The sequence below is a fragment of the Amia ocellicauda genome, chromosome 4 (assembly GCF_036373705.1).
Source record: "Amia ocellicauda isolate fAmiCal2 chromosome 4, fAmiCal2.hap1, whole genome shotgun sequence".
Lineage (NCBI taxonomy): Eukaryota > Metazoa > Chordata > Actinopteri > Amiiformes > Amiidae > Amia > Amia ocellicauda.
The window spans coordinates 20,828,021-20,933,569 of record NC_089853.1 but is presented as its reverse complement, the minus strand read 5'-3'; the positions used below and the strand labels follow the sequence as shown (position 1 = coordinate 20,933,569).

At 39.6% G+C, this 105,549-nt stretch overlaps 4 protein-coding genes across 7 annotated transcripts; 1 reads left to right on the top strand and 3 right to left on the bottom strand.

Moving 5' to 3' along the window:
- Positions 1-6,490: 6,490 nt before the first annotated feature.
- LOC136747963 (DNA-binding protein RFX7) lies at positions 6,491-54,153 on the bottom strand. The gene is made up of 9 exons (XM_066701339.1): positions 53,698-54,153; positions 28,191-28,224; positions 17,859-17,944; positions 16,331-16,453; positions 15,793-15,909; positions 13,755-13,839; positions 12,878-13,085; positions 11,969-12,270; positions 6,491-11,740 (listed from the first exon to the last, which is right to left on the bottom strand). Exons 1-9 carry the CDS (start codon positions 53,832-53,834, stop codon positions 8,408-8,410), a joined length of 4,425 nt encoding a protein of 1,474 aa, XP_066557436.1. The 5' UTR covers positions 53,835-54,153; the 3' UTR covers positions 6,491-8,407.
- A 3,301-nt stretch (positions 54,154-57,454) lies between these two features.
- Positions 57,455-71,779, top strand: tex9 (testis expressed 9). 3 transcript variants are annotated; one of them, XM_066701337.1, is made up of 13 exons: positions 57,455-57,543; positions 59,073-59,197; positions 59,391-59,454; positions 59,864-59,943; positions 60,724-60,769; positions 61,420-61,502; positions 62,418-62,584; positions 62,901-62,983; positions 63,251-63,424; positions 65,805-65,939; positions 66,604-66,738; positions 67,300-67,384; positions 71,693-71,779. In XM_066701337.1, exons 1-12 carry the CDS (start codon positions 57,508-57,510, stop codon positions 67,381-67,383), a joined length of 1,212 nt encoding a protein of 403 aa, XP_066557434.1. In that variant the 5' UTR covers positions 57,455-57,507; the 3' UTR covers position 67,384; positions 71,693-71,779. The 3 variants fall into 3 exon arrangements, with proteins under 3 accessions (XP_066557434.1, XP_066557433.1, XP_066557432.1); XM_066701336.1 differs by lacking the exon at positions 71,693-71,779 and adding an exon at positions 68,009-68,104; XM_066701335.1 differs by lacking the exon at positions 71,693-71,779 and having other exon boundaries at positions 67,300-67,473.
- Positions 66,036-73,623, bottom strand: mns1 (meiosis-specific nuclear structural 1). The gene is made up of 10 exons (XM_066701334.1): positions 73,505-73,623; positions 71,636-71,860; positions 71,364-71,491; positions 71,031-71,133; positions 70,571-70,800; positions 70,107-70,323; positions 69,797-69,904; positions 68,899-69,156; positions 68,484-68,609; positions 66,036-68,103 (listed from the first exon to the last, which is right to left on the bottom strand). The coding sequence occupies exons 1-10, from the start codon at positions 73,505-73,507 to the stop codon at positions 67,993-67,995; spliced, it is 1,509 nt and encodes a 502-aa protein (XP_066557431.1). The 5' UTR covers positions 73,508-73,623; the 3' UTR covers positions 66,036-67,992.
- Positions 73,624-88,220: 14,597 nt separating this feature from the next.
- On the bottom strand, positions 88,221-104,136 carry znf280d (zinc finger protein 280D). Of its 2 annotated transcripts, XM_066701333.1 has the most exons (21): positions 104,024-104,136; positions 102,269-102,426; positions 101,560-101,921; positions 101,183-101,312; positions 100,609-100,971; positions 100,390-100,473; positions 99,768-99,880; positions 98,511-98,734; positions 96,650-96,807; positions 96,353-96,453; positions 96,103-96,249; positions 95,143-95,277; positions 94,765-94,988; positions 94,439-94,579; positions 93,998-94,060; positions 93,535-93,653; positions 93,366-93,405; positions 92,226-92,268; positions 92,039-92,097; positions 91,539-91,953; positions 88,221-89,569 (listed from the first exon to the last, which is right to left on the bottom strand). In XM_066701333.1, exons 2-21 carry the CDS (start codon positions 102,417-102,419, stop codon positions 89,531-89,533), a joined length of 3,111 nt encoding a protein of 1,036 aa, XP_066557430.1. In that variant the 5' UTR covers positions 102,420-102,426; positions 104,024-104,136; the 3' UTR covers positions 88,221-89,530. The 2 variants fall into 2 exon arrangements, with proteins under 2 accessions (XP_066557430.1, XP_066557429.1); XM_066701332.1 differs by lacking the exon at positions 88,221-89,569 and having other exon boundaries at positions 91,284-91,953.
- Positions 104,137-105,549: the final 1,413 nt, after the last annotated feature.

Below are 105,549 nucleotides of genomic sequence, written 5' to 3'. Positions count from 1 at the left end.
AGTTTGGGGCTGCATTTCTGCTAATGGAGTTGGGGATTTGGTCAGAATGAATGGTCTCCTCAATGCTGAGAAGTACAGGCAGATGCGTATCCATCATGCAATACCATCAGGGAGCATTCCGATAGGCCCCAAATTTATTCTGCAGCAAGACAACGACCCCAAACATACAGTGAAAGTCATTAAGAACTATCTTCAGCATAAAGAAGAACAAGGAGTCCTGGAAGTGATGGTTTGGCCCCCCAACAGAGTCCTGATCTCAACATCATCCAGTCTGTCTGGGATTACATGAAGAGAGAGAAGCAACTGAGGCTGCCTAAATCCACAGAAGAGCTGTGGTTAGTTCTTCAAGATGTTTGGGTCAACCTACCTACCGAGGTCCCTCAAAAACTGTGTGCAAGTGTACCTAGAAGAATTGATGCTGTTTTGAAGGCAAAGGATGGTCACACCAAATATGGATTTGATGTAGATTTTTCTACTGTTCACTCACTTTGCATTTAATTATTTGATCAATATACTCTATTAACATGTCTATTTTTGAAAGCATTCTTACTTTTACAACATTTTTTCACACCTGCACAGTCTATATATATATATATATATATATATATATATATATATATACACACTCACCTACAGGATTATTAGGAACACCATACTAATACTGTGTTTGACCCCCTTTCGCCTTCAGAACTGCCTTAATTCTACGTGGCATTGATTCAACAAGGTGCTGAAAGCATTCTTTAGAAATGTTGGCCCATATTGATAGGATAGCATCTTGCAGTTGATGGAGATTTGTGGGATGCACATCCAGGGCACGAAGCTCCCGTTCCACCACATCCCAAAGATGCTCTATTGGGTTGAGATCTGGTGACTGTGGGGGCCAGTTTAGTACAGTGAACTCATTGTCATGTTCAAGAAACCAATTTGAAATGATTTGACCATTTGTGACATGGTGCATTATCCTGCTGGAAGTAGCCATCAGAGGATGGGTACATGGTGGTCATAAAGGGATGGACATGGTCAGAAACAATGCTCAGGTAGGCCGTGGCATTTAAACGATGCCCAATTGGCACTAAGGGGCCTAAAGTGTGCCAAGAAAACATCCCCCACACCATTACACCACCACCACCAGCCTGCACAGTGGTAACAAGGCATGATGGATCCATGTTCTCATTCTGTTTACGCCAAATTCTGACTCTACCATCTGAATGTCTCAACAGAAATCGAGACTCATCAGACCAGGCAACATTTTTCCAGTCTTCAACTGTCCAATTTTGGTGAGCTTGTGCAAATTGTAGCCTCTTTTTCCTATTTGTAGTGGAGATGAGTGGTACCCGGTGGGGTCTTCTGCTGTTGCTTTGCTGCATACCTCGGTAGTAACGAGTGGTTATTTCAGTCAAAGTTGCTCTTCTATCAGCTTGAATCAGTCGGCCCATTCTACTCTGACCTCTAGCATCAACAAGGCATTTTCGCCCACAGGACTGCCGCATACTGGATGTTTTTCCCTTTTCACACCATTCTTTGTAAACCCTAGAAATGGTTGTGCGTGAAAATCCCAGTAACTGAGCAGATTGTGAAATACTCAGACCGGCCCGTCTGGCACCAACAACCATGCCACGCTCAAAATTGCTTAAATCACCTTTCTTTCCCATTCAGACATTCAGTTTGGAGTTCAGGAGATTGTCTTGACCAGGACCACACCCCTAAATGCATTGAAGCAACTGCCATGTGATTGGTTGGTTAGATAATTGCATTAATGAGAAATTGAACAGGTGTTCCTAATAATCCTTTAGGTGAGTGTATATATGAAGTGTCTGTATACTGACTGATGTGTCCATTACCTGTTCTTCAGTATCCATGTCAGAAAGTCTAGGGAGACAAGAAAGGCGAGGTTTCCCTCCTCCATAGTTAAGTTGTATCAGGTCCTCTCAGCCCCTGACAGGAAAAATCATGTGGTTACACAATTACAGTACAATAGCCATTCAATTATGATCATGGCACATCCCACAGTGGAGTAGAAGTGAAAGTACGCACGCTTTCTGTATGACATGTGGCCATTTGTGGTTTTATTATATTTCAGTATGTTAAAAACGCAACCCAGCTAATGTTGTTACTCACTGGAGAACTTCCAGGTTGTTTTTGCACCTCTCCCCACTCCCACACTCCACTGTACATGTTTCTTAGTTGAAAGTGGCACAACTTTCAGTTTCACAGACCCAATAACTGTAGCAGGACTGGGCTCTTGCAGCAGTTCACTGGCAAATCCCCAACCAGTCTGTAACTGGACACTCACCCTGTCAAGTGAGAGATAAGATCTATAAAACACAAGAAGCAATTTTGGCATGCTTTTCTAATGTAAGCCTACACCAGGAAGAATATGCAAACTAAATACATTTTAAACTAACATTTGGAGTTTATAACCTCAGCAAACCTTTTGATGAATGGCTGAAGGAATATTGAACATTTCAACTGTAGTGAGAGAATCTAGACCTTTTAAAATAATACTGGGATTTACTAGCATTATTTTCCACTTCCCCTTTTTAACACACATTTTGTACAGCATAACTACTTCCATAACCAAGCCATTTCAGTTTTAAATTTGATTTATTCATTCCTGTTGCTGGAGATCCCCTATCCAGCAGATTTTAGAGGTCACCCTTGTATCACCAATTTATAAACACCTGGAAGTATTTCTTTCAATCAATCAATCAATCAATCAATCATTTTTTCTCTGTATAGCACCCTTCACAGGTGGTTTGGTAAATTCAGTCCTTTAGAAACCATTGGAGCAATTATCTGAATATTCACAGCCTCATGAGGGAAGAATTGCCATGGTTGACTTGCTTAATTGATTAATAACTCACATATATTTAGAAATTGGTGATTTAGGGTGACCTATAAGATGAAGGGGATTGGGGCTCTCCAGGACCAGAATTGGACACCCCTGCATTATAGTGATCTTGCTCCTGTGCCAGTCTCACTGGCGACTCCTTCACCAAGCAATTAGTTTAATATGTGTAGTACTCACTTTTCCACAGAAGAGGGCGGCAGAGCTTACATATCCATATTGATACCCTTGTGTGGTGCGCATTGGCTTCTTAAAGAGGATTTTTGTTATTTTCAAGTATAATATCAGATTAATTTGAATACATTAAAATGTCCCAAGTTCATTTTTACTTAAAATCTGCCCTTAAAAGAACAGCCTATTTTCAGATCTGCTTTGAACTTCCTCAACTTTCACTGTCAACAACAGTATATGTAACGCACCCCAGACAGATGGTGGGAGCAGTGATGCCAAATCTCCATTGTTGCCTGATCCTGATCTGAAGCAATCTGTTCATGGATTAGCTTTGGTTTGCCATATTCCCCTTCTGGAAAAAAAAGTGGCTATATGACTACATGGGACTTACAGGGTTTGACTCAAAACAATTCCCCAGGGAGATGGATGCATGTGTTTTGCACTGCCTAAAAAGTAGGCCACTTCCAAGAATAACACGACATAAAAATGTTTTTCAGATGCTTATTTCTACATTCTTTAACATTTAGTTTATAAGCGGGTGGAATTGTTCCGGCCCATTCCGTGTGCTTTAACTGTACCCGCTTTTATTTTATAGCCCACACATCTTAAATAGTTGAAAAGGTATATTGTAGAAATGTACCAGCAAAAGTATTGAGTGAATGTAGGTGTCCTTCTGTAATGGTGGTATTCTAAAGTGAGAGAACCCAAGTCTCCTGCCAGGTAACTCCTGCTTCTCAGAGAAGTGTGGTGTGAACAGCTCATGTCAGAACAGTCAAATAAAACAAGAAACAAGAGGACTAGTTTCATTAAAAAAAAAAGTTTTATTGGTTTTTAAAACCACTTAGAAAACCTCAACATGTGAGCACTTTCAATTAAAAAAAAAAAAAAAAAAAAGAAATAATAAAAACTTTGCTGAAATGCTATCGCAACATTATCAAACTACTGTACGTTCAGCTGTACAACAGACAACATTAACACTGGGGGGGAGATTAATCTGCTACTCTAAATGAAAATGATGGCAGGGGGAGCAGCTCTAGAGGGACAGTGAAAACTTACAGTGTGGGAGAACATTAATCACTACTGAATGAAGCTCTTGTGCATTCCCGGAAGAAAATCTAGTTCCTTCATCAAAGTCCAAACATCAGTGCTTATTAAAATGGTTTTGAGCAATAAAATAAAAAAATTAAAAATTCATGAATTTTCCTCACAAGAAGAGATGCAAAATATTTTTTTTGTTTTGTTTTTTTTAAAAGTATAAGAAAAAAAAAAACATCAAATAAAACAGAATTCAAAAACTGAACATACTGAACAAGTACTAATTTGAATTAGTAAACATCAAAGAACGTAAGTAACGTGTTAAGTGAGCAACTAAACCTGTCTGGTCAATGCCAGTATTCATTACAGCAAAGAAAGTGGTTACGAAGAATACCTAGCACTGTACAATAGAATCCAATACACATGCACCCACGTGATCCGGTATCAACGTGGTGAAGATTTATTTTTATTTTTTAAATCCTGTTTTATATTCTCATGTATGAGAATGAGTAAAATAATTATCTCATTGAGATCAAAGCACATTGCTACATAAGACAATTAAAGTTGTCATTTTTTTTATGACACTTCACCTTTTTTTTCTTCTTCCCCCCCTCCCCAAATTTATTTTGTTAAGCTCCTTATAAAAATATTTTTTTTTTTTTTTTGCGGGCTTCAATTGTTTTGCATTTGTCCTAAAAGAGGTGCCAAAACCTAGGTTCTTAAAAAGTTTAGTGCAATAATGTGAACCTCAGAAAGCTTGCTGAACTTTGAACCATAGAATTTCCAGTGTCTGCTGCAAAGTTCTGAGCACAAATGTCTCTGTCACAGAGTTACACAACCTGCAAATGCATCATAACACTTTTGTTTTTCTTTAATAAACCATGCTATTGTTCGCATTCAAATTACATTTTTCATCTGCCAAGACAGAAAATGTAAATCTTAAAAACAAAAAAAACAATAAAAATAAATCTGACATTAATCACCAAGCTAGAATCTGAACATAAGCAATCGTCTGTACAAGAAATGGGTCAAAAGCTAAATACTCACTATACGGAACTGGCTATAGATCCAAAATGATCAGTATATTCTGAAGATGCACAACACAACTGAGCATTATGATCATTATACAGTGTTTTGATGTATTCCATTCTCCCTGCAGCTCTGGAACTGCTCAGGAGTGAAATCATTACAATACATATACCAATTTAAGCCTATTCATATCCTGCTACATTGTTTTTTAAACCCAGGCAGTAGTGTTATCAAACATGCCTTTCAGAAAGAAAGAAAAAAAAAAAATCCCAGTGTTATAGAGAAGCAACCCACTTTAAAAGTGACACTTAATTCCAATTTTTCAGATGCCATAAACTTCAGCTTCACCCTTTCAGCAAACATCAACTGAACTGTGTACAGATGAATGGCCCTTCTGCGGTGGTGGATTGGGAATGGTAATTCGACAAGTAGTTCTAAACCGCAATCCCATCTTCTCTTCAATATCAAGTTGGACAGCTTTTCTTTGGTATGGAGATAAGGCTTGGAAGTGCTGAGTCTCTAAAACCTATATTGCAATACAACGACTCCTAATAAAGTGTCCAGCTTACTTTGATAAAATGACCAATTGGAACAGTCAGACATTGCAAAAATACCCTTAGGTGGTCAAGGAAGACAACATTTCACCTCATCTGTCTTAATCACGCTGTTGCTTTAAAATCAGGAAAGAAGGTGCACCTAGATGTCTAAGAGCTGAAACCCGTTATCTCAGAAGGTCGTGGTTTGGAGTATCAAGGGTCAAATTTACTGCTTTTTCTCAGATAAAACCAAACACTGCCAAAACATTATCAGAAGGACACATCCAAAGAAGTCAGAGGGCTCAATAGTAAGAATCTTTGCTCCTCTACAAATAATGATGAACGGTAACACAGCATTTTCCACATGGATAGATCTGATATAAAACCAAGCGCAATTTATTTTCATTGCTTGTTGATCCTGGCCTGATCGTTAGTCTTTCCATTTCTTACAGCAATACAAGTCACCACAGATGCAGTGAGGCTCAGTCATTTCCACAGAAGAATCTCAATGTTCCCATTCATCAAGTTTCTTGCATCTCTGAACATTTCACCCATGAAGTCAAGAGAACACAGCAGAAAAACCTCAGACAAAAAACAATTTAGGTGTTGACAAGCAGGTATTCTCCAGGTCATATCCAAAATCCATCATTCTGGGCAGTGGGATTGGGTAATCCAGTAAAATATCTTTACTGTAGTACAGTAAACACGAGGTTAGATCAAAAGTGCATAGGCACAAGAAAATACAAATTAAAAGAACACCCAGACAGAAGTGAAGGTGTTCAGTGACAGGGGAGCACTAGCATTTTGTTTATATATATATATATATATATATATATATATATATATATATATATATATATATATATATATATATATATATATATATATATATATATATATATATATAATGAAATAATATCCTTACTGAAAGTACTAGGTAAGATCTTTTAACTTCATGGGTCAGTCAATCCCACATGGGATTTGGATTTCCTCCTTCCCTTCCACCACTTATCTCAACCACTACACTACCATTGAAAAGCATTATGTCATTAGAGCCATTTTCAGGTCTTAGATGGAGTTAATCAAATTCAGTGAAAATTTGTAATAAAATAAATGCAGTCTGAGACAGTCAATTCTCATATTCTGCCAGCATTATCATACTGACTTTTTATACAAACACACGTACGCAGATATACACATACATACAAAATAAGATGGATTATGAAAAGGACACTGGGATACTGCACTGAACAAGAATGTGCGTAATAACGTAAGACTGAATGGATCAACTTTTTCATTTATAAAATCAGACGTGCTTTATGTCCCAGCCCAGCTGCCACGGGCTTACTGCTCAGCACGGGTGTGCAACGTACCAACAGGGTGCCATGAAGACCGAAGACTGTATTACATCCTATGAAAAAGCAAAACTGAACAGGTTTTTCAGTTCAACAAAATTCATGGACATTGTTTAATGATCAGATTAAGCTGCTCCATTATTTTGTCCTGATTATAAAAGTATTACTTCCTATAGCTCTGTAAAAGCTGCCTTCATAGGTCTTTATTGTACAAATGTCATATTATATTACCCTTTAAAAGTCTTAAGGCATACTGCAAATACCTTACAATGACTTGCTGTAGATAGAAACAGCCTACAAAGTATTCCCTCGTGCACATCTCAATTTGTGTGAAAAAACAAAAAGAAAATAGCAATTTCCCTGTAACTTATGTGGGTATTACTTCCCTTCTCAGAAATAGACAGTACTTGTAAGTACAGGTTTTAATCAAATTTCTCAGGAATTCCAATGACTAAAGATATACGAAAAGCTCTACCTTGATTTGGTATTATCTTTTTTCAGCACCTGATAGCAGTTTCGCTGCCCTTGTTAACCTGAAATATTAAGGAGATAAAAGCCTTGAAGCACACGCTGCGAATAAAAGCTGCTAAAACTTTTCCTCTCTCTTCCATTCCCATAAAGCCATTAATTAAACCTTTCTGGGTTCTCAGTAAAAATATACAGACATTATGAGGAAAATAAAAATGGAGTGAAATTCATGATGGAATGTGCACACATCTTGATTCCACCCCCGCCCCCCCAAAAAAACACCAATAGGAATTCAGAGCCACCTTATGATCCCATAATGGTATGTTGGATGACGAGTATTGTCTAGATTTAAGTGCAGCAAGTACAGCAATCTGCTGGACGCAAGAGCCTTTTGTTGATTTTGTACATTTTGTTAAATATGACAAGTCTGTTAAAAGATGACACAAACATTTGCAACAAGAAACCCTAAGAAGAACAGTGTAAAGCAGCTGATTAATTTCCTCATTGGAATCTGTCCTTATACAAGAAATTACCTTCAGTAATTCAGGGTTTTTTCTAAGAGGAAACGCATAGTAACACAAGCTGTCAAGCCTTCCTATACACACCTGTACTACGCAAAGTGCAGACATGCTTATGCTAATGCATATATGCCTTTCAATTGTTGATTCTATGATATACCATGATATACCATGTATTTCTCTTGTCAGGGAGAGGCAGGGGGCACAGGGGTACACAGCACTGGCGACTCGCTCTGATGCAGCAAACATTTTGAAAAACACTATTAAGAGTGATTGTGTTCTGGTTTTAGGCTGGCACGTCTCACTGGACAAATGTGATGTGTCCAGATTCTGATGCAGTGTGCTATACAAGTACTTTTTTTTGTGTGAATAATTACAAAAAACAGAGATAAAACAAAAAACAAACATACATACAAACAAACCAACCAACAAACAAAATAAAATACATTAACCCAACATTTCCACTGTAGGCTGGTCTTTGCTCTCCAGCCAGTCAAAACCTGTAGAGTTCACAGTCTCATTGCAAATCTGCTGGAAAAGTGGATCGTTCTTCAGATCTTCCAGTGTAGAATCTTCATATTGCCCCTGCTGCCGATTGGGGTCAAACAGTAGATTTGTGTCTAAAGTGTTCAGGTCATTGATGCTGCTTGACAGCTCAGAGGCTAATCTGATGTCACTAGAAAAATCAGATGCCACTGCATTGAGTTCAGATGCTACCTGGCCCACGAGCTGCGAGCTGGGGTTAAGACCATCCTCCCCCAGGAGATCCTTGACAGTGCTGGTAAAATCTAGCTGCTGCTGCTGATTCTGTGGCTGCAGCTGGGGCTGATTCTGCTGCTGCTCTTGCTGTTGCTGCTGTTGCTGCTCTCCAGGATCTGATTGTGCTTGGATGTCCCCAGAAGGAAAGCTGCTCTGTTCATTTCGGTTGTTTTTCATGAGGTAACTTGGCTTCTGGAATTCATACGCAGAAGAGCTGGAATTGATCAGAGTCTGATGGTTGGCACTAGGGAAGCTGGGGGTGGTCTCGAGGATCTGCGTGAGATTCATCCGGGCGGTGTAGTTGGAGGGCAGGTTGTTTATTCCCAGGCCCCTCACTGCATCGTCGCTGTCCGAGTCCATCTTGCTCAGTAGCACATTGGTGATCTTCTTGCTGTTGCTTTGCGTCTGCATTGGCGCAACCTCTGTCTGCATCATCACATTTAATGGGACCGATTGACTCCTCTGAGCCATGTTGTTGGCACTGCTATCAGGATGGCTGTTGGTGAAAATGTTAAGCACCTCAGGAGTCACGGGGGTGTTGAAAGGGTTGATGTTTGTCCTGGGGATATTGGACACAGAGTAGATGGTGCTGCCACTCAGGTTCCTCTGTCGCACAGCTGGGCTAACGCTGCGACACCTGTTCGTCCCTTTGTTGTCCAGTGGAGCGGGCACCGCAAAGCCCTCCTGCTTGTTGAGGTTCCCCATGGCAACCACTTGTTGCTGCACCGGGGAGATGGGTGTCAAGCGTCCAAAATGTGAATCGTGATGCCTCGACTGGGACTGATAGGACTGCCCAGGAATGGCGAAGGCGTGCGGCTTGCGGAAATGGTCGTCCACTAGATCCTGATAACTGGGGAGGAGCCCCAATCCGTTGTTTGAAATGGCAGAGTTCACTCCCCCGCTGTTGTACCCGTTGTTCATCCACTCCAATTTGGCCTTGTCGGGGTGGGTGGCCATGGGCCTCTGCATGGGCTTCACAGGGCTGCTAGAGACAATGCTGGCATCGTGGTACCCTGTCATGCTGGAGTTGATAGGTGTGAAAGCAAAGGGGTTCCTACATTCCACTGGGCTGGGTGGCACGCTGCTGCTGCAGTTTGAGTGTGGTGTCCCGATGGGGGTATGTCGGCTGCTGCCCAGTGCGCTGTCGACAGGCGTGGTGGGGGCCATGCGAGAGCAAGGGCTTTCCCGCGAAATACCCTGCCCTACTCCCATCATTTCTGAGGTGGGGGTAGGGGTAGGGGTAGGGGTGGGTGTGGGCGTGGGTGTGGGAGTGTGGATGGGAGTGCTGCTGCTGTGGGCCGAGTGGTAGAAAGGGGTGCCCACTTGATGAGATGACATGATTGCCCCCTGGGTTACTGCGGACTGACCCTGCACCGATAAATCGACACAGCTGCCATAAGCCTGCAAGCTGCTGTTCATTTTCATCTGCTCCTCCATCTGTACTAGCTCCTCAACAATACTGTCCTGGGTCATCTCGTCATCAAAAGGAAAGTAGTTCTCGTTGGGCTGAGATCCTGAAAAGTCCATATCAGGATGGAGGGACAACTGACTGGAAGCTAGTGCCTGGGTCATCATGGGCAGCTGCTCCATGCCTGGGGTCTGAATCTGCTTGTGGCCTTGTACCTGTGGGGGATAAGCCTGTTGCTGAACACTGTCAAGCTGGCCTGCCTCCCAGTTCTTCAACTCACTGACTGCAGATGTCTCAAGCATGGCTGAATCTGTGGAGAGGACAGAAGGGTTGCTTGTGATATGCTGCAGTAACGTTTGATCGGAGCTGCTGCTGGCAAGAATGCTGGTGTCCATGTTTGACGGGGCTCCCTCTTGTTTTACCTTGATCTCCTGTACAATCTGTGGTTTGACAATAGTCTGGAAGCCAGTCGCACTTGCCATGGGAGTGTCAGACAGTGCCAAAATCCGTGTGGGAACTGTGGAGTTGAGCTTCACAGTAACTTTTCCTGGCGCAGTTGCTGGTGCACTTTCAGGTTTGGCGAGCAGGACTGCCTTGGGCATCTTCTTTGTGGCCGCATTGCTGCCCACTTTCTGGCTTTCCACACCTCCGAAAGACTGCTGGGAGATGAACACCTTCTTGACAGGTGGAGTGCTGGACTCGGACACCAAACTGGTGGAGCGCTTTCGAGGGCTTTTGGTGCCCTGCCAGTTGTCCCTGGGTGAGATGGTAGCAGTGTTCCCATTGGATGACAAAGTCATGCTGGTGTTTGGATTAGAGACTGCAGGTAACAAAGTGCTTTCATTATTATTGCTGCCAGCAGAGGCTGCCACAGTGTTGTTTGAAAGGGACTTTGTGTCGCATTTGGTCCTTGTTGTCCCATCAAGCCTCAGCTCGCCGCAGCTTGGGGACGCCTTGGCGTGAAGGGCAGGGTCGTTTGCAGCCCTGGGTTTAGCACCGCCCTCCCCATCACTCCTCTGACTTCCCGGGGTGTCCTGAGTCATGGTCAGCCTCTCAGTGCTGAGGGCCTGACTTTCATCAGCTATGGCTTCAGGCTCCATTTTGATCTCAATAGTGGGAGTAGTGGCCACACCGCTGGATTTCATGATGGGAGACTGGAGGGAGGCCGTGGAGCTATGTCTGGACTGGGGCCCAGGCCGTAACTCCTCAGAGTACCCTGCCCCGCTGATGCCAGCAGATGCTGGCCTGATGGTGGTTGTGCTGCTGCTGCTGCTGTTGGTTGTCAGAGATATTGCTGTCATCTTCACCACGTTGACGGAGCTCATGTGCGGGGTTGGCATAACAGTCTTGATGGGGCTGTTGGTGATGAGCACCGTGGTGGGGGAGCGCAGGGTGAGGGCGCTGCTGACTGAGGGCTTGGGGAGGATCTGGGGGTAGCGGTGCCGGGCTGAGCGGTCCCCCACTGGGCTGGCCGGGATGTTCTGGACGGTCTTGGGGGATTGTTTCACAGACTGCATGGACTGGGTGACAACTTGAAAGTTCACCGGCAGGACTTTGCCCTCTGCTGTGCCCACAGGGCTTGGGGAGGTTACCAGCTGTCTGCTCCTCTGTACCTGAGGGCAGAGAGCAGGAGGCAGAGTTTAACAAACCTTTCCCCTGAGGTATCAGACAGTTATGAAATAGCAAGGAATGGAACACACCAACACACACAAATGAGATGCTAACACGTCAACCCATCAAACTAATTAGGATTGAAATGGCTAATGGACTCTAGAAATTATAAATTAACCATTTATTAGTAGTATACTGAAATTAGCCAGGCTAAAGTGATGGTACAGTACCGTGATGGGGCTGGGGACAGCTGCAACAACGATTCCAATGGTGGGTTGTGGGGACAGCAGTGCTGGGCTCCCACATGGGATGCCAGGCCCCACCCCGGGTGTTCCTCCATCAGCCCTCCTTGCCTGCGCCTCCCCTGGCAGAGGGGAGTGCAACTTCTGCTCCTGCTGTTTCTTCTGGATCTTTCTCTGCAGCTGCTGCTTGGCATCAATGGAGGGAGAGGGCAGAGTCTTTACCTGGGGCTGGAACGAGCTGGTCTCAGCTGTTGGCACAAATGCTGATGCCTGTGTTGGTGTTTTCATCCCTACATAAATGAAATAGTACAAGTTTACAACTACACCCAACACATCAATATATTATATACACACACACACTCACGGACACATATATACATTTTTTTCTTAAATCAGCATCTCTACACGTATGGCAGCCATTCCATTCATATTTTTATTTGGAATGTGGGAGAAATGTTGTCAGTAGTTTACAGAATAAAACAACACAGTGCAATATTATAATCATGCTAAAATTCCACTGATCACCACTAGATGGAATTCTTTCACCTTAGATGGCAGCTGCATTGTGGATTTAATTTTGTGAAGAAAAAAACCAAACACATTTTCTGTATCATTTTAGATCAATTTGTATATTAACAATAATATAATTCACAATCTTTTACCCTGCCGCTTCTCTTAATAAATATATGCAACTTTCCAGAGTTCCTTCTTCAGTGATAGTTGCTCGGACATGGGTGCCCACCAACTAAATAAATGGGAGTATCGCTGCTCTTGGTGCACGTTCATCCTCTAGCAGACTAGCAGCAGTTGTGTTATGTATTAAAGACAGCCCAGCAGAGCAGCTAGTGTGTGTTAGCACAAACCACGGAAACAACACAAACGTACTGCCCGGCTTACCTGTGGGCGTCCCAGTCATTACAGTGAGAGCCGCCACTGATTTGGTACCAATGTAATGGCTGTTGAGAAGAAAGCGTGCAAGATCCTCCACTGAGTCAAACTGGCGGCTCAGGACCTTCTGTGCCCATTCGCAGACCAGACCGCAGGCCGCTGACCGCACTTCCTCCTCCGCGCTCTGCAGCTGCCCTGAGGGCTCTAGCACCTCACACTGCAAAACACACCCTTCTGCTCAGTCACTCACCCTCGGGCTGGCCCTGTCTCCGTCCACATCCCTGCACAATCCCTGCCCTGACCTGCACCATTCCAATGCCATCCCTATTCTATCAGCTGCCTCCAGCTTTTATTATTTTCACAGCCTATCCTCAGCATTCTCCACAAGGCAAACCACATCATTCAAGAATAGGCAACAGTATTGGGTTAAGGCTAGGCCAATGCAGATTGCTGTGCATGGAATACACCAGTCTGACCTGTCTCTGCGCAACTTTGTCACAAGTTACAGGTGTGATCACTTTTCTTTCTGAAGGAAATACACTAGCGAATACTAGCCTTGGAAGAACAATATAAACCGATGTCTACTCAAAATATATTACATAAACAACAAAGCAGTAAAGGTAGAGTGATTTAAAATATTTTATTTATGAAGTAATTATATATATATATATGAATTGAATAATTAGGACAGCTATACAGTTCTCTATTTTTGATTGGCATGACTGAATCTACAATACAACACAGATCTATTTCCCCACAAAAAAAGGCCTCTAAAATACTTCCCCCACACCTTGATTAATCTGTGTAATAACACTTGTCCTTCAGCAAGCTCTAGATGGAGGTGATGTATAAAGCGGCTGTGTGGCCAGGTGAACGCTGCACTTACCCCATCGCCTGTTTTATGAAAGTCCAAATTGGGCAATGATGGCATGTGGACAAAAGCCTTCTTCCGCAGTCCACTGTAGCAGTACGTGAAGAAGAGTTAAGATTCAATACTTGGGAAAGAATGCAACAGACCAATACAACAGTTTCCTTTAAAGAAAAGATCATCTCTCTTCCGTTTGGAGGATCACAAAAACTTCTGTGTTTGTTAATTTGTTAAATGAAAGGTCTAAAAAAAATGAGGGCATGCAATAGACTAGAACAGTTTATTTTTCAATTTCGATAGAAAAGGAAGGGACTTGCGCAGCTGTCTTACTGAGTCAACCCAATGTACTCAATACAATCAAAACTTTGACAAATCGCAAGATACAACCCTGTACCCTATTGTGGTTTCATGCATCGTTAGTAGCCACTATTTAGAATTCAAAGCTTTGATTTGTTTAGCCCTAAGTACACGAGAAAAATATATTTTTTGCAAGAATAAAATCCCTCTGAGGCTACATTTGAACTTCAACAAACACATATGGAGCGCAGCCGCTAATTTGATCAATTTAGGCAATTTGCATCACGGTGCGGTTATAGGCATCTGATTCAGTGCATACGATCACGCAGAAGAAGAGCCCAAGGGATGCAAGGTGTCAATCACAGCAAACTGTTGTCCAGGGCATTATCACCTACGACTTGAGATTGATGTTTCTCCTAAAGGGTCAGTCAAAAATCATTCCACAGCACTTCACACCTTAAAACCCACTTCTCCACAAGCTATATCTCATTGTTATCTCCAAATCCTAATCATCTATAATGATTTCTTAAAACTATAATATATGCCACTGCATTGCTAGACTAGGATCTGCACTGCATTTAATAAATTAACTCCCTAAGTATTTAACTAAATACTGAAATGCACTGAAATGGTTTTATGTTTCACAGTTGGCCACCACTGATATATGCTCTATGAAGTCTCTTAACGTTAACAAATGTTAGCAACATGTTTGCAGTGAGTAGCCCCCAAACATTCAGAGGACACAGTGAAGGGCGGATTGTCCATCTTACGCAACTTGTAATAGTAGTTACTCATGCTCAACTCTGTATTCAAGTCTTCATAGCCCTGTAAATGGATGGGCTCTAAATGGATGACTTTGTACAAATATGTCGCAGCAACTCAAGTGTGCCACTCAATATCCCAGTGTGTAATCTAGGTACACTTCAGCACCTGTGACTGGAAACCAGTGCAGGCGCACCCCTGAAGAATTCCCCTCCTTTTACTGTAAATGTCATTTGTTAAGTGAGGGAAAATACTAAATCAGCCCGGTGGGACTAATCAGAGGTAGCAAAGGGCTGAGTGCTGACGAAACAAGACGACAAATAAAATCTGGTCAGAGTGTAAACTTTCAATGACGAGTCATTATTAGACTGGCGAGGCACAGGACAAATTTGGAATGAAAAAAAAAAAAGATATATATATATATATATATATATAAAGAAGCAGCTATATTCTTCTGTAAACTGCCCCTGTAAACATTCAATGCTGGTTTGATTTACACCGGAGGTCCTATTGAATTTCAGTTGCTATTGCAACCACTAAAACAAACAAGGTCTATTTCTGAAAGCAGAGCATCTGTGTCAAAATAAAATTTGCAAGCATCTTATACCAAATTCATCCCCTTCTTCTGCCCTAACTTACAACAACAGTCTTTCCGTGAGAGTTTGAAAAAGGTCCCAAATTGTAAATTATCTTTCATGCTTGCTTTATCCTTTTATTTGATTGATTGATTGATCAATCACAGAAGAGGTTACACTAGGTGACCATGTCAAAGTACAGATTTCTAGAAAACACAATCTCGGTTAAGCAGTCTTTCAAGAACATTCTCAAAACTTTGATTTCCTAAATGCCCCAGTCCTCCCCCACCTCCCCTCAGGGCTGTTGCTTTATTTGTTGATTTTGTTTTTTAGTTCTATATTTAGTGGCTAGATGAACTACAACAGATGTTCAGCAACCAAGTGCAGAGGGGGATTATGGAAAAAGTTCCAGAGAAGGATATTTTGATTTCCCTCTCATGCCCAGGCGACGGGCCTTCATGTTCGGAAAGACGTTTTTCATTATCTTTCCAAAATCAGCCGCACTCAACGGATGGTAGCCAAGATTGTCACAATAGCTCCTGGAAGATAAGACACAGGTGGTCACTCTGAGGATAATGTAAAGAAAACCTTGTGGTTTATTTTCTGTATCAATATACAAATAAATCAATGTAAATCTACACACTCACACACTTAATAATATATATATATATTTTTTTAAGTAAATCGCTGGCAAGATTCTGAACCATTATTTCATGTGATCTGTGAGAAAACATGTTAAAAAGCCAGAATAAGAAAACATCAACACTGTCCATAATAATAATCATCATTAAGATTATAACAACTAAACATTTCCTCAGCATTGCTTATGTGATGTTTCCATCACAGCACAGAGCAGCAATAGTGTATTAAATCTGTTCATGCAGAGATGTTTTATTACACATTTTTTTGGTTTGCCCTCTGCAGACTCTTGCAGCCCCTGTGTGGCAAGCCTGCACTCACTTATACTCATCGTAGACTTCCTGTTTGGGCAGCGATGTCTCGGGGTGCTCTTCTAGGTGGTTGCGGATCCAGTTGAAGGCATACAGCTGCTGGGTCCGGCTGGATGACATGGAGCTCTGGTCACTGGCAGAGACAGGGCTGTTAGAGTATTTAAGGGTCAGAAAAACCATTTGCATTACACTTGTTTAATAGACAATATATATACACCGATCAGCCATAACATTATGACCACCTGACTAATATTGTGTAGGTCCCCCTTTTGCCACCAAAACAGCCCTGACCCGTCGAGGCATGGACTCCACTAGACCTCTGAAAGTGAGCTGTGGTATTTGGCACCAAGACGTTAGCAGCAGATCCTTTAAGTCCTGTAAATTGTGAGGTGGGGCCTCCATGGATAAGACTTGTTTGTCCAGCACATTCCACACATGCTCGATTGGATTGAGATCTGGGGAATATGGAGGCCAAGTCAACACCTTGAAGTCGTGATTCATCAGACCAGGCCACCTTCTTCCATTGCTCCGTGATCCAGTTCTGATGCTCACGTGCCCATTGTAGGCGCTTTCGGCAGTGGACAGGGGTCAGCATGGGCACCCTGACTGGTCTGCGGCTACGCAGCCCCATACGCAACAAACTGCGCTGCACTGTATGTTCTGACACCTTTCTATCAGAACCAGCATTAACTTTTTCAGCAATTTGAGCTACAGTAGCTCGTCTTTGGATCGGACCACACAGGCCAGCCTTCGCTCCCCACGTCCATCAATGAGCCTTGGCCGCCCATGACCCTGTCGTCGGTTCACCGCTTTTCCTTCCTTAGACCACTTTTGATAGGTACTGACCACTGCAGACCAGGAACACCCAACAAGAGCTGCAGTTTTGGAGATGCTCTGACCCAGTCGTCTAGCCATCACAATCTGGCCCTTGTCAAAGTCGCTCAGATCCTTACGCTTGCCCATTTTTCTGCTTCTAACACATCAACTTTGAGGACAAAATGTTCACTTGCTGCCTAATGTATCCCACCCACTGACAGGTGCCATGATAACGAGATTTTTCAGTGTTATTCACTTCACCTGTCAGTGGTCATAATGTTATGGCTGATTGGTGTGTGTATATATATATATATATATATATATATATATATATATATATATATATATATATATATAGGTGTGTGTGTATCTAGAAAGGCAAGTACTTTAAGTGCACAGTGTTTAAGCATCAGGAAAACCTTTCGAGTCGCAACTGTTCTAGCTTTGTAATAAAAACAATTACACAAATGCATGCAAGAAGGTGCATGTCTAGAAATGTATGCAGTCTATCAAGGTCCTCTTTAACACAAGAGTTTTCAAATGTTCAGACAACAATTTTCAGATTACACCAAGATTCCCTGATCAAACGAGGAATAAATCCATACACTGTTGTTTCGATGACAATATTTTAGGTTCCCTCAAAGTACGGCAGGTGAAAATATGCAAAATAACGAGCACAACGCAATTTGGGTATGGAAAAGATTAATGAAATGACAAATTACCTTTTATCATTGCCATTGTTGGGGCCAGAAGGCAACTTAAGGTAGAGGTAGAGTTTTTCGATGTCTGTAAACTTCTCAACATCTTGCTGTAAGAATCAAAAAGGTGGGGGTGATTATAGTAACAGTTTACTATAAGTATGATTACAAATGGCCTGGCATGCAATTTAAATAGGCTAATAAATATATTAAAATCCTCAGAGTTCTGTTGTCTACCAGTTTGGATGCACTTGCTTACATCTTTATTTGAGAATTTTAAACTGCACCAGATTTCCAGTCTTTGTCTCTCTTTCTTCTTTTTAATGAATTGGAGTCCAAACATCGACAGGAAAAGATTTTTCTGCACTAGTAAGTATATGTCAACATACTTAGAACTTGCTTGTGCCGTACAGATTAAATAAATAAATAAATATAATTTGGCAGATACTCCAGATTGTGAAATGGTAAGCGCATTCAAGAAAAGCTAACATTTAGATTACACTGTTGCTTGAGTGACTAACATTTTGCCGAGGGCTATTTTTAATAGCATCAATGTAGAATGATACTACAATGTTTCCAATGTCTAGACAGTAACAGAGTGGTGTCTGTAGCTCTGTTTACAAGTGTCAATGAAAGGTTGGCGAATTGTTCTCAACTGACCACCCCTGGAAAAGTCATGCAATGTACTTATAGGGTTATTGTGATGGGCAATGGGTTGATTTTTATTACTTAAACTTATTATAAACCACACAGGAGATCCCAGCCAATCACAGAGCAAACATTCCTATACCTCTTATCAGTATACATTCTAATGGTGCAAATTTTAACAGGATATTGTTTTTTAATGAATATTTTTGTAACGTTTAAACAGGGTGAAAAAACAGATCGGCTACTGCAGGTCAGTTACAGCGGATCCTGGAGCAAACCATTTTTAAACAGGTTAATACATTGTGTGAAAGACGGCACTTGCTGTGTAAGAGATGTAATTTCACACAGCTCGCAATATACAATTAGACAGACCCCTAACACAATGTATTAATTTATATAAAGGACAGGGCAGCCTAACAAATGCAGGCACTGGGGGGACTGAAAAAAAAGATCCAAAATAAATACTTCAAACTTCTGAAGGTGAATGCCACCCCTACATCACGGTTTATGTGGCTTTCCCAGACACAATACAACCAATAAAATAAACATCAAGTTTATATCCCTTAACATCTCTATGTGATGGGAACATTCAGGAAGCTAGCCATATATATATATATATACATATATATATATATATATATACACACAGTACTGTGCAAATGTTTTAGGCAGGTGTGGAAAAAATGTTGTAAAGTAAGAATGCTTTCAAAAAGAGACATGTTAAAGGATTTGATTGATCAATTATCTAAATGCAAAGTGAGTGAACATAAGAAAAACCTAAATCAAATCCATATTTGGTGTGACCACCCTTTGCCTTCAAAACAGCATCAATTCTTCTAGGTACACTTGCACAATGTCAGGGATTTTGTAGGCATATAGTCAGTGTTTGATTAAACAATTATACCAAACAGGTGCTAATGATCATCAATTCAATATGTAGGTTGAAACACAATCATTAACTGAAACAGAAACAGCTGTGTAGGAGGAATAAAACTGGGTGAGGAACAGCCAAACTCAGCTAACAAGGTGAGGTTGCTGAAGACAGTTTACTGTCAAAAGTCATACACCATGGCAAGACTGAGCACAGCAACAAGACACAAGGTAGTTATACTGCATCAGCAAGGTCTCTCCCAAGCAGAAATTTCAAGGCAGACATGGGTTTGCCAGTGGGACCCTGGTACACCCATCTACTGTCCGGAGAAGTCTGGTAGGAAGTGGCCTTCATGGAAGACTTGCGCCCAAAAAGCCATACCTCCAACATGGCAACAAGGCCAAGCGACTCAACTATGCACGAAAACACAGGAACTGGGGTGCAGAAACATGACAGCAGGTGCTCTGGACTGATGAGCCAAAATGTGAAATATCTGGCTGTAGCAGAAGGCAGTTTGTTTGCTCAAGGGCTGGAGAGCGGTACACAAATGAGTGTCTGCAGGCAACAGTGAAGCATGGTGGAGGTTCCTTGCAAGTTTGGGGCTGCATTTCTGCAAATAGAGTTGGGGATTTGGACTGAATGGTCTCCTCAATGCTGAGAAGTACAGGCAGATACTTAACCATCATGCAATACCATCAGGGAGGCATCTGATTGGCCCACATTTTTTTCTGCAGCATGACAACAACCCCAAACATACAGTAAAGTCATTAAGAACTATCTTCAGTGTAAAGAAGAACAAGGAATCCTGGAAGTGATGGTATGTCTGGGATTACATGAAGAGACAGAAGCAACTGAGGCTGCCTAAATCCACAGAAGAACTGTGGTTAGCTCTCCAAGATGTTTGGGCCAACCTACCTGCCGAGTTCCTTCAAAAACTGTGTGCAAGTGTACCTCGAAGAATTGATGCTGTTTTGAAGGCAAAGGGTGTTCACACCAAATATTTATTTGATTTAGATTTTTCTTCTGTTCACTCACTTTGCATTTTGTTAATAGATTATATTGATCAATTAACGTCTATTTTTGAAAGAATTCTTACTTTACAGCATTTTTTTCACACCTGCCTAAAACGTTTGCACAATACTATATAAATATATAATCATTGACTGAACCTGGGGATGGAAACTTGAAAGCCTGGGTTACACTGAAGCAGTTCTTTACAATAATCTGGATACCACAAACCAGCAGCTGCAAAGCTACACTTAACTTTGGTCTCAGGGATGATTCCCCATAACAAACACAACAATGGCTAGATAGAAGGAGTTCCCACCACTGGTGTGAAATAAAAACAGCCCAAACAACTCTAATCTTGCAGGGACTGCTGGTCCGTCCTCTTTGTGGTCTAGAACTGGGCACCACCAGTCACATCTTGCCTGCTCACAGGTCTGCAGGGACTGGTGGCCTGAGACTCGGGGCCTGGCTTGAATGTGTGAAGTGTACAGGAGGACTGCAGTGTAAGAAGGCAAAGTGCTTGCAGCCATAGTGACTACATGGCTCTCTCCACACGCAATTCAAGAGCAAACTGAGCCCCTCAGTGGCGGTACTGCAGTGCAAGCACTGAGAAAATGAGCAACACATTGAAGTTGCATCTTGCTACAGGATGCAACATTTAACAAAAATATGGTAGAAAAAAGATAAGTCTGCTGCCAGGCCTCTTGGCTGGGTGTTGGACAGGGAGCTGACCTTGGCACGGAAAGGTTGGATTAGAGATGTAAACAGGAGATTAAAAAGAGACAGAGTAAAGAAACTGTGCTTGGAACTCTGTTGCAATCTTGCCATTTACTTCCCATCTGTTCTGCACAAGTAACCCAACTGTCTCCAGATGTACACTTGTGTTTTTTTTGGCAGGGAATTTTTACACAGACAGACAGACAGCTCACTCATATTGCACTCTGCATGTTGAATTGATGTCCCATTCCACTATTTATTTCCTCTTTTTGCCTTAAAACACATCACGCCCCTTAGACAAATTCACGTTTACAGCACAAAATGTTATATCACTACTTCACTTAACCATTACAAACTCCATGGGGGAAGCGCTTAACAAAGGCAGACACTCTTAAATTGTCTGAACACCATGGGGATGCAGGGATGAAGTGTGACCCTTAATATGAGGTTAAAACTGAAAAGAACAGCACAGTGGGGGGGTGCGTGCATGTGCTCAGATACCAAGGCCTAGTGAAAATGTACTGGCCAATTAGGTCTGTTTTGCAGTGAAGGAGGGGTGGATGCTCTTATAGGGGAAGCCAATCCCCTCAGACTTGAGGGTATAAAAAGTTGAAAGCGCAGTTCTTCCCAGATACAGAGGCGCTGTGTGGAATTGACAATGTCAGTGGCTGGAGAACTGTTCAGAGAGGGAAGAGGCAGGGAGAAATGTATGCACTAAGGATAAACAGATAGACAGACAGCTAGAGAGATGTTAGATACAGACAGACAGATAAATAGACTGATAGACAGACAACTAGGAGTCTGTACTCTGTTTTCTAAAGAAAGCTTTTCGTGACTGGGAGAGTCAGGGGTCAGAAGTCCCGGACGGGGAGTCTCGGGCCACACCGCAAGGATACTGCTGGCAGATTCGCACCTACACGCTTAGCAAATAACAACAACACAACACAGGTCAACAATCTGTCAGACTCTTTGCAGAGACGCACAAATTAAATAAAAATACAATATAAGAATCTAAAATCTGAAAGCCTCTCATTCCTTCTCCGAGAAAGGCGGTGGCTGGTGCCTGGTACTCCCCAGCATGCAAGATAGCTGGGCCCTGAGCTACAAACACTGCACTGCCTTTCCAGCTCTGAACATCAAAGAGAATGGGAAGATGACGGGGAGGAGCAGGAATAATTTAAATTCTACTGGAGTAGAAGGAAACAGGCGAGAGACTTTAGCTCCAGGCACTACTCCACACTGCTACACAGGGCTAGAAAATAAAATACCATGCATTTTGTATTTTTGTATTTATTTATTTTAAGGAAAAGGGGGCTGAGATACCGCTATACCATTCTGGTAAACATACGCAAAAGACCACAGACTGATTTTTGTTTGACGCTATCTCAAGAAGATTCAATTTCCTCTTTTCTCTTTTTGCAAGGTTTCCTATTTGATATGTAAACAGAATGTCAGAAATTCAGAAGCACTGTCACCCTCACTGTCCATACCCAGTTTTAACCTACTTTTTCCATCTTTGGACGTGTGATCTTAAGATGAGTGATCACGGCAATTTTTTTCAGAGTTAAAAAACACCGAAGAGATACTTATTAAATTATTCAACAGGTCTCACACCTCTCTGCTTCAGAGGTGTTGGTGCTGAGCAGTTCGCACATTGTCCGTGCCATTCGATCAGTTCAGTATTTGCAGATAATCCTCATTACAATTACTGAATATTCAGACCTGTCTCTTCAAATAATAATAAAAAAAATAAACACAAACACTAAGAGCAGTGAAGAACACCATCTAATCTGTCACACTCGCATCCATTCGTACCAATCATTTCACAGTAAAGGAGAATACTGAAGCGAAGAGCAATGCTGCTTCAGAAGCACTACAGTATCTAGCATTATAAACATTGAGACTGAAATTACTAAGCCTCACTATAAACACAGCATTATCGGGAATCAATGCAGAAATATCCACCCCCCGCCAAAATACATCTGTTCACTATGTATTTAAAAGGGTGATCTTAATGACTGTTGAAATCCTTTCAATAAATGGCAGAAGACAATCTGCACCAATCTCCTTTGTAGTGCACGTCTGTGGTGCACCATCAAGATCAAGTATTTGAAGGCTCTCTCTCGTTTGCCTGGCCAGTTCATTGCAGAGGTGTTCTATGGAATCGAGGGCACTGTGTACCAGCACCAGCGCTGTGATGTGGTATTATTGTGTTATAAAACTGTCATATAATTACACTCCATGTGAGCTGTGTAATGCTGTGCAAAATATCAAGGTGCTGATGGTAATTATATCCTACGTTATATATATATATATATATATATATATATACACATACACACACACATCAACCCATATATACGTAGGATGAGTTTTACGTGCATGTTTTGCATTTAAAATATGCATTTTATTTATATGATGTTTAGTAGGATACATTCTGGTCAGACTGGCTAGAAGTAAAACAGTATAAAATAATCTGAGAGGTCATTGCATGAACCCCATGTGAACTTCAAAAAATTAAAAAAAAAAAAAAAAAAAATTATATATATAGTATAAATAAATAAACAGCAAATATGCATGTGTCTCTTTAAACCTGATCCCTAAACAGTCTTCCATCCTGAGAGACATAATAGTTGCAAATGTAGGCTAGACTTATTTTACCGCCCACGTTATGTACAGGATGAGTCCCGGTTAATATAAAACACAAAAACCATATTGGAAAAAGTGAGAACATTTCAACATAAATAGAAGGTATCAATTTCTAATGTGAAACCAGTTTTACATATAGGAAAATTATAAGGGGGGAATAGACTTGAATATTTTCCCCCTACTATAAATCATTTGAGGCTCCATTAATCCGTAGGCAAACATAACGGATCGTTAAGCCAACATAAACAAGCTTTTGTTTTCACTGCGTTTGCTCCGGGGGAAACAAAAAAACAAAACAGAAACCTTAGGATAAGTGAATACACTGTGTGAAACAATGTGCTTATGTTTAGGAATTTCAAAACGTAAAGTCTTAAATTGGAGGTTAGCGGACAAACAAAATTAACAACATTTGAGACATGAATGAACTCCACTGGAGAGCCTATTGACAGGTCAGACTCAGCACTGAGGTATACAGAACTGGAAATATTCATTACAGCATATTTAAATATTTCCCTTTCCCCTTTTCTCTAAATTGGGAGAGGGGGATGTTTATTCTGAAAATAAATTGGTTACCTTATTCAAGGCTCTAAATCTTGCCCAAAATATAAATAATAATCAAAAGAAGGCTTTCTACAGTGAAAGATTCTCTTAAGGCTTGGTGGTGTGAATATGCTTGAGTGTGAACCTGTGGCAAAATCCGGCATTAATAAATGGAGAAACACACTCTATATTGAATAGAAGTCAGTAGCCCCTATTGGAAAACAATCTCTGCATGTTTTGGTGTCTTTTTGTATTTATATATAATTTAAAAAAAACAGACACCAAAGCCAAAATGCAAGTGGTTAACTGCAATGCAAGAACAGCCTGATAGACAACTGCAAGCCAGACGGTCTGGATCTGTTTATGCACTCCGAGAGCCTCTGGAACAGAAATCCCCCACATTTAACCCTTGGAGAGCTAGACCCAGAGTAACACATCACCCACTGAGTGAAACTGACAAACTGCCAACGTGCATTTTTACCCTGGATCTCCCCACCGTTTACAATTGGTTTCTAAGAATAGATGCGTCTTCCCCATCTTTTCTATTCGCTTGTTTGTTGCTAGGGGAACGGAAGCTCATGAATGGCTAAAGTTATCAGCCACTAAGCAGCGGTAGTGAGGGAAAAAAGGTAAATAAAAGCGATGTAATCCTCTCGTAGCCTACTGGCTGGCGGCCGGGATACGGCGTTTGAAACAGACAGGACAGAGCAGGGTGAGGCCTGGGGAGAGGAGGGGGGGGGGAAGTAAACAAACAGGCACATCCACGCACCCACTCACGCTTACAGAATAACACTGGTCTCTGGCCATCCTTCACCGACACTGGCTGACAATGAAACCCACAAACCCTGCTGCACCTCGGGCACACAGATCTCTCGCTCATTACCTCCATTTACAATTAATTTCAAATTTTGGAAAAAAATACATAGAAAATAACATACATTTCATACTGTGCTTATATAAAATGTTTAAATCATGTATGTTACACAACACATGGTCTGGAAATGACTTTTTTTTATTTGCAAATAGGTGAAGCCATAAGCCATGTGCTTTTTTTGGGGGAATGGGGTTATTTATTTTTTATTTTTTTATTTTATTTTTTTGTGCACTTCCTACACACTAAACAAACAACCTTCACCTAACATGCTCCTTCAGACATAACCTGGAAAGGCTTTTCATGTTTCACATGTGGCCTGAGCAATGCCCATGTTATTTTCTCTACAGTGCTTTCAAATGTGTGTATCCCTATGATGATGACATACGCAACAAAGCACTTCATTGGTGTGTTGGGCTGGGGTGACTTCACTTTCTTTTTTTCTGTGCATTTTCAATTAGGCTGATGCATTTTTAACATGACAGCATGTTTTACTAAATCAACATGGGGAGGGGGAGGGGGAGGGGGGGGTGGATGTTGCATGAGCTATTTTGGTGTCAATCTAAAGACAAATGTTTTTACACATTAAGGGGGAAAATCGAGGATTCCAGCCATAGCATAGATCATTACAAGACTTAAGTGTGGTGGTCATTGTAGACTTTAAGAAGTGCTTAACTAATGAGTCTGAGCCATTTAAAAATCTTTTTACATTTTTAATAAATTCATTGTATACCTTGTTTTGCACTGTAGGGCTTTCTTCCATTTCATTATTGAAAAAAACTGTCAAGGTATGAAAGCCTAACCCTATAGAGACGAATACCATCTTTCCCAATAATACCGAGCCACAAGAATTTTTGTTTGTTTGTTTAAATCTACACATCTTTCAGAGTGTAGTTATGTGTAACTCGAGGGATGATACGAACATGACAAAATCTACCATCAGAAATATTAATGTAGATCAAAACAAAACAATATACAAGAAAAAAAAAAAAAGAAAAAAAAAAATATATATATATATATATATATATATAACGCACAATATGCTAATCTCAGAAGCTAGTGGTTTTTTTGTTTTTGTCCTCTAGAATTCCTTAATAGCCGAAATAAAATAAACTCAGTTTTTAAAGCAGCCCTGGTGGAATACAACTTGCAAATAAAAGTTTAATGACTGATGCTGATGCAAGAATCCCGGTAAGGTTGCAACATTCAGTATCATAGTATAGACAGCCTTGGCTGCTGGGGTCGAGCCTGTTTCCAGACAGGCAACAGCACCTACTACACTTAAGACACTTAAGACTCGTGACATTTATATTATTCAGGATGATTATACAACACTTTCCTCGCAAAGTACTTCAGATATGACTTAAATGCTTTAACTCCATATCTTTGTTAAAGCAACATTGCGTGCTAAGGCTTGTCCCGAGCACAGCCTCATCTCCACGTTTTTATCCGGGAGCTACTGTATGTAAACAGACAGGCAGAAAGACACACACACTATATGGTATATATATAGTATGTACACCCAGATGAGCGTAAGTGTAGTCGAGTTTTGCCTACAATAAGCAAGACTATCTCTCTCAAAACAAGACCATTCCAGATCACATCACAAGAGCAAGATTTTAAAATTAAAGTAAATTGACTGATAAAAAAAATTAGCCTGGGAAGCCCGTTTTTGTTACAGACAGACACTTTAATTATTATTATTTTTTAAAGGACAAAAATGTTTTAAAATTTAACATGGATATACCAAAGACTGCATTTCCCAGATTAAACCATTACCAGCCAGTAATTATTCAGGGTGCATGGAGTATGCAAAAACAAGATTTCTGCATTTTAACTGCTGATGGTCTACCGGCAGGAACCCCACCCCCACCCACCTCTACTTTTACCTTTTTTTTTTTTTTTTTTTTTGAGAAATAATCTCTTTGATCCCATTCTTAAGTTGCTTTAGCATTAAACTAGCTAAATATCCAATTAACTTCTCCATTGTCACAGAAACAAAAACCTTTTAATGTTTCAAAGCATTCAAAATAAACAAATAAATACACTTCTCAGGTGTTACGAGAATATTACATGTGCTGCACATTTATTAGACATACATTTTCATTCTTGGTTGTAAAAAAAAATCCAAAAGCACCAGAGCACGGCTGAAATGGTTTATAATACCACAACAAAAAACAAATAACCCTTCATGGATTTGCATTCCTGCAGCAAAGCTTCACCCCATCTCGCTCCCCCATACTCCAGCGTGTCTGCTGCAGAGCAACTGAAGGGAGTGAATAGTCTGAGGGTGCAGCCGACAATGCACAGAGTGAGACAATGCAGTGGCCAGTGGGCAAGGCTCAGCACAGAATGAATAATACAGTATCTCTTTATGACAATATTAAGAAACTCAGAGTGGAATAAGAAAAGGAAGCCAATGAAGCCCAATTTTGTAAATGTATAATTTTACTGGCTGATGGTTTTTAAGTACATTGCAGGGTATTCACCAGTTCCCCTCTCCCTGCTAGATTGGGACAGTTGCAGTTTCTAATTCCTGCTCACAAAAAGCACCTGCAGGCAACCACAGTATCTCCTGTGCAGCATTTTGACGATTCAGACTATGTAACTATTGCAGAGAACAAATGATTGCCTTTGGGATCTCCGCCCCGGTCCTCTCTCTTTGCCAAGCATCTTGTATTGTGATAATCACGTTGCTTTTGTGCCCTTTTCTGCAAAGGGTGTGGAAACCTAATGCTAGGTCTATAGGCGATTCCTATATGGTTGAGAGAAGAGAGTTTCTTGTTACCCAAAAGCAAGTAAGGCCGTAACTGTGCGATGGCAAAGTCCAAAGATACTTTAACGACTGAACTTTGACAGTAATGCCAAGATGAAAATACTGCATTTAAAGAAGCATTGCCCCCGTCTCAGAGCCAATTTGTAACATCATCCTATACACAGACAGCAGAGGCAGGAAGTGACATGGTAAGTGGAAGTGGGGGTTCTGCGATGTCTGCATTGTTGGCATGACAGTGAAAGCGGACATATCATTTAGCATTGAAGCTATACTTACCAAAATGTTCTCCACTTTTGATTGTACAGATTTACTGAAAAACAAAAGGAAAAAGGAAAATTAATATTGAGAGTTACTTCAGGGAAGTTATCTTCATGTCCATGTTTATTAATAGCCAGCGTCTGCATTGTAAGGCATAAACCCTCCCCACCCAGACCACTGAAGAAATACCAAAGCTACAAGAGATATCTTCACCCCAGCACTGGGAGCCACCCAGCCTGATGTATAAAGAGACAAAGATATCATTCCCAGCTCTGAAACCCCAATAATATCACACTGTACAGACCTTCAGAGTCTGTGAAGAAATTAACTTTACAAGCCGGTATAAACCAGTATTTCATCTAAATGCAGGTACAGTGTGTAAACTATCTCCCCTGACTTGACAGCAATGTGAAGCTGGCAGAGGAGCATGGCACTGGCTTAGGATATAAAGGAGAGGGAGCTCGGGATGAATGGTCAAAGTTATCCTGCCTGCCCGCACCCCGAGACCCCTTTGGTGGCACAGGGCTCTACATGCACTCGGCTTCCCTCTTCTAGTGATGCGCAAAAGGGGAAGTTTATATCTCTTCCCTGGCTAACCTGAATCGCTCCAGAGGCGGCACAAATGTCAGGCCGGGTCAGCATATTAATACAATAGAACACATCATACTTAAAAGGGCTAATGGTGCACCGGTGCTTTTCACCAGGCAGGGCTAATACAGCGTTGGGTCTCAATTAATTAAAGTCAGAGGTTCTGGTTCCAGACAACAGTGGCTCCCATTCGTCTCTTGCTGTAGGTCCTTATGCAGTTGTTGTATTAAATCTCACAACACTGCTGGGAAACTGCGGGAATTGAACCTCGGGTACTATCCTCATAATTATGTCCCACCCTGAACATCAGCCACACACCTGCTGTAGCCCGTGTACAATCCTGGAGTTACATCTGGGCTTGTACACTGACTCCACAAAGAGAGCTCACTAACCATGTCAAGAATGTTTTATTTTGCTTCATTCGAGAATTGCTGACAAAATTATGTACAGTAGAAGTAACTATATAGATATGTATATATTTCAAAATTGTCACAGAAGACTTTGATGTCTCACTTTTCAAAAAACATTTCAGTTTTCCCCTCTTAATAGTATGAACACTAACCATGTCAAAATTAACAGAGGGTCAGAGCCCTACTTGTCTGAATGGAAATCATTCTGCAAGACCCTTACACCCTTAACTTGAGGGTGAAGGGATTCACTTTCAAAGGAACCAAAACACTTCACTGAACTATCAATGCCCTGCTGCAACTGATCTGGCTGTACACTTACATCTATAACAGCGTTTCCCAAACTGTGGTGTGTGAGAACAAAAATTTAATGGCAGACTATCTTTCAAAAAAGGCAGCAAAATGCTCCCCCCCCACAAAAATGTCGCCGAAATGATCGATTACTATACCATGTGTGCCCTACCCCCCCAGCCAAGTTTTTACTGTCAGCACCCCACCCCCGCTCTCGCAAGTCTTTACCGTCAGCACTCCCCTCACCCCTCGTATTCGCAAGTTTTTTCGGTCTGAATCCCATCCTTCGGTAGGTGGGGGGTCCTCAGGCAAACACTGAAACACTGATCTATAACATTTGGTAATAAGATCAAAAAATGACCTAAAGACACACGTGTTTTATTGAACAAAATGCATCTTAAAACCTGATACTGTTTTTTTTTTTTTTTCTGTTTTTACTAACATGTTACGCTCTGTGGTAAACTGGGGTTTCGACTGTGAAACTCTCAATTATGCTTTTCTATTTTTCTTATGCTCACGGTCAACTGCATTCTATTTCTGGTCACAAAAATACAACTGCTGACTGGGAATTATTTAATAAATTCACAGGCTAAAGCTTTAATTTTTAGTACTAGCTGTAGCTCCTCTAAGATTATAGACACTTTTTTCCACTTTTCCTGTGCGTAAAGACCACATTATTTGGCAATAAAGATAATCACAAGTGATGCAAATGTATATTCTCATAATGGATTCTGCCAAGATGGGTACAGGGCTGGAAATAAAGGTGCCCTGCTCGCCCCTAGTGAGTATTTTGAAGGCAGGGTGACTGACAAATATGAATTACTAGGCCACTTGGCAAGCAGCATTTTGTCAATAAAAACAACAAATACACACTTTTCCCCAACTGTAATTTACTTGTATCGCTATGCCATGAGTTTTGTCAGACTGTTGCATCTTTGGTATTTTATGTCATGCTGAACTGATTTCAATGACACAAGTCCACCATAAGCTTTCCACATTCTGTACTCGAGGCCACAGCATCAATGGACGAGTTCGATGAGCAGATTCAGCGCAGAGTATGTGATCTGTAGATCATCACACACCAGGGGTTTTAGCGCTGAGATTTGTGCATCATTCAATCTGCGCAGAATCAACACAGCGCCTTGACTAAAGAACTCGCCCAGTCTTCCCCGGTATTCTTGTGAGGATTTTTGTGAGTCAAGGTAACTTAAAGGTTAGATAAATCATGAAAGATGTAAGGTTTGTTCCTTAAGCCTCTCTAATCCAACCGCAAAGAAGTCTAAAAATGACGTGAGTCTAGTGGTGGGCGGTAGTACTGGTACCAGCGGGGCACAATGATACCTAAATGTAGCAGTTCTTATATTGTGGACTCCAAGGAGTACCATCTACCACTGTGACATATGGAACCACCAGGAGATGATCCTGCCATGATTCAATGAGCCGCACGTGCAGTTGATAAAACTGAAGCATTATGGCGGAACAATGTTCCTCATCTTGTTTAAAAATAAATAAATAAGGTAATGGTACCCGTTTGATTTGTGATTATTTTGGAATCTTTTGCAATGAAGAGGGCCTGGCATTGACAATGGAAATCCAAACTGCAGAAAAAATCTAAAATAAAATCAGGCAAGAGAAGGCCTAACAAGGCAATTTGTTTAAACATTTATTGGATCGACATTCAGATCTATGTGCAGATGTCATACGGCAGGATTGTAAAATAATTGAGCTCTCTTTTATTTAAATAACAATAAGAACTAAAACATTATTTCCATTGATTTTATTGGGATAGAGGATGCTAGTGAATTATTAGGCCAATATGTTATTTAGATTGCATTCCCACTAGCACGATCTGGGAATAACAAAGAATTCTGTGAGGCAAACCGCCACAATTTATTGAAAGTATAGCAGCAACAGTGAGGACAAGATGTACACATTAAAACACTAACTACGATACTAGTTTCCTATAGTTTCCTAGTTTAAGTTTATTAAAACAGCTGCTGAACCTGCAGTACAAGAACACTGTCTTCACTTAGAGTAACGCTAGTTGCAAGACAGAAAGCACTAAAGAAATAGTGTTTGGCTTAAGTATACCTGAAAATTATGAAAAGGAAAGTATTAAAATCCACCAAAAATAAAATAAAGAAAATGTAGAAATGCCCTTACAACTTTAAGATCATGTCAAAGTCCCAGACGCAGCCAGCAAAACAAACAAAACAATATGGACATGCCTGCTTTTGCTGTGAAAAAAACCTACCACTGGTGAAACAACTGGAGCCTATTTGATAACTTTCTGTAAATTATTATTCCTGTATTTGGATATATTTTTTGGAGGTGAAACTTGAACATAAATGATACAAATGAAACCCCCTTTAAAAGGGATTGTAAGTACAGTAGCTTTCAAGTGGAGCGTGTCAAGTATGGAGAGTAGACCCCTCATTTTTCACTTGTGAATTTGCGGACTATTATTTTGTACTTTAAATTATTTGTTAGTTTGCATTCTCAATGAGGTGTTATCAGCATAAGAAAGTTGTATGTTGCAACCCACAAAATACTTGACTTACTTACACACCATTCCTTGAAAAAACAAAACATTAAAACATGTTATGAATTATTGTTTTAATGGAATATGGTGTAAAATATTAATAAGTAAAGGTATTTAAAAATTACCAGGAACTCAATTAGTTTTATTACTGTTCTGCTTAAGGTTTATTTTCTGGTGCTATCCTGTATCGAGTATCCAGATACTAAAATTAGTATTGGTATCTAGGAGCAACATTTTGGTATCGCCCACCACTACGTGAGTCAACCCAACTGTGATCCAAAAAAGGGACCAGGAATTTCCTTGCCTCTTGGCAAAAATAAAGGGAGGATTGGCTACGATATGATGGGAAAGTTATGTGTTGTACTGCTTGTAGAGCACACAGTTCTATATTCAATAAACCTTTATTTGACAAATGCACTAGTGTAAATGTATTTGTTTACTTAGCTTTTGTTACAATGTGGTGAAAATTATTTGGACTAGTAATTTTTTTTTTGTCTAGTAAAAATGTCAGGCTACTAGCCACCTGGCTAGTGTCAAAAATCCTTAAGTTTTAGTCTGCTGGGTATCTAGGCACTAGGGTGTCTTGTAGTGTTATTTTCAAGTTCAAAGCATTTGTATATTCCTTTTTCCACCCCCCTCCCCCTTTTTTGAAGATCAAATTTACCTGGAACTGAACCTTGCTTAGCTGCGTGGAAATCCAGGGAAAGTTTAGCATTTGGCAGCATTATGCAAATAAGGTTGGTCTTAAAAGTCATCAATAAACACAGCTGCATTTCAGATGCTGATTAATAATATAGTTTTTGAGGTAGCTGGTAATATAAATTATTCCTGACCTTAAGTGGGTCCAATTATAGCAGCCTTGGCAAAGCGGAGCAATTTCAATATCAAACAGGAGAGAGAAAAGTACAACAAAAACAACACACACAAATAATGATTCTAGTTAACCAGAAGCCGCTCATTGACAGTGATGTCATTTCTTCTTCCCCATCAATCGCATGCTTCCATGTTTTAGTGATATAAAAGGTGTCTGGGGCTGTATTCATAGGCATATCTTCACATCCTTTACAATGGGACTCTCAAGCCAGCATTACACTGAAGATGTGCGAGAGATCACCATGACTTTAAAGCACAAAGCAAAACATATTACGAACAGCAATCCATGCATCCAAAGTCTGCAGAACTCTCTTAAAAAACAGATGTAGTTTAAATATTGAAGGCATTAAGAGCAACTGTCCTTATTCAGGCAAATTCTTGTGGATTTCTTGCAATGATTTGTTTTGATTAAACTTACCTTTGTTAAAACTAGTCTTATGTTTTTTGCACTGAGAAGGCTTATTTTTCAGAAGCATTTCCTTCAAGAAACCCAACTACAGATTTCCATAGTAGCTTAACCCACAGAGACACGTGAGTCAGTGCAGCTTGGTTTATATTAATTTCAACACCACTGAGAGCCATGTATCCTTGCTTCCTAGAACTCTGCATGTTGACCCCGAACAGTTTAATCAATTTAAGTCAATCCGCCTTGGTAATCTTCTGCCTTCAGCTGTTCTGCAGTCAGTAAGTTTGCAGCAGGCTGTTAAATGAGTAATTTAGTACAGGTGAAAAGGATTCTCTTCCACTAAAAGGCTAGGCCAAAGACAGTTACAGTTCTTGTATTCTGAGTTGGAAATTCAGTACGGTAGATATCAGGGTAGTGACATGTAATATACTCCTCCACCCCCCCCACTGCAACCACCACAAACATACAGAATTTACTTCTGAGCCAAACCCAAGGACAATCTGAAGCTTCTCATAAGAATACTTAAAAGTTAATTTGACCTTCTAGGGAGAAATTAGTGCAAAGATCTGTGCAGCCAGATTTTATGAAAAGTGTTTGAAATTACTTGTTGGTGACACTGTGACTAAATGCCATTCCCAGGTGGCATTTAACAATTTTGAAAAACAGGATTTAACTACTTCAGTGGCTGTATAGACCTCTTCAAATTAAAGATTTGTGCATTGTTATCATTAAAAACTGGAATTGGTAAATGCATTTACTGTGCAAAATGGCAGCTGTGTGTCCATATTATACACAAGCCTTTTGGAGCACTTGCAGAAATGGACAAATAATAAACTATAGCCTATAACTCTTTATACAATATCAATTTTTCAAGAAATAAAACCCTAGCAAATGGAGCAACCAAACAAATGAAAAAGTAAAAATGTTGCTGTGTTTTTGTCACAGGAATCTGATTCTATAAAACAAACAACACACACACACACACACACACACACACACACACACACACACACACACACACACACACACACACACACACACACACACACACACACAAACCATTCAGATTTGCGATCACTAACTGAAAGCCTAGGACGCAACTTCTCCTATTCTAAGCAGTGTCTCAGCGTAAGGGGCTCCTGCTGCTCACTATTCATGTACTATTTATAAAGAATGTAAACAGCAAGTGAGCAGGAAGGGACAACCCAAGCTGCTCGCTGTCTGGCTCCTCAATATGGCCGCCTCAGGGAGAAAGTGGATTGCCTGCTATCTCTCTCTAAACCCTAGCAACTGCAAATCTCAGCGCGCTCACAGAACAGACCAGTATGGCTGGCACTTCAAAGGCCTTCTATTCTGAATGACCCACGTGAAAGACGCATCGGTTCCTATCTTACCTCCTCCATTGTGCAGATTTCCTAAGGGGGGCTGAGAATTAGGCCCTGAAGGCACTGTCTCCTACTGCTGCCCTATTTGAGTCTGTTTGGCATCCACTCTTATTTTGAAAGGTCTGGGGACCCACAGTACAATATACCTCTATACAACACAGCACAGATCACAGAGAATGGGTCTTCCCCCGCGGACACTCACATACCCGCTCTCGTTGCACCACCAAGAGCTGCTGGAAGCAATAGAAATCAACTGGCAAAAGCCACCATTCCCCCATCTTACACTGCCAGTTCTGTCAGCTGCTTGGCAATGGTGGGAACCACAATATTTGGTCCAATGCAAAGTGCTGCAAGGATTGGCAGAAACTAGTTCACAGTCTGCTTCCAGGGTTGATAAATTCAGAGTCGCTCCTCACTGATGGAAAAAATAAAAGAACATTTCAAACAGGAGCAGAGGAGGTGTGCTAAGGATTACAGTAAATGCACAAATTTGCCTGAGAAGTGTTTTCCTTTGTGGGAAAATGAAGGTCGTTTGGGGATCAGAGATTTTTCATAGAAGTAATATAATTTGAAGTGTGCTTTCAAATAATGTAATAAATGGCACCTTCAAGAACCAAATCTGTACTGTTGGATTTCATTTCAATATAGATAATAAAATAGTTAAATAAAATTAACATTTTACATTATAGTTGTCAAGTTTTTATTGACATCTTTTGAGCAAAGACTGTTCTTGATCTGAGCTCTACATATTTTTAAATAAGTAAAAATCTCTTCAGTTGTAGGTGATTAGACAGTATTGCTTTGCAGAAAATAGACCTGGTAAATTATAAAATACTAAAAAATAAAAATAAAATAAAAAATGCACTGAAGTCAATTAGAGTCTGTAATACTTAGGAGCTCCAGCACAAGCTTCACAGGGACACAAAAAACAGAATCATCTTCGTGTTCACCTCAAACCCGAAGGCTCCCAAACCACAAACACCCAACTGCGCTGCTTTAGCTAGCAGGATTTACATGGATTTCAAGGTACTTACTAAATTTAATAAGCACGAGTCATCATGAACAGTGCGCAGTCCACACTTCTGATACCTGCACTTCGGCCTCCATTAATGCCAAAATTAAACTGGTAAAGTATAAAAATACAGAGAGAACTAAAGAGTGGGTTAGGTTTACCTCATCTATCCACTGACAAATCAACCTGCTTGCAGTCCTACAGTCATTAACTGGACACAGATCCAACATGGTGCAAACCTCACATTTGAGTTTCAAAACACAACCAAAAAGCAGACAGGCACTATTATACTCGTTCTAAGTTTCTCAGACAAGCCTGGTGCAGACTTAGACTGTGGTTGGGGGATTCCATACACTTAATGTACATTTTAACAGATAACAGCTACACATCCAAACCCAAAACCTTAAAACATATTAAAGAAATCCTTTCATCACCCAATTGTGTGCACAGCATGATGGGCCCCTGAAACAAGGGCCATGAATGTGTAAAACACTGCATGCCTAGAAAGCAGGAATTGGGAGCTGTGTACTATGCATCAGAGGAAAAAAAATAAAAGCCTGCTGATAATTCTTTTCCTTGAGCATTTTCTTTATTCCAGTGAATATCTCCAGTAGTAACAGGTCACCCACTGCCAGCAGAATGTCTTTGCCTGAAATGAACTGCCCCACTTTGCTCCGACCGATGCTACACACTCCCAAACGCCGAGCTGTATGGTCTTAAAACATGAAGCAGTGTACTGGAATAGGAGTGGAAAAAAATCGAAATAAATAATAATCTAATTATATTTTATAATGTATATTTTTAAGGGAATGCACTGTATACTGCTTTATATTTACAAGAATCTCCATCTGTGCCGTTTATTGAGAAAAATATATGGGTTTTTTTGTGTCCCTCGGCACAGTGTAATATAGCAGGGCTGCTAATGATTAATTTGTAAGTGCAATGGATCATGGAATGTGTAACGCCATTAAAGCTGTTCTGGCATCCCATCCCAATGTTAAAATCAAGTCGTCTGGTGCCTGTTTGTTTTTTTGATGTGTCAATGACTGCTCGGCTAAACGGTGGCTTTCCAACAAAATCAAGGCTCGAAAGAGACAAAGCTTAATTAAAATACACTGCCACTCATAACGTGCAGTTAGTCAGATTTAGGCTCGGGAGGTTTTTCAGATTCAGAGTTTTTGCATAGACTGTACATCTGTCCATTATCAGCTTAGAAGCACTAATTCCTGCAAACATGAATGTCAATCCAACACGAAAAATAACAAGCTTTGATACCATGGAACAACAACAACAACAAGCCCTGACACAGCACTTAACTAATCCATTAATTTAAACAAAAACAGACACGCCCAATACCTGAAGGAATAAATTACAATCTAATTTACATCTTACACTTCTCAGACTCCTCCCTTAATCAAAATACTGATCAAATGGCATTTTTATTTTTCTTGAAGAACAGACAGAGGCTGGTTAGGGGACAAAACCATTGCATGTTCTGGTTAGGCTTAGTGTAGTTATAGCCCATGTTCTGAAAGCAAGGCACTTCCCAAAAACAGACCATTCACTTCAAGAATACAGGAGGTGAAAACAAGCTGGCAACTCTACTACCACTACCACTGCTGCGACATCTGTGAGAACCCTGATGAGAAATGGTGAAAAACTACACACTGCTTATGAAAAATAAAACCATGGTTTTGCTATGCCTTACGTTTACATAAAATAGGCTGCATACAGGCAGTGTATTAAGTAATGGTGAATTCAGGGATACGTTTCTGTAACATACTGTGCATACGTACTATGCATTTTTAATATGGTAAATATTTTAACAAATATGTTTAGATGACACAGATAATTAGGTTTAATTCACAATGCAAAAAAGCACATAAAATCCTGCTAACTGTGCCTTTTTTTCTTTCTTGCAAATGAAGTCACATTAAACCATCTCCACTCCTCACTGCAATGAAAGCAGGCAGCGAGAACGAGTCTTGCTAGTCTATTATTCTCTCAGAAGCTTAAGCATCTCAGCACAATCTCGGAGGAATTTCAGCCTTCACGGTTTTAAGTGGCAAAACTACTACAAGGAGACAGAGCTGCAGCTACTGAATAATTAAAAATAAACACTGCTGTTTTACTACCAAAATGCACAGGGCAGAAACAGGAACTTTGAGGAGGTATTGCTATTATCATTGTTGATATTAATACTACTACTACTATTATTGTTAATATTATTAAGAATAACATCAACGTTAATAAGAATAGTAATAAAGAATTGTGCTCTTTACCAATGTATTTAATGCTCTCCATAGGGAATTGCACAGAATGGGACACATTTTATGTATGATGGGATGACGGAATATCTGCCACTCAAAATGGTTTATGAGCAGTTTCCTATATGTCTGTGATAGGACAACGCAGACTAACACCTATAATTCGCTCAACTCATTTCATGACTGTCATAAAGGGTGCCAACTTATTTTATTTTGCAAATTTAACACTTAGTTTGGAGGCAAGCCCATGTGCCCTGCCCCCCTGTGATGTACAGAGTTGTCAAAACTCTAAAAATCGCAACTCTCTGACAAATGAGTTGGTGTATAAGAAGTGCTGAAAATCGTTTGTAAACAGTTCTGGGACCAACAGACATACCCAGGACACATTCTCCAGAAACCACCACCTGGCTCAAGAGGCAGAGGGTTCAAGGGTTAACAAATCAACCTGTTGCACAACGTAGCCATTTGAATAGATTTCAGAGTTCCATGTGTATCTATTTAGTGTCTACAAATCTACAAACTGCCACCAAAGAGATGTTTTCAAACACATAACACAAACACACACAATCTCCATAGCTCCTGCCATTGAGAGCATGCTGGGGAAAGAAGTCTTCCTCAGAGTGGTTTTATTTGCGTTTTCATGTATTAATTAATTTATTTGTTAATCATACCAACACAACAATGAAAGGAACAGAAGAGAATATTTTTCATTAAACACAACTGTTCATCTCCTCAAGCAAACACTGACACCAGCGGCCTCACTGGACAAACTTGTGGTATTTACCTTTAACTTAACTTAAGGCCAATAATAATTTAGTGTTAACCTCTAAGGTTTGTTTTCTTTCTACCAATCACACTGGGGCCATCTGTCTGAAATCTGGAAGCACATGCTGTGAATAAGACACCGGGCAAAACTGTGTGCCTGTTGCAGTACAACAGTGCAGGTATAGGTGAAAGCTAGCCCTGCATAAAACACTTGTCCCAGTGACAGCAGCAAAAACAGCCTATTGCACACCCACTGTACTGATAGTGGGAACACAGAAAAGGGACTGGAGGAGACGTGCACTGAAAGAATGAATAATTTATTATGTCTGGCGTTATAATGAAAGATTGCAAAACACATGCTGTCACAAACCTTAAAGAGCTGCCATAAAGGATTTAAGGACATTGGTAACAAGGGAGAGTGAGGTGTGAGGCATTAACAGCATAGGCAGATTCTACCGAATCTCCAGCTACACAATCAAAGGGCCTATGTTCATATCCCAGCATTCCACACTTTCATCTTGAAGCCTTCTAGAAACGTACGTGGCAATGCAGAATTATGGAACATACCACCGGATCTGTTGGGTTAAACAGTGAAGGTATTCCAGCTTCAAGCAGGTAAACAATTCAAGATAGTTGAAATCCTCTTTGGATTATTGTATGTTAGGGTTTATATTTAATTGAATACAGACAGGCTAATTGATTAAATAAACAAACAACAAACAAACATACATAAACACTGAGGTCAGATATCATGGAAGTGTGTGCAGAGAGAAAACAAGAACATGTATTACTTTCGCTTTATGTAAACAGTCTTTGAGAAGCGGGCCACCATTTTGGTATGTACAAAGGCTGATGTCGAACGAACGCTTCTGATTGGCTGACAAGCAAATTGCAATCTTTTATTATACACGAAGTTGCCCCATCCCTCATTACCTGCTTGCAGAAATGTTTGTACTTACAGTAAATCCTGGGGAAGACTCTGGTACAGTATGTAACATTAAAAAGACCAGGCACAAAATGTGCGCCAATTATAATTAAACTGTTTACAAAAACTAGATTAATATAGAAATACAAGAATATTCCAACTAACTAGATCACAGCAGCCAATACTTCCTCATTCTCCTCTTAGTAACTAATGTTTTAATCACTGCCACTGATGAACAGGGAACGTGAGAAAGAAAATAAACCAAAATAAAAGATAGCTCTTGAATAAAGCCTTGTCTTATTAAGAAAGCAACCCGGCACGAATGCTTGCAAGAGTAAACAGCTGTCTGACACTAGTTTCGCATTTGCCAGTGGTAGAGCTCATATCAAATTCTCTTTGAAGATATTCATCCACTTTGTGCATGGATTTCATTTTTCCCCCAGCCCCATTATCAGTTTTTTTCCTTTCCTCCTTTTTTCTTTAGACTGCTGAAAGGAGACTCCACTTCAGACATCTTGGGGAAATGCAATCAGAGGCGGTGGATCCAAACTTCCATTTTATTCCTGTAATTTCCAGTGGGGAGCACACATCTCTAGATGACACAGGAATTTTCACCACTGGGGGATCGAACATGGTTATCCTGTTCTAGATCCAACAAACACTGGCTTTAGATAGCACTTGTCCGGTGTTAACAGCATACCTGACTGTTGCCGTTTGCTTTTGCGTTCACTCAAACGTATCCTCTTAGAGTAGAGCATGGCTGGTAATGCAGTTGTTCCTAGATTTCACTGTGGATGCCACATATTCAAAAATAAGGGGGGGGCAACTTCAAAAACAATGTGTTTGCTTAGAATGTTTAATTAACAGCTCAAATGGTCAGTGACTGTGACATGACAGCACAGAGACTGGCACAGCATTCAAAAAAATTAACTGCTTACTACAGCATGCATTAGAGAGTTTAAAACTGCAAAAACAAAACCCCAACAGAATTCCCCAAAACAGAAGAAGTGCTGACAGGAACTTGGTCAAGAATTAAACCGAGTGGTGGGGAAGCAAAAATGAATGGCTTCGATTTAATTTTTTTGGGACTTCAGTTAAGATTTGAGTGTCATCTGTGTGATATTTTGAAGGATAGAAAATCACACTTCTACTGTAAACATATGATAAGAGTTATGAAGTTAACCATTGAAGATCTGGAAGAAAGGAAAATAATCTGAGACCCCAAATAGCACGTATTATGTCCCAAACATGACCATTTTTTAGACAATGAAGACAGCAGTCCCATAGGAATATGTTTTTACTAAGTGAGAAAAACAACAATGAATAATGAGGTTCTGTCTGTTCCATCACAGATACACTGTCACTTCTGGAGCTCTAACAACCACTAGAACAGCTTCAAAGGAAGTGGAAAATTCCATAGGAGATCTGCTACAAGATTGACTTAAAGAGTCCGGTGCTCGTTTTTCTTTGTTTAGTATTCTTTTTTTAATAATTAGCTACTTTCCAATCTAGCGCCCATTCCCGTCACCTGCAGGTTATGTCTTTGTTAATGGTACATTTTGTAAACACATCACAATAACACACATAAAACCACAAATAGCACAACTGTTTAAAACAAATAAAATAAATGTATATAGTAAAAATAAAAAATAAAAAGATAGTCTAATCCTATATTGTTCTTTTTCCAATTACTATTTCTATTACTCTTCTACTCAGTAACTGGTCTGAAAATTAATCTGACCCAAATCACCCTCCAATTCCTGACTCATGCCTATTCACCACTCAAAAAACAGAGCATTCTACACACTGAATTCCCATCGGAGGACTCCACAACAAGGGCCTTATGAGACTAATAAGCCGAGAGGTCTTCTAATAAGATCTGTGCATATGTATATCATTTTATAATATTCCGTAAACAGTCTGAAACCTACAAAACAAACAAAACCACTATACTTGGACAAAGCAGGCACTGAAGACCACAATCTAAAGCCAGCTTACACACACATTGTGGAGACATGCTCCGATGAGCAGCAATTGCACATGCTGACCTTTGCTACCCTTTCTAGGTAACAGAACTTTATTAAAATCATAAAATAAAGATAAAGGATGTAAAATACAATATAAACACTCAATCACAATGGAATATTTATTTTACATTTGAAGGAGATGGCATATTTGTCTGCCAGTCAATTACAAAAAACTAAATTCTGAGAACTGTATGGCTGAGAGCTTATGTTTAAATATTACTTTCATTATTATATTTCTTACGAGACACCCTTATCCAGGGTGACTTACAATTGTTTCAATATACCACATTATTTTTGTGCATACAATTACCCATTTATACAGCTGGGTGTTTACTGAAGCAATCTAGGGTACCTTGCTCAAGGGTACAACAACAGTGTCCTTTGGGACTGAACCCACAATGCTCTACTCCAGAGTCCATAGCCCTAACCGCTACTCCACTCTGTTATAGACTCAAGACAAAAATAAAATAAAAAATTGGGGGGGGAGGGGGGGTGGTAACCCAAAGTGCAGGAATTGTTTCTTGCCAGTAACAGTGATCAAATGGAATATCTGACACTCCTTTCACTGAACATGCTTTAATGCCCCCACTTTGACTGGCAGCAGATAAAAGCAGGGAGTTGCAAAATTATAACAATACACTTTGTTCTTCTACAAAACCAGACATCAACTGGATGCCCAAAATGCCAGTCTGCCTGCATTTGTGAGATGCAAATAAAACCACAAGGGGGGTGGGGGAAAGGTGAAGAGTGACATCCTGACACGTCATTGCAAGAACAATATTATACAGCTGGCAGTTGTGAGGGTCTGGAACAAACTACCCAGCCACGCAGGTGAAGCCGACTATCTAGGTTCATTCTGGAAGTGGTTGACAAAATCAGGGCATCGATTAGCTACCAAATCGAATGAGGAAGCATTGCTCAGACAGCGCCTCCCATTTGGAACCTCTCTTACATCCTCATTAGACTGATCATCCCTGTAAAACTCTGGTCCATTTCCCCAGATCTCCCCATCACTGGATCTGGACATGTCATCCCAATTGATACCACTGTTGAGGAATTCCTGAAATGAATCATTAATAGACTACAGCCTATATGCAGTATTTACAGTATACAGTGAGGGGAAAAAGTATTTGATCCCCTGCTGATTTTGTATGTTTGGCCACTGACAAAGAAATGATCAGTCTATAATTTTAATGGTAGGTGTATTTTAACAGTGAGAGACAGAATAACAACAAAAAAATCCAGAAAAACACATTTCAAAAAAGTTGTAAATTGATTTGCATGTTAATGAGGGAAATAAGTATTTGATCCCCTATCAATCAGCAAGATTTCTGGCTCCCAGGTGTCATTTATACAGGTAATGAGCTGAGATTAGGAGCACTCTCTTAAAGGGAGTGTTCCTAATCTCAGCTCGTTACCTGTATAAAAGACACCTGTCCACAGAAGCAATTAATCAATCAGATTCCAAACTCTCCACCATGGCCAAGACCAAAGAGCTGTCCAAGGTTGTCAGGGACAAGATTGTAGTCCTACACAAGGCTGGAATGGGCTACAAGACCATCGCCAAGCAGCTTGGTGAGAAGGTGACAACAGTTGGTGCGATTATTCGCAAATGGAAGAAACACAAAATAACTGTCAGTCTCCCTCGGTCTGGGGCTCCATGCAAGATCTCACCTCGTGGAGTTTCAATGATCATGAGAACGGTGAGGAATCAGCCCAGAACTACATGGGAGGATCTTGTTAATGATCTCAAGGCAGCTGGGACCATAGTCACCAAGAAAACAATTGGTAACACACTATGCCGTGAAGGACTGAAATGCTGCAGCGCCCGCAAGGTCCCCCTGCTCAAGAAAGCACATGTACAGGCCCGTCTGAAGTTTGCCAATGAACATCTGAATGATTCAGAGGAGAACTGGGTGAAAGTGTTGTGGTCAGATGAGACCAAAATCGAGCTCTTTGGCATCAACTCAACTCGCCGTGTTTGGAGGAGGAGGAATGACCCCAAGAACACCATCCCCACCGTCAAACATGGAGGTGGAAACATTATGCTTTGGGGGTGTTTTTCTGCTAAGGGGACAGGACAACTGCACCGCATCAAAGGGACGATGGATGGGGCCATGTACCGTCAAATCTTGGATAAGAACCTCCTTCCCTCAGCCAGGGCATTGAAAATGGGTCGTGGATGGGTATTCCAGTATGACAATGACCCAAAACACACAGCCAAGGCAACAAAGGAGTGGCTCAAGAAGAAGCACATTAAGGTCCTGGAGTGGCCTAGCCAGTCTCCAGACCTCTATCCCATAGAAAATCTGTGGAGGGAGCTGAAGGTTCGAGTTGCCAAACGTCAGCCTCGAAACCTTAAATGACTTGGATAGGATCTGCAAAGAGGAGTGGGACAAAATCCCCCCTGAGATGTGTGCAAACCTGGTGGCCAACTACAAGAAACGTCTGAACTCTGTGATTGCCAACAAGGGTTTTGCCACCAAGTACTAAGTCGAATGGGTCAAATACTTATTTCCCTCATTAACATGCAAATCAATTTATAACTTTTTTGAAATGCGTTTTTCTGGATGTTTTTGTTGTTATTCTGTCTCTCACTGTTAAAATACACCTACCATTAAAATTATAGACTGATCATTTCTATGTCAGTGGGCAAACCTACAAAATCAGCAGGGGATCCTCCACTGTACATATAGAGTATCAGAAAAAGGCATTCCATAGCATCAAGGGAGAGCAAAGGTTGTGGCAAAGTTATGTTTTACTGTTCTTGGTCCCAAGAAATGAGGCTGGAGCTGTCTAACAGGAGAGAGACGCTCCATCAGTATCAATCCAAAGGCGACACCCTGTACTGCCTTTACATGTTCAAGGATAGGAGGAAAATAACTGCAACACTATTGAACATTTTAACTAATTTTAAAAGGCAACAATGTACATCACTTTTGAGAATAACAGACAACAAGCACAAGAAGAACTGGACACAAATGCCTGGTTCATTATGTTTTTTTAGGTCACAATACAGTATCCAACCAAGTCAACCAGCACTGCGCAAATTTCACAGGACCTCACAGGTTGATGAAATGTATTCGCTGGATATCCTTTAGCAGTTGCACCTTAGATGTTCCAAATAAACACCTCAGGTCCATGTGAAAACACGGTACCAAATTACTTTAGAGTAACGGAGATGTTTTCTGGAGAACTAATTTTGTACTCATGGAGACCAGCGGTATATTTGGCGCAAACAAAGTGAAGCTTATGTTGATAAGAACATAACCGCTTTGAAGTGTAAAGGCTGATCCGTTTTGCTTTGGGCCTGTTTTGCATCCTCCAGTCCTGGTGCCCTTGCTAGATCTGAAGGACAGATGGATTCCAGAAAATTCTGGGATATTTTAGCCAAAAACCTGGCACAACCTCTGCCAAGAAGCTCAAGCTTGGTCGCAGATAGACTTTCAACACAGTGAAAATACAAAGCACACATCCAAAGTTTACAAGCAAATGGTTAATGTAGCACAGAAAAAATATCCGTGACAGACCATCACAACCTCCAGAGCTCAATCTAATAGAAAAGCTGAAGAGGTTCTGGTTCAATATCGCTCCTGAGAAGATTAACCTATTAGAAGGCTACAGGAAGTGCCTCCTGCATGTTATCAAAAGCCAAGGATTCATAAAGTACAGATTGCCTGGGTATGATTAAATTAAAAAAAAATGCCTTAAAGCTTATAGCTGTTTATGACAGCTGTTGATATATTGATACAGTTCAATTAATTACATTTTGAGTGATCCGTAATGAAATATACAAAGTGTACACTAGGGCTACAATGAGTATTCTAACTATTCCAATACATCGAATAAAAAACAAAATTAGAATTTTGTCTTTGATGATTCAAGACTTTCACGATTGGCCAGTGGTGAACAAAATTTCAGAATGCATTTTTCCCGAAAAAACAATCAACAAGTGAGCTGCACTGCATGCAAATCTAATCATGACACAAAAGTACAACATAGGACTATGCATTTAAACGTAAACACTGGACTGAAGCATTTTAAACAATGACATACAAAGAAATACACTAGTTCAGTAATGAAGTCAGGCGCATTCTTTTGAAACTGAACTTATTCATGCTTAAGCATGCTGCAGTAATGTTTTACATCAGATATCTTTTCTCGCACCAATAAGACCATTTTACTTCTGTACAGCTGCAGTCTTATATTTCCAAGTGAAGGCCCCATGGCACCAGTAAAATCTATTTTTTATGATCATGCACTGCAGATTTCATAAGGTAAAATATGATCTAATAAGTAGTTTACAATTAACATACTTATTGCAGATAACTGGGGTGGTATGAAAATTTCACAATATGAAAAACTAACAATAAATACCCAATACATCAACATAACCTTCAGGGAAGGTGGGAAAAGGGTCATTATGGTTTTCCAGGCACACAACAGAGCTAGACATTAAATGTTTGATAATGGTTTCTGGCTTTCCTTAATGAAAATGTCTTTCATACGTTTGCATACTGGTAATTATCGTAATTATGAGAACTGTGGTGCATGAAATGTTGACGGTATGCAGCCATACATATATTTCCAAAAAACATTTTTTTATTTTTAAAATCTAGATTAGATTAAGTAATGAAAGGTAGGACGTAACAAGGGCCAATCAAACTCCACACCTACAGCTATGCAAACACGGGACTCCCCGAGAACTGTGTCCAGTGGCAGTCATGACCACTGCCCAGCTGCTGCTTTTACTTTTTTCTTGGCTCTCCCAGTAACACAAGCACATTCACACTGTTGCCAACCATCTGACCCAAAGTCGAGCCCAAAGTGTAGGCCTGCTAGCACAAAGAGGCAGTTAATCTGATCAGTTCATCTCATTCTTCCTCATCTGTGCAGATATACCAGCATTACCTTAAACTACAACGACAATACTCTCTCTGAGACACCCCTCCTTGCCTCCCCTGCTGCTGTGCAGTCTGAGATGCTTGGATTGTCCTAGCTTACAGCTCACTCCCACCCAGACAGCCCTCCTTTATCTCTCTCGACCCCATTGCTCCTGCTCTGCTGTTAGAGCCATCACAGTCTCTCCTTGCCTCACTTTCAAACATGCTGTGCCTGTTCCTTCTACTCCATCACCCACCTGTGGCAGAACCTACTATTCATGTGGCCCATCTCTCTCAGCTGCTCCATTATCTCCTAAAAGCTCACCTGTCCATGCTGGACTTGTAGATGCTATCTTGCGATCCTCCCTTGCAACCAATCATTGCAGTGGAACGCTGCACTCTTACTCTTATTTTCTGTTGCCTCTAGCCTCCTAAACTCTGAACTACGTTAACTAGGCAAAACATACACATACATAAATATTTAACTTACGGTTTCCCTGAATATATTTTGCATTTTTGTTTCAGCAACATAAACAAATAATACTCATATTAGTAAACAGAAATTGTAACATCTAAATTCTTGTCGCTTTGGCAACTCAAATAACAGGGGTGTGTTGGGGGGGTTATAGAACTGCCATGTTTCATTCCTCCATATCTTCAAAGCAGCCCATTCAAGTCACCACAGAGCCCAACAGAGATGTTCACAGACTCTGTTGGAGAATCTCAAGGACAGATTACTTTACAGCCATGTTCAAGTTAATCTGTCTGGATTAGGCTTTTAAATATTGATTTCCAGCCCTGATTAAACCCTTAAGAAAACAAAAGTCGATTTTACTTTGTCTGTAAACAAATCTCTCGCTGACAGCTTGAAACTTCCACACACAGGCTCCTGTAGTACCACCAAGGAATGCAAAGACAAAAAAACGAGATGCTGAATTGACCACATATAAACCATATGGGTTTCTTCAAGTATGGTCTGACTGAAGACAGACTTGAAATACAGAAGAAAAAAAAGAAAAACACCCACAGCTTTACAGTTTACAACACTAAGAAACTCCCTGGTCTTTACTGCTGTTGCAGGGTGATAACCCACCCCCACCTCCCACAAACAGTCTCTTACAATACACCTGTTACGGCTCTATGTCATTTTTACATGTAAGGTGGAAACCTATCAATTTCCCAAATTCCCACACAGAGAACTTCTTTGCTTAACAGAAAAGTCTAACAAACAGAACATCGCCAACTACCACTATTTTGGGGAAAACGATCTGTCACAATCTATCAAACCAATAACGCTACTATTGAAAAAACCCTGACAAGGAGCCAAAGTAAAATGCTACAGTTATCATTTCGCATAATTTGTCAAAACTGGATGATAGTGATTGTGCAAGTTAACAATAACATGATGCCACTCCTAAAATGAACAACTCAGTACCAGTTGCAGGTTTAAATATTAAACAGCCACATGCTGGGGCTGATACGCACTGGCATATTCATTTTGAAACATGATATAATCACAATAGGCTGAACAGTGCTGTTGTAGGCAGAGAATGCCATTTTGGACGCAAATGCTGACCGAGTTCAGGTGATTACAGGCTGCTGAATGAACAACAGAAAAAGTCAGCCTCATACTTTCTATAGCAACTTCAAAATCTTTCCACCCAATGCTGATCTGACTTTTTTTTTTTTTTAAATAAGGCAGAATCTTACAATGACTGCAAACAGCTTGTTGTGGTATCTTACAGAGTAAAATCCACAAAAACAGATTAGGCCTAAATGTAAAAATGAGACAAAAGTGAACCCAATTACAAGAATCTAAAACTGTGATAAAGACATATGACATTGAGTTACAGGTTATGCAATCAATTAAAACATAATAATATATTTTTTTTAAACTCAATGACTATTAACCTTTTATTTACAAGTCATTGCTGTGGTCTGCATAGCTTTCAAAAGTCAACTTCCTGTGCTATATTGACCTGCAATCTCTCACGGATGTACAGCTTCTGCAATATTAAGAAACCATCGATGTTCATAACCAAGCTCTAATACAAGTCTAGATATTGTGGCCATCATTTACCTTTGGTTAACACCTGTTTAACACAGCCAATTGGAGAAATGTTTAATGAATATTTCAGGGTGCTTATATAATAGAAAAATAAATAAATAAATAAAGGATGTTTGTTTGTTATTTTCTGGGTGTTTGTTTTCCAATCTTTAAAAAAGGGGGTGGTAAACTAAGCATGGTAGGCACGTTTTATGACTATGATCCTATGGTTAAAGGTATTATATTTACATTAGTATGATTATCCTTTTCATTTTCCAAATCGTCATCATGCAGCCAGACTCCTGAGTTGTTAGAAAATAAGGTGTGCAAGATAACAGCTATGCAAATATGTGGGCAAAGGAACAGGAGACCAACGGTCGTGCTAGTAGTCAAGTATTGATTTTAAAACTATCATTCTTAGAGATGCAGGTTTTGATAGTTTCTACAGGGGAAGCAATTCAAAACAAAATGTATTTTCATTTTTACTTCTGTCCTTCTCCAGGTAATAAGCAACTACATAATGGGGGAGATATATTTAGTAACTGGAAATGGTAAAAGGCATGTAATTTGTTAAGAGGTCTCAACAACATGCTCAACTAAACTAATAATTACATTGTGTTCTTTTGATTCTCCATCATACGTTGCTACCTGATTTTACGGTACTACATTCAGTCAATCATAAAATACCTTTGATATTCAAACTTTACATTAGAACTAAAGGAACAATACACAGACTGTAGCAAAATATGGTACAAATAAAGGATTTATGTGACATCAGATAAGCACTGGCATTTAATGAGACACAGATTCTGCTTTGTAAACCATTAAAGTACATCAAGCAAACTCTCAAAAAACACACAAATCTTTCCCAAAAGAAAGCTGTAAGATCCACCTTGAAATATAACTTGTTTACAAAGTACCATGGTTTAACCAGCTTCTGTAAAGAGGACTCATTTCCATAATCACTTCATGATTGGATTAATTGTTGCTAGGCATCTTAGCCCTTGGGCAAATGTTGAATGTTTCCTTGGGAAATACGGTACCTGTGCAACCAATGGGAGGGGTTGTTTTAAACCCGGGCCCTGTTGATTGCAAGATGAGATAAAGGAATTACAGAACCTGAGTGTTGACTCTACGTTAGAAGCCACCCAACTTATATAAGGACAGGTCAAACTACAGGATGGTCATCTCGGTTGCTGGAAACTGCTCACTTCATGGCAATCGAATTACCACTGACACGTCAAGTAAGAAGTGCAATACAAGGAATGGGAATGGAGTACTCTTGTGATGCGATTGGTTAAACGGGGGTGCTCCCAGTAAACACAGTCACAGTGGTGGAGAGATCAACAAATATTCACACACCATGCCTTCTTATCCATAGGCTACTCCCAAATAACCAACCAAAATGATGAAAAGATGCAAAAGTGCTTTAACTTGACTATCACCATATTTTCAATGACAGTCAAGCAGTATCTAAAGAGAAAATGAAATACAATAAAACAATACATAACATATACTACACCCTTATAAGAATGTTTGTCGTTTTTAAGCTGCAAAAATAGTTCCACTGTATCAGACCTTGCATACTGTACATTGTCCGCGCACAGGCATACATCATACACTATTTTTACCTGTCTTTGAATACTTCGGACATGCACAGGCTTGTTTCTGTTCGAGACTAATACTGTACAACTACTCCCTCAAAGAACCAGTACAATTGAATGTTCCCCATAGATAATGTTTGATGCTTACATAGACATTAAAGGACCTCATAGTAAAATAAATAAGACATATCAATATAAATCTCAAGACCGTGTTCAGCAAGACAGCACAAAAAACAAAATAAAGCCGACACACCAAACTTGCTGCCAAGCATTAGTTTACAAATCAGAATGCTTTCTACAACCCTAACTTTTATATTTTTAGAGCCTATGTTTAGTATATATATATTGCTTTTTTCCCCATTCTGGTGAGAGACAGAAAAGCTTTTTAAATTCTCTAAGAAAAATTAATAAGGCCTTGTTTTCTAGTCGTTTGTGAAATAGCCCTAGTGATGGAGAAGTATTCAACGATGATTCATGTGCTGTGCAGACTTTCAGTCAACTGCATAACAACAGATCTGGAAACCTCAAGTCACCCTGGATCCACCGGTTGTCTTTTTCAAAACAGTTTTCTGTGCAGATGTAGTATTACGAAAATCACGAGGGGCTTGGGATCACAGCAAAGTTTGCTCACATAAAACATTTAAAGCCAAAAGTTACCTGTAATAATCATCTGATAGGAAATAAAACATCCCAAGAAAGCTTGCCGGATTATGTCATGCATCCTCAATTTAACCAATGCCTAATATTTATTGACAGTAACTTGGAAAGAAGAACTGTTTATATTTTTTAACTCTCATTCCTGCATAACAACAGATGACATTCAAATATTATCTTAAAATACAATAAAGTGGATATAGATGTCAAATTGCAAAATGTCAATCTTTCTTTTGGACACTATGTGATTTCAGAGTATTGCAGGAATCATGAACTTCACTTACAAAACTCAAGAAGGCATTAGTCACGGGACAATCCAGAGCAGAAGAATTACAGTGTTTGTTCAGTTCAGCAGTATAGCTTAAATAGGGAGGAATATTTATGTACAATGATAATGGCAGTAGTCAAAGAAGTCTTTGTTTCTAGATTGAAATATTCCACTACTGCATTAACAATTACATACTTGCTACCAAAGAGAACATCTCAATGCTAATTATTGGCTGCACAAGGCATTCCATATCACATCAGTGTGCGATGGTCACAATGAGCAAAAAGTTGTGATGCAAAAGCATCAAAATTAAAACCCAAGTGAAATAAAATGCTGGTGTTGAAGAAACCATTGAGATTACACCCATGGCTTAAAAATGACAGTGTGCACCGCAGTGTGCTGAGTGCAGGACAATACTGGGTGGCTGGTGGCTCAGGTCCTAGTGGCACTAAGATACCAGCCTTGGCCTGAGGCCCAGGGAGAGCTGCACTTCCCACAGGTTGGGGTGCCAAAAACACTGGAGTTATCTGACAGTGACACTTTCTAAAGTCGTACCTAGTGAAGCCAGGTCACTTCTTAACTTGTGCTGCCTACATGAGTGAAGAGAGGTTCAATCAAGGAGGACACCCACCAGCCACCATTCCTTCTCACCTCTATCTGGATGGCAGCAGCAAGGTATCGAGAAGGACAATCATAAAGCAGAACCTTTAAATTCTCACCAGCTTCGAGTAAGCTCTAAAAGCTCTAGGTCTGTATGACTCAGATATTCAATCAAAATATAACAATTACTATACCTCAAAATATAATGGTTTAATTTCAGGTACTCTATACAAATGATTTTGTCCTCAAGTGTGTGTATGTAAATAAATAAATAAATAAATATTATTTACACACACACAATTATACTTACATACGCACCTTGGACAACAAATCAACACAGATTTCTTATGGGAGAAATCAAAAGAAGAGTAAAAATGAAATAGAGAACACAGCCTGAAGAGAAAATGTGATCAATGCATACTACCAGTGCCCACCTATGGCTCTGAAACCTGGTCACAAAGCTCAAAAATGATACAGAAATTGAAAACAAAACAAAGCAGCATGGAAAGATAATGTATGCTTAGAATAAGTGTGGTTAACTGTAGGTTTTTAACATAATTGTGAAGTGAATAAATACATTTTTACTATATGTGCTTCTGGGCACCCTTGCTCAATCTGGTGATATATTACCAGGGTGTCATGGTGGAACAGGTTTTAAGCAATAAACAAAATAAGGACAGAGTTGTGCTCCTGCTCACACACGCACAAGTTCTAACCCTCTGTTTTAAACCAGGAGAGATGGTCTCCTTGTGGTAGCAGCAAGTTGTTAGGAGATAAAAGTGTCATGGCAGTCTGAAAGTTTAAAAGGTGCAAGAGAGAGCAATGGACATCCCAAAGGAATCCACTTTGCTCTGTTTATACTCAACGAAAATAGGTGTCAAAACAAACAAGCTACACGGACCTGGCAGTTGTCAGGTAATATTTACTGTGGATCAAGACACTGTGAACCAATGGCGACTATCTCTTATATAAAAGGCTCACGATGGAGCTGTTAGTCCACTTTGCATCCAGGAAGGTCGCATTTCGAGCAGTGGTAAGTCACGTTGATTGAATTGTTTTTTACCAAGTGGAGCAGAACCGGTTACCAGTAGCGAGTGAGACCATCTAATAATCGTTACAACATTACCCTCTGCCTTTGAAGATAGCAAGGTGACAGCGTGCAAAACGCTTTCCTGAATACCCCACATGAGGCGGCATATTGTACTACGATGGGTTCGTATTCCTAATCCTTCGGTTCTGGATGAGGATTTTCTGCTGCAGTGCTATAGTACCAGTCATCTTTTGTTGCAGTGGTAATGGCCATGCCATTTTATTCCTAGAATACAGACCTGTTACAAAACCGGTTCCTGTATCTATAATTGTGCAAACCACCTACATTTGCACATACATGTGTGTTTGTGTATGTGAGGGTTTAATATCAACAAATGCATTGCTGTGATGTTCGGGATATCCGCATGAGCAACGGAATAGGGTGGTTATAGGACTCATTCCTGGGGCTCGTTTCACCCATGCATTTGTGTTGTTTATCAGCATGTCGCTTCCCGTCTTCATGATCGTGCAAACAGTGCCCCCCCATACATACACTCCCAGCCTGGGCTTTGAAATTCAGTGTACTTCTAGCGATTGATGATGTAGCGAGCTGGAGGCACGCAAGAGGACCACGCATCGGCTACTGTCTACTCAGTCAATTCCAATTTTGACAAGGTATGTCTGCATTTAAACGAAGAGCAATAACAACCTCACTCATCTTGCAGAGATTAAATCCCACACGTCAAACAAATAACTGAAAATAATGCATGGCCATTTTTAAATTACTATTATAGTAATTATTGTTAAAATTAAACATAATTAATATATGTATTAGATAAAAAGCAGTCAAATCATCACAAAGCCCAGATTCCATATTTTAGAAGATCACAGAAAAATAAATAAAGAAATAAAGAAAACAAACAGACAAACATGTATGTTGTGGTGTCCTTACCAAATGGAGTTTTTAATCTTGTGTTGCAAAGCGCTGGCCTCGGACCCCTGCAACCCCGATACAAGGGAGGGCAAAGACCCCATACCAGAGTTGGGCTTCTGGTGTGGACCAGGCTGTTGTTGATCCTCAGCCATCATGATCTTCAGGAGGGGATGAGGAGGAGGAGGAGGAGGGGGGGGGGGATATCTAGCAACTAGGCCTCAACCTGGACCTCGAGTAAGAAGCTCTTTCCTTGCTATGGCACATCACGGACCTACCCGTAGCTAGCGTATGAATTAGCCTCGAATCCACCTGCTACGACGTTTGCAAACCATGGCTATACGGGATGATATGAAACGCTTTCCAAAAAAAAAAAAAAAAAAAAAACCCAAAGATACAAAAACACGCTGCTGTCTGGATTCCGGTGCAGCCGACAGCTCACCCGCTCGGCTGCTACTGCTTCTGCTGCTGCAGCCCTCTAGCAGGGATCGCGCAGGCGCACTGCGCAACTGGAAGCGGAGCAACAACATCACAAAGGCAGGAGCAGGGGAGTGGGGTGTAGTGGCGGTGTGGTCAGTCTCCTTCAACACACCAGCGCTGTCCGGCTGTTGCTTGTGTTTACTCTTAAAACAAAAAAAACTTTAAATGATTTTCTCCTTCCAATAACGTAGAATGATAGTGATTGTTAGGGACATATATAAACCTAGCGGGTCATGTAGGCTATATTACAAGAAATATATAATTCATGAGAATTATTCATTTAATATTTATCGTATCAAGATGTATGTCTATATAAACATATTCTGGACGCCTTCATCCAGCAGTGATGATCATCATTCACTATTATAATTTATTATACAGCTTATTACAGTGTAGGTCTATATATATATATATATATACACTCACCTAAAGGATTATTAGGAACACCCGTTCAATTTCTCATTAATGCAATTATCTAACCAACCAATCACATGGCAGTTGCTTCAATGCACTTAGGGGTGTGGTCCTGATCAAGACAATCTCCTGAACTCCAAACTGAATGTCTGAATGGGAAAGAAAGGTGATTTAAGCAATTTTGAGCGTGGCATGGTTGTTGGTGCCAGACGGGCCGGTCTGAGTATTTCACAATCTGCTCAGTTACTGGGATTTTCATGCACAACCATTTCTAGGGTTTACAAAGAATGGTGTGAAAAGGGAAAAACATCCAGTATGCGGCAGTCCTGTGGGCGAAAATGCCTTGTTGATGCTAGAGGTCAGAAGAGAATGGGCCGACTGATTCAAGCTGATAGAAGAGCAACTTTGACTGAAATAACCACTCGTTACAACCGAGGTATGCAGCAAAGCATTTGTGAAGCCACAACACGTACAACCTTGAGGCGGATGGGCTACAACAGCAGAAGACCCCACCGGGTACCACTCATCTCCACTACAAATAGAAAAAAGAGGCTACAATTTGCACAAGCTCACCAAACTTGGACAGTTGAAGACTGGAAAAATGTTGCCTGGTCTGATGAGTCTCGATTTCTGTTGAGACATTCAGATGGTAGAGTCAGAATTTGGCGTAAACAGAATGAGAACATGGATCCATCATGCCTTGTTACCACTGTGCAGGCTGGTGGTGGTGGTGTAATGGTGTGGGGGATGTTTTCTTGGCACACTTTAGGCCCCTTAGTGCCAATTGGGCATCGTTTAAATGCCACGGCCTACCTGAGCTTTGTTTCTGACCATGTCCATCCCTTTATGACCACCATGTACCCATCCTCTGATGGCTACTTCCAGCAGGATAATGCACCATGTCACAAATGGTCGAATCATTTCAAATTGGTTTCTTGAACATGACAATGAGTTCACTGTACTAAACTGGCCCCCACAGTCACCAGATCTCAACCCAATAGAGCATCTTTGGGATGTGGTGGAACGGGAGCTTCATGCCCTGGATGTGCATCCCACAAATCTCCATCAACTGCAAGATGCTATCCTATCAATATGGGCCAACATTTCTAAAGAATGCTTTCAGCACCTTGTTGAATCAATGCCACGTAGAATTAAGGCAGTTCTGAAGGCGAAAGGGGGTCAAACACAGTATTAGTATGGTGTTCCTAATAATCCTTTAGGTGAGTGTATATATATAATTTTGATGTGTGTGTGTGTCCACGTATGTATAGATAATGTTCACGTTGCTTATATTATAAATATATCTCTCTTGTAAGATAGCATGTTTATCATACTACTTGCTTTGCATTACTAGTACTTGAATTGTTTAATTTGATCTCCCCTTTGCTCCCTTCCCCTGACCCTTGACTGTGACCTAACATCTTGTCTGCACTTATCAGCTTTTACAGTCCAGGATGTAAACCTCATATATTGTATAAATTGGAATTTGTAAAATGTATTATGTTTTGAATTGCACTGTATTGTGTGAATTGGAATTTGTAATATGTTATGCCTTGTACTGCACTGAATTTTGGCACTTTGTATTGCACTTATATTTTGTAAATTGCCCTGGATAAGGGTGTCTGCTAAGAAATAAATATTAATAATAATAATAATAACACATATAAAGTTAAGGTAACTGAATAATACACAGGTAAATCATCAATCCAAATTCACAAATAATGTCAAACATGGTTAGATCCCAGGGCTACTAAGGCTTCAATTAATAATTTAAAATACCCAAATACACCCCTGCTTTCATGCTGATTAGCTCTGACCTTGGACTCTAACCACACAGGTTGTGGCAAAAAAGTGCTACATTATAAGATTAAAGATGTTTGCAGTGGTTACATCATGTACATTAGGCAGTTCAGGATTATCTCTAATCCCATTTCAGAAAATCTTTGTTGTGATACTATCAGAAACTCAACATAGCAACAAAGGCTAAAATAACCCAGGCAAAGTTAAGAATAATGTATGTATTTATGATTATTATTATTATTATTATTATTATTATTATTATTATTATGAAGAAGAAGAAGAAGAAGAAGAAGAAGAAGAAGAATCTCTAATGGCAGATGTAAATCAGATTTGAAGACAGAGATCTTCATATTACTTGCATATTTGTGCTGGATATTTGAAGTCAGGCAAACTATACATTAATGTGTACATAAAACAGATTCTCAAATGTGATATATTCAATTACTCTTACAAAAACAGACAGATTGTAGTAATGTATGCTTATTATTATTCAGTTTATGACAGAAGACTGAATACACATGGTAAAGGCCTGTGTTTTATTTCTCTTCTAGGTAAGAATGCAAATGCATGCAAAAATACATAAATACATCAAATCCCTATTATAATCATCCTGGTTATATAATACATTTAACACTTTCTAGTGCTATACTTGAGGATGGACCTGTTAAATAAGGTCTGTCATCCCTGTTCCAGTATAGCTATTCAGAAGTCACTGCTAAAATGTCATTTTCACGTTGAGCTCAAAACAACGAAAATACTGGGTCAACAATAAATATGTCACTTAAAACACCAAATGCTCATATTACAATTTTAATGTGAATTTTAGTCTAACTCTTTTACACATGTGGAGCAAAACAAAACACTGTAGCTTCTGATAGTGTTTATACATTGAGCTTTGCCCATGCAAGTTGTGCCACCTTGGTACAGCGAGGAGAAAACGTCTTGATAGCGCATTTCGCAGTGATATGAGAAAATGTCTCATCACGCATTTCTCTCCCGGCTGCGGTCTAAACGGCTCGCAGTGTCGCGAGAGTTGACGACAGTTAGACGCAGCGCGTGCGGCAGGTGACGTCAGCAGGCCAGGCACGGGAACGCGGTGCCGTTGCTAAGCAACCCTGACGCCGAACGTTCCAAAAAATGGCGGAAACGAAAAGCAAGTCTTCCTTACAAAAGGTATTTATAGGCGGATATGTTTCATATGTCGACAAGAGTACCCTTATTCAAACGAAGAGGCTGACTATTACTATAGAGTCGTGCAGTTAAATGCTAGTTCATCGTTCAATTAAACATTATTCTGCACAAATATTGCCTGCTTTTTTGTCGTTAACTTTCTAACTGTTAGTGTTCATGGGTTTTGTTTTTCCGGTTTACATTCTAGTCACGTGTATTTCTGAGCTTAGAGATAGGATTTACCCTCATATATTGAAACATAAGGGACATATTATTAATAATAAATAACTAAAGTGTAAATTATCTGAAGATATTTGGCATGTGACAGTACTTTTTGCACGATGTGTTGGATCTATATCTGTATGGCAGTATGCAGGTTAATCACTCAGTGATAGTAATAGTAGTACAGTAGTATAATTTAGGTTAGATGTAGTATAATCAGTAATATTATGTAATTAGGTTAGTAGCAGTAGTATAATAGCAGGTATGTTCATGATAGTATGTAAGTTAGTATATGTAATATTATTATTATTACTGATCATACCATGTAAATAGCCCCCATGAGTAATTAAGTTGTCTGTACATCATCTTAACACCTTTATAATATGCAAATTGAAGCCCAGAAGGAAAGATGGACAAGCTGTGGCAAAGGATAGCCAAAAAGGAATCTGACTCGACCATAAAGTATCATACGAGACCAATAAATGTCATTCAGAAACAAAAAATGTCATACCTGAACAAAAAATATTACATGAGCAATATCATAAGTGAGCAAAATTTCATGATATGACAGCATATATTAGATACTCGCTGACCTTGTGTTCTTGCCAGATCAGAATCATAGGCAATTGTTAACCCCTGGCCTCGTTATATAAGTAGTTGTTACATGATTGAAGTCATAGTACATAAACCAGGTTAGGTTTATTAACAATGACAATGTGTGATTGCACAAAATATCATTCAGCAGCACAAATGGTTATACTGAAAAAAATCCATACAGGCATTAAAGGTGTATATATTGGAGCATTTGTTTTCTAAATAGATCAGTGTATATTGCTACTTTTTGTTTTATTTGTGGAAGCAAATGTACAAATACCGGCATATGAATGCAGCCTAATTTAGTCAGTAGTTTGCCAGTAGTTTGTTTACATCTTATGAAGATGACCTGAAAGTATACACCAGCAGACTTGGAATTGTGGAGCATACAAAAAAAGCTGATATGGACAATTTCCTTAATCAAAGCTCTAAATTTGCAACCTCTGTTAATCTGATGCATGGTGAATCTACATTAAATGTAATACATTCTCAATCTTGAAACTTGATACCCTAAGTATTCCAGTTATGGAAAGGGTATCATACATAACACATATTTATAATGGTCATTGACACTTTGTGGTTAAAGACACATTATAACATTATGTGTCATGATCCTAAAATACTGTTACAAGCTTTTGTTGTGAAGCAAAATTAGCTGATTTGCTCCTTAACCTCTTCTTTTATTTTTTATTTTTGTATTGTTTTTGTACTTTCAGATCAAGAAACCTCTATCAGCCAGACACGATAATTCCAGTTATCCCAAACCTGTTAACCGACCCTCATCTGTGCCACTAAAGAAACCACCACAAGAAGATTTGCTTGCTAAGGAAGAAGAATATAAGTAAATATATGCTTTATTTTATTTGTTATTTATATACATATATATTTATTTACTTATGTTTGTGGGCCACTTAGGGCAGTGCTTGAAGACTTTGTTTTGCCAACATGTTTGTGTGGCTGGAAACCGCACCTTTATATTTTTTAACAATATTAAAATATCAGACATTCAATTCTGAACTCTGTTCTATTCTCAGGCGTTTGAATGCAGAGCTGGAAGCAAAAACGGCTGAACTTGTTCGGCAGGCAGAAGAGGTTATGGTAAGAAGAAAGAAAATAATGATTTGATCTGTCGACTGTCAGCTAAGTTTCAATAAACAAGGCAATAAAAGAAAAAAGTGAAAAGGAACCAGACAAAATGTGTCTGGAGCCCAAACTACTGCAGTCAGTCTGTTCCAGGAGAAATTTGAAGTCATGATTTGTTTTGAAGAACATCATCAATTTTAAATTGTGTCTACATTGTGCTTAATGTCCAACTTTCTGTAAAGGTTATACTACATGCTGAAGTAGAACTATACCATATAGGTGAAAACAATGTTTCAGCTGTCATTTGGTTACAATTTCTGATGCAAATATAACAAACTGGGTGCAGCTGCTTTTACTTTAAGTGTATTGAGTTTATTTCTATATGTTTTTCCTAAGTTGTCTTTCAACTGCTTGTTTGTCTTAGAGGGAACAGAATGAAGTACTATCAAGGCCAATATCCTCACATCTGAATGTTGATATTGGAGAAGAGGAGGGAGATTTTAGGTAAGGAATATCAGATAAATCATTTTAATATTATATACAATTTTAGTAGTATACATTAAATATCCCCAGTGGGGTTCATTTAACAAATAGTACAAAATCAATACAATCAATCCTTGCTCATGTAAATCTTAGCCTATAGCAAGTACTGACTGTTGACGAGTAAAAACGTCTTGATAAGAGCATAAAAATAACAAAATGTTGGACACAAACTAGAAGTTTCCTTTTCCCATTTGTCTCTACCGAGGGACACTTTCATGGGTGTAGTGAGCTTTTGGTGGAGGAAACAGATGTTGTCAACTGACTGCATATGAGTCTGTAGTTAGAATATGCAGACTCAAGGTCATTTAACTGCTGCAAATGCACACCATGTTGAGATTTAAAAAACAGCGAAGCAAGGCACAGAAGTGTGATTTCTTGCAATGTGATTCTGACACTAATTCTTTCATAAATTGTTTTCTGATGTAAAGGATTTGCAGCAAGGGTTAACAGTGCAGGTTGATAGACTAGGGACTGCCCACCTTTATGTGGCTGTGATTATCAGCCTGGAATGTGAGAACTGGAAAGACAAAAAGCCTGTTTTGGCTCTTGTAGTCTGGTAGTGGTTTTACTAACTCTTACTCATAGTTTCAAAAAAATAGGTTGATCTCAGGGGAAACTAGTATGTTTGAGTAGGATGATAGACTGGACTGACATGGTAAATTTAGAGAAAGTGTTTTTAGTTTTTTTGTGTGAAATAACAAATTTCAACAATCTGATATTTTGTCTACATTTTTATTTCAGAGGTTTCAGTCCACCATCACCTCCTATAAAACAGCCCTCTGCAAAGGTATATGTTATGTGTTGACTTATTTGTGGTTAAGTGTGTATTTTAAAGTCTACAATATACTATATATATGCCATATGGATATTGTGGTTAAAATATGTCATGAGTGTTTTATTGTTAAATGAATCAGTGAATGAAGCTCTAAGAGAAAAAAACATTATTTAATGAGACTTAATTTTCCATTCTGGTTTTACTGGTCTCCAGTGTTGTCTAACTGACTGTCAGTCATCTGTATAGGGGAGGGGGGAGGTGGGGTGTTGTTAGGCTGCCTGAAGCCTTTTATACACACAGATGTGCAAGTTGATTTCTTAACTCTTGGGTTTACGACTGGAAACAGTTGTTGACATATTTGCAGGCAACTGAAAAGCCAAACCATGAATGCAGAGCTTTATTGCTATGCAGCCATGCCAGAAAGGGACATAGAGAAGTGCTGTTGTGTCCCTTCATGGGGATTCAATGTCAATTTCAGCCAGTGGAAACATTTCAGTTCGCAATAGCGGTAAATTACATGTTACAAGAATCCTAACCATGGCTTTAATCTCATGAGACACTCAAGGTTAGTATATGTTCATCGTTATGATGTTAGAACTATTATATGTTGTTTATTATTGCCAAACTTCAAGTGGTGTTGTCCTATTTGTTTTGATAAACAGGTACTGACCAAGAACAAGGCCGCTTCGAAGTCTACAAGTCAAAGTAGACCCCTGTCAGCAAACAGAATAAAGAAAGTGTCAAAGTAAGCCTTTCAGTGTTTCCTAATTCAGATATGACTATTTCTATTCAAATCCAAGTGCTTAAAGAGAGATTGGAATCAAAGTTGTGTTTGAATATGGTGTCACAATGTGATGGGTTTTATCTGGTTGAAAAGGAAAACCTCCTTGATTAGCAGTGATCAAAGCAAAACTAAACTTTGACCCACCTGCTGAAAGAAAACGGCAAAGCTTTACTCATTGGCATAAAAATAATCATAAATTCCATAATTTGTAAATGGAAACGGACAAAAAGGCATTTTGTTGAAAAAGTCAGATATCTTATGAATAGTTAACTTACTAAGTATATGACTAGCCCGATCAAGAAAGATTAAGGGTCAGATTTATGAAGCTTTGTTCCAGACGTTTGTAGATTCAATTTAAACTGGCCTATGTTGGGCCTGTATGACGTGGATACATGTGGGAACACTTACATTAATATAAATGAAGTTTATACCAAGTTCTGAAATATCAGAATTTTTCCTTGAGAAAAAGAGAAGAAAATAGTACAATCTGTTCGATCAGCTGTGGTCTGATGCTATCAGGCAGTAAGCAGCAGCACATGAGACGATGTGTAATATCAAGGAAGTTGGGGAATTTCATCAATCTTAATGATCCCAAATCAGAACATAGCCAGATGAGACCAATAAATGGGAAAAAACAAGATATTTTCTTCCTCCATCTCATTTATATACTTATATAGATTGTGTGTGTGCAGAGTTTAAGTGTGGTGACTGGCCCCAACTGTCATAAAAAACTAAAGTGTGAAGTTACACTTTTGGTGAGATAAACATATTTTCATATCATGATCGTACAGGAGGAAAATAATTTCCAATGTGTCAGCTCGTTTGTGTGCTGCCACATTTTTGCTTTTAACACAGTTTTTCTTTTAACACAATAAGGACAGCAAGAACTGGCCCAGCGGATGACGTTGCAGTGCTTGAGGACTTTGTGGATTTCTCCCTGGCCAAGACAATTAGCAAGATTGAGGGCAAACTGGAAGAGGGAGACCTACCTCAGAGTCAAGACGATGACATCATGCCCGTCGTGGGCAATGAAATGGGCTCAGGTAAGAGTGTGCCATCTGCTTTGGCTCTCATACTCTTTTAGGTTTTATTCATTCTTCAAATAATCATGCCCACATTTTCCGATCATCTGATTATAGTAAAAGGTCTCTTTAAAAGACTGGAAAAATGTATATCATATTGTTAAAGTGTTACATATTTATTTATTATTTAGTTCTTTGGACCGTTCATTCAGCCACGATGGAAGGTTGAGAAAAAGGCATTCCGGCTCTGGAGGCAATGCAAATCAGATTCTCAGTGGCCGAATTGCTATACTGTTGCTTTTATTTTATTTGTGAAAATCCCTTCCCTTTTTTACAGAGGCTCAGATTCGGTTTCTTAAGGCAAAGCTACGAGTCATGCAAGAAGAACTGAACAGACTTACTCATGAATGTAACAGGAAGGTAAGCACACTGAAAGGCTTAAGAGTCAATGATTAACAAAGACTTGTTTTATTATTCATTCTCTGGTAATTTAAGATGAGAATACAGTGGAACATAAATGCATAGGGGATTTCTAATCTTAATCTTGAGGTATTTGTCGCCTTGACCCAATGAAAATCTTATGCTAGTGTTAAACAAAAGATGAAGAGCGTTTTTTTTCCTGCCATTCTTTTGAATATTTTTATACATCACATAATTGTATTCAGGACCTGGATTTATTTTCCTCAGGATGACGAGAACAGCAGCTTAAATACCAAAGTTAAGGAGCTGGAGGATGACTTTTCAAGACTGCACAGAACGACCAATATTCAGCAAACCCAGATTGCAAAACACAAAAGTCTGGCAGAAGAGTCCAACAGAAAGTGTGAGGGACTCCTGCAGCAGGTGACTGCCTTACAGAAGGTATGCATTAAAGAAAAGTGTGTCGCCGTACACAGACTTTATGGAAGCCTGCCATTCTTCCATTTCTCAGTGAACATAACGTTCCACATGCCAGACATCAGTAGAATTTATTGCAGCCGGCATCCATTCTATTCAATATCACTAATTCCTCATTACTTATTTGTCATAAGCCTAGCACCTTTAAATTAATTTGGCGAGCATTCAAATGATACTATATATAGAGAGGGACAGAACATGTTAAAAGCACAAATGACCTTTCTGTCATCGACACAGTCTTGCATCTTAATCCAATAAGTAGGAGACCATTCTCAGTTTAATCAGCATGAACTGGGTGGATATGCTCTCAGATACCCCGCGCTACGGGAGGGAGGAGGGTTGTCTCTTCATTCTTGAGACCAGACAAGACTGTTAATGAAGGGTGAAATGAAACCCTCCACAGAAGAATGCCTGGCACGGCCTCATTAATGTGATTAGCCTGGCTCTGTAAAGTGAACCCCTGCTGCAGCTGGTGATAGCACAGCACTTATGACTGTGACAGGTATTTTAGGAATTCAGTGAAATCCCAGTATGCTGTTGCCCTGGCCTTGACTTAGGGTGGGGTAAGTCATCTTAAGTCAGATTGTATAATAATATTACGCACAGAGACAGGCTAAAGGGTACACTCATTTATGTTATTTATCCTTTATTTATTTGTTTGTTTATTTTAATCTGGCTTTCCAATAAACAGCTATAAGTAAATACGATTTTAATAAATATACAATACTGGTCAAAAATTTTAGAAAACCCCAATGTTTCCAGTTTTTAGTGAAATTTAAGTCCATGAATAACCTGAAATGGTACAAAGGTAAGCGGTAAACTGCCAGAGGTTAAACAAAAAATAAACAAAAACTGAAAAATAATGTACATTTCAGAGTTATATACTGTTACTACACCCTCTTAAGCATTATTTGGCAGTTACGCGTAGCTCCTGTGCATAGAATCACAGATCACTCAGTTTCGATTGGATTTCTTTGCAAATAGGCTTGTTTTGTTCAGAACAACCTAATGATTAATCAAGTATATATTTGATGTTCTATCAAACACAGAGAAGTTCAGATCAAATTATGTAAACTCACTGTACGCTAAACAGTTTTCCATCTTGACATTTTGAACTCTCTACGGGTGTGTGTTGCTTCTACCAAAACGTGGATGGTCTTGTTTTGATCAGTAAACTGTCTGGTTCCAGAATATGAGTTTTTGTATTCCTACTCAGACCAAGTATTCCCCCACCCCCCATTTCAGAATGTGAAGAGTACACATGGGATTAAAGAGAAGCACACAGATTTGGTGCCCTTTTAAGGGTACCAGAAGGGTTTGTCAGCTTAAGGGGTTACATTTTGTTAAACAAAACGATTCCATTATTTACATTGAGACATTAAACTGCGTACATTTCAATAAAAACTGGAAAAATGTAGGTGTTCTAAAACTTTTGACTAGTAGTGTAAATGTATATGGTGTGTAAATATTGTTTGCATTAGGGCAAAACAGAGTTAAAAAACAACTTGCTTTTGAGCATGAGAACAGCTCATTTGCAGCCACTACAGAGAAACATAGTCCGCTTTTGTTCAGCAAGATTGTCGGTTCTAAACCACAGTATAAACAAGAGGTTTCTAAATGCAGAAGTCTCAGAAAAATAATAGAGCTCTCCTTCAGTATAATTGTATTGTTTACGCACAGTCCTTTGTTTGCTCCTGCAGGATTGTCTGTTGTGGTCTGGCATTTATTTGGGCTGCAAGTCTGAAATATTTGTGCAGCTCTGTGTGTCCAATACCGTATCTTTGTGATCACTGTTCATAAGGATTAGGCCACATTTGCTGGAGGTAGCAAAGTCTGCCCAGTGAATCCCTGGCACGTGGCATAATGACATCATTGTTTTCTTCCCCATCTCAGCAGGGGGGCATTCATAAATGTTAGAGACCACTGCCTGTAAAAATGCCAGTTGACACCAGGACTGTCAATAAACTGGCTGTATATGGCACTTTGTTATCTGAATTGACTTTTTCTAGAATGATCTTTTATAAGTGACATTTGAATTGATGTTCACTATGTAGTCTGCAACAGAGATCAATATACTCCAAAATAATCGAGAGTTTCATTTCCAAAACTACTTTGTTATCATTTAATTCCTTCATCTGTTGTTTTTTGGCCATTCAGAATGCTGAGGATGTATGTGGCTGACTCCTATTATAATACAAATACTGGGGTGGATTTCTCAAATCACTTGGAAATACTTTGTGGACAATAAATATAGTGAGGAATAGGGAATCTTGGTCATAAGAGACTGAAATGTTTAAAATTAAAGCATTTGTATTTTCCTTTTTGCCCTTACATCTGTCTACAGGAAATAGAGGCCCTAAAGAGAACGCAAAAACAGGCTGCAACCAATCATGGTGCTACAGAGGTCCGGCTGAACAGAGCGCTGGAGGAAGCTGAAAGATACAAAATGGAGCTAAATAAGATTAAGCACAACAGCAAGGTAAACGGAATAGTAAATTACATGTATTATACTATATTTTACATTTCTACTTAAAAACAAATCTGCATAAGAAAGTGAGAGAGAATTGCCAGGAAATTATATTATACACTTTTATTTAAAAAACTATGCAATACACTTTGGTACACAAAGAAACCTCCTGAAGAAACATCCTGAAAATACACACAAAAATATATATTTTCCAGAAGAAGGTAAACATCTCTATCTGGCTAAATAGTGTATCACTTGAGATTAGACCCTTATAGACTTTAATGTAGTAGCTTATGAAAAAATGTTAATTTAAGGCTGCAGTTAAATGTTTCTGTATATTACTATTAATAGCCACTCTAAGGGGAAAAAATAAATTGGAGTTTTTCATAGTAGATTGCAATCACAAGTGTGGATGTATAAGCAACTAATCTATATACACGCATATATATATATAGATACAAATACACACACACACACACATCTGTTATTTGCCTTAGCAGAAACACAAAACAAAGTCAAAGCTCTGTAGTTGCCATTCATTTCATTTCAATACCTTTAGCAAAGGAGCACAGGATTCTATTACATAGTTTCTGGCCTTGCTTTGGTTAATGTTATGATGCTACAGTGTACATCTGCAATTACACACGATTATGCATTCTTCTTTCACTTCTTTAAGGAAGCTGCCACTCAAGAACAGCAAAAGATGGAACTCCTAAAGGCAGAAAACAAGAAGCTGGAGAAACAGAAAACTGAACTGATGGCGGGCTTTAAGAAACAGCTCCAACTGATAGACATACTAAAGAGACAAAAGGTAATGCAAGCTGGAGCACTATACATTTACCCCCACTGGAATTTCAATTAGCCACAATGATTGCCATATATGCGGGTAAACATCTCAAATGAAATCCATCCGTAGCAATTTTTCCAGAGCTTTTAAATGAAGTATCACCACTGATTAAATGCAGTCCTATTTCCTGATGTAAGCCCTGTAAGACCAGTATACTTTTAGTACAGTACAGCTCCATGGTATTAAAATGCAAACAGGAAAGAGAGGGAGTGGTAGAAGAAAAGTGTAAAGATCATTAGGAATACTAGCATTTCAATGCAGTTATAAACCATCAATGTGTGCAGACTCTTTTCTTTTTGTTTTCATTATAGCTTCTAAACAGAGGCTTGCGAATCCAGAGACTGTGTAATTAGAACAGTGTCAGTTGCAAATGGGTGCCCCCACTGCCTAAAAGGTCACTCAAAAAGATACATGCACATTATCAGAAACTGTGAAAATACCAGTTTTTGGCAATATCTGTATGTATTGACTCTTCAGGTGTCAGAAATTCTGGTACCTAAGATTAATATATATTTTTCTAAACAGATGCACATGGAAGCGGCCAAGATGCTGTCGTTCACTGAAGAGGAGTTTACAAAAGCTCTTGATTGGGGAAATCGTAAGAGTTAAGGTTAGCATACTGATCAGGAAAGCCAAGAACAGCATCACTAAATGGCAATGTATTCTTATTTGTGTGATTAAATAATATTTTTGCATGTATAGTGTGTCCATTACTTCTCTGTGTTAAAAACAAACAAAATCAGTCTACCTTCATGATAAGTACAAAACTGTAGAACTACCACTGAAATAATGATTACACATTTGTTTTCAAAGAGAAAGGATTAATCCTATTTCCAAAGTAGTTAAAATAACACATTGTCATGTAAACCTTTTCAGGTGATTGTCAGTTTTAAAATTTTAAAATATTCTGATGCTGGAGGCAGGACTATATTACAAACAAAGCATTCTCTATGTCAAATTAATGTTTGCCTAAGTCATACATAACACCTGTACCTCAGCCATGGATAAGACAATAGGACAATCTATTTTTCCTGCCCTCAGAAATGTACTTATATATTTATTGTTGAACACAACATGGTAACAAAACATTGGGTTATTGCTGTATTTGTTCATATCTACTAATATGTCAATGTAAATGAGGAATAAAATATTTAATGGGTTTTTGAGTTGAACATACTGGCACAACACTGACATCTAGTGGATGTTCTCAAAATGTTCTTATTTGTCTCCCCAGCCCTCGTCAGCAAATATATCAACCTGCTGCTTCTGAAAATTCCTTTTAAAATCTTCATCAAAAAGCTCAAGGTCTTCTTCACCTCTGAATATTCCCTAATAAAACAATGAGAATAAAAACATTTATGGTGCATGATAACATACTGTGCATTACTGTAAGTTGGCAGGTTAAGGTCTTCAGAATCAGCCATTATTTATGACAAAGACAAAGATCTTTTTAATGAATGAACCACCTGTGCTATAAAAGTCACAGACGCTGAAACAAACAGCTGGATTGCACCTACAGTGTTCAGTTAAATTAACTGATTTATCAAGAACAAACTGGTGCCATCCAGTCTTATACTGCAAACATATATATTTTTTTTTTGTTTTAAAATTGGCTTTTTAAATAATGATAATGCTTTTATAGTTATTTCTATGGAGGAATAATGGAACTATAAAACAGCAGTTTATCTTGAGGCTGTTTATTTCCTTACCTTTGGAAGGTAACCAAGCAATTTAGTGGCATGATGTCGGAGCAGTTTCTGCCGTTCTTCCTCAATGATTTGATGCCGCATTGCCTCCCTTTGCTGTTCCATTTCCCGTTCTTGAAACTCGCGTGCCTATGACAAATATATCAGTTAATGAGCAAATCAAACTTTAACCCACTCTGGGACACCTTTCTCCTGAACGTCACCTCAAACTCACATCTGTTTCAGGACACCAATGGTGTATTAGGACAATAACTACCTCATCAATGCTGACATTTATATTTTCTCAAAATAATCCTGATACAATGTAGTATAAAACACATTATATTTGTTACAAAGGTCTAACCCCGCCCAAAAAGAGAACATTATGAACAGATAAGTCTCTGAAATTCGGTTTGTGCACATGGAGGCCTTTTCTTACTTTGTCAGACTGGAACTGTTGGCGCCGGTCCTCCAGCAGCTTCTCCACTGCCCGGCGATGCTCTAGTTGCTTCATGCGCCTTTTCTGGGCGTTCATCTGCTCAATGCGGTCATCCTCTGCAAACTTGGCCATCATCGCTTGACTGAATGCCTCCTCCTCATCCTTCTCCACTTGCTGCCGCATTTGCTTGAAAGCCATTTGTTCCTGGAATGTCTGTTGCATTTCCAGACGCTGTCTAATTCTCTTCTCCATTTCCTCCTAAAAACACAAGATAGGCAAGACAAAAACAAAACAATCACTGGCAAAAACTGTCAGGAAAGAATGTTGCGTTTTGGATTCTGAATTTATTATTAAAGCTGTACGACAAACATTTACACTTCTTTAAAGCAGGAAACCCTCAGAACTAAGAATGGTTTGCCGAATGAGTCTCAGAGCCTTTTGTCCTAATTAAGGGCAGTGGCCTTTAGAATAGGGACAATTGCTAAGCCGTTTTTTTGGATCTGGCCTTGACAAATGTCTAGGCTGGACACACTGCCCTGCATACTTCTACACTGAAACTTGTACCGCACATTAATGCACCTCTGCCCCTTCCCACAGGAACCCAAGTTTCCTCAAAAGGCTCCAGTACAGTATTAACCCGGGCCAGCCTGGTTCATCTTCTGAGATCTGACGAACACTGGGTTTAAGGTGGTGTAGCTACCAGCAACGGTCTATAAACTGGCCCATTTAAAAACACCACCAATAAATCACATCTAAAGTATGAAACTTTATGGGTACCATCACAGCCCATATGTTTAGGATTTGATTGGCTGACTTACACCAAACAAGAACAAAAAAAGGAGGAATTAAAATTGTTTTGGCACTGTGCACCTGAGAGAGTTCACTGCCAGTTACTTACAATTTCTTTCTGCCTGTCGGCTTCTGCTTGTTCCTCAAGACAGAGCTCCTCACGGATACGGTCCATTTCCTCACGCTGCTGTCGCTCCATTTCAATCTGTTCTGTGAGCTAATATTCAAAAAGGGAAGTTTTTTTTAAGACAAGTAACATATTCAAAAGTTAAAAAGGACAGATGTTAATGTATTTTCTCCTTAGAGTGGCTATTAATAGTAATATACAGACATATTTAACTGCCGCCTTAAATGAATGGCAAGTTTTCATAAGCTACTACAATAAAGTCTCTAGGGGTCTAATCTCAAGTGATTATTACCTTCTTCTGGAGATATTGCTTCATATCTTCTCTTTCTTTGACCTTGGCCATTCTGTCTTCTTCCCGGAGCTGCTGATATTTGGTGAACTCCATAATGCGTCTGTTCTCCTCTTCCATTTTCTCTCGTTCCATGCGTCTCCACTCTGCTTGCTGCTTCTTGAATTCATCAATATACCTCTGGGTAGCGGTCATCTTCTCCAGTTTCAGCTGTCTTTCCCTGGAGAAAACTTTGTTTCACTGTCAAATGACTGATGCATGCATATTTTAAGTTTTACAAAAACAAGATATTTTAAAACCTGCATGCCGAAAAATAAATACCACTGTAACATTACTCAATGCAAAACAGCTGGAGATGATGCTTACCATGGAAAACTTGATAGAGAAATAAATAAATACATACATACATACATACATACATACATACACACACACACACACAGTAAGAACTTGGCCTTCATACGTACGTTCGATCTTCCTCATAAATCTTTCTGACAATTTCGTCAATCATAAGCTTCTCTTTCAGGAATTCCTCGTAGGCCTCTTGTTTCTTTCTCTCCTTCTCTACCAGCTGCTGCTCCAGATCCTGCTGGTAGCGGACTGTCTCCTTGTAGCGTCTCCTCTCCTGCTTCTCCTCCTCCTCCGAGGCTCTCTCTTGCTCGCTCTTCAACTTACGGGCCTGGTCAGCCTCCACTTTCTTATAAATAAACACCAAAGCAGTCACGTTACATTCACCACACCTTTCTCCTCCAAAACATCCCATGTGCAGACAATCTGTGCTCAGAGAGAAATTGTAACTTGTTTTGGTGCACATGTTTTCCTGGCAAGTATTATAAGGCATTGGTAATTGTACTGCTTTTGGTCATGTAACCGATTTCTGGGTGTTACCATTCACATCAACAGTGGAGCGTAAAGCTGAAAGTTTACCATGGTCTCATATCTCAACGTTTCCTTCTCAGCTATCTGTGCGGCACGTTCTCGGTTTAGGTAAGCAGACTTCAGCTTGATTTCCAGCTCCCGCAGTTCAACACTGAAAATAATAAACAGATCACTTGCAAAAGGACAGTGCAAATCAGTACAGCCACTCCTATGCATGATCACTGTTCAGAAAGCCACTTGCAATTCCAGCAGTTTAAAGAAGAAAACAGAAAAGCAAAAATAAACAACCACTGTGAGCTCAACATTCACTGGTTGTGTTCATGAATCTAAATGCATCTGCCACTAGCCTGACTAACTTTTTCTCAGGTTTAGATGCAGTACCTGTTTTCCCTGATTTGTTGCCGCATTTTTTCATCCCTCAGTTGTTCGTAGTTTATGCGTGCTAGTTCTCTGGCCATTCTCTCCTCTTGTTCAAGCTGTTTTTCTCGGAGGAGTCTCTCCTCTTCTGCCTGATTGAAGAATGACAAACAAAAAAGGAAAGCCAAGTGGCAAATATTTTGAAACGGTCAAGAGGCACATACAGATTCACGTGCCAATGAAGTGGGCTTGTCTTGGCCCCTGCCTCACAAAAGGAGCCCAACAAGAAAGCTTACCCTGTGGAGGGTATCCTCGATCTGTCTCTCATGCTCCTCGTCTTGTATCTTCCTCAGGTACCTCTTCTTCTCCAAGCGTTCCTCACTCAACAGGTTGGCTTTCATCTGCTTCTCCTGGGCAATGCTTTTCATGTGGTCCTCGCGGTGCACCTCCTGTCTCCTTGCCTCCGTGATCATCTTCTGCTGCTGGTTGTGTGTCAGGTTACGCCGCTGACTCATCGAAGCCTGAGAAGGAAAGAAAGGAAAAAAGCTACACAAATGCCGGTGCTACGGCAGGGTGCTCTATTGACAACAGATTGTTTGAAACATGTAAGCATGAGGACCTTTGTCTTTTAACTATGAATTCAATAAAGAGTTTTAAATTTCAATTAGAGACATTTGTGTTTATGGACTGACTGGACAGGAGTTACATTTCCTTCTGGTTCACTGGACTGATAGAACTGATCAAATATATACGTGAATTGGGCAAGCCAGCATATTTAAGACAGAGAGATCAAGTTGTTTGAAGATCACCACTGAAAAACTACAAACCTTATGAAGGCAGTTGTGAAACTAGGGGCTAGACCAAATCAAAACCCACCCACGAATCATAAAATACAAACCTGTATGCTATCGCAGTTTAATGTATGGCAAGAAACCACTTTCTACTACTTACTCAATAATCAACATGGCAGGGTACATACGTGTAATTTGCAATTCGAGGGTAGATTTGATCAAGCCCTAATTGTAATACAGACAAAGCTCAAAGTTTGAGTTAATTCTCCCCTAAAAATAATGCAATGCAGACAGAATGAGAATGTCTCTTTTCAATCACTATCCCACCTTACAATCTTCTTGGATTTTTGAAAATACAGATTGAAAGAAAATGAGAAAAGTTGTAGATAAGTATTCTCTCACCAGTAAAGTAAAGCAAAAATAACTAAATTGTCCATGAATTTTATCCTGTCAAACATACCTTCTCTAGAGTCAGAACTGACTTAATGTGTATTTTGTATTTTGTTTAACCCTTATGTTTAACCATATACATACACAAATATTTTGGAGTGACCTGGAATGTTTTATTTGAATATCTATATAGTATTTGGATGGCAGAACCATTAAAAACAAATAAAATAACCATATAAACTATAACAAAAAGGCTAAAAGGTCTTTTTTCTTTTTAGATAACTTCATTTATTTTGGTCTAAAAATACTGTATGTGATCACTGGCAAAATATGAAACAGATTTGTTTTCTGGTTATCTCTTTGGTAAATTTAATAGGATTCCTCTTATTGCATTATAGCAATTTATATACATTTAGTTCAATAAAACATTCAAAACAATTAATCTCTATTGTCAGCAAGCGCTACAAATAAAAGTTTTCGTTACACTGGAACCCAAAGAGTTTATTTCCAATAGAACATTAAAGAACATCTTATCATCTATAATAAAATGCTATAGCATAATTACATCCGCATTATCCGAGTTAACTTAATCATTAGCAATACGTTTCTCACATTTATTTTTGCTGGATTTAGTGAAGTCTGATTCCTACGCACGCATAAACTAAATGAGCTACAACAACTCGCAGGAAAGGCAAAATGCCACACACTACATTGTCCGTAAATATATTAATACAATTCAATAATGACGCATGCATGCACACACACACACACACACACACACACACAAGCTTGAATGATCTACAAAGGCATGTTCTTCGAGGTGTAATTTCGTTGTTTATGCTTTAATCACAAGTACTGGTATATGTGGCCGCCAATGATACCAGCCGGTCGTATCAAAATATCACCACTAATAACACTTTTAATATTATTTTTTCAGAATTCTTATAGTTATTAACAAAAATAAAACAGGAATTCGTTTCTTACCATCGTCCTGAACGTTTAATACGATGTTTGTCTCAAGCTCAGACGATAATATCGGGTATTAAGCGCCTATTCGCGCACAGCTCTCTCTGCCTACACCGGTATAGTTTGCGCTCTGTTGTCCTGGAAACAGGGCGCCATTGCACACTCCAATAACACGCGTTGTGATTGGTTGTTGTAAACTCCACAGGCTATTGGCTGGAAGGTTTCGTTGCTCATCAGGGATGGTGCATGTTATTTTATTCACCGATGAGCGAAAATGAGTTACAGTTTAATAATACTACTTGCACCTTGGGGGAAAGCACCTTTAAATTTGGGAATTGTGCAGGGTCCCAAATCTTGCAGGATTTGAAAAAGTATTATTATTATCAATACACATTGATTAATATTTACAACAATAAAAACAATAATTCGTTTTTTGGGATAAGTAATAGTGTGTTATAAAAATACAAATAAATACATATTAAATTGAGTAGGCTTTAATTATGGTATTCAGTGAGCCCTTAAAAATGAAGCTCTGATTAATTAAGCAATTAAAGAAATAACTACATTATTCCAATGTAATATATTGTGTATATTTCTATCTATCTATCTATCTATCTATCTATCTGCAATACAAGCCCATTCTTTATTGATATATAAAATACACCTAATTTCCTACATCTGGACAGCACCTGCAGAATCATGTTCATATTAATCTGTAAGATTTATCCTGTCTTTTCAATATTGATAACGTAATTTTTCATGTCTGTGACAGGGGGGAGGGGGGGCTTTGGGAATAATTATGCTAATAAGTCCTAATGATTTTCACAAATAAATGATCAAACAATATTGCAGCATTTGATTTATATTAATGGATGCCTTAAGGAAAGAATTAATCAGGACCCAACTTTCTACGTCCCAATTCATCTTGCTTAATCTTGGCATGTATGAATATACTGAACATTAAGTATTCTTCATGCAGTTATAGCATGGCATTCTCTCATGTGCTTTTTTTGTTGTCATATTATCATGCTAATGCATCACATCTGCATCACTGACCTGTATTCATACATTATTGGTTGTTACTAATTACCTTAATATCTTTTGTTCCCTTCGAAACAATAGCTTGTTGCATGAAATCTCAATATTTTGAGCCTCACCATCACATTGTTTCACATATTTGTATTATGGACGCAAAATCCTACAGGATGAATTTTAACTTATTTTTTCCAAGTGTGCTTTTTATATTATTGTTCACTATGTGTTTGGGTGTTCAAGGACAAGTATATTTTTTGCTTATATATATATTTACCTCACAAGGTATGCATCATGCTTCCAGAACTGTAGTGAAAAAACAACAACCCTATAAACTATTAAAATACGTTAAACAAAATGAGAATGAGAAAAGAGAATTTGACATATGGAGACTCAAAGAAATGTCTTTCCCTCCCTTGATCTTCTGTTCTCTGTTAAATGGTGCAAGACTGTAATTAAGCAGACTATGCTGCTTATTACTTATTATCGCCATGTACAAAGTCTAACTAAACACTGCCTCTGCTGTGGGTCAGGTCCGTGTCACAAAGCAATCAGTTGCTAGTATCTAAAGGCGTACTTATCTTCTCCCACTGTAGCCGTGCTTTTTTGCCCCATTACATTTATTTTAATGAACCTCCTGTAATGAATTCTACAGAGACAGCTCTCGCAGAACTGTCCAGTTTTGTCTCCTCAGTTGTAGGAGCTCTCTTCCCCGGTCTGAACTCTGATAACAGGCCATTTATCAGGATGAAGGATGATCTCAGGAGAGAGCCGACAGCCGGCCAGGCCCTCACTGAATGACAGGCCGCCCAGCAGAGATTGATTTTAATGAAGCCCAGAATAAACAGCAAGATTAAGAGGTTTTGTAGAGCGGTGACAAGTTTTTAGTTCACCTTTCTCTCGGAAATTGGAGACTGGCTGAGCAGCTGATGCCTGTCCTGGGGTTATGAATGCATCTGGTTTCTCTTTCTGCTTTTCCTGGTGGGTTATTAAGGGCTAAGAGAAAACACACACTCTTATACACACATAAAAAGGAGTATGAATATCTTGAGTTACTAATTACTTTATTCATGTATTGGTGGTTTTAGCCTGGATCTCCAAACAGTATACACCATTTAAGTAAACCATGAAGTGTGCAACAACAGAACCAAATAAACTGAACATTTACAGATCAACTTGGAACTGTCTGTTGGCATTATCATTTGCCAATAATAATCTCTGTCAATGTGTCTCTGACAGAACAGTCTCTGAATGTATTACCCCTGACCTCACAGTGTAGGGTAATTATGAAACTCAGTTGGAAACTAGCACACAACTCTGTGCATACTTGAACAGTTGTGCACTCTGACCCTGTCCACAGAATTAGAATGCTGGGAAGGAGTTCTAGAACATTTAGGAAATATTCTAGAACACAGGGGGGAGTTCAAGGATGCAGAGCCAATTGGGTTTGCTGTCTTGGGAGCTGAAATGTCACTATGGCCACAATGAGTCAATGGATTGGCTCTTCTTTCAATGAACTTCAATTGGATTCCATAATACTGTCACTGATTAGGTAAAGTAGTAGAAAAAACAAACTATATATATATATTTGAACAGTGACACATGTGCTTTAATTTGAGGGTAGTTACATCCAAATTGGGTGAACGGTGTAGGAATTACACCCATTTTTATATGTGGTCCCCCCAATTTTAGGGGCTCAAAAGTGATTGGACAAACTAACATAATCATGAATTAAATTGTGAGTTTAAATACTTGGTTGCAAATCCTTTGAAGTCAATGACTGCCTGAAGTCTGGAACCCATAGACATCACCAGATGCTGGGTTTCTTCCCTGGTGATGCTCTGCCAGGCCTGCACTGCAGCTGTCTTTAGTTCCTGCTTGTTCTTGGGGCGTTTTGCCTTCAGTTTTGCTTGAGAAATCAAAACAAAAAAAAGATAGCAAAAACATTAGGTGTGACCAAAAAAGTATATTCTTTAAAAGAAAGAATGCACTGGTGAGCTTAGGAACACCAAAAGGCCCAGAAGACCATGGAAAACAACAGTGCTGGATGACAGAAGAATTATTTCCCTGGTGAAGAAAACCCCCTTCACAACAGTTGGCCAGATCAAGAACACCCTCCAGGAGGCAGGTATATCTGTGTCAAAGTCAACAATCAAGAGAAGACTTCACCAGAGTAAATACAGAGGGTTTACCACAAGATGGAAACAGGAAACAGGAAGACCAGATTAGAGTTTACCAAACAACATCTAAAGAACCCTGTGCAGTTCTGGAACAACATCATATGGACAGATGAGACAAAGATCAACTTGTACCAGAATGATGGGAAGAGAAGAGTATGGAGAAGGGAAGGAACTGCTCATTATCTGAAGCATACCACCTCATCTGTGAAGCATCTTATGGCATGGGCAAGTATGGCTGACAAAGGAACTTGTTCCCTTATATGTATTGATAATGTGACTGTTGACAAAAGCAGTAGGATGAATTCTGAAGTGTTTAGGGCTATATTATCTGCTCAGATTCAGCTAAATGCTTCAAAACTCATTGGACTCATTCACAGTGCAGAAGGACAATTACCTGAAGCATACTGCGAAAACAACCCAATACTTTTTTAAGGTGAAGAAGTGGAATGTTCTGCAATGGGCCAAGTCAATCACCTAACCTGAATCCAATTGAGCAGCATTTCACTTGCTGAAGGCAAAACTGAGGGCAAAACACCCCAAGAACAAGCAGGAACTAAAGACAGCTGCAGTGCAGGCCTGGCAGAGCATCACCAGGGAAGAAACCCAGCATCTGGTGATGTCTATGGGTTCCAGACTTCAGGCAGTCATTGACTTCAAAGGATTTGCAACCAAGTATGGAAACTCATAATTTAATTCATGATTATGTTAGTTTGTCCAATCACTTTTAGCCCCTAAAATTGGAGGGACCACATATAAAAATGGGTGTAATTCCTACTCTGTTCACCCAATTTGGATGTAACTACCCTCAAATTAAAGATGGAAGTCTACACTTAAAGTACATATTGATTGTTTCCTTCCAGATCCATTGTGGTTACATATAAATTATGACAATTGTGCCACTGTCCAAATATTTATGGAACTAACTGTATATATATATACATACATATATATATATATATATATATATATATATATATATATAGTGAAGTAGTTCAGGAAATTGGATGGGGCGGGGGATAGATGGTATATTGTTCAACCACCTGTACCTTGTTTTGAAGAAAATGTGTAAATAAAGATGTAAATAATATCTGGACGCATGGACTTTGATTAAAGCGAAATGGTGTGTTGCTATTTTCACAGATATTTTTAAGATTGATTGTGTTTGTGATTTAAAATGTCATTGGATAAGTATTGAGTTAGTAGCAACCTAAAGTAAGTTCGTACACAATCTCTAAAGTCTGACATCATTGTTTTGTCTCTGGTATTCTAGTTCAGTCTGTTATTATGTGACAATTCCCTACCACGTAAAAAAGTGTTAATCCCAGAATGCCGAGCGTCCAGGATGCGGTTTGACCTTCGTTTCTCAGTCTCTTCCTATTGCAGCTGCAGCCGCGACACTGAGTGGAAACACTGGTCGGTGGAGCTGCGCAGACACGGCCGCGCTGAGGGCAGCTGAACAGGCCAGTGGAAACGGGGTAAAAGAACAGGCTAACTTAATAGGACTCTCTGACTCTAGTTTAAAAGCTGTTCGTGGTTTTAGGCAGTTCCGAGCCACAGCTGCCAAGAGTCACGTCAAGGTGACAAAAAAGTACATTCTCAACGATCTATCTGTTTTTGGATCCTAAATGATGGATGTACAAAATTCAGTCTTAAAAGGCTAGGATAAAAGGAAGCCACTGTGTCACTCTGTTCAGGAGCTCCTGGAGAGACTCTAGTTGTTTGTGTGTGTGTTGCCAGTGCCTAGCATTGATACTCTAGAAACAACGTGCTCCCTCAGAGCTTCATTAGCCTTCCTGGAATGTTTCCAGAAAAAAAAACTTAGATTATAATATATATGGCAATAAAAACAACAGTAGAGTCAGGCTGTCACACACTGGGCCTGCATGTTCCGCTGGTGCCAAGCGTTTTCCTGACAGGAGTGTGTCCCCAGCAGAGAGCCTTGAAGGCAGGGCGAGAGTGTAGCAATGCACAGATAAAGCAAGAAGAGCTGCTGCAGCCCCAGGCAACACTGCTGAAGGCTGACTTTACTCCGAGTCCTGCCCATAGGAGGGGAGGAACAGCAAGCTGGAATTATGTTCCCGGCCTAATTATGTTTCTCTTTTCTGTATTTGTACGAACAGAAAATACAAATAAAAACCATAGAGTGGTAAGTGGGTAAACATGGATAACAGCTCGGATTCCCCTTCAAATCTGGATGGTGCAGGTACACCCGTCACATGACTGGCACATCTGCCACCCAGCTGGGATTTTGCGGCTGAAATGAGTGGGGGGCGGTGGGGGGGAACTAGTCCTGTTCAGTTAGAACAAGGCTGTGATCCAGAGAAGTCAGGGCTCAGACAGATGTGATTGCAGGCCTCCTGGAGTGAAGCTAATTGGACCCCAGAACCGTTTATATTTATTACACTGGGACATGCCAGAGAGCCAGCACGGGTTAGACACAGGGCACACTGACCTACAGAACAGTCATTCCAGCTCACGCATTGGGCAAAGAGAACTGTGGGAGGGAAGAAGATACTCTGTCTGAATCATTGTGGGCTGCTTCAGGAACAGAGTGGGGATTGACAAGTGGGGTGGGCGTTTTGAGAGTGAGAAAGGTGGCTATTGGGCTCTGGTGGGAGTAGGAGTTTGCTTACAGGGGAAGCACAGTACCGGAGTCTGAACCATGAAGCTGTACAGGTCTGTAGAGAAACAGCAGCATGAGGGAGCAGACAGGACAGAAGCAGAGATGCGTAAACTCTGCATAAGGAGGTTTCACCTTGACCTTTGTGTGCCTTAAAGTATAAAGCTTTTACAACCCCCATATGTGATGGCAAGGGAATAATGTTTTTGTCCTTCTGCACCGTGCATAAGCCCTCAGCTGTCACACCTTTAATTCTGAACAGCTTTAATATACACTGAGTTGCCACTTTATTAGGTACACCTCCTCTTTTCATGAAATATAACATCATCATGAAATGAAATAACCAGCATCCCTGTGGCATGCTTTCAGAGTCCATGCCCCAACAAATTCAGGCTTTTCTGAAGGCAAAAGCAACTCCCTATTAGGTTGGTGTACGAAATAAAGTGGTCACTCCATATATCATCACCATCTGCCTATATCGATCCACTGCTGGATGAAGACCACCCTATATATATATATACACTCACCTAAAGGATTATTAGGAACACCTGTTCAATTTCTCATTAATGCAATTATCTAACCAACCAATCACATGGCAGTTGCTTCAATGCATTTAGGGGTGTGGTCCTGGTCAAGACAATCTCCTGAACTCCAAACTGAATGTCTGAATGGGAAAGGTGATTTAAGCAATTTTGAGCGTGGCATGGTTGTTGGTGCCAGACGGGCCGGTCTGAGTATTTCACAATCTGCTCAGTTACTGGGATTTTCACGCACAACCATTTCTAGGGTTTACAAAGAATGGTGTGAAAAGGGAAAAACATCCAGTATGCGGCAGTCCTGTGGGCGAAAATGCCTTGTTGATGCTAGAGGTCAGAGGAGAATGGGCCGACTGATTCAAGCTGATAGAAGAGCAACTTTGACTGAAATAACCACTCGTTACAACCGAGGTATGCAGCAAAGCATTTGTGAAGCCACAACACGTACAACCTTGAGGCGGATGGGCTACAACAGCAGAAGACCCCACCGGGTACCACTCATCTCCACTACAAATAGGAAAAAGAGGCTACAATTTGCACAAGCTCACCAAAATTGGACAGTTGAAGACTGGAAAAATGTTGCCTGGTCTGATGAGTCTCGATTTCTGTTGAGACATTCAGATGGTAGAGTCAGAATTTGGCGTAAACAGAATGAGAACATGGATCCATCATGCCTTGTTACCACTGTGCAGGCTGGTGGTGGTGGTGTAATGGTGTGGGGGATGTTTTCTTGGCACACTTTAGGCCCCTTAGTGCCAACTGGGCATCGTTTAAATGCCACGGCCTACCTGAGCATTGTTTCTGACCATGTCCATCCCTTTATGACCACCATGTACCCATCCTCTGATGGCTACTTCCAGCAGGATAATGCACCATGTCACAAAGGTCGAATCATTTCAAATTGGTTTCCTGAACATGACAATGAGTTCACTGTACTAAACTGGCCCCCACAGTCACCAGATCTCAACCCAATAGAGCATCTTTGGGATGTGGTGGAACGGGAGCTTCGTGCCCTGGATGTGCATCCCACAGATCTCCATCAACTGCAAGATGCTATCCTATCAATATGGGCCAACATTTCTAAAGAATGCTTTCAGCACCTTGTTGAATCAATGCCACGTAGAATTAAGGCAGTTCTGAAGGCGAAAGGGGGTCAAACACAGTATTAGTATGGTGTTCCTAATAATCCTTTAGGTGAGTGTATATATATATATATATATATAATTTTTTTAAATTTGTAATAGTCCCTTCAGAGTTAAACAGGATGGTTGTTCTGAAGGCAGGGAAAAATGACCCAAGTTTAATTAATATTCTTGCAGATGGACAGCAAGCCATTGTCAGGTGTTGATAGTTCAGATCTTATTCCTGCCGGGGCTGTTAAGTTACAAGTTGCAAGCTGTTATTTCATTTTCATTTTAAAACCGCTAACATGAAGTGAGGCTGAGGAAGAATGATCCAGAAGAAAGGGAAAGATAAATAAAGATAGGGAGAGAGAGAGCAGAGAACAGAGGAGAATAAATAAGAGAAAATAAAAGTGAGAAATGCAAATGAGGCTGAAATGAGCTTGGGGAGCTGTGATGAAAACAGATGAATCACATTACAGGTGTCGGACCTGAGTGCAATACGAAAGCGGAGCTCCAGTTTGAGGATCTTGCCAGCTGTCAGCATTGTAACACCCAACTGGGAGCAGGCGAAACGCGCGGCTTTGACAAATCTCACAGGTTAGCAGACTGAGGCCCGCAATTCCACGTAGAATTGAAATTAATGGAGCGCGACTTCAAATCGTCTAATATTGTTTCAAAGCTAATTCCCCACCCCGTCTGATGATTGCTTGTCTGAACATATTTGGCTCTGTTGCTTCTCATAAGTAATACTGTAATAGTGTGAAGGAATGTCTTTGGGGATGAAACACAAGGCCTTTTCCATTGTGTCTTAACAGGAACACATGCAAGATAAACAGGCACTTTATGTAGCTTTGCCCCCTTCCCAAAAAAATAAATAAAGGACGAAATTTAAAAAAAAATATGAAAATAAGATATGATACTTTAATTTATTCCATCTATGGTACATAGTTAATGAATGGGAGCAACTTACCTTTTATATACCTATACAGATTTAAGCGACGGTTACTGGGATGAAAAATGTATATTCTTTGATAGCATTATAAAGACATTAAGGAGATGGAACATTTTCATATGGATGCACTATATTTTATGGTAATGAACCTGTCCTAGCATTTTTTTTGTATGACCACCAATAAATATGAACTTTAAAGTATAATTTCACATTACTTATGAAAAGCTTCTAATGTTTCTGCCCAGCACCAGCGAATCTGGAATTAATCTTTAGTGCCACATCAAAGCCTCCACAATATTGCAGCCAAGAACTTCCAAAGACTTTTAATGACTTTAGAAGTATCTCAGTTTATTTATTTTATTAGATTTATTTATTCAGTTTCTAAGCTGTCACCACACACATTTGTGTTCCATATACCTAAGTCACGATTAAAGTTTTCCTGTGAAGCTAGCGAAATCATGGGTTGAGTTGGTTTGGAAAAATAAGAGTATGTCATTAATAACACACACAAACATAAAAAGGACAACGTGTCATTTTTGAGTTAAAGCAGAGAAAGTCTGTTCAGTATGGGATGAGAAACAGCCTTCAAAAGTGACTTTTCTGTTACTGGAACATGACAAAACAGAAGGACCATCAAAGCTCTGGTTGGATTTAAAGAGCAGCCTTTGAAAATAAAAAGCATCATCTCATTGTAATCAAAATCTATGATTACCAGTATATATCCTGCCTATGAATTAAAAGATTACACAGACATGCTTCATGAAGTTGGACAAAATTGCATTTCCTGGTAAATAACAACATCTCAACTGCCCTTATTGCACGGATCACTTTCTGCACAATAAAACTATTTATCCTCATTTATTTAATTCTATAGCATTTGGAAAACTGACTCATGCACAAAGTTTTATTTCATTCATATGGCTGTGCTGGTATCGGAATGCTACTACAAGAAGAATGGAGAATCAACTGCTAAATATCAGAGAGAAACTGATTATAAGTCATAAAGGAATGTCAAGACTGCAATAATAATGTGTGTATAACAAGTACAAGAAATCTCCTTTAATGGTTTGAAAAGTGTTGGATAGTTAAGATATTTTGCAGGGGGTCAATTGTCAATTATATTATGTAATACTGCATACATTGGGGACATTCTAATCTGTACTGTATATTTTTTGCATTGGTTCATTTGTGTGGTTTGTTGAATATTCTGTGCACTCTATTTCATTTTTAGAGGCGAGATATTTTTACACTTCATACTTGTAAAATGCTGAATCTGGAGACCAGCGTAGCTGTGTCGATATTGTTATAAATGTCAAAAACATCCTTAAGGTGTTTGAGGAGTCGTGGAGGCCAATGGCCCGAGGAAGCGTCCCATCAGAGTGCGGTGTGGGGGAGGAGCGATTAATCTTCATCAAATGGTCTGACATTAGGAATCCTGATTGAGCCAAGGTAGAAAAACACATACTTGTATCATGCTTTTTTGAATAGCTAGTGGGTTGGGAGAAAATGATCTTTTAGGGTGCAGGGTTGACATCATCATCAACACCAACAACAGCAACAAAACTAAATTTTGAAACTTCACAACTCTCTGCTAAATCAAATCTGACAGCAGTCAGACACAATTCATCATGTACCACGGTCCAGTACACAACAGATTTGACAAAGCAGTTTTAAAAGTGTCTGCTGGAAGATTTCTCACTGATGAAGAATAACCAGCAATCTCACCCGATGTGTACATTTATTTAATTAATTAATTAATTAATTTTCTTAATAGTTTCAAAGTCAATGAGCTGTAATTTAAAAAGCTCTTGCGTGCCTTGTTGGTACATTGTGCTATTTTTAGCTGGGCAAAAGACATTGTTCTCCTCCCTGTGTTTCCTCCTCACGGAACGTGTGCAGACACCGTGTCTGTGAGAGACTTCACCACTGGCACTTGTCAAAAGAATTAAATCCCTCTCAAGCTTGTTTACACTTCAGCCCTTGTCATACTTCTCCCTGGAGCTTCATGGCTGGGAGGATCCCCCCTCCTCCCATTCCCCCCCTGTTTCTCCTGCTCTGCATAAGAGTGCATTTATTTTTTGTTTGTGTCTGTATTCACACATCCAGGTGCAGCAGAGAGAAAAAAAATCCCTGTGCCCAGCTGTTGAGAGACTAAACAGCACCGAGTGCGAGTCCTCCACGCAGTAGCACTGAGGGCTGAGGATGTTGCAGTCCAGCACACACCAGGCATTGTCATCGTACCTGCAGCACGTTTTTGGGGATGTTGCATGCTCCTGTTACAAGGATACAATAAGTGAAAGTAAGACTATTGCATTATAAAGGAAAGGTAATTAGAAACCCAAAAGGCACCTTGGGCAGAGTACGGCAACAGCCCTTGTAAAGCAGTGCACAGCAGGAAATGCATTGCTCTCATATATGACACTTTCCATTCTGAAAACCCTGGCTAGACAGTCAGAACACAGCCCTTGCTCTCCAGTTTTCCTCCGATACCTACATTTCAGTGATTTCTCAACGATCGCTCCTGTTAAATTATAATGTGCTCAACTTTGATCTTGTGCATCCCAATGGCTCTATTCTACACGATGTCTGGAAACGTAGACGATGTTGTTGTTGCAATCGCCAGAATGCCACAGTCTGGAAGCGAACTATTTTCCTGACAGTTTTTCTTTCACAAGGGGGAACCACTGTGAGTAAATGGCAATGATTATAGTCAATTCTCACTGCAACTAACTATACAAAATTTGAAATAAAATTGATTTTTCTGGCAAATGGTTCAGGTTGTATTAATGAAACAGAAACATACTTGGCCATTTTGAGAATACTCTATTACAGAACTTTCCCTTTGCAGGCCAAAGTAATGCCAAGGCCAGCATATCAGCCAAGCAGAATTCTTTGCATCCCTTCTTTGAAAGAGGATTGATCTTTTTTTTTTTTTTTGCATTAGTTTGGCACAGAATTATTCCTCATTTGCCCTCGTCCATCCATTCTGAGTAAGACCCTGTAAATTTGGAGGAGGTGCTCCCATTTCGAAAGTCTGGTATCCTTGGAGGCTCCACAAACAGAGGTGCCATCTGAGTCCGTTAATGAAACAAAAGGCCAATCCCAATGTGAAGTCTCAAACTGAAAACAATCAGGGAGGATTAAAGATGTCTAGGGGAATAAACCCATCCACTTCATGCCGAGATAAAAGAGGATTATTAAGACTAGGTCATATTTTGCTGCTTCTTTCAGGTTGGAGACAGATATGTCAAATCATCACATTTAGTTTTGCAGTAAAGCCAAAACCATCAATGTCCTCACCTCATGAAAAGAATTTGAGTGAAATTAAGGATTCAAAAAGGTGAGGCACACAAAGGAGGCACTCATTTTGTATCTCAAAACTTTTTTTTTTTATATATATACAGAGTGAGTGATGTTGTTAAAAAGGAAATTATGAGAGCTATTTCTCCAAACATAAATCATACTCAACTAATGCATTAAAGCTGGACAGCTGGGATCACGTTTGAGGCCAATGTTTTATTATGCAAATATTATCAATTATGCAGCTCTCACATTCTTCAGCTTCCCCCCCCCACAAAATAATCGATTTACATATTTTATCCATGAGCCTACTAAAATTATAACATCAATTTTTATATTTATATAAAAATCCTATTTAAATGGAAAAGAGATCACCATTACCGTTAGATATATACATTTCCCTGGGAGATACAGAAGATTATATTTTTAAATTATGATGGAGTTCCACAGAGCTTCAGTGCATTCAGCGGTCTAGAAAATGCAATTTGTTTGGTGTGGCAAATTCACCAACATGGATTAAATAAATCCACCAGGATTGACAGCTCCACCACAACAGACTCGAGCACAAAGGGACAGTATTTTTAATCTGTAAATGCACATAACACAGAATTGATTGACATTATTAGTTGTTTTCACCATTCTTAAGATTATTTTTTTTTCCCTTTCCCCCAAAAGGATGCAGAATTATGAATCCAAATATATATTATATACCATAATGCTGTTCACCCAATCTATATTAGTTCCTCAGTTATTTATATATATATATATATATATATATATATAAACTGATAAAAATAGAATATATATTTAATATACAGGGTGATCGAAAGGTCCCTGTACATCGGGAGTAATTTACAATACAGTTTATTCACCTTGTTCTGCTTACAGTAAACTTTGGAAATGGTCTGCATGCACTGGCAGACATTTCCATTCACAGCGAACATTTCCAGTATTTTCTGTAAGTAGAAAAAAAGCACAAAAAGGGTCTTCTTCACACAGATTTATAAACACCTGTATTCAAATATAATCACTGAAGCCGGCATCAGACTGTGCTCTGTTATGACCTGATAAGATTTTCACATTGATCAGATTGGTTTATTAGAGCACATATTTGTGTAAGGAACATCTGCAACTGTGCATGTGAAACACAAGGGGGCACAATAATGCAGTCTTTATTAGGATAGAGATATAACTTTGGTGTTCTCAAATGGGTGTAAGAGGAACGTAAAAACAATTGCAGCATCTAGATCAGGTATAACACACAGTCGTCCAGCAGAACTACTATGCCTTAAACATTACACATGTTAGTGTGCAGAGAGAGTACGCAGACAGAAGTTCCGTATTATTTTTGGTTTGTGCATTTCTTAAGATTTCTATAACAGATGGCTATACTATTGACTATATTTCCCATTGAGGTACGGCAACAGTATTCATCCTGCATGCGAAATGTCATCAGTTATTAACACACCCTATCCACCGCCGACTAACATTACAGAACACAACAGATCGGACATCTTCACTGAGGTGCTGCACAATATTCTAATGCTGTGCATTTTATTTATATTGAGACAGGCCGAAATCTTTAATTGGTATTTTTTTTTTTTTATCCGTTTACCGCTGCTTATCAATGCAAATCATCTTTCCTAGCCCAGATTTTATTTAACCTTTACTCAGGCAGCAACGGGCAGGCATGCATGCATGCATGCATACTTTATAATATTAAATTGATCAAATCCATACAAAAGCACAAGCAACACTATTGGTATCATAATGAACCACTGTCCAAAGGTTGGTATGTGTAGCGCAAGAAATGAAGGAGTTAGTGCCCAGGTGAATGAAAGAAAGACTTTGCAAGAGAACAAGATTCAATAACAAAGATCCTGCAAGAGAACAGTACTCCGAGTATTGTCACATGCAGGCTAATAAAGCTGAAAGGCTACTGTCAGCAATTAACTAAGTAATGTCTTCATTTTGCATTCTGTCCTTCGCTCCCTAAACTGTAGACGCCTAATTGTCTCTCTGAAGCACAATTATCAAGAGGCTTGTTGTAATTATAAATCATATTTGCTGATTCTGAATACAATGAATAGCAGGGCATCAAGCTTGAAAACCCACATCACTGATTACAAAGCTACAGAATGCATTACTTTAAAAAATGTTTGCTGTACACCCTGTGTCAGCTATTTCCCCCCCCTTTTTCCTCTATGGAATTTGCTTGTTTTGAGTCTTAGACTTCAAGATTCAGTCACTTAATGAGTTTCCTTAAGCTGTAGGTTACAGAAATGCCTGGCACTGATAAACATGTCCCTAGACAGACTGTTCCTCTCATAAATCTGCATGCATATGTCAAATCAAGGAAATACAACAGGTAGTGGCGCACAAAAACCAATTATGTTCCAAAGGAGGACAGAATGATCTGATATTATATGCAGGCATTCATTCTCCCTTCATATATCCATTATAACAGATACCGCAAACAATCTTGTAGCTCGGTCGTTAAAAAAACAAACAAAAAAACAAATGCTGCACTGAAATGATTAAAATTATCAAAGCCTAATTTAACATATTAATGATTAGGAACATCCGCAAAATCTGCATTACAATAATGCATAGTGGCACTCGGCATAACATGCCAGAACGCACATTAGCATGCTTTTATTGTCTAGAAAATCATTCTGCATGGGAGTGATGTAAATCATTAAAGATAATTAAACAGCCAACAAGTAACTTTCACACATTCCTCTACAAGCAGTGTGGAGTCACAGTTATGGATTCCATCTCGGGTGGGGACACTGCTGTTGTACACTTCAGCAAGGTACTTTACCCGATTACTCAATTTTAGTGGTGATTTATTGGTTTGGTCTAACTATATGACCTCATAGCATGTTTAAAGTGTAATGCTTTAATTTCTTAAATATGATTTTCTTTTGTTTTAGTTACCAGGTGAGATACAAAAGATGAATGATTTAGAAAGGCAAGGTAAAAATCTGTCACTGTTTTCAGAGATTTTATTTTGAATTGAATCACCATTTTATATATACACATCTCAAAAGACCCCACACACATTCTCCATTGGCAATGCAAGAAGCAACTGCTTCCTCTTACAAAATCCTACAGGAGAAATTGAACCTATACTGAAGAGTCCAAAAATTGCTGGTTCTCCATGAAAATAAAAACATCAACTAGCTACACTGTAATGTATGCAATAAAAGGGAATGTTTAAGGTCTCCCTCAATAGAGGAAGAATAAAAACTTAACATTGCTGGTTTGTTATGTACTGTTCAGTGTGAGATCTCCTTAAAACAGCCTGCATACAATGCAGATTGGAAGATTTCAAATCTTAAATGCATTTGCTAAATCGAATTAATAAGATCCTGATAATGATATGAAAAACAAAAATTAATGCAATGCCTAATTCTTAAGAATTAATCTTGGCGCTTGTTCGCATCAAATGTAAATTCTGAGCAGCTCCAGACAGCGTTTCAGGCTTTGCAGGTCATTGTTGTGCTCATGCGATACAATGGCTCCAAATTAACTGCTAATTCTTTTAATTGTAAATGGAATTAAACTTGGCTAAATTGAAAAGCAAATGCATTACTTTGCAATTACCCATGTGGTTGCCATTTAAACCACTGAGCCTCTACAGAAATAATCTGAATAGTAAATAAACCTTGACAAAAAGCAGAGCCCTATTTGGTATAATTAGATGCATTAGCATTATTGTAGCTTGCAGGCACAGAAATTAGATGGATCTGCTGCAAGAACACTTTTGAACTTAATTGTTTTCTAACCCCTTATTTTTGACACAGCAACCCCTTATCTCAGCAGCAATCAGTGCAGGAGCAGAACACAGATGCGAGCTAAACATTTTCCCCCTTTACACACAACCACTTAAGCCAGTAAGGCAGACAACAACAACAACTGGAGTTACAGATTGATTTTTCCACATACTGCTATATATTAAAAAAAAAAAAAAAAAAAAAGTCAAGTTTTGAATATATTCTAATTACACATTTGCGTCATGAATAAAAATGTGCAAAGCTGCAAGAGATGCCAGAATGCCCCACAAAGAACATTCATCACTTCCAAGCAAGGATGTGGAGAACGTAAGTCGGTGGATGACTAGTAAAGTGTGACATAGGGAGGGCATGGGTTGTAGTAAATGGAAAAAAAAATATATATCACATTCTGACTGGAGTGTTTGTAAAAGTCTTGACATCTACGGCTGCAGTGGTGGAGGGTATCAATGGCCGTGGGCTGCTAGTTACCTCCTTGAACCCCGAGGCTGCAGGCAATGACCTCAACTGGACACAAGAAATGACATGTCAGCAGGGCTCTCCTAGGGAAATGATTCAGAGAAAAAGAGAGAGGGGGTAAAGAGGGAGGGGGGGTGAAAGAAAGAGGGAGAGAGAGAAGGGAAAAAATGAAACTAAGCAAAAAGAAAACACTGGCACCTGTTTTTTTTTTTTGTTTGTTTTTTTTCTTTTCTCAAATCAACATTTCATCATTGCTTCAGGTCTGAGAACAAAAACATCATGAATATTAAAACCACAAATAAATTAGACCTCCATCTTTTACAAAATGGCCCATGAAAGGTGAACATTTATCTTGGCTGGATTATTTTAACCAAAGCAGAAAGCCTGTAGAGAGCATGGCACTGCATATTATAGAGGAGTAAATGGGGCTTAATTTAAAAATACAACTATTCTATAATCATCATCCATTGCACTGTGTAAAATTACCTGAAAGCATATTCATGAAAAACTGGATTTCAGATTAACCTTCGTTGGAGTACTGAACACATTTAGGAACATAAGCAACGCATTTCTGTGAAATACCTCAAATTATTGTAGAATAATTACAAAATCCATCCTCATTAGAAACAAGAGACGCATTGTGTATCTATCGGTTTCTCACAGTCCCTTTCAAAATAGAGTTAGTGCCGTGTTCCATCAGAAACTGCTAATTATTGGTAATACTAATGTTCTTTTGTGCTGATAAATCTTTCAGAGCGGAATTGAAACTTGTATAAATACAGGGAACTATAGCAAATTGAAAAAGCAGGAAATATTTAAAATTAAAATTTAGCCTATAAGAATTTTAGCACAATACATATATACACACACACACACACACCACATATAAAAAAAAAAACTGTCCAACACAAAAAGCATTTTTAAAACAAGGAATTGTAAGACAACGCTTCTTGTTCTTGTGAACGCCAAAAGATTTATTTACAGCTCAATAAAAGCAACCACACCTTGACTACCCCCGCCCTGCCCCCAAACACCTCTTAGGATTGAGTTTGTTTTCTCCCCAGAAGCACAGCAAATTATGACCAATACAAAATATACAGGAAAATAAAAATACAGAAGGAAGCATTGAAGCAAACTTTGATTACAAAGCAAGCTACTAAAGTCACTCCACATGGACATTCCTAAATCTATAGTTGAAAGGCGTTGCAAAAATACTAAGATCCCCCAATATACAATACACAGTAGAACTCTACTACAGAGCACTTAAGTATACACTATACATTCTTCGCTACATGCGTAAAAGCCACTAACTGTAACACACAGTTAGCTGGAAGTAGCTGCCATATGGCAAAGTATGCCTATTAAATTAAATAAAAAGCAGCATGTTAAAAATGTCCAAAAGGGGTAACCGTACTTTGGTTTATCACCCAATCCATTAGTCCCATACTAAGGGAGTATCTTTAGATTTAAAACTAGGACAATGAAGCAGTGGTACCTTATATACACAATTGCATTACATGGTCTGCACAACTGCACAATAACATACAGTATTTACATAGGTTTACGGTCCAACTTTCACTGAAAGTTTTGTAAATTCAGTTTATAGCCTGGCAGGATTACAACCCCCTACAGGTGCATAGTAAAATTTTACATATAAACTCTATAGAACTTAAAATGTCATGTTTTATTTTCATGCTTCTCATCAAGGCTAGAATTTATCTGATTTTCAGAAGAAAAAAAAAAGGTCTGAAAAATACATCTATAAAAAGAAGGGGAAAAGTTATTGGTACAAATACCAAAAAAAAAAAAAAAAAAAAAAAACACAAGACCCCTGCAAACATTTAGCTTTCCTTCAGGTCTTCTATTAGACTAGACGTCCTTTGATTGGTCAATGCTAGAGGTATTGCTGATTTCCTCTGCAGATTCACTGGCTGGCCCCGCTTTGTTTTTAGCGGGCGTGACCCCGCCCTTCTGAAGAATCTCTGTGGCTTCGTGTTCTAGAACCTCGGAGGGGGTCAGGGGCTCCAGGTGGACACTGCCCTGCTCACTTACGTCAGAACTGATGGACTCGGGCACGTCCACCTTCCTCAGGAACTGCTCGAAGGACACATCTCGGGCCTCCTTCTTCTCACTTTCCACACCTTCTCCATCTCCGGCTGTGGGGCTGGGGAGGGGCTTGGCCGAATCTGAAGAGGCATCGTTCTTGTTCAGGTTTTCGCGTGGGGCCGCCGTCCCACTCGTTGGGCTCTGCTCGCCCTGCTCTGGGCCTTGTGCTTGGTCTTTGGCCTGGCTGGCTGCAGAGGGCTCGGTCTTTGCTTCACTCCCACTCCCAGTGCTGCTGAGGTTGTCGGCCTCGCCCTCGGAAGTGTCTTTGGGAGCTCCCCCGCCGCCCGAAACTGCCTTTGGACCATCACCATGCGTCTCTGTATCGCCGCCATCGACAGGGTCATCCATCTTGGTTTCTTTTCTGAAGAGGAATCAAATAAAATCAATATGCAATACATTTCTCCAAATTGCCAGATAAAGACATGAGGTTTTTGAATATTACTCACCTTTCAATATCCAGAGGATTGGCAGAATCTTTAATAACATCACTTGGGCATTTACTCTTCTATTAAAAGAAAAAGTAAGAATTAGATTTAGTTCCATACGCTGAAGGTCAAATTGCTGATTTCCTTACTACAAGATTCTAATTATGTAACTGAAGAACTTACAGTAAAGTTACAGTAATTACAGTACCTGAGATTCATCAGTCTCCTTGTCACGAGGATTGTCCTGAGGCCTTTAATAAACAGATAAATAATCGTGAATTAAACAATATCCTTTCCTATAATTATCCCACAAATAAACATCTAACAAAACTATTTTATAAATTACTCGTATCACTTTAAAAAGCAAACGCATTAAGCAGCTTATCAACACATGTGGCATGATTAATTCACAGTGTTTACAAAACAAACGGATACTGCAAAGACAGCAGGGCCCTCGCTTTCCACAAAGCCTTGTGAAGTCATCAGTTTTAATACAAATGTAACCTTTCAGGGGCCCTTTGTTTAGAACTTGCTGGTAACTGTATCTTCTTTGTTGATGCTGCATTAAAGCCAGGTTCTATCTGCTGAAGTACCACACGGGATCCTCGCACATCCAAGCTGAAGTGTTATTAATCATGGAGTAAATGATTCATGACCTCGATGAGCCTTAATCCCTGCTCCTACAAGAAGCACTTAGCATAAGAAACAGCTACATTGATTTCCTCCGTGTTGCAATCTCAGGAGGCCCGTGACGTTAAAGCGATGCAAACGCCTCATAAAACTAAAAACGCTTCCAATTTTGCTCCGGTTTGGGGCTGTAGCGCTGGCCGGCCCCTTTCGGTATTTTTGGGGAGCCTCAGAGGAGTAACAAAGACGATAACTTATTAGATTGATTTCGGCATTTAAATACAAGAGATGACCCTACTGATAACGCCACTGCCATCACTTTCAACCCAAACTGTGATTAATTAAGAGAAGGGTTTCAGGGGCAAGACTCCCAGCTGGATTTCCTGTAACTCTTTTGAAAGCCCCTTGCAAATAACAAGTAGAGTGAGAGGCACAGACAACAAACAAAAACATTTCTATGAACCCAAATTTTACAGGGAAAAATTACTCAATAAAATGATCGTTTCAAGCAATTTTTAGGTCAGGGAATAGGAATCCTCATACGTATTTAATCAAACTGTAAGTCCAATAATAGCTGCAGCAGCTAAACTTCCAACACTTGCAGGAATTTCTCTGCTTTCTTGATCTTTATTTAGAAACTGTTCAAAATGCAAAATTCTATAAATGAAAGGAAATATTACCCTGCATTATTAAACAAACAAAACTACAAAATAAAACATACTCAGGTTTGCGTTCTTCACCAATGCAAACTTCAGAAGCATCTGTGGGAAGAGAAAAAAAAAATAAGTTACCCATACAAATATTATTGCACTAGCTCATTGACGTGAAACCAGTGCATTTCCAATGACGTATTCCCTTCATGAAGAATGATTAACGTAGCGGAAACACACCTTTCTCGATGATCACTTGGCAGGTGTGATTCTGCCTGTCAGTCAGGTGTTTGCTCATGTTGTCAGCACCAGAAGCATCCGTTAGAAAATCACAGTTAAGACACACTAGCGTTATACCCCTGCAACAGAGAATATGCCATTCAAACAATGTGGCCAAAGTGATGCGTATGGTCCGTAATCCTCTAAACAGGTTGGGATGAAGTAGTGAGGATGAATTAGGCCCTAGAAATCAAATGGTTGTGTAGACCTAAATTGTGTGTAACATTCATTACAATACCATACCAACTTTATATAAGATCAACAAACCAGTTATGAGAACATTAACCAATAAATTGAAAATCATAAATGAGGGTTTATTGCTTTGTTCAGGTAAAGTCCAGAACCGAATCTCTCTACTACAGTAACAATTAAGATTGCATTTGGACTGAATATTGTTATGATGATTATAATTTATTTTTCATACCGTAGGCTACCTGAAGGTTTCTTCCGTTTTCGCAACCGGCCCCTGGAACTGGCGCTGTGAAACCTGCCGACAAGATTCAGAATCCGTTAATTCAATCTCATTACCACTGCCTTAGTGAAGGGTACTAGATTGGTTTTGTTTCTCCTTCCTCTTTTGTTGACAAGGAAACATGTTGCAAGTCTGACACAAATATTACTCTATTTTAAAGTGTGATGCAATTCAAAGCATTTATTTTGTGGAGTTTTTAGGAAGCCAGCATGCCATATACAGGACACACAGAAGCCTGGTAAATCAGGCTTGAATTGTGATGCGTCTTTTTAAACCTTTATTCATGTGGAGTCAAGCTGAAGAAATACAATGCTACGATTCACCATAGGAGAAGCACTTAATTAAACATGTAAACGGCTGCTATAAGTCAAGTCATATGAAGTAGAAAAATACCTGATCATGTGGTTTCCATAGGCTTTGCAGCAGCTAGTTCTGTATTTGCATAAAACACAGCTCACGAAGGATGGGTAGTGAGCAGAGAAGTCCTTAATTTCAGAGTAACATTCAATGCACTTCTGAGCTCCCAGATGATTTCTACAGATAAAATAAATAAAAAAAAGTTTACAACAATAGAATCTGCAAACAGACTGAATCAGGCAAGTTGTGGAAAAAAAAAAAAAAAAACGACTTTCGCAACATGGTTCAATAAGGTTAACTTGTTTGTAAAGATAAATAGATTTGAATATGATAACCACTTTGTCCGACAGACTGATTTTTACCGTAAATTTCGTAATGCCAAGTTGCATCTATCCAGCTGCTTTGAATTGTTCAGTCGTTCCTGCTTCTTGTTCTGGGAGGCCGATTTGGGCTTTCCTTGACTGGACTGCGGCCTGGACGATTGTTTGGCATTGGGGCTGCTCGGGACTATGCTTACGATAGATCTACTGCTTGAGTTAGGAGAGGCTGGAGACCCGCTGGACGCCAAAGAAGCCCGGATAGTCACCTGGAAGAAAGAGTTGCCATGGGAAATAAATTTAGATTTATAAATACCTAAGTTTTTTTTTTTAATTATTATTAACCCTTTCTTTCTAGCCTGGGAACAAAACGCACAACAATTTATAGCTGCCATTTGCCACCAAGCACAAGCTCAGCCTCACCTTGGTTCCGGGTGGGAGCCCTTCTAAGGATTTGGGTTTCTTGAATGTGCGATGGTGCTGAGTCTTGTGGTCCATTTTCTCCTTACAGGTTAAGAACTGTAGTCGGCATTTGGTACACCGGTGAATACCTTTTTTCTGATACCAGGAAGGGAAAGGAATTTGTAAGTAATGGCCTTCTGTGAATGCCTGCATCACCTGGTTAAAACTCTACTTTAAGGTAAAGGAATATAGTCTGCAGAGCAGCAGGAAGAATTGTTATACTCCAATTACAAAATTAGGTCACTTTAAAACAAAACAAAAAATGACCCGATCATTAGCGTTTTATTTGAATTGGGCTCATTCAGCACTAAATCTTAATATGAAAATTACACTTTAAAAGGTTACCTACAACATCAATTAATAGGGTATAAATACATGAATCTGTATACATTTTTGATTTTGGAATATTCTTCAAACCTAAACACCCCATTACACAGCATAAATAATTCCCTATGGTTAACAGTGAGAATGTGTTTCAGAACTCAAAGTGGTTTCAGAAGTCTGGGGGAAAGGCGCTGTTGTCAAACCATTATGTATTGCGGCAAGGTGTTCAATGGACGACTAATCAATCCACGTTCAGAATGAAACTGAACAGAGCAATTCACAAGTGAGTTACTACTTATGCTGACTGTGTTCAAATTGAGCTACAGGCACTGAATGCAATTCTTTACAAAAATGACAGATGAAGGTGTTCGATACTTTTATGAGCAGAAAACAATCAGGCACTGTCCTACTTCCCTATGAGGCACGTGATGAGTCAAGTCCAGCCTGAACACCCCTGCAACGCTTCAACACCTTTTCAGTCGACTGAATCCACAAAACATTACAAACGCCGAACAACTGCACTGGAGAGAGACTCTTGACTCCAGTTTAACAAGATTACAGAAGACGGGGAAAAGGATCAAATAAAAATAATCTTACCTGATGCCTCATATAATGCTGCATGTATGGAGTTCCACTTCTAATGACTTTAAGGCAAAACGGGCAAAGAAGATACTTTGTGTTTTCATGAACACTCCGGAAGTGATTTTCCACATCAGAAAAGAAGGATGACCTGTAGCTACAAACCTGCCAAGTAAAGAAAAATACATTAGTCTCTGAATGGGTTAAAAAAAAAAAAAAAAAAAAAAAGCTTATTTCACATTCACCATTCTTGTTTTCCATTCATTACCTGGCAAACATAGGGCATCTCTCCAGGCTTATGATTGTCCTTCATGTGTTGCAAGAGCACTTGTTCCGATTCAAACGCCAACTCGCATATTTTACAATTAGCTGAAAAACAATCAATATCACAAATCTCAAACTTTAGAGGGTCACAAAATAGGAAGAAAACAAGTAGAGGACAAGCCATCTGGACTTTTAGAAAAATTAAGCTATTGAACTTGGAGGCTCGCAACGCACTCGACTGTTGCATGAACTGAGAACCACCAACAAACAAAGCAACTGCAACAGAAAGGAAAACACGTACTAGTGGATTCGTAGGGACTGTGGGCACTCTCGATGTGGCACTGCAGCTGGAAGGGCGTCGAATACTGGCGGTAGCAATGCTGGCAGGTGGTGTGGTTTTCCCAACTCTCGTTGCTTTGCTTCTCAAGCTCCAAATGGTGTTTCATGTGGTTCATGAACCTGCAAAGAAATGAGAGGCGCATCTGCATGTAAATAATATCTTAAATGGCATGACAGAAAAAGGTCTTCGATACAACCCGCAAATTATGTGAACTGCACTTGACAGCTGTGCGTTGCTCTCGTTTGTGGTTAAAAAAAAAAAAAAAAAAAAAAAAAAAAGTACAACAAAACGACAACCTCAAAATACGTGTATATATTTTAACAGAATTCATGTTTTTGTGGTCCAAGTTACTTAAATTAGAATAAATGGGGGGGGCAACCTAGTTAACCAAAAGATTGAAACACATTACTAGGTGGCTTTGTTCACCAAAACTAATATCAACAGAAAGTAAAATTAACCCTTATGATTTTGGAATCTGTCTAAATCTACAAAGCAGTCTTAATCTTTGCTTTGGTTCCTTCTTTAACATGTTCAAGTTTGACCCTTTAATTTTTTTTTTTTTTAAAAGGGTACAACAATGTAATGAGTAAGATCAGCATCCAGATGAATTACAGCTCTTAAGAGCACAGCCTTTGCATGCATTGACATTGCCTATTTTGTCCCAGCGGCTTCAAAGATAAATTACAGACGCTCCCACTTGTGCCTCAATTTCTAAACTTGTTTAATAGCCATTATAATACCTGCAATTACAACCACCTTTTGTTTTTCTTAATGATGTGCACCTCCTCAGATGGCGTAAGTCTCTTCATTCCTACCTGCCGACGGTGCCCTGACTAGGCAAGGCCCATTTTTCAGTTTTACATTCTGCTACTTCAGCTCCCCTAAAAGGGATTTTTATGCGGAAGAACTATGACCTCAACTGCCAGACAGAGACTGCAATACAAACGGGTCTACCCATTAAAACAGCTTGCAGAGGCTTTTTGCTGCATTTGAGAGTAAAGTTATTTAATCAAAAGAACAGTTCTTACACTGCGTAAACTACCAACTATTATTCATCGCTGGTCCCTAATGGGAATAGCACTGAAGTCTACTGATAACGTCATCAATCTGTGCGAGAAAACTGTAATGACGGTTGTAAGGCTCGGTGCTCCACTCTCCTGCCTCAGCCTAATCACTCTCCATAGAGACTGTCCATACACTTCAGAACCATCCCTAAACTGGTTCTCCTAAACGTGCTAAAAGAAGCGGTCAGGCAACAGCCAACAGCCAACAAACACTCCCCCCCCCCGCCTCAGGCCCTGGCATTTGTCACATCGCCAAGAGAAGACTGAAACTGAACTAATTAACCAACCAACTGAAGAAACCCATGTACACAAAAAACAAAACAAAAAAAAAGGAATTTTTTTATAGGAAAAAAGTTTCTGTAAATTTGTATACATGTCTGAGAAGTTAAAAGCCACACGAACTTCATTTGAATATCAAGTAACTTCTATGCAATGTGTGTGGATTGTAAACTACTCAAACTAGAATATACATAGAACTGCGAGCTACTGGTCTTAGTTACTGACCTAGAAAAGGGTAGCCTGTGTGAGTCGCTTTGAATAAAAGGTGTCTGCTATATGACTGATTCATATTATTTTATTAGAACTCCTCTATCTTTGGCCAACAAGTGTGCAGACATTGTTCACTACAGATGAAACCTGTTGACCTTGAAAAATCAAATTATAAATATACTCACACAAATATATACACACAAAATCCTAAAACTGGATAATTTTCCAAGACATTTTCATATATAGGCCAAGCTAAACCATTACCTTACCTTATATTGTTCTTGAGAATTTTTAAGCAGCTGCAGCACTTGAACGTGGGGTTTGTTTTCACATCCTTTTCACCCAGCTCCCCCTCATGTTTCCCGTAGTAAAACTCTTTCACCAGCATGATGAGCTTTCCTTTCTCAGTGTCCGCAGCCTTGACTTGCGTGGTTGTCGTCCCTTGCTTAGATGTCGTGGGGAAGTAGACATTCAACATCTCATAGCAGCAGTACTGTAAGAAAGTGTGTGTATGTGGGGAGAGGGGGTGAGGGTGGCAAACAATAATAAAGTTACTTCATACACTGAATTGTTAAGGACAAACCTAGTTTTTGGGTACATCTCCCAAGTCTTTAAACAGTTTTTCATGCGAAACAGTAATCCAGTTCCATAGAAATATCCAGTGAAGGAAAAAATAAATAAAAAAAAGAATGTGGAAGGTCCTCAGACTCTGGACTTAGTGCACATTTAAAAATGAGTGAGCTACTAACATTTAAGACATGAAAGCATTAATGAGAACTCTGAGGCACAGATGCTGCAATCAGTATTAAGTGAGTTTGCATTCACATGAGATCTACAGGCATTTTTGAGATGACTCATGCTCTGCTCGGATTCAATCTTTGCAGTTAAAAACGATCAAATGATTATGGCTTGGCATCCTAGTGCTCGGTAGTCTTTTCACTTACTTTGATATCCTGAAACGTAACAAGACTCCACTTTAACAATTATGAAAGCAAACATTGCAATTTTCTACTCTCACAGACCAGGATATACACTTGAGTTTTCCATAAAAATAATTATTCAATTACCAGCAGTCTGCTGCAAACCTTCTTTACTGCCACTGCCTTGTGGGAATACAATATTTATAGAAAGGAAAATGCAGATCTGCCCCCAAATTAAGAAAGACCAACTCACCCTCGCTTAAACAGCAGTACATAATTTATTAGGAATAGCTTTAGTTTAAAAGACATTAAGATCTATACATGTGTATTTTGATTTACCAATTAAATACATAGGGAAGAATCTGAATGCAGCATGTACTTAAAAAGAACATCACGTCAGCACTTTGTAGGATCAGCTGTGAAAGTGGATCACTGGTCAACCTACACATCCAGATCTGCACCTGGACCATGCGGTAGGAATGCCAGCTTCCCATTTTCTGTGGTTAAATCGGAGACGGGTGCCACCACGAAAACCAAGGCATGAGTATTTTATATCCATCAGTTTGTGTATAGAAGGACAGGGGGTGCAGACTGGGTTATACTCACTCTCATGTGATTCCTCAGAGGATCCGGGAGGTTGAAATGAACGTTACACTTTGGGCAAGCTTTGAGGAAAGGTGTCCCATTTTTAACACTGCCAGAAGCTGTTGAAGGCGTCCCTGAAAGAGAAAAAGCAGGTTTATATATTTATTTAATTTTCAACACAGGGAAGATCTAGCCATTAAGATGTGGCTATAGTTTTTACGGAGAGGACTTCAGATTCTACACACCAGTTACCATGGGATGTTACAAGGCATCTGATTTATGAACCACATTTTGGAATCCACACCTCTCTGAATTTAAACCTTCAAGTTCTTTCAAATTAGAAGCCCATACAAAATTAAAAGATAGTTTTATAATGACAAATTGTATACATCCTCTGTCAGCCTATTAGAAAGATCAAATGACAGACTGTCATGGAATGGAATAGATTTTAAGATTACAAGTCAATGAGCTTTATAGATTTAGATTTTTTTTTTTTTTTTTTTTTTAAACAGCTGACATTTGAAGAACAAGTCTGGCACATTTATGCATAGGATCCTCTCTTTTTCAAATGAAAGACAACTTCTGAAGCCCTGTTGTCTTGTATTGGTGTATCAAGCAATGGTAAAGAAAAAACAAAGCCTACCCGAATCAAGTTTGGCCTTTTTGGGAGTGGTACTGTTTGTGTCAGATGAAACTGGGCGTTTTGCAACAGAGTTAGTACCATTGCCTGTAGGGAGGAAAAAAATAAAATAAAAATCAATATGAATATATTGAGGAATAGTCCTGCTTTCTCAGCAGGTAAGCAGAGGGGGGTGAGATTAATGAAGAACAAACACAAACCATATAACATTACAAAGTATACCTGTTCTATTCACAGCTACAGGTGTGTTCTGCAGTTTGGGAGATATCACAGGTAAGGGCGGTTGTTTTGGAGAGCTGACTGGGGTTGCCTGCAGAGCCGTGGAGCTCATCTGTATTGGTTGCAGGGTCGCTGTGCTCATTTGTATGGGCTGCAGCTTTGCTGGGTTCATCTGTGGAGACTGCAGCTTTGTCGAGACCGGCAGTGAAGAACTCTGCACATTGGCAATACTGACAATGTTATTCTGAACAGTGGAAGGAACTTGCAGCTGAGGTCTGACACCAGCGTTCGACACTGTTCGGACTGGAGTAACTTGATGCACTTGAGTGAGTTGCTGAACAGGTCGGCCAAACTGCGTGGTAATCCCTTTCACAAGGAGGAAAAACAAAAAGCAAAACAAACATTAACTTCAAATAATCTCTGATCTGATGGTGTCATGATATGCAGCAATTGCGGTTATAGATTTGTTCTTCTTTCGTACATGTTCATTGAGATACAACTACTCTGTGAGGCGGCAACAGTTTGTGTTAAAAGCTACAATCTGCAAAAAAATATAAAAATATAAATAAATTCATACCTGGAAGCACAGTGATGGATGTGGCACCCGGATATGTAGTTATAATGTTGTTATTACCACCCGAGCCTGATTTTAAACCCAACATCAAGGTGGAGTTATTGGATATCTGAGATGAACTCATTATGTAGGCCTGGAACAACAAAACACACCAAGCGTTTGGAAATATCCTGGCAATGAAGAGATTGACCACTTTTTTTTTTTGGTGCAAAAATGTCAGCATGTTCCTTCACTTTAAACATCAACCAAGATTTCTGCTGTGACAAAATCACATCAAACAAATACATAATCTCAAGCACAACTTCTTAAAACTGTATTGTGCCCTAAGACCGTGAGAAGTCATTAAAATGAAAAGCATAAAAATATATGCAAATCCTTACCTGACTATTTATAATTATTGGCTGGGCAGTGACCGCAGTCACATTTCTGGACATGTGCTGTGTGACTATAGGAATTGGCCCAGCTCTGTCCACTGGCTGTGTTGTCACAGGAATGAGCAGAGATCTGGTGACTGGCTGCGATGCTGGGGACATAGGTCTCACTGCTACTTGAGGCACAATGGGCCCAGAGATGCTACGGCACACTGCGGCAGAAGAGGGAGTTGGAGAAGGCCTCGGTGCAGGCTGGGATGTCACAGACGCTCCAACAGACCTGGAGACCGGCTGATAAACTGCCATTACACTTGGAGGAGAAGCCGGGGTTGTGTAGTGTTGGTTTGTGGCTTTAAAGGTAGGACCGGGGCCTAGGCGGAAACAAATGCATGAACAGCAGAAGCAAGTGATTAGAAATGGTTTCCAAGGTGCCACTTACACATCTGCATTAGAAAATGTTATGAGTGCAGCAGTTATGTTACAAACCACTGTGGTATGTTATCTGTTCACAGATCATACAGTACATCTCACATCCAAAAATCACTCCCTTGAGTCAAAACTGTGAAAAACTTGACATATTCTTCTTCTTACTTAACACTTTTTCTTGGAGGACAAAAATATACTGATTAGGAAAAAAATTAAGGAAACTCTAATCTAAATGTTGGCCACCACAGATAGGCATCACAATTCGTAATTCTAGAAGAGGAATGTTTCTTACTTTGCCTGGAGGTTGTAGATGCCTTAGAACTGGTGATCTCCCCAATAAAAATGGGCTCGTCATCATCGTCGTCGTCATCAACTACTTCCGGCATCCTTCGCTGCCACGGCTCCAGCTCTTCCTCCTCACATTCCATGAAAAGTTCAGCCATTTTGAAACTGAAAGAATACACACATATGACATGTATAAGTACTCACTGAATTTATTTTGCCTAGACCATTCATGCAAAATTATAAAAACTCTTGAATGAAAAGGTGAGTGATATCACCAGGACAGGCACCAAGTTGTTTACAAGAGTCCAACAGCCAATGACCTCCAATCCCCACCCACAGAAATGCAGTGATCATTTCCTGTTTTCTGGTGTTTAAAAGATTTCCAGAAGTTTAGGAAAAATGTACCCTGCCCAAAAGTTGTTGTTGTTCTTATTATGATGATTCATTACACTGAAGTTTACACAGATTGACAACACTGCAACAATTGCTACAACAACACATACAAATTAAGCAAGTATAAGGATTTGAAAAACTATAATAAAAGCAGAAACCACCTCTAGCAAATCAAGGCCAGGGCAATATAGTGCCATTTGAAAAGACCATCTTTACTATAGAAAACCATAGCAAATATTCATCAAATTAAATCAATATTATTTGTGTTATTTACTGGCATATTGGACAGCCAGCAAGATAATATAGTTTCAATATGGACACTATTCTGTCCTCTGTGATGCATCTACAAAAATACATGTACATAACTAATCACAGGCATATTTATTCAGAAATTATTTTATAAACCTTATAGTAGAAACCCACGAAATCAGTGTAATCAATAACCCCAGAGCCTTGGTGCCCTAAACACGTTCTGCAAGAAGGGACATTTGCAAAATGGTTAAGCATGCAGGTGTATGAATCCATAATTAATCTTCCTGTTAACACCAGGGCAGCATTAGAGGAAACATCATTAAATACAAAAAAAGGAATCTGAACTATTCAAATGAGAAAGTATTGGCCTGCAGTACAACGTGGACGTGGTATTGGGTAGGGTAGGGCAGAACAAAGTGAAGGCATGGCTCTGGCGTCATGCCCCGCGCCTTTCACGTTTTAACACGCCAATTATGACACCGCTGATTGTCTACTAATTGCCCTCGTTCATTAACAAGACAAACCAAAACAAACCAAATCTAAACCCAGCCAGTTTCCGGTAACGCAGATCTGGGACGCCGGTGACGTTAAACGTGAATTAGGGGGGGGGGAGGATGGTGAGCTGTGGAAAACAAACAGCAGTTTCCACACAAAGCAGCTGTGTGAAGTTTGGATTCACAGGCAGAGGGCAATACACCATACAGCCCCAGAGCTGCCCCTGCCCGCCCAGCACCGTCTGCCAACGCACACGCACAATGCTTGCGTACAGCCGAACAAAAGATGTGCACTCACGTCACGGCACACAAAAATGGGAAGTGGACAAAAAAAACAACAAGTGATCATTAACTCCTGTAAGGCCTCGTGTGAATTGCAAATAAAAACCATAACGTAAACGGGGTCAGATTCCGTGCGAAGCTCGCAGTCCGGTAAAATCCGTACAGCAGCAACACAAAACCCACCATCCAAACATGGCGCCCAGCACAGCTCCAGCGCTGCCTCCAGACCGTGTTCCGACCCGTATTATACCCCTTCATTTGCCGCAAGAGGACAGAGAAGTGCCACAGAAACGCACCCAAGGTCTTCAAAAGTACAAATGCGGAAGAAATGAAGGGCTTACCGTTTGTGTGTAAGGAGTAATTAGACGCAAAACGTGTTTCTGTGGCCAGTCTGCATGATCTCGGCAGCGCCGGGGCGGCTCGCGTGCAGTTTGCGATGCACACACGCCGGTGGCTGATGGGTAATTTCAGGTCAGCTCGGGTTTGTTTGTCATTCCCGGGAAACTGGGGAGTCCATCCATATTGGGGGAGTTCCCGGCAATTTGGGGGATTGTAAAGTGTCATTGGGGGACATTTGGGGACAACATTTGTATGGGGGAAATCTTGGGGTATATCGATTGTACCTTTGGGGGGATTCAGATTGAAATGGGGGAATGTTATGTTCTGTGGAAATAGGTTCTTCCAGATGTTTTACCCCCCCCAGCAACTCAACAGCAACACCCCCGGTCGACAAATAAGCCCCGCCCCCCGTATACTCTTGTAACAATATAAAACCAGGATTCGTTACAAAAAAACAACGTTACAATTTTTGGCGGTGGGCGGGTATGTAATTTGGCGGATTTTTAGAACCAGTTTGGGGGAAAATTAAACAGAGGACCTGGTAACACCGATGGGGACCCCACGTTAACCACCCCACCCCCATTAAAACAAACATCATACATCTATATACATATTATAGTCACACATGCAAAATTAAAAGCACATATATTGTTTATAACGAGCTATGCATTTCAACGGTCAGATCTGTAGCTCTAGTGAACTGATTGTAATTATACTGGTAGATAGATCTGAGCTACTTTTATAATAACGAATCTACTTCTTCATAGCGCTCAGTGATTGCCTTGATGGCGAATATGTCGCCGATATGTTTTAATTTGTTTAAATCAGATACCAAATCAGTTGATCATAGGTGCGAATTAAGGACGGAAACCATCAAATTGGCAAAACACCCATTTTATAACTGCAGCGAATTGTTACCCCAATAAATTGGGAAGATCGCTAGCTCAACTTTTTAGGTGCTGAGTAATAATATCGCAGTCCCTTTCAACAGACACCTCCGCAGTTTTCTACATCAGTATTGTGGGGTATTTTTGCTAATGCTACTGTAGCACTCATACTCCCTCCTCCCCCAAAGTAGCAAAAAGTCGCCATTTTTTCTCTGCCGCCATTTTGCAGAAACTAAGGATGATCATTAAAATTATGGTTAGGCCTGCGTGTAAAATTAAATGGATCTAAGACAGAGAGAGATGCATTGGCCGACTCTATCAACAGTGTAACTTGGGGTTATGTATGTATTCTTAATAACAGATAGTGATGGAGACACAGCAGCTTGCATCAGGTAGTCTCATTAATCTTACTGAAGTGTTTCCACTAAGGAGGTAGTTTACACAATCTGCTATATATACAAAATCTGAAGAAGTTCTCTTTTTCAAAGCTCAAACATCTGGAAAGGTCATTGTCTATGAAAGGACCATCACACCTGTTTTGCAACTTGTCCGTTTTCAGAAGTAGCAGCATGACTATACACAACAAGGGCAGGATTAGGATTTAGTAAGTTTAATCAACCAGATAGGCATAACCTCCCTGG

Coding starts and splice junctions, on each gene's coding strand:
- znf280d (XM_066701332.1), bottom strand. CDS start 102,419: ATGGCTGAACTTTTCATGGAATGTGAGGAGGAAGAGCTGGAGCCGTGG. Junction 94,061..94,438: donor TATGGAAACCACATGATCAG/GTATTTTTCTAC, acceptor TCTTGTCGGCAG/GTTTCACAGCGCCAGTTCCA. Junction 93,654..93,997: donor AAACCTTCAGGTAGCCTACG/GTATGAAAAATA, acceptor TCTCTGTTGCAG/GGGTATAACGCTAGTGTGTC.
- mns1 (XM_066701334.1), bottom strand. Junction 70,324..70,570: donor ATTTATGAGGAAGATCGAAC/GTACGTATGAAG, acceptor AGTTTTCTCCAG/GGAAAGACAGCTGAAACTGG. Junction 69,157..69,796: donor CCGACAGGCAGAAAGAAATT/GTAAGTAACTGG, acceptor TTGTGTTTTTAG/GAGGAAATGGAGAAGAGAAT.
- LOC136747963 (XM_066701339.1), bottom strand. CDS start 53,834: ATGATGGCTGAGGATCAACAACAGCCTGGTCCACACCAGAAGCCCAAC. Junction 16,454..17,858: donor AACAATGGCAATGATAAAAG/GTAATTTGTCAT, acceptor TGTCTCTGCCAG/TGACCAGAGCTCCATGTCAT. Junction 13,086..13,754: donor TTCATAAAACAGGCGATGGG/GTAAGTGCAGCG, acceptor TGTGTTTTGCAG/TGTGAGGTGCTAGAGCCCTC.
- tex9 (XM_066701337.1), top strand. CDS start 57,508: ATGGCGGAAACGAAAAGCAAGTCTTCCTTACAAAAG. Junction 59,198..59,390: donor GCTAAGGAAGAAGAATATAA/GTAAATATATGC, acceptor TTCTATTCTCAG/GCGTTTGAATGCAGAGCTGG. Junction 60,770..61,419: donor TAAAACAGCCCTCTGCAAAG/GTATATGTTATG, acceptor TTTGATAAACAG/GTACTGACCAAGAACAAGGC.